This window comes from Zalophus californianus, chromosome 2 (genome assembly GCF_009762305.2).
Source record: "Zalophus californianus isolate mZalCal1 chromosome 2, mZalCal1.pri.v2, whole genome shotgun sequence".
NCBI lineage: Eukaryota > Metazoa > Chordata > Mammalia > Carnivora > Otariidae > Zalophus > Zalophus californianus.
The window spans coordinates 130,418,778-130,562,956 of NC_045596.1; the positions used below are offsets into that span (position 1 = coordinate 130,418,778).

The 144,179-nt window shown below is 37.4% G+C and overlaps 1 protein-coding gene across 4 annotated transcripts; it reads right to left on the minus strand.

Annotated features, from left to right (window-relative positions):
- Positions 1-44,936: 44,936 nt before the first annotated feature.
- On the minus strand, positions 44,937-75,543 carry MAP9 (microtubule associated protein 9). Of its 4 annotated transcripts, XR_003520951.1 has the most exons (15): positions 75,440-75,540; positions 74,419-74,576; positions 73,564-73,648; positions 71,935-72,255; positions 65,743-65,960; positions 62,996-63,089; positions 61,204-61,442; positions 59,477-59,547; positions 58,289-58,457; positions 57,057-57,146; positions 55,477-55,638; positions 55,199-55,344; positions 54,895-55,027; positions 48,661-48,986; positions 44,937-46,410 (listed from the first exon to the last, which is right to left on the minus strand). XR_003520951.1 is itself a non-coding variant. In XM_027599829.2 (14 exons), exons 2-14 carry the CDS (start codon positions 74,491-74,493, stop codon positions 48,864-48,866), a joined length of 1,926 nt encoding a protein of 641 aa, XP_027455630.1. In that variant the 5' UTR covers positions 74,494-74,576; positions 75,471-75,543; the 3' UTR covers positions 46,902-48,863. The 4 variants fall into 4 exon arrangements, 3 of the variants coding, with proteins under 3 accessions (XP_027455630.1, XP_027455629.1, XP_027455633.1); XM_027599829.2 differs by lacking the exon at positions 44,937-46,410 and having other exon boundaries at positions 46,902-48,986; positions 75,471-75,543; XM_027599828.2 differs by lacking the exon at positions 44,937-46,410 and having other exon boundaries at positions 46,902-48,986.
- Positions 75,544-144,179: the final 68,636 nt, after the last annotated feature.

Below are 144,179 nucleotides of genomic sequence, written 5' to 3' on the forward strand. Positions count from 1 at the left end.
GTTGCCAGAAAGACCAAGGAATGATCAGATGGCTGAATCTTATAGGTAATCACCAGTGACCGATGATTTAATCAATCATGCTTACATAAAGAAACCTCCACAAAACCCCCTATGCTATGGGATTTAGAGAGCTTCCAGACTGGTAAACCCACCATGTGTCAGGAGGATAGCATACTCAACTCCACAAGGACAGAAGCTCCTTCTGGACTTCGCCCTATGTACCTTTTCATCTGTTTATTTCTTTTCTTTATAATATCCTTAATAATAAACTTATAAACACAAATGAAGTGTTTTCCAGAGTTTGGTGTGCTGTTACAACAAATTATGCAAACCCAAAAGGTTTTAATTAGAATCTCTTATTTATAGCTGATTGGTCATGAGTACAAGTGACAGTTTGGGACTTGGGACTGCAACTGAAATGGGGGCAGTTTTTGTGTGACTTGAGTTCTTAACCTCTGGTATCTGCTTTAACTTTGGATAGTGTAAGAACTGAATTAAATTATAAGGCATTCAGTTGGTGCCTGCAGAGAATTAGAGAATTTCTTGGAGTGGAAAACTCACACATTCTATGTCAGAAGTGTCAGTAAAAAAAAAAGGCTTATTAACATGTAAGAGTTAGTACTTCTTAAGTCCGTACCTAGATATTTCTCACCCTCCTATACATTTCCCTAAGTAGCTACTAGTCATCTCCCTAAAGAAATTTTAGTTAAAACACCAACTTCTTCCCTATTCTTTTTTAACTCAAAATCATTTCCTGGTCTTGAAAAGAAGAAAATTTTATTGTTGGGCAAGGAAGAGGAAAAACAGGAGAAATTGTACACAGAAATTTTTTTCTCTACACGTGGGCAGCACTCAGAACACAAATGTTCCATAATTGTTATAATTTTATTTTTACTATGAAAAGGTTGTTAATAATCTTTCCTAATGCAGATCTTTAGGGACTAATGGAGATACTCAAGTATTGAGTGGAAACTTTAGGTTTGAGCAAATATTCATAACTTTCCTCAGTTTTCTTGATATTGCTGTATTTTGACTGAGGAGGAGGAACACAGAAGTGAAACTCTAGAATGCAGATACTGGGAGGTGAATTTTCAACTTCGACACCTTCTGCATTGTTGAATCATCTTTTGTGAATTGAGGAGAACTGGAGAGTTTAGGGGCGAGCAGGATACATGTGCATTGAAGTTGCAGCTGAACACTTAGCTTTCTGTTTGGCTTCAGAGAGAAGGTATAGACTTTAGTAACCAATGGATGCATATATGGAATTCCAGGGAGTGGAAGCCTTGAGATAATAAACGAATTCATGTTTTAGGTTGTATGTAACTGATGAATCACAAAATTCTACTACTGAAACCAATATTGCCCTCTATGTTAACTAATTGGAATTTAAATAAAAACTTGAAATAAAAACAATAAAATAGAATAAAATAAAAATGAAAATGTCTTCCTGGACTCAGGAAAAGTAAGTGAGCCTGTGAGAAAACTCGAGATCACTAGCGTGGGGTCAGGACTTTCAAATAAAGTGGAGGGTCCCTGGATGCCTAGGAGCTCATGCTGGGTGAGCGGTCTAAGATTCCATTGCAAGAGTCAGGCGGACGTCTCAACCTAGTGAGGAAACAGGACAAAAGGGATTGTCTGATTTTCCAAAGACACATAAGAAACTAAATCTTAACGAACTTAGCTTCAGACTTCAGAAGAGAGGGAGGAAATTTCCATTGCCTGCACTCTGTCAATCTTCTTTTCTCTGACAAGAGAACATGGCTTCATTAGTAACAGCACTTCACCTGCGAACAGTCTATATCCGCAATACGGATCCGCAATAATTCTGCCACAATGCCCCCAAATACTTAGAGCCTGGAGCCTTATGATGGCGATGGTGAAGCCTCCAAACACTATGAAATAATGATTAGTGACACCTAAGTTGCACACACATCAAAGTTATATAATTAGAAATGTAAATAGCAATAAAATGGCTTGTCAGTCTTTTAAAAACACTGAAGAAAGTAAGGATCCAGGACTTCCAAACATCCTTTTCAGTAATTCAGTTGAAACTAACTAATTGAGTGCCCACCTAATGCCTGGCCCTGTTATGGATTCTGTGGGTGGATGAGTGAAAGAAACCAGCAAGGTACCTGAACTTACAACACTTACTTCCTAGAGTATGTTGGCAGAAAATTAGACAATTCGGAGAGTGTCCTAAGGAAAAGAAAAGCAGGTGTTAATACCATATAGTGAGTGGAGGTGAAGGAGGGTGAGTGCCATTACTCTGGTTGGAAGAGGACAGCCATCTGTATCTAGAGTCAGAGAATTTCTGGTAGAGAAACCAGTGAATGTAGACAGGAGCAGGTTGCCATGTTTAAGGAAAAGAAAGAAAACCACTCTGACTGAAGTTAGGGGGCAAAGGAGAAAGTGGTAAGAAATAAGATCAGCAAAGTAGGCAGAGGCCAGATCATACAGAGCTTTGTAGGTCAGTATAGGAGACTTGGATTTGGATAAACATAAAATTTGGATTTCATGAAAATGTAACAAGAAGCCATTGGTGGCCTTTAAGCAGTGGGGTAATATAATCTAACTTATGATTTGTTGGTTTTGTTTTGGTTTTTAAAATATTTCTTGCTATAATGAGAATACATGTGGGGCACCTTGGCGGCTCAGTCGGTTAAGCATCCGACTCTTGATTTCAGCTCAGGTCATGATCTCAAGGTCGTGGGATCAAGCCCCAAGCGGGGCTCCTCACTCAGCGGAGTCTGCTTGTCTCTCTCAGTCTGGTCCTCCCTCCAACCCATTTAAATAAATAAAATATTAAAAAATAATAAAGAGAATAAACATGATTAGGGAAAGAATAGAAGCAGAGAGACCAGTTAGGAGGTCATCTGCAGTAGTTGCCAAGAGATAATGGTGGGATCACTGTGTAGTGTATTTGAAACTAACATATTGTATGTCAATTATGCTTGAATTAAAAACTTAAAGAGAGATAATGGTGGTTTGCATTAGGGTGGCCACAGAGTAAATAAAATGAAGAAATGGATTTGGAATATATTTTGAAAGTAGAGCCATAGGAACTCGCTTATGCTTTGGATGTGAGCTTTGAAGGAAAGAAAAGAAAGACAAAATATCTACAGATTGTATTTAAAGCCATGGGAGCAAATGAATTCCCCTAGTGAGAAAATTTAGGCCAAAAAATGATGGAAGGCCCAGGACTGAGCCTTTTAACTCACCAACATTATGCTTTTAAATAGAGTAGAACCCAGCAAAGACATTAATAAATATCCCTCCATGGATGAGGTCTAGAATGATGGTTTTCACAATTTGAACAGTGGCAACATTTACTTGATGAGATGAGGACAGATCTGACGTAAAAGCAATCAAAACAAAAAAAGTTGAACTCAGAAAGAGTAGAATGGGGGTTGCCAGGGTCTAGTCACGGGGGGGGGGGTAGCAAAAATGGTGAGATGTTGGTCAAAGGGTGTAAACCTTCATTTATAAGACGAGTAAGTTCTATAGATCTAATGTACAACATGGTGACTATAGTTAATAATCACACTGTATTGTATACTTGAATTTGTTAAAAAAACAAATCTTAAGTATTCTCACCACACACACTGTGTGAGGTGACGATGTGTTAGTCAACTTGGTTGTTGTAAATATTTCACAATGTATCTGTATATCGAATCATCATGTTGTCCACTTTAAATATATACAAGTTTTTGGTGTCAAATATACCTCAAAAAAAGAAAAAAAAGAAAAAAAGAAAAAAGAATTTGTTTTTTAAAAATAGGGGGGGAAAAGGCCTAAGCTGTCAAAGCAGAAGTTTTCCTGCCGTGACTTTGCTTCCTTTCTGTCAAATGTTAAAGTCACTTCTAAAGGTCAAAGATTAGTTCGGAATAATTAAAAAAAAAAAGATTGTGTTATACAAAAAGCTAAGAGAAATAAAAATTTTAATGGAAATAGATGAAACATTCTATTTCAGAAGAATGATCAGCAAACAATGCATACATGCATAGTACGCAGCCTGGAATTGGCCATTTGCCTATTTAAAATATAGAAATTTAACGCTACTGCCAGTAGACTGTTCCTCCCATCTGTGGACACTCATATTTTCCAAATGTCAGGGAGAATTTTCTGTCTGCCTTAGTATAGCTGTTTTCCACTACAGGAAAACTGATGTATTTATCTACCTCTCAGAAGACACCATCTGGAACTAGAGGGTATTATGCTAAGTGTAATAAGTCAGTCAGAGAAAGATAAGTATCATATGATCTCACTGATACCAGGATTTTGGAGAAACAAGACAGAGGATCATAGGGGAAGGGAGGGAAAAATGAAACAAGACGAAACCAGAGAGGGAGACGAACCATAAGAGACTCTTAATCTCAGGAAACAAACTGAGGGTTGCTGGAGTGGAGGGGGGTGGGAGGGATGGGGTGGCTGGGTGATGGACATTGGGGAGGGTATGTGCTATGGTGAGCGCTGTGAATTGTGTAAGACTGATGAATCACCTGTACCCCTGAAACAAATAATATGTTATATGTTAGTAAAAAAATTAAAAAAAAAAAGAATACACCATCTGTATTTGTCAAACTTTCTGAACAATGCAAGAATCTGGGCTTAGATTTCTCCTAGTGATTTGCTATCAGTGACCATGTGTGAAGGACAAAGCCTCTCAAGTTCTGCAAGGTTGAGGGATATGGGTATGACACAGCTTAGCACAGTAACATTCTCAGTTTATCACAGACAGATGACCCAATTTGTTGACCTTCCAAGTCTTTTCTTCTGATTTCCTTTGTCCTACTACCTTTTTAGGGATTTTTGGAAACTATACCAGATGGTGAGAGGAATAATTTAAGAAAGAAGAAAGAAAGAAAGAAAGAAAGAAAGAAAGAAAGAAAGAAAGAAAGAAAGAAAGAAAGAAAGAAAGAAAGAAAGAAAGAAAGAAAGAAAGAAAGAAAGAAAGAAAGAAAGAAAGAAAGAAAGAGGAAGAAAAAGGAAGATGAAAAAAGAAAAAAGAAAGAAAGAAAGAAAGAAAGAAAGAAAGAAAGAAAGAAAGAAAGAAGAAAGAAAAAGAAAGAAAGAAAGAAAGAAAGAAAGAAAGAAAGAAAGAAAGAAAGAAAGAAAGAAAGAAAGAAAGAAAGAAAGAAAGAAAGAAAGAAAAAGAAAGAAAGAAAAAAAGAAAAAGAGAAAGAGAAAGAGTAAAAGTTTTCAGCTATGGTGCTTCTCAGCAAATCTGATTTTAACTTCTGTGTGTAAATGGAAACAAATACATATGTACCAATTAAGTATGATAGCCATTTAAATTTAGTTAAATAGAATCTTTTTCTTAAACGTGCAGGAACCAAAGGTTGGCTTTAACTCAGGCATGGATATGTGATCACTATGATAGGGAAGCAGGAGGGATGGCAAAGCAGGGGAAGTATGGAGGAAGGATCCATTTGATTTTTTGAACTAAATTCCTATTTGGGTACTCATAATGTTTTCCACTAGGCAAACAGCAGGTGCTCTGCTTTATAGTACAGTGCAACTTGACTTAGGAGGCAGACCTGTGCCCATTCTTCTTACCAGCATTTCATGAATTACACAAATGTCCGTTCAAAGAAGATGGCCCAGATTCCAAGGAAATGCATGAGATCTATTCCAACAGAACAGCTTCAGTGCCCTTGGCTGATGTAACAGAATTTTAGGAATGGAAGAAAATTTCATCTTCAGATGAATAAACAGGAGCATAGAGAAGGCAAACTTATGGGTCAGTCGCCCAGCTACTTCTCTTAGAACTGAGACCAGAGCCCACTCCTCTGGGCTGCCTCTCCAGAGCTGTTGGATTCCCTCACATTTAAATTTCAGGTGTCAAAATCATATTCATATCCTAGATATGCTGTGATGAGAATCCCACTTTACTTCTGGTCTTCCTCACCTAAACCCATAACCCCAGTCTAATTGTGGGAAAAAAAAAAAAAAAAAAAAAAAAAGACAAAGCCCAGTAGGGGGAATTCTTCAAAATACCTGCTAGGATCCTCACAGCTGATCAAGACAAGGTCAGTAAAACCAAGAAAAACCTGAAAAACTGTCATAACCAAGAGGTCATGCCTAAGCAGACATGACAACTAAATATAATGTGTATTTAGGGATGCTGGGACAGAAAGTGGGCATTCAGTAAAAGTATAGATGTTAGTTAATAATAATGCATCAATGTTAGTTCATTAATTGTGACACATGTACCATAATAATGTAAGGTGTTAATCATAGAAGAAATTGGGTGTTGGGTATGTGCAAGCTTTCTGTACTATCTTTACAAGTTTTCTGTAACTCTAAAACTATTCTAAAACAAAATATTTATTAAAAATCATCTTTACCTATGATGGGCATATCTACCTTTTTATTAAATAGGAATTTCAGTCATTAGTTATAATTGCAGTTGTCATTGCTTCTTGGCTTCATAGGAAACTCACAACCAAAGCTGGTTTTCAATTTCTAAGGTTTTTACAACTTAATAATGTTTCTGTGAAATAATAATTGAGTGTGCCAAGATTCTGGAAATTTTTACTTTTATCTGGTTATGAACTCATGCACTGTAGAGCCAATTCCTGGATGAGGTAGAAAGATAAATTTTCTAGACACAAAAAGTGTTTTCATTTTGAGCTGATTCATGTTCATAATATTAATTTTCTAATTAATGAAGTCTAATTGCTTGCTAACTCTTTTATATGAATTGTTTATCACTAGAGATGGAAATAGTCCAGACTACCAAAATGATACAAAATTATATAGAATCAGAGAAAATATATTCCACTTACAAGTTCATACTAAAAAAAGAAAGTTCATAAGCATACATTTTTTAGTTAAGCATTTTATTTGAGTTAACTATAACTTCACATGCAGTTATAAGGAATGATACAGACAAATCTGGGTTCCCTTCAGCTTCCCCCCCCGCCCCCCAGAGATAGCATCTTGTATAACCAGGAAAATGACATTGATACTATCCACCAACCTTATTCAGATTTTACCAGTTTTACATGCTCCACACGCTGAGGGATGGGTTTCTATTTTTTGTTGACAGTTGTTAACTGGGGCGCGGCGGGGGTGGGGCAGAGGGGAATATTCATTACTTGGGTCAGGGAAGCAGGGTTTCAGCTTTTTTTCCGTAATTTGGTCAGGGGTTTCCTGTCATGTCATTCACCATCTTGGGTCTGTCTGGTTGGATCCCGCTTCCTGCGCTAAGTGCTGCCAGGACAGGCCTCTGACTGTCCTAAGAGCTGGTCATGACTGCCTAATTTGCTAAACTCCAGTGTCCTGTTAGAACCTAACTAACTGCCCGCTCTTAATAATGGTGCCTCTTGTTCTTAATAACCCCTTCCCCCAAGTGGTACTTTAGCAGTGCCTTTCAGAACTGACAGCCCTGTGCTAACGTGGGTTAATTCTTTCTCACAAAATTTTCATTTGACCTTAGCAAAAGGCCTTTCTTAACAAAAACAAAAACAAAAAAGGCCTTTCTGAATACTCAACATTTCACAGAAACTTTGTGAGTGATTTTTTTTTTTTAATTTTGTCCTTGCCATGAAGACTTTGTTTCTTTTTGACAGAGTTTATAAGAATCAGAAACAAAACAAAACAACAACAACAAAACCAAACCCCTGAGTGTATTTGTTTTCTGAGGCTGCCATAACAAAGTGCCACAGACTGGGTGTCTTACTAAACAACAGAAATTTATTTTCTCATAGTTCTGGAGGCCTGAAATCTGAGGTCAAAATGGCAGCAGGGTTGGTTTCTTCCGAAGCTTCTCTCCTTATATTCACATGGTATTCTTTCTCTGTGAGTCTGTGTCTCCTCTTTTTTTTTTTTAAGATTTTATTTATTTATTCATGAGAGACAGAGAGAGAGAGAGGCAGAAGCAGAGGGAGAAGCAGGCTCCCCGCCGAGCAGGGAGCCCAATGTGGGACTCGATCCCAGGACCCTGGGATCATGACCTGAGCCAAAGGCAGATGCTTAACCAACTGAGCCACCCAGGCATCCCTGTGTCTCATCTTTTTGTAAGGACACCATTCATATTGAATTACGGCCCACCCAAATGACTTCATTTAACCTTGAAGGGATTACTAGCCCACCAAAGTGGTATGAAGATTACTCTAAACTGAAAACATTTGAACAATCCACAGCCAGGGAAAGAAACATCTGAACTTTAGCAGACCTCTTGAAAATACAGGTTCTATTGACTCCCACAGAGAGAGTTTCCTGCCGGGGAAAAGACTGAGTTTATTAGCTCCTGCAGTACAAATTCAGTTGCCATAAACCACACCCTCTAAAGGAGCTTTCATCTGGGAGGAAACTGCCCATTGTCGTTAGCATTAAAATGTCCAATTGAACCTCCCATACTTTCCCACTTCAGCCCTATAACAACCCCCCCCAACCTTCATTAAATTGGCATATAACCCTTTACTTCTGTCTATTCAGGGGTTACTCATTTTTGAGTGCACAGTATGAAAAAAACCTTGTCTTTTCTCCTGTTAATCTGTCTATTGTCAGTTAATTCCCAGTCCCCAATCACTGAACCTAATTGGCAGAAGGACAATTTTTCCTCCCAACAGCCTTAATTACCTTCTAAAGGTCCTGTCTTCAAATACAGTCGCATTCTGGGGGACTGGGAATTAGAACTTCAACAGATGAATTTAGGGGCAAAATTCAGCCCACGACACTCAGCTACAGATTTCACCAAATCACTCTTTTCTCTTTGATGCTAGGGAATTGCTCTTAGACAAAGCTTATGCCATTTCTCTTCTCAGTAGGCACAAACTTTTGTGCAAAGAGTCCCCTCAAGAGCCTAGCTAATTACCCACTGGGAATGCCCAGATGTGTCTTAATCCCTCTGTGAGGATCTTAGAATTGAGATTGATGCTGGGGAGCCTGCTGTGTTCTGTGAACTACCTATTACACACCAAATGGCAAAATGTGTAGTCAGAAGAGTATTCCCTAATGGCTAATAATTTAGGCCAACATTCTTGAATTTGCTTTGTTATGTGCATAGAGAGCTGCCTAAAGGATGAATCTGGGTGTTCATCCCAGGCTTTGAACTTCAGCTGATGAACAGTTGATGAGAAATAGAAGATCCGACCACCAGGTGATAAGAGAGGATGATGGTATTTATTAGCCCAGCTAAAACCAGAATAAAATTCATTACTTCATAAGCTATAAGGAGTGATAGTTTCAGAAGCCTTGACCAAGTTTCCTCACATTGCAACCAACTTATTGCTAAAGTGCTGATTGGATTTCCAATCACCAAAGCTTTGGAGGGAATCCACTGGAGACTGTTTTCCTTAATGAGCCTATTTCTCGCCCAGTCCTCCTCTGTCATGGGGCTGATAAAATAAGGTGTATTCCTTGGCATTTGCTGATATTTGGTCATGTAAGTCAGCCTTTTAGGAAGTCAGGTACAATAACTCACAACAAACTTGAGTATTATGTACTTTTAACATTATATAATTATGTGCTTTATAGGCATTTCTTAGATGGATACAAAGTCTCAAATCAGTATCGATGGATTTGTTTTAAACACATGAAATCTGTCATTTTGAAGGATATTCTCAGTTAATGTTTAGTGTTACACACTCTGCGATCACAATTTAATTCATGTATAAAATCAAATGGCAAAACTCTAAACATGGAGCAAAAATCTCAAAAAAAATGGAGAAAATATTTCTAGCATTACTGAAAGCTTGATAAAGGAACATAAAAAATGTTGAAAATACATGGAGACAAATCTGTTCAAATAGTGTGCACAAAGATATTAGATTCCAACTACAATAAAACCAATGCTAGTTATTATTTCTTCATTCATGTATCTAATCAACAAATGATTATTTAGTGCCTACTATTTGTTAGACATGGTGCTAAGCACTAAAAAAGTGAAAATGACATGAATTATATTTCTAATCATGTAAATAATTAATTGAGATAATCAGAAAGTGCAGAAGAGAACACCCTAAAACATATAACCCTTTACTTTTTCATTTATTCATTTATTATTCATTTATTCATTCATTGTTTGTTTGTTTTAGCATGAATTGTCCCATTTTACAGAGATACATTACAAAATATAAAGTCACTTTTCTGCCACCAAAGAGCTTACCACTGTGGTAAGAAGAAATTTTATCCAGCCTTGCATACAACGTCGAAGACTTAAGCCTACCCGTGGTTTTAAATACACCATCTTGCATTGGTAAATGTAAGGTAATTATTACATTCTGACTAAAGAATCTGAAAGAAGTTTGGCTTCACTAGTCATAAAAGAAATAAAAATGATAGCAACATTCATCTTTCCCTACCAAACATAGGGAATTGGGAATGTTAGAGCAACTGAACATGTGGATATCTGGGCATGAGAATAAAAACTGCCCGTGGACATGAAGATCTGTAAAACCTGTCAGAGGACAATTCTGAAGTGTAATTGGAAATTTCAATATATTTTGACCCATAATTTCCACTGCTAGGAATTGATCATGGGGAAACAGATGTGTTAAGAATATATATAAAGATGTATTAAATGAAACAATGTTCGTCTTAAGATGATCATAATAGCCACAGCCTGGAAGCATAATAGGCAACTGTTTAATGATAGTACATTTCTAAGATAAAATCCATGAAAACAATCCTGCAGAAAATACTCATTTACAGGAGAAGAGATTTGTAACACATTGCTGAGAGACGAGAGAGAACTACTGACAATGAAGGATGGTGCCATTGTATAGAAAAATATGTTAGTAAACAGGAAAAGTTCTGGAAAAGCATTTCTCAAAATGCTAACAGTGGTTAGTTATCTTTTATTAGATCATAATAGTTATTTTTACATTTGAATTTTTCTATATTTTTCAAGTTTTCTGAGAACTTGAAATTTAATATTTTCAGTTTAATTTTCTAATGAGCAGAGAGATGTATGAAATAAGCAAAAGTAAAACTGCCTCACATCAAACTAAGGGTATATGACAATGACTGCTAGAGGTTTCAAGTATCTGTTATATTTCTCTTTCTTAGTAATAATACCACTTGTTTTTAGCTGGGCCTTAAAGCTTAGAATAAATACTCTACTTCCCAGTTTTTTTCGTAGCAAGTGGCCATATGACCAAATTCTGGCCAATGAAACAGAAATAAAAGTATTGCATAGAAATTCCAGGAAAATTCTTAGATCTATAATATTCGTGATAGTAACTGTTTTAACAAACAAGAAGAGATTTTTGAAGAATAAAGAGAAGTGATTAAAAGAAGATTGTTTAAACTACTGAATTTTCTGTAATACATATACCTGGAGTATCTGAAAAAGTATTTATATACGTGCATATAAAACAAAATTGCAGTATGCACATTTCCCATGCTATTTTCTTGGTTAAATAATGTCAAAGTCCTTCAGTAGCATTTTGTTTGTAATGAGTAATGTGAAATGATAATACACTCCGACACGTTGATTCATACAATCTCAGGCCCATTTGGGGGGGAAGGTAGAAGCTGTACCGAGAGTTTCCCCAAGTCCTGATTGCCTAAAAACAGTGGGAAGAGGGCATGGAAATTCAGCTGCAAATGACAGAAGAGTTTACTCAAAGTGGTTTAATCACTAAGAACACATATTATTTCATATAGCAAAAGGTCTGGAAGTACAGAGTTCCATGGTGGGTTAAATTTCAAAAGAATTAGAATTCTAGCCCCAAATTTTGTGATCCTCTTGGCTTTTCCCTCGCACTCTGAAGATGGCTGCATCCCCATCTACCATCATAGACTCATACAACCATGTTCTAAGGCAGAATGTTACACACTTTGTGAGTGGGTCTCAGCCCCATCACACTTTGCTTTAAATTCCTTTGGCCAGGGACCCGTGGGTGGCTCAGTCAGTTAAGCAGCTGCCTTCGGCTCAGGTCATGACCCCAGGGTTTTGGGATTGAGTCCCACATCGGGCTCCCTGCTCAGCGGGGAGTCTGCTTCTCCCTCTGCCCCACCCCTTGTGCTCTCTCTTTCTCTCTGACAAATAAATAAATAAATAAAATCTTTCAATAATAAATGAATAAGTTCCTTTGGCCAGGATACCTGTGGTTAAAGGGATCATTGGCAATTCACAGGCAAACCTGTACTCCTCCTTGGGGACAGGGGAAAGGCCTAAGAGTATGTGGATGCCCCAAATCTTTAAGCAATGGTGTTGGATTAACAATAAAATAATCTAGCTGTGGGACCTGCAAATACACAGTCTTTCACACTGAATGCTGACATAAAGAGCAAAACTAGGCTCACCAAAGTTTCTCTCCAGTCTACGTATATATTTTATATGTATAATAGCTAAAAAAGGACATTTTTCTAAGATAAGAAAAAATATAAGTATACACATGTATGGATCAAATGTATATATTATACAATGAATGTAAATAAATGTTGCATACTGTATAAAATGTACTAGACAGAGCATGATGGAAATTGAAAGAACAATAATTATTCTATGAGAGTGTTGACAATTTTAGTGGTACCCATTTATGTAATGGAAAACGAAATCACAAAGCCATTTTAGGTAGACCTTTTTGTAAATCCCTGCAATAAACTTGTACCTTCTCTGAATGTTAATACTTTATTTCTCTTTCTGCAATGGACAAATAACTCACACAAAATGTTCAGCTAAGTGACCCTTTATGGGTATTGGCCCTGCCAGAGGCTAGGTCTGTCCCTTCTGGGAGTGAGTAAAGAAGTAATGCGATGAACCATACTGGTCTGAGCCTGCACTTTTCCCTAAGTGCTCAGTTCCAGTAGAAAGCCCTCAGTGCAGAGACATAATCATAAACAAACCCTTAGGATAGCACAAAGAATCTTCTCCACTGCCTCTCCTACATGTCTTTCCAGCCACATATCCCTTCTGTGTTCTACGAGGGATTGGTTTAAAGTTCAACATGAGGGAGCCTGGGTGGCTCAGTTGGTTACACATCTGCCTTTGGCTCAGGTCATGATCCCAGGGCCCTGGGATCAAGCCCCGCATTGGGCTTCCTGCTTGGTGGGGAGCCTGTTTCTCTCTCTCCCTCTCTTGCTTCCCTGGTTTATGCTTTCTCTCTCTCTCCCTCTGTTGCTTCCCCGGTTTGTGCTCTCTCTCTCTCTCTCCCAAATAAATAAAATCTTTTAAAGATTTTATTTATTTAACAGAGAGAGAGCACAAGTAGGCAGAGCGGCAGACAGAGGGAGAGGGAGAAGCAGTCTCTCCACCGAGCAGGGAGCCCAATGCGGGGCTCGATCCCAGGACCCTGGGATCATGACCTGAGCCGAAGGCAGACACTTAACCGACTGAATCACCCAGGCGCCCCATAAATAAAATCTTTTAAAAATATTTAAAAAATTAAAAAAAAGTTCAACATGATATTTTGAAGAAATTATTAAACCTTAATATTAGAAACACAAAGTTATACAAATATGTAAATATTAATTGTTCTTGTCTTAGGTAGATGTATCTTAATCTGTAAGTTTTTTAGGAGAAGGTATATATTTAGGTGCCCAAAACACAATTGCCAAAACATTGAGCAGGGAGTGTGGTTCTCATACTTCATCCAGTGCAATTTTTGCTTTGATACCAATATATCATTGGATACATTTTAAAGATAGAATTTTCTGATGAAATTAGATATGGATTATAAGAAAAAGAGAAGGGTTAACTAAGTGATGTCAAAAGAGTCAATGCACAAATGGAAGAATTAAACTGTTATTGACTGAGATGAACACTATGGTTAGAGTGTATGGATTTGGGGGCTGAGATCAGTTTGGGATATGTTGAGTTTGAGCTGTCTATTAGACTGTACAATAGGAAATTGGATGTTGAATATGTGAATCTGGAATTCAGAAAGGAAGTCAGAGCTGAAGATATAATTGTGGGGGTCTTCAAAATACAGAACATATATCAAATCAGTTACTGGATATAAAAGAGTGTGGATAGAGAAGATTAAAGATTGAACTCTGAGCCATTACTTCAGCTGGTGTTTGAAAAAAGAATTGCCACACTGACTAAGAAAGTGTGGCCTGAGACCAGGGAGAAATCCAAGAGAGGGTAGCTCTGGAAGCCAAGAGGAGAAAGAGTACGTGCTGGGGTACAAGCACACTCTGAAAATGATCAGACATGGCAAAGTGAAACTGGTCATCCTTGCCAACAACTGCCCAGCCTTGAGGAAATCTGAAACAGAATACTATGCCATGTCGGCCAAAACTGGCGTCCATCACTACAGTGGCAATAATATTGAATTGGGCACAGCATATGGGAAATACTACAGAGTATGTACACTGGCCATCATTGATCCAGGTGATTCTGATATCATTAGAAGCATCAGACAGACTGGTGAAAAGTAAATCATGCAAAATTTTTCCTTAATAAAACTGGTCACAGCTTGTTTAAAAAAAAAAAAAAAAGTCTATACTGCCCAGAGCAATCTATACCTTCAATGCCATCCCGATCAAAACACCAATGGCATTTTTCAAAGTGCCAGAACAAACAATTCTAAAATTTATACGGAATCTGAAAAGACCCTGAATCTCCAAGGAAATGTTGAAAAAGAAAAACAAAGCTGGTGCATCACGTTGCCTGATTTCAAGCTACATTACAAAGCTGTGGTCACCAAGACAGCATGGTATGGCACAAAAACAGACACATAGACCAGTGGAACAGAATAGAGTGCCAAGATATGGACCCTCAACTCGATGGTCAAATAATCTTCGACAAAGCAGGAGAGAATGTCCAATGGAAAAAAGACAGTCTCTTCAATAAATGGTGCTGGGAAAATTGGACAGCTATATACAGAAGAATGAAACTCGACCACTCTCTTACACCATACACAAAGATAAACTCAAAATGGATGAAAGACCTCAGTGTGAGACAGGAATCCATCAAAATCATAGAGGAGAACATCGACTACAGCAACTTCTTTCAAGACACGTCTCCAAAGGCAAGGGAAACAAAAGTGAAAATGAACTTTTGGGACTTCATCCAGATAAAAAGCTTCTGCACAGCAAAGGAAACAGTCAACAAAACAAAGAGGCAACCCACAGAATGGGAGAAGATATTTGCAAATGACACTACAGACAAAGGGCTGATATCCAGGATCTAGAAAGAACTTCTCAAACTCAACACCCAAAAAACAAATAATCAAGTCAAAAAATGTGCAGAAGACACGAACAGACACTTCTCCAAAGAAGACATACAAACGGCTAACAGACTCATGAAAAAATGTTCATCACCATTAGACATCAGGGAAATTCAAATCAAAACCACATTGAGATACCACCTTACACCAGTTAGAATGGCAAAAATTGACAAGGCAAGAAACAACAAACATTGGAGAGATTGTGGAGAAAGGGGAACCCTCTTACACTGTTGGTGGGAAAGCAAGTTGATGCAGCCACTTTGGAAAATAGTGTGGAGGTTCCTCAAAAAATTAAAAATAGAGCTACCCTATGACCCAGCAGTTGCACTACTGGGTATTTGCCCCAAAGACACAGATGTAGTGAAAAGAAGGGCCACATGCACCCCAATGTTCATAGCAGCAATGTCCACAATAGCCAAACTGTCGGTAGAGCCAAGATACCGTCAACAGACGAATGGATAAAGAAGATGTTTTACACTTTCTACTTGTTTTTGAACACAGCTTACTTGCAACTGGTTCTCACAACATTAGAGGAGTCATTTATGTAAAGATTTTTATTCAACCATCCAGGTGTCTCTTTAGTCGTTACAGAAAGACATCACATTCATATCAGTCAGGGCTCTCTGGAGAAATAGAACCAGTAGGAGATTTAGATAGATGATAGAAGATAGATAGATGGATAGATGGATAATAGATAGAAAATAGTTTTTGCTCTTGAGACCTTCAGCTGATTATCAAGGGTATTACTCATCACTTAAAGTCAACTGATCGTTCATTCAATTTTCTCACATAAATGTTAACGAGAGCATGTGTGCATGTGTATGTATTAATAAAGGATGTGAGATAATTTTTGATAGTTCTTTTACTTTTTATTTAATGCCAGCCTTATTGCAGTGCTCATGATGTTTCTGTTCTAGTACCATCTTCCCTGTCTGATGCAGTTAATCTGCCCCAACCCTGAATTTTTGCCTGGGCTCCTATTTTTTTGTTTGTTTGTTCTGATTGGATTTTCTGCTTAGCATCACTTCGTTACTACATGAACCAAGTCTTAGCTGTGCCTCAAATTATTGACTGCAAACTTGTCCCCAAGCATCTCTTGACTTCTAATCCTATTCTAGCATGCACACCTCCACTGGTCCTTTCTTTTGAGGATGTATGTCCTTACCTATCACCTACATGAGTATCACTCCCAGTGTTGGCCCCAATTTTCAAGTTGTCCTCTTGGTACTGTCAGTTGGATGACTCATAACCCAGTGCATATTTCCCTTGCGTGACATCAGCGCTGGTCACCATGACTGTATTAATTCCCTTAGACAATTAGATTGGAAGTTCCTGTTTTATGTATCAGGACATCCTCTAGAATATTTTATACATACTAAACATGCATTATTTATTTAATTGAAACTGCAACAAAAAATAATAGCTCTATAGGAAGATATTGTTTACCTTTTAAATTCTGTGATACACTGAGTATTTATGGGATCAGGGAATTCTTCTTGAAACTTCCACATGCTGGTCCAGAATGTAATCTATGTTGAATCACTATATTGTACACCTGAAACTAATTTAACACTGTATGTTAAGTACATTGGAATTAAAATAAAATTTAAAAAAAGAATGTAATCTATACTACTTGACCATTAATATACAATACTAGAATTTATTGAATACCTACAATGTGGCAGACAATCTATTGAATGCTAGGAGTTTAAGAAAAAAAAAAAAAAAAGATAGGATGCCTGGGTGGTTCAGGTTGTTTAAGCGTCTGCCTTTGGCTCAGGTCATGATCCCAGGATCTTGGGATTGATCCCCAAATCGGGATCCCTGCTCGGAGGGAGCCTGCTTCTCCCATTGCCTGCCGCTCCACCTACTTGTGCTCTCTCTCTCTGACAAATAAATAAAATCCTTAAAAAACAAAAGACATAGCCTCTGTAAAGAACTCAGTGTGTAATGGAGGAAACAGATAAGCAGAGAAACAAATATGATAGAACAAGTATGATAAATACTGTGACTGATCTAAGCACCTGATGCTATCTGGGAACAGAGTAGGGGTAACTTATCTAGTCATTAAGACATAAGCCAGCTCTTAATGACCATGAGACATTATACAATAATAAAATGGAGAGTTTGAGAAACAAGACAGAGGATCATAGGGGAAGGGAGGGAAAAACGAAACAAGAGGAAACCAGAGAGGGAGACAAACCATAAGAGACTCTTAATCTCAGGAGGCAAATAGGGTTGCTGGAGGGGTGGGGGGTGGGAGGGATGGGGTGGCTGGGTGATAGACATTGGGGAGGGTATGTGCTATGGTGAGCGCTGTGAATTGTGCAAGACTGATGAATCACAGACCTGTACCCCTGAAACAAACAATACATTATATGTTAATAAAAAAAAATAAAATAAAATAAATGGAGGAAAGGGCTTTCTAAGCAGAAAAACAAAACAAGACAAAACAAAACACAACAAGACAAGAACAACAACAAGAAACAGCACAATAAAAAGGTTCAGAAGAATAAAGAACATGACATTCTTAGGGCATGGAAATCGTTCAGTAGGGCTATAATGTAGGAAAAAGGAGGAAAGTAAAGAGAGATGAATAATTCATATTAAGAATTCAAATCGTACATGATCTTGTGTACCCTGCCACAGAATTTTAAATTTATTCTAAAAAATAGGCACTGAATAGGGACACCTGCGTGGCTCAGTTGGTTAAGCAACTGCCTTTGGCTCAGGTCATGATCCTGGAGTCCCGGGATCGAGTCTGGCAGCGGGCTCCGTGCTCAGCAGGGAGTCTGCTTCTCCCTCTGACCCTCCCCTTTCTCATGTGAGCTCTCTCTCACTCATTCTCTCTCAAATAAATAAAATCTTAAAAAAAAAGGCACTGAATAACTTTAATTGTGGGGCAACTCGAGCAGACTTCTATTTAAGAAATGTTTTCTCTGGGGCAAGTGGGAAGAATAGATTGGAGAGGGAGATTGGAAATATATATCATAAGGGTTCAAAGAAACATTATAGCAAAGGAAAGAGAAAGAGAAGTGGACTGATTGAGGACTAGAAAGATAGGAGAATCAATTTGACTTGGAGACCTATAAAGTATGATAGAGAGGGAGCAGTCAGTGAGGCATTTGAAGTATTTAGCTTTGGAAACTGGAGGCTATTGTGCCAAGCTATTCACTGAGAGAGTAATTCAGAAAGAGAAGGAAGTCTGGGTATGTCTTGTGAGGGTAGGTGAGGAAAAATGGGTCGGAGGAGGGAGGGGGAAGAAAGGAAGGAGTGAAGAAGTACTGATCCTATAAAACAGGGGGCTTTGTATGGGCCTTGAGATTATAGGAAAGCAAAATTTACCATCCCAAAATATGTCTCTTTGGTATGTGGATAATTTTAGGCTGGTTATTTTTTTTTATTATGTTATGTTAATCACCATACATTACATCATTAGTTTTTGATGTAGTGTTCCATGATTCATTGTTTGCATGTAACACACAGTGCTCCATGCAGGACATGCCCTCTTGAATACCCATCACCAGGCTAACCCATCCCCCACCCCCCCTCCCCTCTAGAACCCTCAGTTTGTTTCTCAGAGTCCGTAGTCTCTCATGGTTCGTCTCCCCCTCCGATTTCCCCCCTTCATTCTTCCCTTCCTGCTGGTTATTTTTAAGAAAGAGAAGGCTCAGAAATAATCTTTGACTTTCCCCCTCACTGCCCAAAAGAATTTAGATAGAGGACTTGCTCTGGGAAGTGAGCTACCATCATAGATAACTACAGTAAAACATAAATGAGGGGCGGTTAGACAGGGAGGAACTTAGCAAAACCTGTTTGTTGAAATTCCTCTTTTTGTGCCATTGTTACTCTACAGCCCAGCAAATATTTGTTTGCCAAATGTTCACTCTTTCTCTTCTTTCTGTGATTATCTTCTTTTCCTTTGAAGTTCCAGATACTTCCATGTTCTCCTTAGCTCAGAATGGCATATAAGCCTCAATTACCTGAATGCCTGTGAGCCCCAAATTCTCATGGAACCCCCATATACATAATTAATTTTGATTTTTCTCCTGTTTATCTATCTCATGTAAATTTAATTCATAGACCAGCCAGAATCATAGAATCACTGGCAGAAATTTCTCAGTATTTCCATTCAAAGTTCATATTTCAGGTAGCTCTCTTCATGTCTTCCCTTGCACGGCTGTTCCTGCCTCCACAGATCTACATCACTTGGTCTTGAGGAGTTGCCCCTTCACCAGCCCTCTTCGGCCTGTTTACTGCCTCAGGGAAAGCACGCTCCTTATCAGCAGAGTGGCCCAGTTGCCCTGTCTTTCTTTCACAACAGTCTGCTCTCTGTTCTGCTTCCACAGTGGGAAGGGAGTATTTTATCTTTCTTCTATTTATGGGGAAAGATTTCCAGAGTAAATCTGATCTAAAATTGGCTTCCTAGTTGCATACTTCACTGATAAAAAGACTTTTCTTTATAACACCATTAAATATTGCCTCTGCTGCAGCATGGTGTTTCACTACTTACACATGCATTTAAACCTGTCTTCTTTCTCTCTTTCTTGTAGGAGACAACTTCCCTTACAGCTAGGGAACCAAGTGTCATGGGGGTGCGTGAGGGCAGGGGGTGGTGCTACTCATTATTGGGAATTGGGATGGGTCCAGGCAGACAGATGATCCTGTAAAAACATGATTGAGTCACTCAGAAGGCACAACCTAAGGAAGTCATGCTTCTGGGAATGTTGCCACACTGCTTAATGAGCTCCAGCTCGAACGCCTGACCGCAGTTTGCAGGGAGGCACTCTTTCTAACTACGCCTGCGCAATGCGTGTGGTAGTGTTGTAGAGTTCCATGTAGTCACCTCCATCACACACTCTTTAGTTTGTTTCCTCAGATCTGCTCATCTCCATTTTTATTTCTATTTTCAGCTTCTCTGTCCTTTATTTTCCCCCTGTTCTTTTTCTGTTATCTATTTTTGGATTTATAAAAGCATGGACTTCTTAAATGTTCGTATGTACTCCAAGTCCACCAGGTAAAAATATAAGAGTAAATACAAAGGCTCCGTATATTGCTAAGGCTCAGTAACAAGCCTATGATGTCAGGGTACTTCTATTTCCCCCATTTTACCAAGGGAAACTGAAAATGAGAGGGCTAACAACTTGTTCAAGGTCACATAACTAATAATAGACAGGATTCAAAGTTTGTTCCAATAGACTTTAGAAGATATGATTCATTGATCCAAGAAAACATGACTTAGTGTTTTGGTGCTGGAGACACAAGAGTGACAAAACAGACCAGTCAGTGCTCTCATGGAGCTTACCTCCTCTGGGAGTATCAAAGAAAAATTGCATGGGACAAAATAAACCGGCAAGGAACACTTTATTCAAGACTATTACAACAGAGGAGAGAGACTGAACTCAACTCCTCTGAAACATAAGGTGGGAGAGATTTTGACAATGAGGCACCCCATAAGCCTTTTTGTTTTTTGATTGATACTTGTCAAAGTTAGGCTCCTGCTCTCTTACAGACTGGGAAATAGGGTGCAATCTTTCTTGATAATTATATATCAAAGAGATGTTTCATAGTTCCTTTGAGAAAGATATTTCTAGGTTGAAAAACTGGCAGGAGGCTGGGAGAAAACTTATCTCAAAGGGGAAGAGAAAGAATTTACAATAGTAAGTTTTCTAAAGTAAATGCTTTAAGAAAAGGGAGGTCAGAAGTCTATTGTCAGGAAGAAACGACTCTAAAGTTTAGTCAAGCTGAGAAGAACATTAAGTTCATCTTGATCAATAAGTAAAGAGATAAGTAAAATATACAGTAAGTGTAATATCAAGCAAATAAGGGTGCTGGGGTGGAGATGCTATTTTACATGATGTATATGACTGTCTCCCAGTTTGTTCCTAGAATAAAGGTCTTAAGCCCCCAGTTCCTCACTTAGTAGAGGAACTAGTTGGCATTAGGGAGAAATATCTTCTAATGTCAGAAATGTCACAACTGATCTGGTATTTACTAGAAACATGGTTCCCGGCTGGGTGTTCTGGTCTCGCTCTTATCTCAGGACTTTTTTAGCCATTATTCCTAATGTGCATCATTAATTCCAGGCACATGAGCTGGCATCAGCAAATAGGCTATTATCTTCTCTCACCCCAAGTTTCCAGAACCTCTAATCCAAAGGCCTGACTATAACCATGTGCTGGATAATGTGGCCATCCTAATTTTCCTTAGGGAACACATCCTCAGTAACTTTAGCTTGCTCCCTTTCACCTCTTCTAAATCTGGCACATTTGCCTAATAATTCTAAACATGAAGTGTTCATACACTCCTTTTTTTCTGGTCAATAGAATTATACATGCAATATTCAAGGACAAAGAAGTCACCTCAGCACCTCAGGAGTCATCCCCGCTCTCCCCACCCCAACTCCTTGGATAACCAAGGAGACTTTTCAACAGCTCACTAGCTGAGGCAGGAAAAGCAAGTGGTTAAAAAAAAAACACATTTAACCTCCAGCAGGACACCTCTAGTCCATTATATGGCCCCTAGTATTTTTTATGTTCTTGTAAAAATGTGACAAAACCTTGACATTTTGTAGATAAGAAGACTGAGGCTTAGAGAGACTTGTTCAAGCTACATGAGTGTTAAGCAAAAGAGCTGAGATATAAATGTGGGTCATTCTAATTCCAAAGTCCGTGTTCTTTGCAATTTTCATTTCTACTGTTACAAGCTACTACTAATCAAGTTTCATTCTTGGGGATAGGGGAGAGAAACCTAGATTCTATGGATTTTTTCCCCCAGGGAAATTGTACGTATCTATAGTGATATCAAAATGAAACATGGAAGAAATATTATTCCAGCCTTTTGTAGAGTTTCTCATGAAGTTCAATAATTATTACAGAGTTTTCTATTCAAGTGTTCTTTTCAGGAATAGATCGTTAGGGAAAAGGCTAAATGGTATGGATGATTCATATTTATTTCAACATTGAGAAGAACTGTTTTACTAGCTTATTACTTCCCTTTGTGGATTCATAAGCTTAATCAGTTTCAGTCTCTTTAAAGATAAGAATATTGCAGAAAACAGAGAATACCACAAGGCAAATTCCAGTTAATTTGTAGAAGATGAACTATTTCACCTTGTGTTGGCTATTTGCTTAAGAGAATTTTTTCTGATTAGAGAATTATAATTTAAAGTGCAGGAGTAGATTTTCCTTCCACATTATTTCATAATTTATCTCTTTTCTCTTTCACATATTGTACCATAAGTCTGACTCCCATCTTGGCTTAGGGACTAATAGTTAGTGCATCCCTTTGAAAAACTAAGCCATGCCTTTCTGTCCTCCAACTTCTCAACCTAGAATTTATTCTGAGTATCTCAGAAAATTCACACTACATCCATAGAAAAATGGGTTTGAAGCATGACAGTCCAAGGCACAGGTGCCAAGGTGCACTCCTAGAGATGGGACTGTGGCTGCTGAGTTTCTGATGATGCTCTGTCCTGCTGCTGCCATGAGCCTCCTGAGGCCATGGGCTCTTTTCTTTTTCACTGGCTTATTCCTACTCAGAGGGGAGGCAAGAGACGTGAGAACCTTATGGCCACATAACAGTACGATTCTCCATCACAGGAACAGCTAGAGGAAAGTGTGAAAACGCCCTATCTTAGGAACTATTTATTTTTTTTAAATATTTATTTATTTGACACAAAGAGAGCACAAGCAGGGGGAGTGGCAGGCAGAGGGAGAAGCAGACTCCCCACTGAGCAGGGAGCCCGATGCGGGACTCGATCCCAGGACCCCGGGACCATGACCAGAGCCGAAGGCAGATGCTCAACCAACTGAGCCACCCAGGTGCCCAGGAACTATTTAAACATAGGTATTAGAGCTGTATATTTGGAAGAGGGGCCTGGGGGTTGTAGAATTACACAATCTCACAGGGAGAAGGGGGCATAAAAGACCACATAACTCACTCCTTGTCACACTTAGAACTACCTATGAATCACACAGGGATGATTGTTGGGCACTGTTTTAGATTGTTAGATTCCTGTGTCACATCCTAGTAACATTACATTTCTCTGAGTTGCTAACAAGCTTCCTAAGTATTTCTTAGTTAGCTCCGAAACTCAAAAAGGATAGGAGTAGGTGGTTAAATGGTGAGATGCACCTCTGAAACCATGGAATTCAAAGATGACAACAAGTAATTCCCGAATGATAATTTTCATCCTAATAGTCTGGGTAAAACCTAGCCAGACTCTAACTCTTTTACAGATTAAAAATCTATTCTATTTTCTCCTAAATGGATGGATTGCAACCTGATTTGATTTTGCCTCTTGCAGACGTTCTGTGTCTGTGTCCCTGGGGAGAGACAAAAAGGCATGAAACAGAGGTCATCGTAGAGGACAACTTCTGTTGTGGAAGGTAACTTCATCACTTGGACTTGAGGCAGATAGCAGTCTTTAGGCGGTAATGAAAGATCTGCCCCTGGAGTCACTACTGCCCCGCCCCTCCCAATTCATGAGAGTGCACCTGAGAAGTGAAAACAATGTTTCCCTTATGATTTCAGGATAGATGAAATTAAAAAGGATGGCTTTCTCCCAACTCCTCGGTAATTAATTTAGTCTAATGTGTCTGTTCTAGCATCCAAGGACTGCAGTAATAGGCGCCATGTAAATATACAGATAGCTTGAGAGAGACCACTGTATTCAGACAATCTAATTACTGCTTGGTCTGCCCAAAGTTAACAATGACTTAAAGCTCTCATTCATTTAGACTACTAGTATTTTACATGTTAGAGCAATTTTTAGTACTTAATGTATTTTTACATACCCTTTGAAGAAGCTAGTGCTTAATGAACTTATTAAACTTGTTTTCATGAGCTTAACATGTAGGATGGATCAGAGTCAGGATTTAGAGGCAAGCCTAGAGACTTCAAGTCTAGTTTTCTTTTAAAAATTTGAGGGCAGGAATGCCTCGTTGGCTCAGCTGGTTAAGCATCTGCCTTCAGCTCATGTCATGATCCCAGGATCCTGGGATAGAGCCCCACATTGGGCTCCTTGCTCAGTGGGAAGCCTGCTTCTTTCTCTCCCACTCCCCCTGCTTGCGCTCTCTCTCTCTCTTTCTGAAAAATAAATAAAATCTTAAAAAAAATGAGGGCATATGTAATTAGTGTTTCCAAATTCCTCAGTTATAGGGGAATTTTAAAGCTCTGGTCACAATAAAAAGATTATTTGGCTCAAACCCTCACGCAGATATGATAGGACTCTGAAGTCACTCCCACCTCTCATCAGGGCTTGGTTCCTCCTGAAAAATACTCCACAATCTCCTTTCTCTGGTTATAGTTCAGGGACAGTTCGTTGGATATAGCATTAAACCCTAGGGTCTTCATATAATTCGTTTTCTTTAGTAAATCTCTCATTCAACTAATGTGTATTGAGCATGTACAAGGGGCTAGGCATGGTGTTGAGAACAAAATCAGGAAAAAGAAAAAAGACTCATGCTTTCTTTGAGCTCACAGTAGAGTAGAAGATTCAGAAAAGCTAAACAGGATATTATGCGTTGGATATGGGATATAGGGATATTTCAGGTTGAGATGGAAGCACAAAGATAAACAGTCAATCCAGACTAGCATTGCCAGGGAAGACTGCTTGGAGGAAGAATCTTCTAAGCTGGTCTGTAAAGGATGACTAAGAGTCAGGTGGATAAATGGAGATGAGATGGAAAGAAATTTCCAGTCCAAAGGAAGAGCAAATTGAGCAAAATTAATCAGTTTACTATCTAACTCTTCCCCTGGAAGTCATAAAACTTAACAGATTCTAGAATTCCAAAGTAGTTACATCAGACAGATTCTGCCAGCACAATTGTTGTCTAGATGGAGAGACAGATTCTTGGTAGTTCCTATTCTGTCATCTTCCCAGAATCCTTTCCTGCACTCATAGGTATTTGCACACACACACACACAAAAAATGAAAACATATGTCCACAAAAAGCCTTGAACAGAAATATTTATAGCAGATTTATTGATAATCATCAAAAACTGGAAACAACCAGATGTCCAATGGGCATCCAATCAACAGTCCAATGGATAACCAAGTGTTATATATTCAACAATAGAATAATGAGTAGTATTCTACTCAACAATAAAGAGCATCAAACTGATGATACATGTAGCAACATAGATGAATCTTAAAAATTTAGAAATGTTATGCTGAGTGAAAGAAGCAAGAAATGAACAAGTACATACTGTGTATTTCCATTTATATACAATTCTGAAACCACATAAATTAACCACAATAATAGAAATCAGACCAGTGATTGCGTGGGAGGCAGAGGGAGGGTACTGGTTGAAAAAGGACATAAGAGAACTCTCGGGATTATGGATGTGGGTGTCAGAAGGGTATGCATTTCTCAAACTGATTAAATGATAATCTTAAGATATGAGCATTTTATTGTATGTACATTATATTTCAAAAGGAAATCATATTTTTAAGCTCACTAAAAATCACCCCTATAAATTTTACTTGACCTTGCTTATCAGTTGATTTTGAAAATACATGTGGGGATGAATTGAAAACATAAAAGGGGTCAAAATATGATTTTATAAGTTTGAATTCAAGTCGTTTAATGTTTCATTCAGGCCCCACATGTATAAAGCTGAGATACTGATATTAACCAAACTCATTGGGATGTCTGGAGAATGAATTAAAGATCTCTAAAATACTTAGCAATAAAGGCAAATTATTCCTTACATGCTATGTAGTTTAATCTGACATGTAACATGAAAAACCATCATTATTTTCCACGGTTGTCAACATAATTTATGTTTCACTTTATCTTTAGAGTGGTAAGATTATGTAGGAGGTAGGTAAAAGTGGGGACAGGTCATTGTTACTTTGCATAATTGATATTGGGTCATCAAAGAACCTTCTTGGAGATAAATTTATGTAAATATCATAGTATCTTGGCTATTATAAATAGGAGACCAATGTATTGAGTTAGATAGTTAGGAAAGGGGGAAACGTGCTTCACTGAGCAGGCAGCAAATGGGCATTGACTAGAAGCTGGTGGAATTAAAGGAATGTTTGGCCAAGTACCATTTCGTAGAGAACTAAAGGACAGAGCTGTCCCTAATAGCAACAATGCTTATCAAGCCATGGAAGAATATAGAGAAACTTTAGATCATGCCAGAAAGCAGAAAGGTAAAGAGGATCAGGTATGATGTAAACCGTAGGGCACATCAAGGTAGTGCCCAATTCCTTATGAATTACATTCAGATAAAGCAGATATATCAGGAGATGTTTGCTTATGCAAATAAATATTTAAAAATAAAGCCATTTCACCTGAAAATCACTCCAGTTTTTAAAAGGTCAATTATAGTTGGCAGATACATAAACAAAGGAATATTTAGGAGGAAGGACCTGATATTTAGTCTGTTTACACAGATGACATCAATACCTATTGTCAGAAAGGGGTTTATTATGAGTATCTCAACACCTGGATTGCTCTTACCGCTTAGGAAATTAAATGGTTTTAGGAGCACTGTGCCAGGAATAGGGACGAGTATACTGCTTATTAGAAATGACCAGATTGAAGATGGCGGAGGAGTAGGAGACCTGGATTTTGTCTGGTCCCAGGAATTCAGCTGGATAGGGATCAAACCATTCTGAACACCTACGAACTCAACAGGAGATCAAAGAAGAGAGTAGCAACAACTCTCTGAACAGAGAAGCGACCACTTTCTGGAAGCTAAGATGTGCGGAGAAGTGAATCTGAGGCAATATTCGCGAGGATAGATGGTGGGGGAGGGGCCTCCGTCTGCCGCTTCTCGCAAGTGATAGAGCCGCGGAGCACAAAATCGGAACTTTTAGAAGTTGGCTCCGCTGAGGGACATCGCTCCAGTGGCTAAGTAGGGGTTGGAACCCTCCCGGGACAGTATGGTCTCAGGACCCTCGGGGTCACAGAAAGACCGGGGGTGCCTGAGTGTGGCAGAGCTCCCAGGTATCGGAGCGGGGAAGCCGGCTGCAGAGACGGAGCCAAGGCGCGGGCTCTCAGCTCGGGGTGGCCATAAACTGTGATCCGCAGCCCAGTCGGGCCACTGCTCCTCCAGCAGGGACCCAACAAGCGGCAGATCTGGGGAGACTCCCCTTCCTCCCCCGGGAGGAGCGGCACAGGAGCGCACTGCAGGGATCTGCTGGGTTTGGAGACTCCACACCGAGTTGGGTGCCAGAGATAGAAACGCTCGGTCACAGCCGGGTGAGCACGGAGTGCGGCCGGAGACCGGGGAGATGGGAGTGATTGACTGCTTTTCTCTGGGGGCGCACTGAGGAGTGGGGCCCGTGTTCTCGGCTCCTACGGAGCGGGGACTGGGAGGCCGCCATTTTCACTCTTGTCCTCCAAAGCTGTGCTGGGAGCTTGCAGGGAACAAAAGCTCCCGAGAGCAAACCCGAACAGATTACTTAGCCCAGACCTGGAAAGGGTGGGGCAATTGCGCCTCCAGCAAAGACATTTGGGAACCATGGCAACAGGCCCCTCCCCCCAGAAGATGAGCAAGAACAGCCAGGCAAGACCAAGTTTACTGATCAATGAGAACGGCAGAACTCCAGCGCTAGGGGAATATGGTACATAGAACTTATGGCATTTTTATCATGATTCTTTAGTCTTCCAAAGTTAATTTTTTTAACTGTCTTTTTTATTTTGAATTTTTCTTTTTCCCTTTTTCAACCAACATCTTATCAATCCCTTTTTTAAAAAAATTTTATTTTTCATTTTTAGAGTCATGTTCTATCCCTTCATAGTAGTTACCCTTATTTTTGGCATATATATATAAGTTGTTCTCTCTTTAAAATTCTGAGATACAGTTTCTTCTAACAGATCAAAATATACCCTAAATATCTAGTGTATGGCTTTGTTCTAGTCTCCTGCCTGATCACATTCTCTCCCTTTCTTTTCTTTTTTTTTTAAATCCTCTTCTTTCTTTTTTCAAACAACTTCTTATCTATCAATTCCTTTTATAAAATCTTTTATAATTTTCATCTTTACAGTCATATTCCATCCCTTCATCATATTAACCCTTATTTTTGTACATATATAAGTTTTTCTTTCTTTAAAATTTTGGGAGGCACTTTCTTCTAACAGACCAAAATACACCCAAAATCTAGTGTGTGGCACTGATCTATGCACCAGCCTGATCATATTTGATCATATTCTGTTTTTCGTTTTGTTTTGCTCTGTTTTTCTTTGTTTTTATCTTTATCGTTTACTTTTTTCTTTCTTTCCCTTTCATTTCCCCCACTTTCATGTCTTTTCTGATTTGTTTAGAGTATATTTTCTGGGGACATTGTTACCCTGTTAGCATTTTGTTCTTTCATTCATCTATTCTCCTCTGGACAAAATGACAAGATGGAAAAAATCACCTCAACAAAAAGAACAAGAGGCTGTACCGACTGCCAGGGACCTACTCAATACGGACATTAGTACGATGACAGACCTAGAGTTCAGAATGATGATTTTAAAGATGCTAGCTGGGCTTGAAAAAAGCGTGGAAGTTATTAGAGAAACCCTTTCTGGAGAAATAAAAGAACTAAAATCTAACCAAGTTCAAATCAAAAAGGCTATTAATGAGGTGCAATAAAAAATGGGGGCTCTAACTGCTAGGATAAATGAGGCAGAAGAGAGAATTAGTGATATAGAAGACCAAATGATGGAAAATAAAGAAGCTGAGAAAAAGAGAGATAAACAACTACTGGATCACGAGGGCAGAATTCGAGAGATAACTGATACCATAAGACAAAACAACATTAGAATAATTGGGATCCCAGAAGAAGAAGAAAGAGAGAGAAGGGCAGAAGGTATATTGGAGCAAATTATAGCAGAGAACTTCCCTAATGTGGGGAAGAAAAGAGGCATCAAAATCCAGGAGGCACAGAGAACCCCTCTCAAAATCAATAAAAATAGGTCAACACCCCAACATCTAATAGTAAAACTTACAAGTCTCAGAGACAAAGAGAAAATCCTGAAAGCAGCTCGGGAGAAGAGATATGTAAACTACAATGGTAGAAACATTAGATTGGCAACAGACTTATCCACAGAGACCTGGCAGGCCAGAAAGCGCTGGCATGATATATTCAGAGCACTAAATGAGAAAAATATGCAGCCAAGAATACTCTATCCAGATAGGCTGTCATTGGAAGCTTTTTATCTTCCAGGACAAACAAAAACTAAAGGAATTTGCAAACATGAAACCAGCCCTACAAGAAATATTGAAAGGGGTCCTCTAAGCAAAGAGAGAGCCTAAAAGCAGCATAGACCAGAAAGGAACACAGACAATATACAGTAACAGTCACCTTACAGGCAATACAATGGCACTAAATTCATATCTTTCAATAGTTACCCTGAATGTAAATGGGCTAAATGCCCCAATCAAAAGACATAGGCAGGCTATCAGATTGGATAAAAAACAAGATCCATCGAAATGCTGTCTGCAAGAGACTCATTTTAGACCCAAAGACATCCCCAGATTGAAAGTGAAGGGGTGGAAAACCATTTAGCATGCTAATGGACACCAAAAGAAAGCTGGGGTGGCAATCCTTATATCAGACAAATTAGAAGGGATGAGGAAGGACACTATATCCTACTTAAAGGATCTATCCAACAAGAAGATCTAACAATTGTAAATATCTATGCCCCTAACATGGGAGCAGACAATTATATAAGCCAACTAATAACAAAAGCAAAGAAACATATCAACAAAAATACCATAATAGTGGGGGACTTTAACACCCCCCTCACTGAAATGGACAGATCATCTAAGCAAAAGATCAACAAAGAAATAAAGACTTGAAATGACACACTGGAACAGATGGACTGAACAGACATATTCAGAACATTCCATCCCAAAGCAACGGAATACACATTCTTCTCTAGTGCCCATGGAACATTCTCCAGAATAGATCACATCCTAGATCACGAATCAGGTCTCAACCGGTACCAAAAGATTGGGATCATTCCCTGCATATTTTCAGACCACAATGCTTTGAAACTAGAGCTCAGTCACAAGAGGAAAGTCGGAAAGAACTCAAATACATGGAGGCTAAAGAGCGTCCTACTAAAGAATGAATGGGTCAACCAGGAAATTAAAGAAGAATTAAAGAAATTCATGGAAACCAATGAAAATGAAAACACAACTGTTCAAAACCTTTGGGATACAGCAAAGGCAGTCCTGAGAGGAAAGTATATAGCAACACAAGCCTTTCTCAAGAAACAAAAAAGGTCTCAAATACATAACCTAACCCTACACCTAAAGGAGCTGGAGAGAGAACAGCAAATAAAGCCTAAACCCAGCAGGAAAAGAGAAATAATAAAGATCAGAGCAGAAATCAATGAAATAGAAACCAAAAGAACAGTAGAATAGATCAACAAAACTAGGAGCTGGTTCTTTGAAAGAATTAACAAGATTGATAAACCCCTGGCCAGACTTATCAAAAAGAAAAGAGAAGGGACCCAAATCAACAAAATCATGAATGAAAGAGGAGAGATCACAACCAACACCAAAGAAATATAAACAATTATAAGAACATATTATGAGCAACTATATGCCAGCAAATTAGATAATCTGGAAGAAATGGATGTATTCCTAGAAGTGTATCAACTACCAAAACTGAACCAGGAAGAAATAGAAAACCTGAACAGACCTATAACCACTAAGGAAATTGAAGCAGTCACCAAAAATCTCCCATAAACAGAAGGGCCAGATGGTTTCCCAGGGGAATTCTACCAAACATTTAAAGAATTAATTCCTATTCTTCTGAAACTGTTCCAAAAAATAGAAATGTAAGGAAAACTTCCAAACTCGTTTTATGAGGCCACCATTACATTGATCCCCAAACCAGACAAAGACCCCATCGAAAAGGAGAATTACAGACCAATATCCTTGATGAACACGGATGCAAAAATTCTCACCAAAATACTAGCCAATAGGATCCAACAGTACCTTAAAAGGATTATTCACGATGACCAAGTGGGATTTATCCCTGGGCGGCAAGTTTGGTTCAACATCTGCAAATCAATCAATGTGGTACAATACATTAATAAAAGAAAGAACAAGAATCATATGATCCTCTCAAGAGGTGCTGAAAAAGCATTTGACAAAATACAGCATCCTTTCTTGATCAAAACTCTTCAGAGCATAGGGATGGAGGGTACATACCTCAATATCATAAGAGCCATCTATGAAAAACCCACAGCAAATATCATTCTCAATGGGGAAAAATGGAGAGCTTTCCCCCTAAGGTCAGGAACATGGCAGGGATGTCCACTATCACCACTGCTATTCAACATAGTATTAGAAGTCCTAGCCACAGAAATCGGACAACAAAAAGAAATCAAAGGCATCCAAATCGGCAAAGAAGAAGTCAAACTCTCACTGTTTGCAGATGATATGATACTTTATGTGGAAAACCCAAAAGACTCCACCCCAAAACTGCTAGAACTCATACAGGAATTCAGTAAAGTGGCAGGATAGAAAATCAATGCACAGAAATCAGTGGCATTCCTATACACCAACAACAAGACAGAAGAGATAGAAATTAAGGAGTCGATCCCATTTACAATTGCACTCAAAACCGTAAGATACCTAGGAATAAATCTAACCAAAGAGACAAAGGATCTGTACTCAGAAAACTATAAAATACTCATGAAGGAAATTGAGGAAGACACAAAGAAATGGAAAAACATTCCATGCTCATGGATTGGAAGAACAAATATTGTGAAGATGTCAATGCTACCTAGAGCAATCTACACATTCAATGCAATCCCCATCAAAATACCATCCACTTTTTTCAAAGAAATGGAACAAATAATCCTAAAATTTGTATGGAACCAGAAAAGACCTCGAATAGCCAGAGGAATGTTGAAAAAGATAAGCAAAGCTGGCGGCATCACAATTCCAGACTTCAAGCTCTATTACAAAGCTGTCATCATCAAGACAGTATGGTGCTGGCACAAAAACAGACACATAGATCAATGGAACAGAATACAGAGCCCAGAAATGGACCCTCAACTCTATGGTCAACTCATCTTTGACAAAGCAGGAAAGAATGTCCAATGGAAAAAAGACAGTCTCTTCAACAAATGGTTTTGGGAAAATCGGACAGCCACATGCAGAAGAATGAAACTGGACCATTTCCTTACACCACACACAAAAATAGACTCAAAATGTTTGATAGACCTAAATGTGAGACAGGAGTCCATCAAAATCCTAGAGGAGATCAGCCGCAGCAACTTCTTCCTAGAAACATCACCAAAGGCAAGGTAAGCAAAGGTAAAAATGAACTCTTGGGACCTCATCAAGATAAAAAGCTTTTGCACAGCAAAAGAAACAGTCAACAAACCCAAAAGACAACCGACAGAATGGGAGAAAATATTTGCAAATGACCTATCAGATAAAGGGCTAGTATCCAAAATCTATAAAGAACTTCTTAAACTCAACACCCAAAGAACAAATGATCCAGTCAAGAAATGGGCAAAAGACATGAGCAGATATTCTTCCAAAAAGACATCCAAACAGCCAACAGACACATGCAAAAGTGCTCAACATCACTTGGCATCCGGGAAATCCAAATCAAAACCTCGATAAGATACCACTTCACACCAGTCAGAATGGCTAAAATTAACAAGTAAGGAAATGGCAGATGTTGGTGGGGATGCGGAGAAAAGGGAACCCGCCTACACTGTTGGTGGGAATGCAAGCTGGTGCAGCCACTCTGGAAAACAGTATGGAGGTTCCTCGAAAAGTTGAAAAATAGAGCTACCGTATGATCCAGCAATTGCACTACTGGGTATTTACCACAAAGATACAAATGTAGGGATCCAAAGGGGTACGTGCACCCCGATGTTTAGAGCAGCAATGTCCACAATAGCCAAACTTTGGAAAGAGCCAAGATGTCCATTGAGAGATGAATGGATAAAGAAGAGGTGGTATGTACACACACACACACACACACACACACACACACACACACACACACAATGGAATATTGTGCAGCCATCAAAAGGAATGAAATCTTGCCATTTGCATTGACGTTGATGAAAGTGGAGGGTATTATGCTGAGCAAAATAAGTCGGTCAGAGAAAGACATGTATCATATGATCTCACTGATATGAGGAATTCTTAATCTCAGGAAACAAACCGAGGGTTGCTAGAGTGGTGGGGGGTGGGAGGGATGGGGTGGCTGGGTGATAGACATTGGGGAGGGTATATGCTATGGTGAGTGCTGTGAATTGTGTAAGACTGTTGAATCACAGACCTGTACCTTTGAAACAAATAATACATTATATGTTAAAAAAAAAAGAAGAAGAAGAAAAAGATAGCAGGAGGGGAAGAATGCAGGGGAGGAAATCGGAGGTGGAGATGAACCATGAGAGACTATGGACTCTGAGAAACAAACTGAGGGTTCTAGAGGGGAGGGGGGGTTGGGGAATGGGTTAGCCTGGTGATGGGTATTAAAGAGGGCACGTACTGCATGGAGCACTGGGTGTTATATGTAAACAATGAATCATGGAACACTACATCAAAAACTAATGATGTAATTATGGTGATTAACATAATTAAAAAAAATACATATTGTCAAGCCTGTCACTGGATATGACATAATTTGTTATTGATACATTACACTTTCGAAAGTATTCTTTAAATACACAGTATGCACCGGAACAAAGAAAAATTCCTTGTTCCAACACTGCTGACTGTTTTCTTGGTCAAGTTATTAAACTCATTGAGTCTCAGTATCCCCATCAGTAAAATATGGAGAATGGTAGTGCCTACCTCACCGGGTGTATAGGAGGATTAATGAGAAAATAAATGGAAAATATTGAGCACCGTGCTTAAAGTGAGCATCTAGTAGGTGCTAAAGTCTAATATGGATATACACACAGACACATATAATATAATTAGAAATATTTGGCAAAAGAAGCTATACATCAAAGTTTACTTGTTCCTCGTGGCAGAGACTGGCTGAGGATTTATTGAACATCCCCTTTCCTCCTGGGTCTGCAGCTAGCTTACCTAGCTAACCTCCCCTGGAGCAGCGTGAAGCCACTGGGATGGGTAGAAGGGGTGTGCATCACCACTTCCAGGCCTGGCGTATGAGATCCTTCCATGAATTTCTCTACACATTCTTTTTCCCTCTACCAGCTGCATGTTGGAGCTCACTCGCTAAAGGATGGAAGACCCTGGATCTCTGACTTCAGAGACTGAGGGCCATCACCACCAACATTCTCCAAACCCTCGACCCTGTTTCTCAGAGTTTTAAGTGCATAAAGAATAAACTTCTATTGCATTAGACCACTGAAATTCAGGACTCCACCTAGTGGAGTAGCTAGCATTACTTTGACTAATACACCAGTACACTAATAAATATTAGAGGCAAATATTATATAAATTATGGAACATTAGCGTCACCATTTTGCTGTATGACTAGCACAAAAGCGTATCGGTCAGAATTTTGTTTGGTTCCAAGTCATAAAAAGCCTGTTCCTAGCAGCTTTAAACATCTAGGGATTGAATTTCCTTATAAGAACATAGGTTAAAAAAAAAAAAAAGAACATAGATCCAGAAGTAGCAATTATTGCAATTATTGCCTTATTTTGGCAGCCAATGTGTCTGGGAACCTCTTGCTTTTCTTGCAACGTGACTGCTGCAGCTCACACGCTATGTTCAAGGCAGGAAGAAAGTAGAAAATCTCCCTGCATCTGTCTCCTTCTATCAGAAAAGTCGAAACTTATCTAGACTTCTCAGCAAACATCAGCTCAAATCTCACAGGTTTCTGCCAGTGTGTCCTTTGTCACCACAAGCCATAGGAAGGATGGAAAATTTCTATTTAACCAGATACCTTGTTGCCTGAGACATAATTATGATTCTGTTATCAAAGGAGAACTGGAGAATAAATATTCATTAGGTAAGTGACAATGTCTGTAATTCTAGGCGTAATAATGACCTCCAAACTGTTAAATTTTTGGTTCCACATATTTGTCTATATGGGGGATAAAAAGACCCAGAAAAAATTCAGAAAGCAGTCTATTTTTACCAAATGCCAAAAGTTAACAGAAATAATCATATCTGTGCAAGGGCTATTTATAACTTTTGCTTCCATTGTTGAAGACCACTTGCTGCATGAAAACCTAGCTGTGTTCAAGTGGTTGGTTCTTATTCATGACACAAGAAGAAAGAGATAAATCATAAATGTGTACAAATACTTTTAAAATGATGTGGGGAAAGAAAAAAGAAACAAGAAAGTACTTATAAAAGTTTTCAGGGATAAACCCTGCAAATCTCCCGTATACTGGTTCATTCAATCAATTTTTTACATTTCAATTTAACTTGTTTTAATTTTTAATTAATCAGATAACAACCTCCTTGTTTAGTTTGAGTATGTGATGGCAGTTGAGGAATACAGTAGCTTCTTTTTTTAATTTATCTTGCTGGGAGTTTCTAATTACGCAACTCTCCTATATGACTCATAAGTAAACCTTTCACCCAGTCAAAAACATCTGGAAGCCACATTTATATATTTATGACAGATTTCACTTGCTGTCATGACTCATGGATGATAATAATTATCATTTATTTGAAAATTGACATTTCCTTCCTTTTCTTGATGTGGGGGTAGTTTAAGCTGAGACATTCAGCAACTAATGAAGATTTTGGTGTACTATACATGAATCCTCAGTATTCATATATTCTGTTAATTTTCCTCACAAATGTTTCTTTCAACATAAAAAATAATTGTGTGTGGATATATTTACTTAATATATTTTCTGTAATTACATGTTAATATATCAATTACAATTATTTAAATGAGTTTCCAGGTAGACATATTTGTTACCTAGGGAATTTTAGCCAAAGCCATGCTTTTTTTTTGTCTGTAAATATTCCAAATAAACATTCATGTTGCCAGCTTTTATGACTGGTTAATATATTTTTTTTCTTTTTTTTAAAGTGAGGGCAGACATGTGTAACATTGACCTGAAAACCTTGATGGGTAACAAATCTTTACTGTCTGTAGGCACTGATTTTTAATTTTATTACTCAAGATATTTTTTCCTTATTAGATTGTGCTTGCTGAGGAGGGAAATACTAATATTGTGTGCATGGCATAGATAATTCTCACCTAAATTAGTTGATTTCTGTACTGCCTAAAAGGACATGAGGCACAATTCTTTTTCATTTTTGTTAAATAATTATTGTAAATAAGCTATAAATTCTCCATCTTAAAAACAAATAATCCCAGCCTTGACCCCACATCTCCTTCAGCAATGATACCCACTCCCATTTCTCTGTTTCTGGTTGTAGACAAGCATATCGACAGAGTGGTGTATACTTATAATTTTATTTCCTTTCTTCCCTCTTTCTCCTAACCAGGTCTTCATCCCATCACTCTGTTGAAATCTTATTTTCAAGTTCCATGGACTTCTGTTTTACCAAACAGGTACATAGTTAGTCTCCTGATCACTTGATGTATCATAAAGCTGTGACACTGTACATCATTCGTCTCTGGAAACACTTTATTCTCTTGATTTCCAGGGAACCCACCTCTCTTGGATTTGCTCTTACCACACTGGCCCATGTTTCTCAGTCATACGGGCCATGTCCTTTTGTCTTTCTGACCGTGAAATGTTGGGTCACTCTATGGTTTAGTTTGGGATCCCCTTCCCTTCTTTGTATAATGCTCACTCTCTAGGTGATCTTATCTAATCCCATGACTTTATACCATACCATCTGTATGCTGCCAACACCCAAATTTATATTTCTGGAGTTTCTTTCCTTTGATTTGAATATTCAAACTACACGATCTCTCCTTTTGGAATCAGTATTCACAGAAAAACTCTTTGTTTCCCTCCCAAACTTGATTTCCAAGTGTCCCCAGTTTGATAAATGGCACCACCAATTGATAAGGGACACCGAGTTTGATAAATGGCATTGATTCTGTTGTTTGGCCCATTTTTTACGCTTCTGTTTTTTCTCACACCCTCCCCCAACCCATGAGTAAATTGTGCAGCATCGCCTTCAAAACACATCTGGAATTTGATGATGCAGCCCCTCCTTCAAGCACTATCCATCTTTCTCCTGAACAATTGTGATAGCTTCCCGCTTCTATACTCTTGCCTCCTAAATTGTATTAGTGTATTGTCCATCCAAACACCTAAGGAAACTTTCAATATCATAAGAACTTGTGATATTTACTGGTCTTAATTCTCCAATTCTATAGTATATACTCAGAATGAAAACAAAGTCTGCATCATGCTCCATGAGATCCGACAGGTCCAAATCCTGTTCTACAGGTACTAGCATGGTTTCTCATTCACTCCTTTTAGGTTTTTGCTTAGAATTATTCTCTTTAGATAGACCTCTGATAATCCTTTACAGTTCTATTAGCTTCTGTTATTCTATCTCCTTAACCTGCTTAGAGGTTAGTATACTACGAAACTGATGGACATTACATTATATGTGTGCTTGTTTGTTTGTTCAGTGTTTCTCTTCCCTTCTAGAATATAAACTACATGAGGGCAGGCACTCTGCTTTATCCATTCAGGTAGACTCTATAACTAGACTCACACTTGGCACATCCAATTCACTTACTGGGTTTCCATATGGTATAGAATCCTTAATATTGCCAAAATCATTCCTCTATCTCATGACACTACTTCCCCCTCCCTTTGAATTTTTTAATTAAGTTTATCCACTTAATATTAATATTATGCATATTTTCTTTCTTCTTTAACAAAAGGAGGCATCATTGAAAATTTTGTCACCTAGCCTCTATAACTCTATAACTAGCATGGAGAAAATGAGTTGACCTGGCCAAATATTTATTCTGGAAGAATCACAACTTCGGTTATTTATTTCTGCAACATGAGACATCCATTCTTGGGGAACGGTGGAGCTGTGGGTCCAAGATGTTATGTCTGACATCAGAAAAACAATATTATTGATGACTCTGAGTGTTAAATGTTGTCTGTCTCAGGATTGGCTAACAAAATTAATTTCATTTTCCATATATATTTAAAAACAAATTAATAGAGAACAAATTTCACAGGGAACTTGTATAACATTTCTATGGGTTCTAAGCCAAGTCAGTGTGTATTGAAAAACTAGAAATTAAATGTGATTTAGAGCTAAAGAAGAAAAGGTGGATATCACATTGCATAGGTAATGGTGTCCTGCCTCTTCTCACGGTGGGTGCAACCTTTGTGCAGGACAATATGGCAATAGCTTTCATCGTTAAAATGCACAAATCTTTCAATCCAGCAATTCCAGTTGTCAGCGTTGTTGCTATGATGGTGCTTATCCACGTGTAAAATGACGTGCCCAAGATTCTTCTCTACAGTATCATCTGTGAGAAATGCCGATGAAGGGACTGGTACAGATCTGGCCTGATTAAGACAAAGTGTTAACCAAAGACACTGAGGAGATCACTTGGCAGGTGTATTTTATGGTTAAAAATCTCAAAGTTGGGGCACCTGGGTGGCTCAGTTGGTTAAGCATCTGCCTTCGGCTCAGGTCATGATCCCAGGGTCCTGGGATAGAGCCCTGCACTGGGCTCCCTGCTCAGCAGGGAATATGCTTCTCCCTCTCCCTTTGCCTCTCTCCCTGCTCTTTCTCTCTCTCTCTCTCTTTCAAATAAATAAATAAATAAAAATCTAATAAAATAAAAAATGGATGAAAACATTAAAAAAAAATCTCAAGGCTTTTCAAAGACTGCATAATAACTGAAATTGTTTCCTTCAGTGACCTATCCAGCTGTCCAAGGCAGAACACCCCCAGTGGCCCCAGAGAACAGCCAGCTAATCAGCAGTTTACCCAAGAAGAGGAAAACATAGGTCACATTTCCACTTGGTTGGTGTTTTTTTCTTCTTCCTTTTTTCTTCTTTACTTTTCCTCTTATATAAATCCTGTTAGTTCTTTTTTTAAGATGAAATCAATTTATTGATTGGTTTTCCTTGTATACAAATAAAATAGCATGTTAATGGTAATGTAACTATATGTCTGATTTATTATTTGACACTATAATACCTGCAAAGAATTGGAAATAAATGGTCTTTTAAAAGGGAACTATCTCAGTAAATTATCAAATATCCATGTAATATAATTGCATAAAACTATAAGTAAGAATAAAGTATTTTTATATGCATTAGTCTAGAAAGTTTTCCAGGGTATAAGCTCTGGGCAGCATAGTATATTAGTATATTATCATTTGAGGGTCATAACAAAGAACAGCTAATTATATGCTTTTAATATTTACAATATCTTTGGAAGGACAAACAAAAAATTACTAATAACAGTTGCCTTTTGGAAAGGGACCTTGGTGGCCAAGAACAGCAAAGGGAGACATTTTTTACTGTGTACTCTTTTATACCCTGTTAAATGGATTCTGTACCTTAATTCCAATGTGTGGAGGTTTTTCCACACCATCGACAAGAAATTCTGCAACACCAGCTGAGTGTTCTACAATTCAACTCAATTCTGACACTCCGTACCCAGAGAGCATCAGATTCCACAGGTTAAGAGCTCCATCCTACATGACTCCCCACCCCTCCAACTCTCAGCCCCCAGCCCCCACCACCTCAGATGCTAGTTGCAAACCCAGGTTATTTATCACCTGTGCTTCTGATTGGAGGTTCCGACGGCCTCCCTGGGTTCGATTAATAGGCCACGGTGGCTCATGGAACTCAGAGAAACATTTTACTTACTAGATTACTGGTTTATTGTAAAAAGATGTAGTAAAAGGAACAGCCTGAGGATTCAGAAAGAGATCCAGAGGGCAGGGTATGGGGAAAAGGCGCTGAGCTTCCATGCCCTATCCCAGTGTGTTACTTTCCCCAAATCTCTACATGTTCACCAACCTGGAAGCTCCCCAAACCCCTTTCACTTGGGTTTTTATGGAAGTTTCATTACCTAAAACTATGACGATGAAATCATCGGCCTCTGGCAATTGATTCAACCTCCAGCCCCTCTCCCCTCCCTGGAGCAGGACTGAACGTTCCAACCCTCCGATCACATGGTCGGGTCTCCCAGCAACCGGCCTTCCTCCTACAGTACAGTCACCTTATTAACATAACAAAAGACACCCTGGTTGCTCTCATCCCTTAAGAGATTTCAAGAGTTACAGGAGCTCTGTGCCAGAAGTGAATACGAAATATTTATTTCTTATTACCACAATGTCAGCACTTGTGAATCTAGGATTTTGTGAACCTACAAGCTATTAGCTCTGGAATACAATATTCAGTTTGCGTTTGTGCTTTGTTTGACAAACATTGATCTTCATAGGTATTTATTATTATGCAGAATTGGAGAATTGTTGGAAAAGGAGTGAGGAAAGTGGCACAGGGACCGAGCAGCTTCCGGGAAGTGCAAACACAGAGATACTTCTTTTTCATGACCCTTTGTCATGATGGACTGAAATGCCTCCTGCTCAATGTGGTGGGAAAAGAAGGCAAAAAAGGCTTTCCAAACAGCAAGAGCAGGGCTGGTCGGCATCGAGACCGGACTCGACACAGGGCATGGGTTGTCTTGGGATACCATTGCTTCCTGGGACAGATCATGGCCCATACTAATAAACCTTCTGGAACTATGAGTGTGCCATGGGGTTCTGTATGGCATGTGCTAGTTAAAGAGCATGCGGGGCCAGACACAAATTTGGGTCAGTCGGCCACTCCATTCCCTAATCTCTTCACTAGGATTGGAGACCCCTGGCATCCGTCCCTGCAAATGTATGATCCACCTCCATATCCTGCATCCCCAAATCTGTCGCCTTCAAGCCTGTCTGAATAAAGGGCATCGCCATTCATCCATTCACTCAGGCTGGAATGAAACCCCTGATGCCATTGCTGATTTTCACCCTCATACCTCATATTCTATCCATTAGAAACGTCTATTTCTCTACCTTCCAAACACATATCAAATCCAACCACTTTTTATTACCTCCAGTGCTACAACCCCAGACGAAGTCTCCGTCAGTCCTTATCTGGGCTAGTAAAGAAATCTCCTGACGGTCACCCCTCACATAGTAGCCTGAGAGAACTTTTCAAAGTGTATGTCACTTCACTTCACCTCAACTAAAACTCTTCCATTGCACTTGGAATAACATACAGACTTCTTAAAATGGCTCAGACTCTCTATATAACCTAACTTCCTCTCTGACCCCATTTCCTTCCTCTCTGCTTCTTGTTCACCACCCACCATGTTGCCATTTTCCCTCCTCAAAGCCTCTGCACTCAATGTTCTTGCTGCTTGGACTGTTTTTCCAACAAGTCTCCCCAGGCTTGCCTTCTCATTTCAGGTCACAACTCACATGTTTTTTCTTCAGAGATGCCTCTTCTATCTTCCTGCTGAAAAGCAATCTTCCACAACGTGGTCGTGCTCTATCACATTAAACTACTTTATCTTCTTCACAGTATTTATCAGAGACTGAAATTGTTTGATTTGTATATTTGTTCAGGTGATTTTTGTTTGCCTCCTCCTGACTTTACTGTAAGTTCCTTGAAAGCAGCGGTGATTATTGCCAAATCCCTAATGTTCATGGAAGAGTCTCACACATGGCAGCTTGTTCACTGCTTGATAAATGAGCAGTTTTGATATGGGACAATCAACATCTGGTAGCCTTGGGGAAATCACAATCACAAGCTTTAAAGGTGTAATTCTGAGTTCTAAATCTAGTAATGAGATAAAAGTAGCCACAGAGTGACCATGTCCTCCACTCACCCGGAATGAGGGCTCACTGTTGAGTCTAGTTTCAGCATCCACACTTGGTATATCTGAATTTAAGCTTTAGTTAATAGATTATTCTACTGAGTTTCATCCTTTAGACTGAATGAGCCGGTGAGCCCTGGGCTTGCTTGCTTGCTATCTTTCCCCCCTCCTCCCTCCCTTCCTTCATTCCTTCTTTTTTGTTGCTGAATAGTACCATAGGAAGGCTACCAAGAAAGAAAGGATTTTGCTTAATAGGGCTCAATCTATTTAATTGTGAATGCTAGAATATAAATGAGGTTTTCCAACTTAATGCAGTCACACACACACACATGCACACAGAGAGTTTTCCATTTTTAAAATTTTTGTTTTGTTTTGGGCTGAAAAAAATGATGTGACATTTATTTTATTTGCAATAGTTATCATACTCATTTTAAAGCCATTTTAATTATATATAAAATAATTTATATAATTTTTTCAAATAATAGGGTCCTTGTTCATATATGTACTATATAGTCACTATAAACACATATGCAGTCTTTTATATTCTATTTTTAACTTGCCCTTTTATTAGCCAAGAAATATTCATCTAGGCCCCACTGATAAAGTAGAAATACCAAGATGTGTAAAATATTGTTCCTGTCCTCATAAAGCCCTTAAGCTGGGGAAATACATACATTCATTCACCTACAAAGGTGAGACCTTCAATAACAGTTATTTAAGCAAGGAAACAGCGAAGAAAAGAAAGTAACTAAGTTACTCTGGGTATATGTAAGATGAGTAGGGATCACAGTGGATTTTCCCCAAAGGGAATCCATGAGCACCATAGGTTCATCAATTTTAAGAGTGAAATGGATCTCTACAAAAATACAAGTGAACATTAATCAGTTTCAGAAAGGGATTAGTTTTTATTCTTTTTCAAACCAACAGATTTTCTCATTGTGCATTGCAATTCTACCACGAATTGTAATTTTGTTTTAAAAGCCTAAAAAGGACCCTAAAGCTTATCTCAAAATTAAGTGGGCAAGAATATCCAAGAAAAAAAAAATCTGAAAGGAGGAGTTATTTAGGAGGTGTGGTTGAAATGTTTCTTTTCTTCTCAGTGTTTAATCTCGGTTGAAGCCGAGCAGCTAGGACATGCCTCGAAACTGTAATTGAATCAAGGATGTGTCCTCTGGGATGAGCAAGTCGATCTGATCAGACCAAAAGAAAAGACATAGCTCTAATTAGGGGAGAAGTTTCCTCTATATCTCTCCTGTAGATGAATGAGTAAGCATTGTGTTTTGCTGTGAAGTTTTTTTTTGAATTGTGGTAAAATACGCATAAAATTTACCATCTCACCCATTTTTAAATGTACAGGTCAGTAGAGCTAAGCACATTCACACTGTGGTGCAGCCAATCTCCATCTCCTTTCATCTTGAGAAACGGAATTTCTGTACCCATTAAACAACTCCCGTGCCATGTCTTGTAGTTCTGGCAATATAAAAAGGTTTCTAGTTTTGTTTAGGAAATTTCTTTTATCTATAGTGATGATGGGATCTGACAAAGTGATCCATGACGTCTTTCTTTTCTTGCACACAAAGCCTAAGTTCCACATCCTGCTGGCTTTCTTTTTTTTTTTTTTAAAAAGGACAATGCAAGTGGGGAGGGGCGGAAGGGAGAGGGCCAGAGGGAAAGGGAGTGAGAGAATCTTAAGCGGGCTCCACGCTCAGTGTGGAACCCAATTCAGAGCTCCTCAGGACCCTGACATCATGACCTGATCTGAAATCAAGAGTCCAACACTTGACTGAGCCACCCAGGCACCCTGCCTAACATTCTAATACCAGATACAAAGCATTTGACTAACTCCTTAAATATTATGAATTCTTTTTTCCTTTTATAGATTTAATGAGGTCCACCCTCTTAATAACAAGGATATTGATTACAAGAATGTTGGCTGTATTATTACTTACTATAGTAAACATTTATAAGGAAACAAATTGCCCAAAATAGGTTAAATTGTAGTTGCAGCATCAAAGATTATTAGAAAAATCATAATAGCATGGAAATATGTTCATTATATATTGCTGAGTGGAAAACTTGGGTAACCAAATATATGTAGAAACTCTGGTAACCAGATATATATAGAAGTACAACACCTATGATTACATGCATAAATTCAAACTTTTTACTCTTTAAAATAGAAAAGGAGATCAAACTGCATATTTGGTTACCCGAGTTTTCCACTCAACTATACATATCTGTATATATAGAGATATATAGACATATATAGAAATACAACACCTATGTATACACATACAGGTAGCCGGGGAGAGAGACAGAGACACAGAGAAAAACAGAAAGAGAGAGAGGGAATTGTATCTCTATTTTCTTCATCCTCCATTTAATTTCAACTACAGGAAAAAATGCACTGGGAATTAAAAGCTGGAAGAGTACAAAATATGTGAACTATGATTATTTTGGGGAGATGGGAATGCGTGTTATTTTTGCTATTTGCACTTTTTAACTATTTGATAATTTTATAATTACATTACTTTTGTAATTTGTGTAGTATTTCAAGTAAAAGTTTATATCCAAATTTTCAGTCATTTAAAAAAATTTTTCAGTCATTTCTAGTAAAAGGTGTATCAGCATAATATGATTATTTCAACTTTTTAAAAAAATTCTGGCGTAGTTAGCATACAGTGTTATATTAGGTTCAGGTGTACAATATAGTGACTGCACAATTCTATACATTTCTCAGTGCTCATCATGACAAGTGTGCTCTTCATCCTCTTCACCTACTTCACCCATCCCCCACCCACCTCCCCTCTGGTAACCACCACTTTGTTCTTTATAGTTAAGAGTCTGTTTTTTGGTTTGTCTCTTTTTTGTTTTGTTTGTTTTTTAAATTACACATATCAGTGAAATCATATGGTATTTGTCTTTCTCTGACTGGCTTATTTCCCTTAGCATAATATTCTCTAGATCCATCCATGTTGCTGCAAAAGGCAATGATTATTTTGTTAGCCCACAAATAAAGCTCATATCACATTTTCCAAAGTTATGAAATGAAATTTGGCACAATCAAAAAATAATGTCACCCAACAAAAATAAATCTTGAATGGTTAACTTTAATTTAGCACAACACGAAGTATGCTACTAAAAAGCAGACATTAAATACATCTCCTCAAGTAATTCTTAAAACAACATCCTAATTTAATACCAATAATTTAGTTAACATTATACGGTTACATGTAACATGTTTCAAAATAATCAAATCACATAAAATTTTGAAACAAAAAGAATTCAGGGAAGTCTTCAGTTAAGCAATGTACCTAGGAAGCAGGGCAATTGATAATATCTTTGCTTTGTGTAGCATGGAAGCATATGGATCTAAATACCTGTTAATATAGCACTACTGAAATTAGAGCCAAGATGACATCAGGAAAATTTTTCTCTGCTAGTTTATTCTTGGGAACTACTTTGAGTAACATGCAATTTCTCCCACTTTGTGAAATTCCTTTTTTTCCATTGTATCTTCGCCTGTGACTCAGGGCTTGAGAAACTTCAGTTCTCCCCGACCCATGAAGTAGTAGTGTAGGTGCCCAAAGAGCCTTGATCTGGTGGAGTAATGGAGAAGGCACTGGAAGAATAAGGGAGCATCTGAGAGGATCACAATGAACCAAGTTGAAAATGACCATGGTTACAAAAGTTAGCGTGAAAAGTTTTATCAGATTGTCAAAATTGTGGAATGGTGGGCTGATTACACTAGAAAACTGGACACCTGATCTCTAACTCGGGATTCTTATGGTTAGTGGTATGGGCTTGGATGAGTCAGAGTAGTCTTGTTCACCTTGGAAATAGGGTTTGGGCCAGTTTTATTAAAGTATTAAAAACCCTTCCAGATGCAGTTTTATCCCTCCAAGGTAATACCACTGTGGATACTTAACTATTATCAGCTACTGCTTTGGCAACAGTGAAAAATATCGGTTTCAATACTATTAAAACAATAAATGAACCACTAACATTTTCAAAACATGATATGATACAAACCACTGAAAAATTGTTATCCCTGAATACTTTTTATCTCCTTTAAGAAAACTGCCTCTTCTTTCTGATCCAAAATGCCATATAGTTTCTCTTTATTTATGTAACACTATTTTCTTGGTTGCTATGGAAAATACATTGTGTCTAAAATTTTATTTTTTGTACCGATAAGTAAATTTCTCGGGAAACTCTTTTCAGCAATGTCTTAAAATATTCATTAAATTCTTAATTTCTTTACTTTGAAGTGTCGGCATTCAAGGGATCAATACAATTTACAAAACTAGAAGTTTCATCTGAAAACCTATAGGCTTTTAGTGTCCTTAATTTGAATTTGAATTCCCTCTTATTATAAATTAATGAAAACTTGATGAGCAAATATGTATATTGATATTTGATACTTTTAAGGACATATGGGGAACTCATACACCTTAAACAGATAAATACATTCAAGAGAATATTACCAGGCTTGATTCGCCTCTTCGGATCTCAGAAAGTAAACAGTACTTGACTTTCACCCAGCTCCCAAAACTCAGCTTTATTTCTGCTGCAGGAGAAGAGAGGATTTCATTCAACTAGATAACTGACCAGTACGGGTCGCTGTACACTGGAAATAATATATTATTTATCATAGTAAGACAAACTTCCCGTTTTGAGGGAAACGACTTGCTGGGTCTTTGCGAACACCTCAATTTCTCTTTTGATCCTACTTCACAAGCAGTGCTAAGAAATTAGTATTTAGACTTCTTTTTAGGAACTCCCTAATACAGGTCACCTCTATATTCTCCTTTGAGTGCTAGACTGGCCAGGAAAGCGGAGATTTCTTCTCGTATGCTAAAAGTGTATGTCAAATAAGCATTATGAACCCTGCCTATGTTAACTTTCTTCTCACATACATGAAGTGGGGTAATGCAGGGCTCTTGATAGGCAATAAATGTAAACAATGCCATATGCTTTAATTACTCATTTCATTCAATGTTCACAACTAAGAAACGATAATGGCAAGCTACGAAATATAATAAAGAAGAAAATAATTGTGAAGTTTAAGCAAATATTTAATATGAAATTTATGACACATACATTTATGATCTCATATCCCTGATCTTTCTTTCTTTTACTTTCCTGAAATTTGCAAATACCTTTTTAGCTCTGAATAGCTAATTCGATACCAGAAACAACGATTCATTCTGGTAGGCACCATATATATATTTGGTGAAAAAGAAAGGAGCTAAATCCCATACTGATAATACACATTGATAATCATAGTTTCAAGTTTGAAGTATGCTCCTAGTTCCTGGCAGTATAAAAAGGCTTCTAGTTTTGTTTATAAATGTAAAACAAATTTATCTGTAGCACTAATGTGATCATAGAAAGTGATCCATGAGATCTTCCTTATCTTGCACACACACCACACCGAGGTTAATCCTCTGAGTGAAACCTCCTGAGTGACTATCTGAAAGGCTATGTTCCACAACCTGCTGGCTTTCCTGACATTCTAACAGTAGGTGCAAGGCATTTGACTATATCTTTAAATATTATGGAAACGTCTTTCATTTCATAGATCTAATAAAGTTCACCATCTCTAATAACAAACAGATATTTCTTAAAGGAAAGATAATCTCTGGATAACAATACATGATTTTAGGATCTGAGAGGTAAAATGTGTTTGTAAAGTTGATATAATACAGAGCATAAAAATGAGCATATTGATTCTGGAGGGAGAAAGACTTAATTCTAATCCCAATTCAGTCACATGCTAAATGTATGGCAAGGTATTTCTCCAAGTCTCAGGACTTTTTATCTGCAAAATAACACCTAAATTGAATAACTGCTGTAAAGATAAGAATTGACATTTGTAAAGATCCAGCAGAGGGTACACATTAGGTGCTTAATAAATAGTAATTATTTATTCTCATCCATCATTGCATGGCATCATTGGCTAAAGTAGTATTTCAGCTCTGAGAGCATACATTTGGTCTGTGATAAACTAGCTGAGCAGTTCAAGTACAAGTCCAACTAATATAAAGATATGCAGTGATCAGATAAATAAATAAAGATTCTTTGGGCATTTTCTACAAATTGTCTTCCTATACAGCTGTCTTCTAAATATAAGCTTTAAGACTCTGGGATAAGCTAAGAGATCAAAAATTGCCTTTATCACCTTTATGGCTTTAGTCTGGAAAAAATTATTAACAGTGATAATGACCTTGAGCTCTTACGGAATTTCCATAACTACTGTGTAAGTATATTCACTACCAAGAAATTGATATATTTTTTTTTTTGGTACCACTGAAATAATAAAGTGAGATAGAATTTAGAAGACAAATTTCAGAGGTCTAGTCATTATAAAGTGCCTACGATTGTCACGTTAAGATCTGAGACAGATAAAACTCATATTAAAACATAAGGCAAACGTTTTAAATAAAATGCCTTGATGATTCAAGTTCTACTGAACTACTGCCTCAACTGACTGAAACTCTAACTTGCACAGTTTAAGTGCAACTGCTCGAGCTTAAGATCAGTTTTGGGGGGGGAATAATACACACACACACACACACACACACACACACACATCCAGCAACGATTCCTTTTAAAACCTGAATCTAGATGCACAATCATTCAGAGATTCAATTATTTCAATGATTATAGTACCTAGATGGTTTCCTTTTCATTCTGGGGAATAAACACACTTAAATACCATGCACAGCTTAGAGAAAGTGACCATGGATCATCTGATTGTAAGGACTGTGAGGACATGATAGAGTCATTAGAATGGTAAGAGCAATCTGATTTTTACCTTCTCATTTGAGGCAGTTTATCTACAGTCCAAAAAAATGCTTTCAATCATTTCACTGATTAAACACCAAAGCATTTTTCCCATTGTCAGTGGAAATGGCTGGCACTTAATTAAAATAGACTCTTCTAACTATAACTAATTGAATAAATAGTGGCTAAAATGGAGAATTGATAAATAACTAAATAATGTAAAAATGAGAATCATCAAAACACTTTTGAGAACACAGTTCTGCTTGGAGGGCTCCAGGGAGGAAGTGCCTCATTTTCAAGAAAGGAATGACGCTTCTTTTGTTTTCGTTCAATTCTTTCTTGCCTTTCTTTTTTTTCCTAAAAAGAAAATAGAAAACTATAAATTTATATGCATATATAAGCATTATTTTCAAATCAAGTTGCTTGCTAAAGAACAAAGTAATCTATTATAAGACATTTAAATGTCACTTCCTATTTAACTGGTTATAAAGGAATAGTGGCTGAGAATATTGCTCATTTATAAGTATACTACCAACAGGTATTAATGCACCACTTGATCACTTATTTTTTCATATTAAAAGTGGTAATATTTAAACAAAGTTATGAAAAAATGGGGGAAAAAAGACCTATAATTCTGTAACTCAAAGAGTATAATTATGAGAAGTTAGTGATGTCTCTCTTTTTTTTTAAAGATTTTATTTATTTATTTGACAGAGCGAGAGAACACAAGTAGGCAGAGTGGCAGGCAGAGAGAGAGGGAGAAGCAGGCTCCCTGCTGAGCAGGGAGCCCGATGCGGGGCTTGATCCCAGGAGCCTGGGATCATGACCTGAGGCGAAGGCAGACGCTTAACCAACTGAGCCACCCAGGCGCCCCTAGTGATGTCTTTCCGAGAACAGATTCTCAGAACTAAATTTACTGGGTACAAAGGTTGAATATGCCATGACAGCAGGGATACTTCAAAATTTTTATAAATAGTTGAAAATTAAGTCTCATGTTTCTTTGCTTATTTATTATTAAGCTTGAGCACATTTTTATTTCTTAGCCTTTTTGTGAATTTTTTGCTCAATTATCTGGCTCATCTAACTATATGGGTATCAATGTTTTTAATGTTTGGCAATTTTATATTTCATATGATAAATATTATCTTTGCAAAGCAAATATTTTATCTACATTAATTTTAGTCCTTTTTAGCCAAAAAAAATTAAATATTTCAGCCAAGACAATTGTTTAAACAGTAATGTAATCAAAGCCTGTGTGCCCATCTGCCTTATGAAAAAAAAAACAAAAAACAACTAATACTTTTGAAGGTCTCTGTGTTCATCCCTTCATCGCACTGCTTCCTCTCCACCCCGCTGAGGTAACCATTACTCTCAGTTTGATGCTTAGCATTCCAGTGCATCTCTTCATACTTGTATTATAAATGTTATTAATCCCAAAACAAGTAATTTTGTTTTGCATGTTTTTATTAGAGTAAGATGTAACATGCTATATATATTTTTGCAACTTCCTTTTTTATTCATCTTAATATCTCTAAGATCCATCTATGTGAATCATAGCTCTAGTTCATTGATATTCCACAAAATATTCATAGAATTCCAGCATGTCAACTTATCACCATTTGTTAACCTATTTTTGTTGTTGTTGAAAACATGATGGTTTTTTTTTTTCCATGTAAGAACAATACTATAAAAATCCCTGTTTGTTTCCTTGTACTTAAAAGATTTTCTCTCCATGTATATGCCTAGGAGTGAAATTGCTGGTTTTCTAGGGTATTAGTATGTTCAACTTTGCTGGGAAATGATTTATTTTCCAAAGCAGCTGTAGGAATCCACCCTCCAAGCAGCACCTACACTGACTTTTTATGTTAATGCATTAATGATTTTAAATTCAATATCTGTTCATGTTTTCCTTTGTTATTTCTATAGCACTTCTCGGTTTAGAAAAGCACCTTATCCCCATGAGACTTGATAGTGTTTTATTTTCTTTCAGTTCTTCTCTTGTTTGGCATTTTATATTTAATGTTTAGGTGCTTTTGAAGTTTCTATCGCTGTTTCTTTGAAGTGATTTCATGCCCAAATATCACACAAATAACCCGAGTTATAGTATCCTTGCATCTATTAATTTGTGTCACTTTATTATATGGCACATCTTTACTTGTAACAGGTTCTGAGAGATCCTGAGGGGGGTCTATTATTTTACTGGTATTACATTGCTTTGATCTGTGTTCATTCATTCAACTGTTCAGCACTGAGATCCTACACTGGGTCAAGCAGTATACCTACTGGGGACCAGGGATAAAGTGATTCTAAAATCCAAACACACAGATTCGGTCCTTGTCCCTCAGGGGATTTTCAAAACGGATGGTTAATAAACAATTAAATAAACAACAGATCATTTCAAATGGTGAGAATTTCTATGGAACATATAAAGAAGTTGTTGTGATTGTTAAAGAATAAAAGGGAGTACTTACGTTCAAAGAAAAGTGGATTCAGGGAAAGTCACTTCAAAGTGAGACAAGCCGGGTAAGAGAAGCCCCTTGTGAGAGGCATTAGGAGAGAGCATTCCAAGCAGAGCGAACAGTGTGTGTGAGGGCTCCGACATGTGGGAGACACATGGGATGTGAGAGGAAACGAGAGAACCAGCGTGAGCCAGCATGACTCAAACTGGGCGGAAGACAGGAGGGGTACCAGATGGGAATAAAAAGGCAGGTGAGTGAGGTGCTGTGGGCTCTGCAGGCCACAGTAACATCTGGAACACAGGTTAAGAGAAGAGAAGTCAACAGTGCCACTGCGGAGGAAGGCAGAGAAATGAGAAACACCAGGGGAGCAGGGCAGCCAGGGAAGAAAACAGGGAAGAAAACAATTCCTTTCCCCAGAAGGGGAAAGCGACCACGCAGAATGTTTTGAGAGGTCTGGGGAATGCAGCAGAAAACAACACAACTGGATGGCTAGATGGTTTGGCAAAACTAACTTTCCAAGCGTAGTTTCAGTAGAGTGATGGTGAAAGAGACAAGCCCGGAGTGTGCTGAGGGTAAAAGGGGTACGGAGAACCAAGAAGTGTAAATGAAACTTTGTAGAAGTTTAGCTATTAAAAAAAAAGAGCAGTGAAATGTGGAGCCACATCTGGAGGCAAATGAGGAATTAAGAATTAAGAATTATACATCTTGGAAAGTGATGGGAATAATCCAGGAGAGAAGAATGCTGGTTCATGGGACAGTGGAATGGTAAATTTATATTTTACTGCTTGACGGAAACAGTCCTACACTTCATCTTATTTTGAAAATATTATCATCCATATTCTCACATTTTTATTATACCGGATGAATTTTAGAACCATTTTGTTTCCCTGCACACACTCCCTTCAAAGAAATGACTATGTGGGGATTACTATGAAATTTAAACATTAATCCTGGAATGCTTGAAATGTTAGTAATACTTGCTCTTTTCATCCTGCAGCTCAGATTGTCTCTTCATTTCTCCAAGTCTCTGCTAACACTATAAAGTTTGGTGGTTTCCTTATATTGGTGATTTTCTCAAAGAGCAACAGTATCCAGGAACCCTTAGACAATGTTGCCTCTGCGGGCTGGATGGCTTGGGAGGGGCAGCATTTTGGTAAATTATGAGGTGTCTATGATTCTTTCACCAGCATATGTATGGAATTGAGAGGTGTCACAAGAATACCATAATGCAAGGTTTCCATCAGCATACAATTATTTACATACAACAAAAGGAATGAAGAGAGAAATGAAATTCCTTTTTTCTGTCTTAACATTTTGCTCCATGCTTGCTACTCCTACTGAAGCAAAGAGCGAATCTCCTTTCAGAATCCTAACTGAGAAAAACAAAACAAACCCCCCCCCAAAACCCAAAAAACTGTAATTGGGTCACTGTTAATCATTTTATATATGAGAGAGGCAGACCCTCCAACTAGGGAGCAGAAAAGCAATGACTAGGCTGTGTCCACAGAAACTGACTGAACAAACCCCTTTTTGTCCATTCCATTTAACATGGGGGGAGAGAGGGAAACATGAAACAAGTTTGCTCTTACTAGTAGGGGCTAAGAAAGTCAGAATAGGAAATAAGCAATTAATTATCAACCTTAATATTAATTAAGATGATCAATAAGGCTATCTGGAATAATCAGAAGAACCTTGTTAAAGTCCTTCTGTTGGTATTTTTATTAGGATTACATTAAATTTGTAAATTACTTCAGGGAGCACTGACATCTATAACATCATTATAAGACTGAGTGTTTCTATCCAAGAGCAGTTTTGATCCATGTTCTCAAGTCTTCATTTGGGTCCTGCGGAAGTGCTCTAAAATTTTCTTCCTAGTGGTCTTGCACATTTCTTAAGTTTATTCCTAAGTGCTCCATGTTTTTATCCTATCTTAAATAGTCTGCTTTGTGTCCTGCATGCCTCTCTAGCTACTACTGGTTCTAAAGTTGATGTGAAAAAGTAAACAGTAACAGTCAGAAATACTTTGAAATAAGAGCTATGAAGAAAGATTAACCAAAACAGATATGAAAACATATAAAGCCCTGATAATGAAACAGTATGGTACTGGAATATGTACCATGAGATTTGAGATTGACCACAGAACAGAAAGTCAAGAAACAGACCCTAAAATCTGGGAAGGTATCATATAACAAAGGCAGTACCTCAAATCAATGGGTAAAAGATAGGCTATTTCATAGGAGATGAGTTTGGAAAAAATAAAGTCCAAATCATGTATCTCAGTTTTATCAAGGTAAATTACAAGCTGATCAAATGTTAAAATGTGAAGATATTGAGTCATAATGTTACTAGAAGGAAAATGGGAGCATTTCATTTAACCTCGAGTTATAAAGAAAGTTTTTTTCAACTACGCTTGAAAATCAGAACCCAAAAGACTGATAAATTTGACACCAGAAAATAAAATAACATTTTTCATGGCATAAAGTACTATATGCAAAGTTGAGAGACCAACAAAGCAATGGGAAAAAAGTAGTTGTAACTCCTACCAGAAATGATAGGCTAATTTCCCTGGTATATAAACAAACTTCTAAAAATCAAGAAAAAGACCAAGAGAAAAATGTGCAAAGTCTGTGAATTAACAATTGACAAACAAAATTACAAATGACCCTTATACAAATGAAAGGCTGCTCAAGTTCAGTCCTAACCAGAGAAATACAACCACAGAATACCCTGGACAGGGGCGCCTGGGTGGCTCAGTTGGTTGAGCGTCTGCCTTTGGCTCGGGTATTGATCTCAGGGTCCTGGGAATGAGCCCCACATCGGGCTCCCTGCTTGGCGGGAAGCCTGCTTCTCCCTCTCCCAACTCCCCCTGCTTGTGTTCCCCTCTCGCTGTGTCTTTCTCTGTCAAATAAATAAATAAAATCTTTAAAAAAAAAAATATGCTGGACAGTATTTTTAACTAGCAGATTGATGTGAATTCAAAATAGGTTTGACAAGAATTCCTACTGGAAAGAAACTCAACTGGATCCTAAACCCAGTGGAGCAATTTTACATGTTTTGATTGCTGCAACATGGGATGTGCTAACCACTCATATGAATGTGTCACCTCCTCATGTATAAAGTACTTATTCATATGAATGCCTTACTTGGTCAAAAAATGATAAACATGCATATTTATAATGATACTTTAAGAGAAACCAGTATTTTGCTTAACATCAATGAAAAATACTATAAGCATAGGTACATTTAAACAAACAAAAAATATAAAAAACAAAATAATGTTAAGTCCAGCTAGACATTTTCCTCCCAAACTTTCTTTCGCTAAACAACACCAAAACGAAACCTTCTCCTTGGGGTCATTAGAAAGAGCAAACGAGAACTTAAAAAATGGAATAACTATCTCACTATTCAGTTCAGTATTACTATGTGTCGTGACAAGTCCCATCTAAAATAGTCTGGCATACCGTCAAGCAGTGCGCTTGTCAGCTCTCCATGATTTTAGACGTAAGAGTCGTTGCAAAGCAAGAACAGGCGTGATTGGTAAGTGACTGCATGTCGGGATGCAGATAAGGAAGAACATTATGCCTGAAGTTTTAAGTCTGAGTGCTTGAGGGAATAGTAGAAGAGTCAACAGAAATGAGTAAATCAAAGACAATATGACAGACATGGGGAGAGAATGGATTCCACAGGGCAGCATCAGGTAAAAATGGTCAGTAGGCAGAGACAAAGAGAACTGGATGGAAACGGATGGAAAAGTCAAGAGTAAAGTACATTCACAAGACACAAGACCATTAACGGACAATACCTACCAGCCATTTTTCATATTCATCAATGGCTTGCTTATCTTTATCTTTTTTCTCTGCTCTTTTCAGTTCTTCTCTTCTTTTCTCATTTATTTTCTCTTTCTCCTTTTCTTTGAAAAAAGCATCCTTCTTTTCATTCCTATGTAGGATAGTAGAGAACACTGGACGGTTAACGGGCAGGATATAATAATAAAGATTCCCTAATATATCCTTGCCATAATGAGATGGCAATGCGTTAGTAAGTTTCAAGCAAATAATCTTTTTAAGAGCCTAAAGCGTTATTCACTTGAAATCTATCCTTTGGGATTACCATTTCTCAACGGCTGTCAGGTTATCTTTCCTTTTCTCAGCAATCGTTTCCTCCTCTTTCTGCTTCTTTGCTCTTTCATATTCTCTCTCCTTCTTATTTTTCTCTCTAAGATATTCCACCTTTTTCTCCTTCCATCGTTCAAAGGCCTGAAAAAGTTCACAACGATTTTCTTGTTAACTGTGAAAGTGATCACAGGAGAAGAGCCACAGCTCCTCACTAATCTACAGTAGTCAGAGAAGGCGACATGATGCAGGCAGGGACGCCAAGCCACTGAGTACCTGCAGCGCTTCTCCCTTTCTCACGGCATTTTCTTCCTCCGTTCTCTTCTTGTTTTTTGCCTCAAGCCTTTTTTGGGCAGCTATTTTCTTTGCTTCCTTTTCTTTCATAGCCTTCCAGGCCTCAAAGGATGCTAACGCTTCTTCTCTCTTAGAAGCTCTTTTCTATTTCAAAAAAATAAGAGACGGACATGTGTGTATAAACAGATGGACAGACAGCGGTAGATACAGACACACACATACAGATTGTGTTGAATTCCCTTCATAGTCATCATTTCTGGACATTGTTTTTCAAAGCAGGTAACTTATTTAGAATGGCTGGGACCAAAAGGATTTAGAAAAAAAATGCTATCAGAATTATTCATTGCAGCTTAAAAGGTCCTTTTCTAAAATCATTTATCAGATATTGATCTGCTATTCATGGGAAAGAACTCTTTTGGAAGCGTACTAAACAAATGTTATCAAAATAAACTATAATAGTCTGAGTGCTACTGCAAAATGCTCATAATAAAACCTTCCATTACAAGAAAAAGATGAGGAAAGTTCCAGGCTTATAAAGTAAGTCAGAGTGAGGTCAACCTGCCAAGTCATGCAGGAAGCCCCGATCTTTGCTTTGAACCTGAGTTTGGACTGACATCAAAGCATAAAACTGTTACAAAATAAACACAGCCCGAATGTTGAAACTGGGTGCCAGACCCGAAAAGATGTAGGTGAGGATTCGGTAAGAATGTTATTACTTGACTTACCGCCACCCAATCCCATAGTATTCTTTGCCTTATTGCTTAACGCTAAATGACATGAAGGCTTATAAAGAGAAAACATGCTTTAGAAGTAAAGGTACAAGCCACCTCAGCGAGGTGCGAACGGGACACGAGAAGGCGTCGGGCACTGAGCACAGCCGTCTAAGGCCACAGAGGTGCTGATGGGGACGCAGGCGCACCCACACACGGCTGCTCCATGCAGTCCCGGGCACTGGGGACCCGGGGTTCCTTCTAAATCCATTTAGTACTCGGCGGCACAGGGAAGGGCTTCTAGTTTAGAAGTTGGGAGGGAACTAAGCCTGTTGTGGGCCCCCAGGCAGGAGTCAGAGGTAGAGACCGAGGTACGGGCCCGACTGAAACGAGTCAGCTCCAGTGAGTGGGAAGGATACGGGTCAAGAGCCCAGGTGAGAGCTGGTCTTAAGGATACATATAAAATTCAAGGTGGGGAAGAGGAAAACTGGAGGTTCCTACCTGATGACCCTTTACGTTCTTGGCTAAGCTGTAAGACTGAAGTCAATTTTTAACAGTGAAAAGTAAAGAAAGAGTGAATAGGAGGTCACAAGTAATAAGTTCCTAATCAGTCGTGTCAAATCTATTCCACACATATAAAACCAGAAATCTCTGAGCATCTGTTTTTATGTAAGATGGCTTATTTATAACAAACTAAAAATGTGTGAAGTACCAGAGAAAATCAGTGATCAATTCTTTTATATACATGTTATTTTGCCATTTAAAAAAAAGAGTGGATTTAGAAATGTTACCCAGAGATATTTTACTGACTTAAAAACCCAGAATATTTTCCATTTCTATATTTCAGAATACCTGTTCATTTTGGATTCTTAAGTTTTCACTTTCGATCCGTTTAATTCTGTGCATTTCATGTAAATACACATTTTTCTTTTCTAACCACTCCTGTGAAAACAAGAAAAACATTATGTAATATTCAGGGTGCCTGGGTGGCTCATTCGGTTAAGTGTCTGCCTTCAGCTCAGGTCATGATCCCAGGGTCCTGGGATCCAGTCCTGTATCAGGCTCCCTGCTCAGTGGGGAGTCTGCTTCTCCCTCTGCCCCTCCCCACACTCAGGATGTCTCTCTCTCTTTCACTCTCCCTCGAAAAAATAAATAAATAACATCTTAAAAAAAAAAAAAAACAACTATGTAATATTGTTTCCCAAATGAATCAGAATTCTTATCCATTTCTGAAATACTTGACAGAAATTTTATTTTATTTTAAGATTTTATTTATTTATTTGAGAGAGAGAGCAGGAGCAGGGGAGAGGGGCAGAGGAAGAAGAAGAAGCAGACTCCCCACTGAGTAGGGAGCCCGATGTGGGGCTCGATCCCAGGACTCTGAGATCATGAGCTGAGCTGAAGGCAGACACCTAACCAACTGAGCCAGTGAGGCACCTGAGAAATTTTAAAAGAGCAAAACACAAAATTTAGAAGTTCTATATAAACTAGTATCATTTTTCTTTTTCTGATAATATTCTAATATATAAAGATGAGCATGAGTTAGGAAAATATAACAACAGACTTCAAAGATTGAATATAATGGCTACATAATTTAACACTTTTCTCCGAAATTTACAAGTACAATTTTCTAAAAGGTACTATTTTGTATAACAAACAAGACAGAAAAAAAAGGACCTCTTTTGGAACTGTGAAAAAATCAGGAAAGTCTTTTTCTGTGTAAGCTTAATGCAAAGTCTCAGGAAAAAATTAAAACTCTTTTTGTTCTTAACAATATACATTTTAAGGAGAAAAAGTATAAAAACATATATAGACCTTAACAGTATTTTTGCTTTTATCGTATTTTCATAAGTTGCTATGGAGTATTCTCTTAAACAACCATGAATCAGTTAAGCAAAGCTTGGAAGGAAAAAATTTAATAAAAAAAAAACCTTTGGGTTGCTGAGGTATTATAAAAGAACATCTCTCCCAATAAATTAAGTATTAAGCCACTATTTTTGACAGGGTCATTTTATTCCTTGATAAACAGGTAACCTTATTACATGATCAGTTCTTCATTTTTTGTTAAATGTTTTCCTTTTTACCTGGTAAACAGCTGCCCTTATGCTGTCTGCTCTTTCAGGTTCTACATTCTGTTTCTGTGAAGGCTTTTGGTCCAAGACTTTCAAAGTCCCTAAATAGTGAGAAGAGGTAGTTGTCGATGGAGGTCTCCTTATAGAACTAGGTTTCTTTAAAAACTCAGAGGTCATTAACCTGAAAAGATCCAAATAAATCAACATAAAATATTACAGTTGCACTTGGTAGAAGAAAAATTCATTAGAATTTGCAATTACTATATTTTAAATTATATTGTAAATTAATAAATTATAAGTACTTTGAAAGTGATGATAAAAAAGGAAAATGATAGTTTTTCTTAGTCTACTAAGAGCTTCAAACTGATTGCTCTTTCAAGATATTTATAATTAGAACATTTTTAAGAAAAATGGACTACATCTCAAGTTACATGGAAAAAATAATATTAAGAAAGCAGATTTTAAATCTCTTGTATCATTTTGTTACAAAAAACAACTCTAAATATAAAGTTAGAATAACAACCTCTATTTCAGGGGTTGGCAGGAAAATATGGCTCGCGATCTGGTTTTATGCAGTTTATTTATTTCGTGAGTTTCTGCACCATAGCTGTTCCCCGGATGCGCCAGCAGAACTGACTAGTTACAACAGCGACTGTACGGCCTACAAAGTCTAAGACATGTACTAACTGGCAATTGACAGTTAAAGTTTGCTGACGCTTGTTTTATTTGATTTATGGTAACTTAAAAGACTGAGAAGGTTCTGAGTAGCATTTATGAGTTAGGCATTCATTATCCTCAGTGTGAATGAAGGAATACAGAGTCTTATCATTTCAATAAACCAACTTAGTCCTTAGAACCTCAAGGTTTTACGTACAGTTTCCATGTGTGAGACAAAGGTACTTAATAGAGAAGTATAAAGCTGGACTTCAGCTCTATTACTGTGTATGTACTGTCTGAGGAAAAACAGGAAAGCAACTCTATCCCAGGAACCATGTAGAGTACAGAGAACCCCTAATCAACTCCTTTTCATAAAGGAGTATGATCAACTGAGGAGTTTTATCATGAAGTAACGACTTCATTCAATTCATGAGATGAGAATTTAAAGAAAGTCAGATAATACCAAAGGAAATTCACTTTACAGAAGTTGAATTAAAACTAGCTTTATTGGAACGTACACTCAGATAAGGATAGCTTTATTACCTGCCAGATGCACTGGATGCTCTATTATTGGTTGACTTTTTATTCTTCATATTTCTGTCTTCAATGGTTTTCTATTAAAGAGAAAATACCATAGATGGATCACTCACCATAATTATCACAGTTAGGCTTAGAGGCCAAACTGCCAGGAAATCAATGTTCTTAAAGCATCTACTATGTTCAAGTACAGCAGCCTCTGGAAACTCGTAAGGACACTACATTTTAGAGAGGGGTGACGGACATGAAACACAAAATCGAAAGTGAGTCACGACGGAGATAAACTAGGGTCCAGTGACAATGACTAGGGTGAGGGGTTACGTTCATGACAGTGACCAGGGAAGGCCTCCCCGAGGTCTTGACAGCAGTGCTAAGACAAAGATGGGAAGAAAGGGGCCACATGAAGGGAGGTCTGTGGAAGGAAAGAAAGAAGCAGTGAGTGCTAAGAGCCTGAGAAGGGAAAGAGCGTGATGATTTTGGGAAACAGAAAAAGGTGAAAGACGCTGAAGCACAGTGAATGGCAGCGAGAGTGGATGAATATGGTCAGAGAAGAATAGCGTGAGGTCCTGAGGATGCGGGAAGGTGTTTGCATTTTATTCTTCTGAGGACAATCCAACCAAGAGACTTTAGCAAGGGAGTGATGTGATTCAGACTTGAGGAAGGTCCTGCAGGAGGGAGTAAGGATAAAGCCAAGGATTCAATCAAAAGAAATGTTACGATCTTACTTGTTATACAGAAATTGCCTGTTTTTATTTAGAACTGCCTTTATCAGACATTTCTAGGATCCTGTCTGTAAGTTCCAGAATACCCTTTTTCTTTTTATGGAGTAACTTCTTTACTTTACACAGACAGACAGGTGCTAGCATTGAAGTGAGACCACAGACGTAAGCACATTACTAACTTGGCATGAGTGACTTTTCCTAAATAAAGTGGTTAGGAACAATATACCTGGAACATGGTTTAATGAACCTTCTCCATAAATTTTAATACAAAGCACTGATATTCTGTATTATACAAGTCCTATTCAACCACAGGTTTTCAAACTAGCACTGTTACCTTTCCCAATAGTAAGTATACATAGCCACCAGCTAACTACAGCTATAAGGAATAAAGACTAAATTCAAGAGAAATAAAAACTAAAAATGCTACACCATAAATCTTAAAAATATAGTATTCTGGTACATTATAGCTAGGTGACAAGTAATCCTACACACCGAAACTGTGGCTCTCAAGGTTATAATAATAATAATAATAATAATAATAATAATAAAGTTTCTGATAATAATCTTGTCCATCCATTTAAACAAGCAAGATGTTGATAAACATTTCTTAAAGCGTTTCCTTAAAATTTGTAAAATGTTTAAAAATGATATCTAAAGGAGTAACTTCCACTAATTCAAAGCCTCAGAAATTGTTCCAGATAGCTGCATTTTTTAACATGAAGACCTATAGAAACTTACCCACTTAAAGAGTTTGTAATTCTGAGGTATTTAAGAGTATATTATGATCATATACCTTTGATAATTTTTAAAGAAATACTGACTTATATTCACTGTAAACCTTCCCTGAAGTAAAACTCTACTGATTCTGTTGTCTACCCAACAATATACTATTATCAAAAGATGAGTTTTCCACAGACGATTCAGAAGTACATAATGAGGCAGATAAAATACTTAAAAAGTCTATTTTGAGTTTTAAGCTGTAGTATAAAAGGTATAATTTCATACAAATACCTTTGAAGATTCAGTTGCGTCAGTAGATATTAAGATACTCTGAGATTTCAATAGTGGTGGATCAACTGTTAAGTCATTCATAATCAGTTCAGCTTTCTCCTTCTCTTCTTCAAGGTCATTAGTAATCACGTGACTTTCCTGGGATTTCTCAATTGGAGTAGTAACAAAGTCTATCAAAAATGAATTCTCTTCATTTTCATTTGATTTCATGTGGTTTTCAGGGAGTTCTTCATTCTGATCTATTTTGAGACAGAGTCACAAAACTAAAACTCTTCTGAACTAATACGGTAGATAAGAGATTCATTCGCTTTCTACTAAATGAGGATTGTTTATAATCTCTTTGTCTTGCGGAATAAAATACAAGGAGAGCTATTATATTCAACTTGAATAAACTTTTCTCCAAAGTGATCTACGAAAGAGAAAATGGCTACTCAATCTCCTAAAACATTTGACATACCTAATACTTAGGAAAAAAAAAACATCATATTAGTAAAGAGAATGGAATAACTACCCTAAATAAAGACACACCAAAAGCTCCTGCTGCCGATAAACCAAGTAAGTAGGACGGCCATATCTGTTCTATTCAAAGCCTGTGTTTCTTCGCTGGAACGAGAGGCTGTATAAGCAGGAGGCACACATCTCTCTGTTACCATAGGCACAAGCAGTACAGTTGTAAACCCGTAGAGGTGCAGGAGAACCAAGAATTCATGCAGCGTGAGAAGAGTCATCACACAGGATAAAGCATCCTCTAGGCAGTTTTATTCCTGCTAAGATGCAGTGTTGCTTCTGATACCTGCCTTTAGTAACAGGCATTAAAGGTGGGCCTATTGCTCTTCCCTTTCAGGCTCCAAGGGACAGTCTCAGGCTCTGGCATGAGAAGATTCAGTTTTGCTATCACAGAACTGCTTCCATTATTCTCTCTACCCCACTTTGGAATGTTCGACAGAAAGTAATCAGTCCTCACCAAATTTCAGTTCTACTAAGAGCCACCTACTGGCCAACCTTGTATCTTTATTGCCGAAGTCTTAATTCTGCCGCTTCCATTACAGCCATTTTTGAAACTTGTTTTGAAGTAAGCGGAATTTACAATAATTTTGTAATTAGAGTTAGACATTTTCACTTGGCGAGCACTCATGCCTCCCAAGTATCATTAATGGATTCTTTAGAGCTGCTAATCAATGCGTTCAGTAAAAAGAACAAGGACTGTGGAGCCAAAGATTCAAATCATGGCTCCATCACTGACCTTGGGTATGTTTCCCACTATCTTTGCATTTCAGTTTTTCTCATCTGTAAAATGACAAATATTATGCTACACAGTAAGCAGTTAATAAATTTTACACATCTCGGTCCTAGAAACAGCGATGCCTTTTAGCTCTAAATTATCAGTTTATAGATCTCATTAAGCTACAAGTCCTAGGACTAAGGAAAGAAATACATTGACAACTCACCCCTCACACTTACTGCGTGCTTACTGTGGCACTGTTCTCAGTGCTTTACATGTATCGTTAACTCATTTAGTTCTCACAGCCACTGTGTGGGGTAGGTTGCTCTTATGATCCCCATTTTAAAAAATCAGTATACAGGGCCAGAGAGAATAGTTACTTTGCTCTTGGAACTGTGTCTAGTTCTCCATCTAAAATCACATGGTTAGTAAATAGCACAGTTGGGATTAAAACTGAGGCAAATACAAACCTGTCATTCCTATAACCATGTATTCTTTCTTTTACAAATAGGATTCTAAGCAATGTAGAGTTCACACATAAACTAAGCTGTAATATTTTGATATAACCACCTTTTATGGATGCTTTACCCCCAGATCCTGGTGAAAAGGAATCTTCAAGACTTTCTTTAAGGGATGATGATGATAAACTTGTCAGACATGGATCCTGTTTAAAAAAAAAAAAAAAGGATTTACTATGTAGGTTTAGTTCTTAAGATTTGTGGTAGGGCAACAGCATTATTAAGACAATTTTAGAACTCTGAAATCATCATTATTAGGAGTTTGCTGCTGAAACACCAAAGCATTAAGCCTATGGAGGCTAACATGCTTTACGTTCAAACCTTGGTGTCTTGGATAAAAGGGGTCACTAAAGTAGCTATTCTAGTTCTTGAACTGGCATCTCGATATTTGTTTTCAGTGATTTTCAAAATTCTTGCTCTCAAATCAAATCTCATAAATATTTGAGCCAAAGATTTGATATCTTTTTCTCTAATTCTTATTTCTAAGAAAGCATAAAGGAGACAGTAGGCAAAAACCTTTGGTGTCAAATATTATTATTCGTCCAAATGAAAGCAATTTATAAAACCAAGTAGACAGCTACTACCAAATATTTAGATAGAAAAAGTACAGATTTCATGCACTTGAGTTTTCCTTAAAATTCTGAAAATTATATCTGAAATGAAATAATTATATTTGTGTACCTGAACTAAACATCTCTTTAGAGAAGAGTAATCTAGCCTAAAGTTGATGGTATCATAATGTAAGAAGTTTGGCTTTGTTGAATCAACAATAAATGCTATTTTTCATTTCCACAATATTTTATAGTACAAAGACAATTATTTGTCAAAAGCAATAAATAGAAACCATCTCGGAAGACGGCAAAAGGGCTGAAACACAGGACTCTACCTTGAGAGACAAAGCTTTGCAGAGGAGACTGGCAAATTAGTAGCTTTCTGCCTGAATGCATTCACCCATCTGTGCAGTTCAAGTGGTACAAAGTTACAGCCTTACTGGACTAGCTTAAGGGAGCACGAGATAAGAGTTTAGGACGAGAAGATCAGCCAGTAAGTTTGAGGAAGAGCTGTAGTGGGCATGAACCCCCAAATTTGCATATTAAACTCACCCAAAACCCTTTGCTCATCTATGCATGGCATAGAAAAGACATCAGAAAAGATCCTGTGAAATTATAGCAATTAGAAACTGAAAGAACTAAGCACAGATTTCTGTTGATACCCATGGCAAGGGAGACAGAGTTGGGAGTTTGAGTCCAGCCACAATATCTGTATACTAAAATACATATTCAGAGGAACATAACAGAATCGAGAATCTCTATAACATATCGTTCATAATATCCTGTATTCAATCAAAAAGTTACTAAATGGTGAAGAAATGGAAAATGGTGGTGCATACTCATAAAAAAACCAAACAAACCCCAAAACCCCAAAAACAGTCCTCAGGAGCCAACCTAGAGATGACCCAGATGTTGCAATTGGTAAACAAGGACTTTAAAGTAGGTATTATAAATATGTTCAAGCACTTAAAGGAAACGCATGCATGGAAGCTGACACAGATGGGATCTTAAAGATATGAAAAATACAAAAAAAAAAACCCCAAAAACCCAATGGACATTATAGAGTTGGAAACTACAATACTGAAATAAGAAATTTGCTGGATAGACCACAGCAGATAGGGGATGGCAGAACAGGGCAGTGAACTTGATGACAGAGCAATACAAATTATTCAATCTGAAAAACAAAGGGAATAAAGACTGAAGAAACATGAACAGAATTTTAGAGATCAGGTGAGACATCAAAGATTTCAGTCCTAGAAGGAGAGAAAAGAAAACTAGGGCAGGAAAAATATCTTAAAACTTCCTTTTCATAGAAATTATCAGTTTATAGATCCTGAAAGCTCAACGAAATCCAAGCGGAATAAATATTTTTTAAAAACCCACCTAGGGTGCCTGAGTGGTTCAGTCGGCTTAAGAGAAGGGGCCAAGCGTTCCCCCTCCCCATAACAATACACAGAAAACTCTCTGATGAAATCCTGAAGAGTCACATTTACTCCCATTCTGGCAGATCCCCCCAAATACAGGACAGTGTCATGATCATCCAATATACCTTTGTTGAGTGAATAAAACCAAGTGAATAAAATGACACTGGCTATATTGTCCTTAGCCATAGATTATATAACTCAAAGATATGTGAATAAAACTATAAATTCTTATGATGAAAGATAGGCAGTATCGCCTCGATTCAAAAGGGCAACACATTTTTTTCACATTTTACTTTCTCTGAAATCAGATGATGCATTTTATAATACTGGTGTATTATAGATTAATTGGCAGAGTTTTTCTTCTTTCTTAGCAGTACATAAAATAATGCTACATCTTTGCCATATCTTAGAGTAGGTGAAGTTTTAGACTCAATGGAATATTGTATATTAAAAAAAAACTCTTTAGGGGCACCTGGGTGGCTCAGTCATTAAGCGTCTGCCTTCGGCTCAGGTCGTGATCCCAGGGTCCTGGGATGGAGCCCGGCATCAGGCTCCCTGCTCAGCGGGAAGCCTGCTTCTCCCTCCGCCTCTCCCCCTGTTTGTGCTCTCTCTCTGTCAAATAAATAAATAAAATCTTAAAAAAAAACAAAAAAAAAACCTCTTTAGATTATTTCCCTATCAATTGCTGAAGAAAACATGTACAACACACACATAAACACACATGCACACGTGCACACACACAGGTACACAAATATTCTCTTTTCCATAATCAGGCGCAAAGACCTCAGTTGAGCACAATTCAGCGGTTCAACAGTAGTGCTAACCTCAGGATCCAGGTTTCCGGAGAAGGATTTTTTCTCAGCTTCTAGTAGCTTTGGAAGGGGGGGCAGTGCAGAGTGTGCCTCCAATTGTTCATGGAGGGCAGTTGTCTTATCTTCTCCTAGCCCATCTTTCACGTCCCCAGGGCTGTGTTTCTTCAACATGCCCCGGGGCCGAGGTGAAGGCTTAAAGGGGTTGTTTGCTTCGAGGCCACTGCTGCTTTCTGTTGAAAAAACAAACCGTTTTAACGTGGGCATATAAAACAATGCCCGTGACTTCCCTCCCGTGCCTGTGCACCGTGGCTCTCTGTCCCGGGCAGTCCTTCTCTACACAGGGCTCCCGTAAGCACAAATAAGCAACAGTCCCTAATCCAATTTTCTTTTTTAAAAGTAGCTGCCATCCTAGAAGGAACTAGTATACTTGGTCCTTGGGACACCTGTTACAAGTTAACTCTTCAATTTTATGAACTCTCATAGCATTCGAGAAAAAGTAAAAAACAGAAAACAGAACACCAACTGTGCCCCAGTTTCTGCCTCTATAACAGGAGGGGGGCTCATCCATTAACCTGCAGTGAGGGCTGCCAGGCCCTGTACACATTACTCACATTACCGGACTTCCTAATCAAGACAGTGACAATGGCCCTGTCCAAGGATTTTACAGGATGGGAGGGGAGGTGGTTTGAAACAAAAGAAAGTCCAAGAGAAAGGTAAGTTCTGTTACAAGTATGAGGATGATGTGAGTACTGGGGACAGAAGTGCTCGCTCTCCCTGGACGGAGGAATGAAGAACTCCATTTATGAGCTGCAGTTCTCTGAGTCCATAAAACTTCCCTGGAGTTATTAAAATTTCTCAGTTACTATTTCCATTACTTCCAAGTTTAAAACAACAGTCTAACACTGGTATACTTCCAGCCCTCAAAACATAAGAAAGTTTTCTACCTAAACATTTTGCCTAAATTTTACCTGTTATGCATATTCATTTCTCCATTGTTTACCAGTGTTTTCTTCCGACAAAACTTCAAAATTGAAATAATCACCACCTTCCTCCTCTTTATCTACACATGGGCTTACGAATGCTACTAGAAGATTCCATCATCATACCAAGCTGGCACTGCTATAAATGCTTCATTGCCAATTTTAGCTGTGGTCTAAACTCTGGCCAAATGTTCAAGCCATCCCGGATTCCTCCCTCTGTTCCCCCCATATCCAACGCGTCAGGATACCCTACTGATTCTTCTTGCTACATCTCTCATTTATCCCACTTTCTGCATCCCCACCGTCAGCTCCTCATCCGCTCTTTCCTAGATTCCTGCCTCAGAGGTATTTATAAAATGAAAATCAGATCACATCGCTCCTCTCCACAAAATGCCTCAGTGGCTCCCCAGCGTCCAACCCTACGGAGTAAGAGCTTAAGTGCCTGTGAACAAGATACGAGGTCTTACGGTCTTCTCGCCGGCTGCTGGCGCTGCCTCGTCTACGGGCACACCCACTTTGCAATCTGTGCTCTGGAAATGCCGGGTCCCTGCGGTCTCGCGGCTCTGCCGCAATCCCCCGCCTGGTACCATACTTCTACTCAAGCTGATCCCTCCGCCTAGAATGTCTGCTTCCTGCCTCTTCTCCTGACAAATGCTTGCATGTCAATTGAGCCTCAGTGTAAGCAGAATATTGTATAATGCCTGAAAGATGGTGTCGAGTCAGTTTCTGTTAATTGTGGTAAGAACACTTAACCACAGACCTACCCTCTTAACAAATTTTAAGCGCACAATACGGTATTGTTAACTAAAGGATCGGTGTTGTACAGCAGATCTCTGGAATATATTCACCTTGCGTTAAGTGAAACTTTACACCTATTGAACAGCAGCTCCCCTTTTCCTCCCCTCACAGCCCCCGGAAACCACCATTCTACCTTCCGTCTGTATGAGTGTGCCTATTTCAGGTATTTCATATCTGAATCTTGGCTCTGACACTTACTAACATTGTAACCTTACACAACCATATAACCCTCCACAAGCTCAGTTTTCCCATTGGTAAAATGAGTTAAGAATTCCTAAGGCACCTGTGGGACCTGAGTGAGAAAATAAAGTGCATAGCACAGTACCTGACTCATGGTAAGTGCTCAGTGAACATTAATAACTGTGGTAAACTTTTCTTTTCCTTTCTTTTCTTTGTGTTCTTTTGTTTTTTGCTTTTTGTGTGTGTGTGTTTTTTTTGTTGTTGTTTTTTGTTTATTTTGGTTTATCACTCCTGTTTTCTTCAGGGTAGTTTCTCCTCTTCTCCATCCTTATAATTCTAGTGGGTGAACAAAGATCTCCTCCATACCTCAATGAGAAGGGAGGGCCCACAATGCATACCATCCCAGCTTATCACAGAAACTTCTCCCCTGTCCACAGCAGGCGGTCAGGTCCATATTTTTCTATTTAGAGTTGGAGGATATGCCTTTAAGGTCATGAAGCTGGAAGGATATCATCTGGGGACTACTCCTGCCAAGTGAAGGGATGTCTGAGACAAACAGACCAATATAGGTCCAAAATATAGGAGACCGAGAATATAGGATCAAGGGATGGAGTAACTGGGCCAGTGACAGGGTGGGAGGAGAGAGTGAGAAGGTCTGGGAATCAGGGAGGGAAGACAGAAGTGGAGAATCCAAATGACATGAAAGTACTGTTTCTAAACTTAATCACACCTAAAGAGAGGTCTTCTCACATCCATGCTCAATAAGGTGATAAATTCCTCTTTCCACTGAAGTTTGAGTTGAGTCATTTACAACCAAGACGCCTGAGTAGGGAGGGGTACCATTATTTGTCAGTTTCAACTATTATTGCCATTTCCTCCCGAAAGCCTTCCCTAATGCCCTCAGGTAAATTAAGTTGCCTACTTTCCTGTGTTCTTACTACACCTTTTATATACCTTCACATTAAACTGCAAAGTCTTTGCTATGGTCTGAATGTTTGTGTATCCCCCAATTCTTAGGCTGAAATCCTAACCACAAAGGCGATGGTATCAAGCAGTAGGGAGGTGATCAGGTCATGAGGGTGGAACCTTCATGAAGGGGATTATAAAAGAGCCTCCAGAGAGCTCCCTTGCCCCTTCACCATGTAAAGATACAATGTGAAGTCCGAGACCTGGAAGAGGGCTCTCACCTGACTATGCTGGCACTGTGATCTCAGACTTCTAGCTTCTAGAACTGTGAGAAATAGGTTTCTGTTGTTTAAAACCCATCCAGTCTATGGTACTTTGATAGAGTGGCCCAAATGGATTAAGACAGTCTTGGAGGATTGGTACTATGTCTTTTTTTCTTTTTTTTCTGGTACCATGTCTTTTTAATGTCATATTCGTGGTCATCATCACAGTGCTTGTAACATAGTGAAAGAGGCTGTATTCATAATAAACATGTATGGAAAAATAAAATGATCTGCTTATGAACAAATGCAAAATAATAGCATTTAGAAAAGTGCTTAATTTATGCCAGATTGTTCTAAACACTTCAAATATATAAACTCATTTAACTGCCTCAAACCACTAGTGCAGGCTCAACTATTATGCCTACCTTACAGACAAAATGAGGAACAAAGAGGTTGTGTGCCCATGGTCATAAACTCTAGTTTGTGGGATTAAAGCAAGAGCATCCTTTCTCCAAAGTTCATGACTTTAGTCATTTTAATGTTAAAATAAAAGCAAAATACCCTGTGAAAATTACTTTCTGCAATCACTCCCCATGTGACAGTTACTCAATAAAGTGAAAGAGTCTAGTTATTGCACTTTTAACAAAAGACAAGCAAGAACAAAGGAAACTTTCAGGTTCCAATATTTTTATAAGGCATTAATTGCTACTCTGCAATGTGTTACCACATTAAAAACATTAAGTTCCAAACTTTATAAGAAAAAGTCTAAAAATTTAGAAAAGGATAAAACTTAGCTTGTGAGCCACACTCTTTCTTTCATCAATGAATCACTCACTTATTCATTTATACATTAAAATACTTACTGAACTGTATATGCCAGGCACTAACCACTAATCTCAATTTTTTTCTTCAATCTGAAGAGCCTAGGAATAATGACTTTAATATATTTTATACCAAAATTCCACTCCTAGAAGTACTGTCAAGTTTTCAGAAAGAAAAAATACATCTATACATTTTCAAAATGCTTTCTTTTATAATTAAGTGTAAATGATTACCTGTTTTTGGTAATTATTTTTATATAACATATAGTAAATTGCAAATGGCTAATGATTTTAAAAATAAGTATTGCACATTTGTGTATAGTATTTAGAATCCTGGTGCCATCTTGTGGTTTAGAGACGGCATTTCTCTATTCATTTTAATTTGTCACAGGTTTTTTTAAACAAAGGTATTAAATAGGTGGATTATTGATGATTATCTACCATAAAGTTCTAATTATATTCTTCTACCTATATCAGACCAACTTTTAGCTTCTGTATGCTTACATTTTCTTATTTACCTAATGAAAGCTTTTCAGAATCAAGACAAATAGGATAAATATAATCCACAAAAATAGATTTCTAAAGTCACTAGGACTAGGAAACACTGTCTGTTCTATCCTTCTTAAAAATTCCCTGTTAATATTTCTTTATTAATGTCTCCAAGAAGTTCTCTCACAAAGAAATTACTTTAAAATTTCTATAGTTCTGTGTTTTTCCAATAATACCAATGAACAAACTGTAGAAGGTACTTTGGGAAATGGTGAACTACTAGATTATTCATCAAATTCCATTATGTTCCCTTTCTCTCTATTTTTGATACTATTTAGGACACTGGGAAGGTACATTTCAGCAATTTAATTCTGTTTCATTATGCCTTGTGCTTATATTTTTGGTAGAATTGTATAGTTTCTGAGATATACTTCAACAGATTCTCACAACAATTCTGTAGAACAAGAAGAGCAGGTTTTATCCTCCTCATGAGGACAATAAGGCCTACCCTATTCACCAAGGTCACGTATAGTTAACATATGGTGGCTTTTCTCCTAATAGTCCCTGCCCTGTTCATATTTGAAAGTCAGTGAGATTGTGGGGGAAGGAGTGGTTCCCTAATATATGTCTGAAATAAAGTTCTGTCTGATGTTACCAGTGATATCTAATATGTGAAGCACGAATATTTACCAGTAGAGTATTTAATGATGACATAAAGAAAAGAAATTTTTATGAAGGTTAGTATCGACTAATATTTTTTCTACAAAACAGGAAAAAATGACTAAAAGACACCAAACCCTTAAACTTCTATGCCCCTGCTTCTGTGTGGTGGCTCAGGGGACCTCAGAGAGGCTGGTTCCTGCTTCACTCCATCTTTGCTCCACTGTGCCTACAGCTCAATAGAATTGTGGAGAAACTACTGTACTCCCAATCACATCAGGAACTTCCCTTCAGAAAACTGAGTTTTAGTGGATTTTCCCAGGGAACAGAGAAACTAAATGGAGATTCTCTTTTCTGAAGGAAAGTTGGAGGCTTAAATAACACCACCAACAACAAAACTCTCTCCCTTCACATACTCAAATGTCAAAAAACAAAACTCTCTCCCTCTCTCCCTTCACATACTCAAATGTCAAAAAAAATTTTCTGGCAAATGATGACATGGAAATGATTGTTTGAAGGACTAGTTCCTTCCTGCTGTAGCTAATTTCTGGAGTGTAAGATGGATCAGAAAGGACTGCATTGCAGTCCCATCGCTAAAAGCAAAACTGAAGCCCAAAGGCCTTGCAAGCCTGGACCTAGAAACTTCGGGAGCCATAGCTGTGGATGACAAGGTATTCTGGCCTTCTATCAGGCACCAACATAGATGCAAGACTGACATGTAACTGGACATCAGAATTACGAGTTTTCTCTATGGTTCCATTATTTTGGTTTATAACTCTAAAACTAAAAAGTTAAGTCTATTTCTTAAATATTTACTAGCTACCACATAAAGATATTTTTTGATTATCTTAAAATAAGTTTTCAAGGGGCACCTGGGTGGCTCAGTGGGTTAAGCGTCTGCCTTCGGCTCCAGTCATGATCCCAGGACCCTGGGATCGAATCCCACAACGGGCTCCTTGCTCGGGGGGAGTCTGCTTCTCCTTCTGCCTCTGTCCCTCCCACCACTTGTGCTCTCTCTCTCTCTCAAATAAATAGCTAAAATCTTAAAAAAAATTTAAAAATAATAAATAAGTTTTCAAGAAATGCAATTATAGTAACGTGAATTACCTGAAGATGTGCTTTTGACTGGAAGAATTCTGGGTTTAGGTTTCATTTTAATTTTGTCTTTTTCAATTTCCTGGTCTTTATTTTGAGATTCAGATAAGGGAGTTCCAACCATGTCTCCACAACCATCAGGTGCCATTTCCTCATCATTTTTGGTGGAGAATACTGACTCATCTTTCATTATGTCACTGTTTGATTTCTTGGTTTTCAAAAAAGACAGTTTTGGAGAATTCTTTTCTTCATCATCTGATAAATGGAAATCATTCATTTTTTTCTTCTCTGAATTTTCATCTACTGAGGTGTCAGAAAAATCACCTAAGGAAACTGAAAAATGGAAGAGAAAAAATGTTTTCAATAGTCTCTTTTAAAGTTGTGAAGGCTACGGTAATCAAAAAGATTACCCTAAAGACTAGAAATGAATTTACAACCATGAATGGATGCAAGTATCTGCAGCTCTAAAACACAGCTAACTTAGGCAGTTTTTATTGGTATTTATGAAATAAAAATTTCAATTTCATTAATTTATTCAAAACTTACTTATTGAATGTGAATTGTGGGTCAAACCCTCCGCTTACCCTGAGCAGTCATTCAAATGTTCCTCAAAATAACAATGACATAGGATATTTAAATTAGGTTTTGGACTGTAGAGCTTTTATTTGCAAACGACTTCACTATATAAAATCAAAAACATTGGTAAGTAGAAGAATTTTACTAGTTATTAGCTGATTATATTATTTTCCATAAAAACTTCGGTACTACAATTTCATCCATACTAGAGTATTAGATTTTACTGTGAGAAGAATATTAAAGAATGCCAACTTAACTATATAGCAATGCTTCAACCACTGTTCTGATTATTTTCAGAGAACATTAAAAATCATTCACTGGGGGTGCCTGGGTGGCTCAGATGGTTAAGCGTCTGCCTTCAGCTCAGGTCATGATCCCAGGGTCCTGGGATCGAGTCCCGCATCGGGCTCCCTGCTCCTTGGGAGCCTGCTTCTCCCTCTGCCTCTCTCTCTCTCTCTCTCTCTCTCTGTCTTTCATGAATAAAGAAATAAAATCTTTAAAAAAAAAAAAAAATCATTCACTGAATATTAACATACAAAGCACTGAATTTCAAGTTCAGAATTCTGTATGCTTCCACCTGAAACCCAAAATGTTAATATTTTTACATAATCAAAAGAGACCAAATCAAGTCATACCAGCACTGATACACTAGGTTTTTAAAACTGAGCCCCTATTACAGCCAAAAAAATCTGATTTACAAAAAGCATTACAAAAGTGATTCTGACATGCACCAAAGTTTAGTTCTCTGGGCTCTAGTTTTTAATTCACTACAGAGTCTCACAGGGTTGACACTGGTGTGTCCAACATGGTTTACAACAGACAGGCAGCCTTTTATTTCAAACCTGCTATCGGTTAATTTATATTTTCAGTATACACCGTTCAGAAACAAAGACAATCATACAACTTCTTCTTGAAGATTACAAGTGGCTTCTTACTCATTAAAAAGTTGGAAATTTAAAACCAGTGTATATACAGCTATTATTTTAACGTGATTGTTTTTGAAGGGATGAGCTAAACATAACTAAGGAAGCAAAAAGAGGCGTACTTTTCCATATTCACACATACCAATCTCATCACTGTCAAAGTCATCTGAGTATTCGGAACTCCTTTGCCTGGCTGAGCGAGCTGTAATTGCTTTTATTAGCTCATCCTGAAACGAGATAATTAAAATCAATTTCCACCCAAACATAGAGGTCTCATATTTAGAATTAATTCTTTACACAAACAATGCTTGATTAATAACTGCTTTCAAACTCAGGTTTCATTCATATAACAACTATTCAATGAAAGCCCACCTTATGCCATGCACCCAAGCCCTCAGACTCAGTGTGTAACATCACGGACAAGATCCTCCTCCTTATGGAGCTTACAGTTCAATTGGAAGAGAGAAGCAATATCAAATAAATTAATTACAGGGTGTAATTAGGGCGGGAGAATAATAAACAAGACAGGACTCAATTTAGACAGGATTTATTACAAACTGGAATTTTGGAAGAAACTGGTACTTTTTAAGATCTTTTGTTTTAGCATATTGCAGTAATAAATATAACTAATACTGCAAACTTAGAGGCTGAGTTCAAAATGGTGGTGACTGGATAGTGAAAACTGAAATGTTATTATAACAGAAAAAAAATTATATGCAAATTTGAAGTTGCTATATAACTTAACTTTTAAAGGTTGAGTTAAACTTAACTTAGTAAGAACTTATTAGTGAAGCTAGTTAAGTAGTCTGAAAGCCACACAGAAGAGTTGGTAACACTGAAGCCTAAACACGATCAACTGCAAAACCTCCACAGGAATGTAAGATATACTCCTGCATTATACAGGGCCCTTTCTAGAATTATTTCAAGTCCAACATTGCTAATACAGTGTTTACCTTTAAAATCATTCAAAATAAAAAAATGTTTTGAAATACTTTACCTGGAAAGTAGTCCTTTTAGTGACTTTTGGACTCTTTGTATAAGCCAAAGTTGTGCTAAAAACTTCATCAGACATAGTGTTTTTTTGTTTTGTTTTTTACTCTTTACCTTTATAAAACAGCTAATAAATAATAGGAATAATTCAAACTCTGATGGTGTCTGAAATATACAAAAAACAAATCAGACTTTTTTGCAAACTTGAGAATTTCTATTACTACCCTTTAGTGCTATAAAAAAAAAAAGAGCGAACAACTAAGAAAAGCATCTCATGAACATTGCACTACATATTCACTTAAATATGTAGAGTTCTTCTAAAGAAATATAAAATTTTCACGAGTTTATTATCAAAAAAAGAAAAGTCAAATTTAAGTTATCCTAAAATAGTTTTGCAATTATTTTAAGTATGAGCAAATAAACGACTGCAACAGCTTAGTATGCTAAAATGTTGCCAATTAAAATACACCTTATTTTTCCCTTCTCTTCCATTCAAGAAATATAACATTGCCCATGAAACAGCCATACCTTATTTTAAAAAGACTCCTAAGGAGATCGGCAGCATAAAAGATAACAACTAGAAGGACAACCAAAACAAACAAACAAAAGCTTGCGTACAGCTCTAGTGAAAGACAAAGATCAATAATGCTAAACTGCAATAGCGATGTTTTTTGTTTTTGTTTTTTTTTCCAGTCGCTCTTCCCTCTCACAACAGTGCTCATGGGGCTAGATAAAACAAAACGAAGCTTCCATGATAGGCAGCACTAAAATCACTGCACGAATGGGCCCGCGAACTTTTCTGGTGCTCGGAGTGGAGGCCTGGGCCTCGGCCACCTAGCCGTCCGCCGCAGCGCGCGCCCGGGGACGGCTCCCCTCCCCGGCCGGGTGGCGCTCGGGTCCCAGCCGGCTCCGCACAGCACCGCGCCGTCTGCCCGCCCAGCTCCCAGCACTCGCCAGGCCCGTGCAAAAAGAGCGCTGTCCACGTCCCGTTCCTCCGAGACCCCCCAAGACCCGTGTTCAGTACCCACCCCAGCCGATCCTGCGATGGGCTCCCGCTACCTTAAGGACTGAGGCCCCGGCCTCGCGCAGGAGCCTCTCGCCGCGACCTGGGCCTGCCGGCTCTGCGAGACTGAGCAAAGGGGAGGGACTAAAAGCGGAGATGGGAGACGGTTGCTAGGAAACCGCGTCTCCGGAAGGAAGTGACTTCCCTACCGCCGGGACTCTCGGGTACCCAACACCGCTCTTCCGCCTGACGCGCCCCTGAGGCAATCGCCCAGACGAAGGAAATGACATCACCCCTTTGGGTCCCGGGAAAGGGGAGCATTGTCGTCTACGGTGCTACAGCTGTTGCCTAGGAGACAGGACCCCCCGGCTCCCTCCCGGAACCAAGAGCCTTGAGCTTTCTAGTGGAGCTCCACCTGCTGCTTGAGCCAAAGTACATTTACCGTTTTGCCAGAGTTAGGCTATGAAGTTCTACGAATCGGAATAGAGTACTGACAGAAGAGCGTACTGACAGATGGGACAGAATAGCTAGCTACGTAGTGACATTTGCAGGCTAGGGAAAGGAACGGCTCCATTGAATTCCCTATACCCGTGTGATGTCAGGCAAATGATGCTCCAGTTTCCTCTTCTGGAAAAAAAAAAAATAGCCACCTTAGAGGGTTGCTGTGACTACTGAATGAAATAATGCAGGTGGGATACCTGCAAGAGTGCCTGGGATTACATTCGGTCATTATGAGATACACTTTTTATACAACTCAGTCACAAAGGACCTGGACAGAAGTCATCCCTTGTTGACACAGCTGAAAACCCCATTCCAAGTGTTTCTTTAATGTAAAGTTTCCCCCTTTGTATTAGAAGTGGATAATCTGGTTAAAAGCAAACCACTCAATAAACAAAATGGTCTCAGACCAGAGGACCACATGCTGCTGAAGTAACCCAAATCAACATCACTTAATTAGCATAAGGAATCCTTAAATAAACAAAAGACAAAAACACTTCTTTAAAGACTTCAAAATAACATGGATTTATACTATTTTTAACTTAAAAGATATTTAATCCTAGCTAAATTGTCCAAATGAATGCATTGACTAGTAATTAAAGTTGTTCCTGGTATTTTTACCCATATCTCTAAAATTTATTAATTCTTCACTCATTCAACAATTATTTATAAACAAATCCCATTGAAATATATAGATTTAATAAATTAACATATTGAAAACTAAATGTGCATAACAAGAAATATGAAATTTAGTTAAAAATTATGCTTTTAGCAACATTTACAACATTTACAATTCAATTTTTTCAAAACAACCAAAACAACCAAACAAACATTTACAACATTTGCAACATTTTACAACATTTTACTTTTAGCAACATTTACAACATTTACAATTCAATTTTTTAAAATTGTATTCGATTCATATTCAACTTGTTTGGAAACTCAGTTTGATCAACATTTGCCTAATTTTGATGTTTTCAAACATTTTTGACTGAGTCATTGCATAAGACAAATATTTCCCATTTCTACCAGTTACTGTTAACTTTCCAATTCCTGTAAGTTATTAATAAACAAATATAATTCCATCATGGTGACTGTACCCACAGTGAGAGGACAGAATCCCCAGCATCCTAATTTGCGAGTCCTAATTTGTTCATGTTGAATATTTATATTCATTCAAAAAACTCTGTTCATTTTTTATCCACCTGGCTAATATGTAGTTTTCATTTAGGTATGATTTAAGAAAATAAAATTCACAAAAAATATTAATGAAAAAGGCTTTAAGATCCTATCTTTTCCATAGAACCCACTAGATTTTTATTTTCAACTTGGTACAAAATAATTAATAAACAATATCAAGTTATGCCTTACAAAGCTACAGTAAGGAAAGGAAGTTAACCTGAACTCAATTTTATTTCTACACAAAACCTAAAGCACAGTATTTTTCTACTGTTACCTTAAACAGTAGAATATTATACACATTATCAATATTTTTAGGTAGCTTCAGTATAATATGTTAATAACATTATATAATACCTGAATTATAACTATGATTTTATCTAACACACAGTTTGCAGTAAATGCATAATTGTTGCATGAACTCATGAATAAACAAATAGCAGTTTAAACTGAAAAATAATTTTTGAAACATTCCAAAAGGCCACACATACTCAATTAAAAAAATAAAAACACTACAACACACAAAATTTCAGTAGCTTATGTAACATTTTCTCTTTATTTTATTTTTTTCAAATATATCCTTGATCTCAGACATATTTGCTTAGCAAATATTTTTTTAGTTTCTGCCCTTTTCATTTCTCAACCTTGTCTTCGCTCATTCATTCGTTCGTTCAGTACACCCATATCAATAACATTCTAGGTCAGATTTGGGAAGTTCAAATGCAAACCAGAGTAGGTCTCTGCCTAGGGATCTTAATAGACCAGAGACAGCTGGAAGGTTGGGTAAGCACATGGTGATTATACTTTGTGCTAATTTTTCTGTGAAGTACAAAGAGAGGTCTCAAGAGAGAGCAAAGAATTTTTCCTGGAGGCACCACAAAGTTTTCGCAGGGAAACTCAGTGTGAGTTGATTAATGAGTTTAGGATATAGGAAGGATCAGGAGTATATTTTAAGCAGAGGAAATCGTCTATGAATATGTAGTCTATCTCATTGAAGATTTAAGCATTTGAACAAAGTGATAGTGTGCTGCTTTTTGGTTCACAAGGGGAGGGAGAAGATCTATTTCCAATCAAGAAGCAACTGAGGAGTGACTCTTCTTCAAAAGTTCCCTGCCCTCCCCTCAGCAGGCAAATTATTTATTGTCCTGTGATTGGCAGCGCAAGTTCCAGAGAGACAAAGGATCTTGTACTCACAGCCAGCCCTGGGTGAATAAATAAACCACCTGTCTAGCATTTTGAGAAGTGCACTACAAAAAGCAAATCCTCATAGATGGCAACTGATAAAGATTATATATACATTAAACACTGAATGCTCATGTCAGAAGAGAATGAGAGTAAGCACCCAAGATGCAAGTGTGTTTCTCAATACTGGTGCCAACTTGCGGGGTGAGAACTTCCGGAAGGGAAGTGTCAGAATCTTGAGGAAGCCAGCGATAACCAACTACACTGATTAAAAGTGTTTATCAGCTTCTGATGAGTGAAGGAAACCCGCCATTGTTAGTCTATTATGCCAGCATGTCTAATGTAACATCTTGAGACTCAGGTAGATTTGAAAAAACATTATTCAACTTGATAATCAGGTAGTTATTTTCGTCTATGAAATGTCAGACAAGACTCGTTTGTTATATTGACTTTATGATGATCCTGACGTTTTAAGAAATCTTCAATTTTAATAATGTTTTCATACACACAGTGACATTATTCTTGTTTAGCAAGTTGAGCTAGTGTGTTCTTTCTTTCCTGATCGATTAACCCACACTGTGTAAAATAGTTTTACATGTCATTTCTTCCAAGTGTAACTCCCTCTTTCACCTACCTTTTTGAAATTGCTCAGCCCCTTCCTGCTTTGTGCATCTTCCCCTTAAGATGAGTCCAGTCTGGGGGATAGAAAAGACAAACTATTACTGTTTTTGCGCAAAAATTTTATGAGTTTTTGTGGAATTAAAACGCAGCATTGAGGAAAGTCCAGGCATTGCTCAGTTGGGAGTTTCTTTGTAAAGGAAAACCCCTTTGAGGATTTTCAAGAAAGAGAGGCCAGAATCCAGCTGTAGGTAATGTGAATAAAACAAATTCTTCAACACTATGGAGAAAATCTAATTTTGCTTTAGGGTCGCTCTCCTGTGAGAATGTAATTTTTCCTTGTTTTCCTAATTTGGGGAAGGCTTTCCCAGAAGGTGAAAGAAATCCACGGCTGCATTAGTAACCTACTTCCAAAAGATGGCAGCAAAGGTTTAGATAACAGGAATATAATCATTAATATTTTGGGGATATTTTATTATGCTTAGAGTGATTAAAAATTACATTAAAAATGAACTACTTTTAAAATAATTTCATAAAGCTTTTTGAATGATTGACTTTTTCCTTATATTAGAATGTTAGGAATTTAGGTTAATGTGACAAAAAATATTTTTTAATAAATTTTTTAGAAGACTTGCATACCTGCTCATACCCTAAGCTATTCTCTACTCTCCTGAACTCAGCCACGGTCATTGTTAATAGTAAGCATCTTTTCCATATTATTTTTTCTATTCACATAAAAATGTCTAGGTCACACATATTCTTCTATAACCTGGTCTTTTCACTTGAGTATCTTTAATGTAAATTAAAATTTGAATGGCGTGTTACTTTATGGCTATACAATTATGGATATTCTAAAATTATTATTGATGGCTCTTTAGATTGTTTCCAATTTTTATGAGCAGCTTTGAAATAAATGTTGTGGCATACTTATTTATTTTGAATAAAATCCTAGAGGCGGAATCACTGGGTCAAAGTATACATACATTAGTTGGCTTTATATTTATTGCCAAAACACCTTCCAGAAAGGTTTTCACAATATATGCATAATAATATAAGAACATAAGAATAGTGTTCACCTAAATTATTCATGAGTTAGATACCTTATTGCTCCCTTATAAAATGCAATTTTGTTTGCTAGAATTTTCTTCTCATTTTATTCTGTGTAACTCCAGGGTTGACTGTCTCTTTTTTAAAAATTTCATATATTGGCACCAAATAAAATACTACATATCAAGTAAAACATTAATATAAAATATTTTCTTCAGTTTTTAAAAGGAAACATTAATGGTTAAAGAAAGAAGGAATTATTGTAAAATGTAACAGGAAAATATTCTTCTGGGGGTAAAAATAAAACATTTCAAATTTCCTTAATTCCATAACTATTATTCCTAGCATTAGGAAGGCACTATTTAACATAGTGCTCTTAAGGAGATCCATTAGGTCACGGGAACTAAAAATAACATATATTAAAGCTCTTCATGTTTAAAACAGGCAATGATGAATGTTAAGGCATTACTAAATAGTTTATGTAACTTCAAAGACTCTACATTTGCCCAATCAAGGATTCAATTTTAGGTATTTTATATACATATACTGTAGCCAAACTTAGAATAAACTTTCATAAAAACTTTCTATTATACAAGTTTCTTAACCTTAAAATGAACTTTTGTGATTCCTGAGTAAATATATAAGGTGATGCTTTTATTCCTTGACTTGGATCCAGATGTCAACCTTTCATTTTCAACAGCATGTCCATGCAACCCATAGCCAACTGATTTTTTTTTCTATTACGGAGAAAAAAATGAAGAATGTACTCTATAAAAATCCGATGCAGACTTCTTTTTTTTCTACGTTATATCTTATAATGTCTCTTTCCCTTCTATAATTAAAGCCCACAAAATTTTCCCTTTAAAACAGCCAATACTATGTCTGTTAGATAAGATAAATTTTCCCTATTAGCTGCCAGTGAATCTATTTTTTTTCCTGTTTTTATTATGTTGGTTTTGTTTTACATTTTTGAAGTGTTATGTGTCAGGGCTTGGTAAAGTGATGTCTAAAAAGTTACAGATAGTACAGACTTTGTTTTTCTTCTTCTTCTTCTTTCCTTTCCTTTCTTTTTTTGAGAGGGCTGATATTGCAAACTCTAAATCTTTTCGAAGTTTGGACTTACCTTTTTAAAAAGGACATCTCACTGTTTTAGATGGAGTGAGACAATGAAGTAATGAGACATGATTTTACATCTGGTTTATGAATATCAGTTTCAAAGTTTATATTTGCGTATGTTTTAGATTCTTTTCTTTTAGACAAAGCAATTCAAGAACATTATGTCTCACTTAGAGAGTTCTACTGTCTAAATGAAACTGTGCTCACCCTGCAAGAATAAATTAGAATCCTAGAATGCCATAGAAATAATAACACAATTCTTGGTATATGAATGCCTTTGACAATATTAAGGGAAAACACCTGTTGGAATACTCCCAATGACATAGAGGGAATACACCCACATCCGATGCATGTTTTCCATTGTTAGACAGTTTTAATTATCACAATTTTATTCTTCATACTTAATCAAAATGTGCTACCCTACTTTATATACATTGATTCTAGTTCTTGTCTGAAGAATTTCAGAGAATAAATCTAATCCTTCTTTCACATGACAAAAACTTTCATTTTGGAAATATTTAGCATACTGCCTCCCCATATTTACCATTTCTCCTTACTGCTATTTTCCATAGTTTCAAAAACCCATTATCATCCTGATTGTTCTTTTCTGGGCAATATAAATTGATTTTGTCCTTCAGGAGTTGTGTCTAAAGATAAGCAGAATAACCTAGATGTGGTTTAACCTATGCAAAGGAGTGATTCCTTTTTAAGATCTGAAAACTGCTAATAGTCTGAACTTATGTTGACGTCTTTCTAGAAGATGGGTTCCACCATTGGTTCATGTTGTAGACTTGTATTCAACCAAACGCTGTGATTTTTTTAGGTACCGTAGGATTCAAAAGAGTTTTTGAATCAAAATGTAGGATGTGATATTTTAATATGTTAAATACCATTGTCTGGTTTCGGGCATCTCTTTTCAATAGTTCACTCTATAGAAAACTTATTGAGTTCTTATTTTGTCACCCAGCATTCAGTTTTTCACTTTTGTGTCATCTTTAAATTTAATAAGTGTATGTGCATGATATTTACTAAAAATATCATTAGAACATTTAATTTATCCATATTCATGGATATCTTTCTAACCAGGGTTAATGCCAAGTTCATTTTGCTATTTCCCCTTTGGCAGTGGTCTAGAGAAATGGAATCTACTTCTTTCTCCTTCTTAAGGCAGCAGTAGCAACATCAGGGCTCCCTTACGTTTGGTTCTCTTGTCCTTCAGTAGCACTCGGCAATTGCAGTTATGATATTGCTTTATGTGATAGGCTGTTAATAGGCTTAGTAGTCACGTAATATGATTGAAACCTAAAACATTGTATAGAAAATCATAAATGTCCAAGAAATGTTTAATTGAATGAAGCCTCAATGGAAAATACCCTATGTATTTACTATAATCTATAGTTTATCATTTCTCTCTGTGGCAGTTTAGTGAGAATTGCTTTTCCTTTCTAAAAATTCCTCAACACTATCTAGTAAGAAGTTGCTATGACTGAGGTCAAAGAGGTACTGCCTGTGTTCTCCTCTAGGATTTTGATGGTTTTCTGTTTCACATTTAGGTCTTTCATCCATTTTGAATTTATTCTATGTATGTTGTAAGAAAGTGGTCCAGTTTCATTCTTCTTCATGTTGCTCTCCAATTTTCCCAACACCACTTGAAGAAACTGTCTTTTTTTCCATTGGATAATCTTTTCTGCTTTGTCTCTTGAGGCAAGAGAAACAAAAGCAAAAATAAACTACTGGGATCTCATTAAGATAAAAAGTTTCTGCACAGTGAAGGAAACAATCAACAAAACTAAAAGGCAGCATTTGGAATGGGAGAAGATACTTGGGAATGACATACCAGATAAAGGACTAGTATCCAAAATCTATAATAACTTATCAAACACAACACCCAAAAAACAAATAATCCATTAAAAAATGGGCAGAAGATATGAATAGACATTTTTCCAAAGAAGACATCCAGATGGCTAACAGACACATGAAAGATGCTCAACATCACTCATCACTAGAGAAATACAAATCAAAACTACAATGAGATGTCGCCTCACACCAGCAGAATGGCTAAAATTAACAACACAGGAAACAACAATTGTTGGCAAAGATACGGAGAAAGGGGAACCCTCTTACACTGTTGGTGGGAATGCAAACTGGTGCAGCCACTCTGGAAAGCACTATAAAGGTCCCTCAAAAAGTTAAAAATAGAACTGCCCTAAGACCCAGCAATTGCCTACTTGGTATTTACACAAAGGATACAAAAATACTGGTTTGAAGGGATACGTGAACCCCGATGTTTATAGAAGCATTATCAACAATAGCCAAATTATGGAAAGAGCCCAAATGTCCATTGGCTGATGAATGGATAAAGAAGAAGTGTTATACACACACACACACACACACACACACACACACACACACACACACACACACAATGGAATATTACTCAGCCATAAGAAAGAATGAAATCTTGTCATTTGCACTGACATGGATGGAGCTAGAGAGTATTAAGCTAAGCGAAATAAGTCAGAGTAAGACAAATACCATATGATTTCACTCATGTGGAATTTAAGGAACAAAACAGATGAACACAAGGGGAAAAAAAGAGAAAGGTAAACCATAAAACAGACTCTTAACTATAAAGAACAAACTGAGGGTTACTGGAGGGGAGATGGGTGGGGGGAATGAGTTAAATGGATGATGGGGGTTAAGGAGGGCGCTTGTTGTGATGAGCACTGGGTGTTGTATGTAAGCAATGAATCACTAAATTCTACACCTGAAGCTAATATTATACTGTATGTTAACTAACTGGAATTTAAATAAAAACTTGAAGAAAAAATTCTTCAACACTATTATATTTAATATATTTAAAATTAATATAATTAATTTAATTACAATAATTAAATTATATATAATTTAAGATGATTTGGGGGAACAGAATTACACTGTAAAAAATTACTATTACCAGACATGTCAATTATTAAACTATTAAAGGAGATATTAATAGTTTTATTTTAGCAAATAAAGAATTTAAGCATAGAGTCAGAATGAAAACAGAAATAGTCCCAATTGTTCTAAGATTAGTTAGGGGACATTGATAGACTAGGCTTAGTAAATTCAAAAACGTAAGAATTTTTTTTTTGAGGGTTATATATGAATTATTCTAAATCCTAGGATAAGCTACATTTCTATTACAGGAAACATCAATAGACATGCTTCCATTTATTTTATTTTTTAACTTTAAACATTTGGTTATTGATGAGAATATTTATTTCTACTTGATTTTATGGTTAGACTTTTGTTGCACAAACATAAAAACACACACAGACTTTCATTGTTTTTGTACAGGATTCAAACTACCATTGAATAGGAAATCTTTTGTCACCTTGAGCATTGCTTTCATTTTTTTGGAGTTTGATTTTGCCCTATTCTATCATACCACTCTCACCATAGTTATCCCAATAAAATCTCAACCATATTTCCTGTATCCATGTCAATATAAGGCTACATCTTGAAAAAGAGGAATAGAAGGGAACTTCAATTTTTTTTTTTTTTACCACTTTCAGTGTGAATAGAGTTGGGGGCGTGCAAGGAGCACCACAGGATGGTTGTCACTGCTTCTCTCTGGAAGTTCACAGAGAACTGTTAGAACCAACAGAGTAGTGAGATCACGCACAGGAAACAATAAACAGGAACGGATAATTGCCTCCCCTGTTCAACAGATCAGTTGGAAGTTAGAGGTGTCTGTCCATTTCTAAAATGGAGGTGATAGGAGTGTATGTAGAGTGGAAGAACATGAAAACCAGGGAGTGCTACCCAGAAGATGGAGAGAATGAAACACAGAGTAGGGGAGGGAGTAGAAAGTGCTTTCAACTACATCAGTGACTGTGTGCAAGGAGGGGCAGCTTTTTCCAAACTGTGAGTGACCCACTAAAGAGTCATCACATTAATTTGATTGTAATCAAGATTAAAAAGAAATTCCTGGCATAAACTAGATTAGAATAGTACAAAAATACACAGACATTACAAAGTGGAAAAGTATGTGCTGTTTCAGGAAGCCTGTATTCCCACACATATAATGAGTATATTATACATGGAAAATATATAACAAATATTTATAATATATTACATAATATACAAATATAATACATATAAAATAGAAATTTAATACACATTTGTATTGTATACATACATATGTTGAGGTGGTAGAATAAAATATATTTTTTTCAGTAGGTAGGGGCAAAAATTTTGACAGCCACTGAAGTGTTGAATGTAGTCTGCTCCTTTAGGAAAGAGAATGGGAGGAGAAAGATAAGAATCTCCTAGTTCTTGTACAACCTGAAAATCAGTTTCCCTAAAACCATAATACTTAATTTGTCTACCATTACGGGTAGACAATTTGTGTGACGGCTTTACAGTTGGAAATGGACTAAGCACTCTAAATAACTAATCTTACAGGGATCGATACAATTAATAGCATAAAAAATGTGAACAAAATTTAGAGAAACATAGAACTCCATGACCACACACCTGTTTCCAAGCCCACCCTCCCACTCTATTCAGGCAAACCTATGTTTTGTTATTACACATACACTGTGTTTTGGAAGCATCTTTTAAATAGAAATGTCATTTCCAATCCTCCCACATACCATCATTCAAAACTCTTTCCCACATTTATATCCTCCACAAAAACTTTCATAATTAACCAAATACAATGTGGTAATTTCTCCCTGAGTATCCACCTTTATTCCTCACTGTCCAGATCTTAAAATAGAGAGATTCCATCATTTAGTCCCTATTATATGTGGGCATTTATAGAAAAAGTAAAATAATTCTTGTATATAATTTCTATGGATGCAGAGTTAGGGATATTGTATATTCTGTGTATACGGATATGATATAGATATTATATAATCATATGTCTTTCTAGTTAAATGTTACTTCAGATAAGGGTTGCATTTATTTTGATTTTTGTATTTTTTAGGTGAGAGGGATGAAATTTGTTTACAGTCTTTCCCAAGGGTGGTGCAATGAACATTATAGAGTTAAGCTACTTTTAGATTCTGGTAATGATAGTAATGGTGCTAATTTTGTCCTGAAGAACAGATTGTTTCTTGAATCAGCTACCATAACTTCTTTCAGTAGTCTTATTCCATATCTTTTTCAGCATAGAGTATTTCAGCAGAGTATCCTCTGCAAAACAGCTGTGAATACATATTTATATGTGATTTCTTACTATGCTCCCTAAGTAGGGCAAACTTAGACTCCTTCGTAATATATTAAAAGTCCATGCAAACATGATATCCAAAAACAGTACAGAGGACACTGTTTCAACAATTGCATGCACGTGTGTTAGAATAAATCTGTGAACTCACCTCCTCTTATCTTCTTGTATCCTGGGTTTTTCTTGTTGTTTTTTTTGGGTGGAATATTCCTCTTTCAGTGGGCCAAGATATTTTACAAGATTAAATTGGACGTTTATGATTCAGAGATGGCATTAATAGTTGATGTTCCCTTTAAGTTTGGAACATTCTTATTGTTGGACATGTATAAATGGCAGGTGAATATAGAAAAATAAATGTTTGAAAAAATGAATCGAAATATATTTTAGAAAGGAAAAGATCAGAAACAAGGTAACAGGCAAGGTTGGAAATCAATTCAGTGAGGGCAAGAAAGCTGGTTTATTAACAGGAATAATGCTGTACAGACTACCCTCACACCTGAAGCTCTGCTCACCAACTCTTTGTTACAAATTAATGGGCATCAAAATCATAAATCTTCTCGATGCCTGTTAAAACTAGATATAAACCTATCAAATTTTATTCATTTATATGAGCCCCTCTTAGATTTATGTACCGTTTTTGTGTCCTTATTCATTAATTTCTTCTATTTGCTTATTAAATTTAAATCTTCTGAATTCTTTGTTTTTTTCTTTTTATAATTTTTTAGCTAGATTTTTGTTTCATGTTTTCACTTTTCTTTACATCTTCAACTTTTAAAATTTTTTTAAAAAGATTCTGTTTATTTATTTGTCAGAGAGAGAGAGCACAAGCAGGGGGAGCGGCAGGCAGAGCAGGCAGAAGGAGAAGCAGACTCCCCACCAAGGAGGGTGCCCGATGCAGGAATGATCCCAGGACTCTGGGATCATGACCTGAGGGGAAGGCAGACGCTTAACCGACTGAGCCACCCAGGCTTCCCAACATCTTCAATTTCAATGTCAATGTTGAAAGGGGATGTTGCAAGTTGGCACTTTGTTCATGTGTCTTGCATAGTGGCATTTTGTCTGTTTTAATTTGTCAATTAAATTTGGGCATTAGGATCAGAACCCTGTGTTAAAATCCTGGCTCTTCCACTTAATAGCTTTGTGACTGGGTAAATTACTCAACCTTTCTGCAGTTTCCTCCTCTGCAAAACAGAAAAAAATGGGGATACCTCTCTCTGACTGCTGTTAAGAAGATTAATAAAGATAACATGTAACACATTTATCCTAACGCTAGAGTCAGTGATGGAGCTGTGAATACATATTTATATGTGATATACCTTTCAGTTTTATATTGTATATTCTATCACTTATTATATGCTATATAATACATACTGTATGTTCCAGATAAACTCTTCCTGTCCCTATTGTATAACTACAACCCAACTGCCCCTTAATTAATCAAAATCAATTATTCTCATGTTTGTGTGCTGGCACAAGAAGCCCAAAATGCCCAGATCACAGTCTCAACTTCTACATGGGACCATTGTTTTATCTCCTGAGGGAAGCGTTAATCTTTTGGGAAGCAAGACCTTTGCAACAAACAGAACCCACCATTTCAGAGATGAGAAGCACAGTCTTCAGGTAATTCATTAGGAATAACAGTAAGACAAGACTTTGCTACTTTTTCACTTGTTCCTGAACCTGTGTACCTTTGGGAGAGCTAGGCATAGTATCTGTACCAGTTTAATGCACGTACTGCATCATGTGGGAGAGTATCCTATTTGGACCAGTACTGTAACTGAGTCTCCAATAATCCATTCAACCATAATAGGAGGTCAGTTGCTTCTGAGTAAAGGGAAACGTGATACAACCAGTGACCCCATGGGGTCAGCATAGCACATCACTTCTTTCTTCTGTAAAAAGTGTTCTTCGGTCAAATGCAGTGCTCTGATGGATACCATGGTGGTAAATATGACATTCAAAAAAACTTTGGGTGGTGTTGCTGGCAGAGCAATCTAAATATAGAAGACAAAGCCGTATGTAGAATAAGTATGTATATTTTAGTGATCACAAATCTTAACTTCCTCCATGATGGGTACAGTCCAATAGAATCAAAGCGTATAAAAGTGGCTGGTTGGTCTCCTCTGCGTATGGTGCCCTAGCAGGGGCTTGGTGTTGGTGTCTGCTTCTGGAAGGTTAGACATTCGACATTAACAAGAGCCAAATCAGCCTTGGTGAAGAGAAGTTTAATTTGTTGAGTTCATGTATAACCTCCATCCTTGTTGAGGATGCCACTTTGAATAAACACTGGGGTAGCTGAAGAAAGGCTGAATAATATTCACAGAGCATTAGCTAATCTTATCCACCTGATTATTAATATAGACCTACTGGCTTTTATACATAGCACTCAGAACAACAATACACTCAAAATTGGGGCCCATTCCAAATGGTCTATCCACAAACCTTCTTGTCATCAATACTGTGATATTTTATTTCCAAGAAATCTTCAGACAGATCTGTAGCTCACTGTAGAGGAGCTGCCATCCCTCCCTTATTATACCAAGAGTGAATAAGCAGATCGACTGCCCACCATGCTGCCCATTGGAGGATTTCTCACCCTCACTCTCCTTCAGGGGCTGTCATGCTGCACCAGTCCACTGCTGGCTGATATCAGCAGATTGCCTGCTTCCCCACACCCGCCCCCATAACTGGTCCTAGGGAATTCCCAAAGTGGTCTTTGTTTAGGTTGAGGAAGAGGTGAAATGCAGTTGGAGTAAGCAGATGCCACAAAAATACAAGCAATTACTCCTGTAATTTCACATTTGCCTTCAGGACTTGCTTGAGCCCAATCTTGTATGGACTGCTTCCCCTTGAAAATTGAGTGTTGTTATTAACTTCAACTTCCTAACTTGGCAGTTTCAACAACAATTCATGTCTCATAAGATGATCAGTTTCTACTAGGAACCAAGTCAGGGGCTCTTTCTCAAAAAGAGACTCCTTGCAGAAATAAGCATGGCTATTGGGTCTAGGCCATGATTCGTCATCAAGACTTACCAAAAGCTCCATATAATTTATCTACTTGCCTCAGATTGGAGCAGCAAACTCACTTGTTTTACATGTTGCTTCCAAAATTCACAGATAATACCTTTTTTTTGTTTGTTTTTTTTTGGTGGTGGTGGTGGTAAGGGTTACAAGATCCAGCAACATGTCTTTATGTTTGAAGGTAAGATCCCAATATATCCAGAATGCTGGGCTTCTAGACATTTTCCTGAGATGGGGAGTATCCACAGAGATATACCTCTTATCCTCTTGTATACTTGTGTCTTACCAAGTCATCTAGGATATTTGCCACATCCTGTTCACAGGGTCCAAACAGCATGAACTTATCAATATGGTGGACAATAATGGGTAATTTGTAAGAAGGTGGGCCTATCAATTCTTTTGACCACTAGATTATGACAAAGATAGATCATGTAGCCTTAAGTTAAAAAAGAGAAGCCATGGTGTTCTCTCTGCCATGTGAAAATAAACTGTTCCCAGTGGGTTTTGGATATATATATTTTTAAAACGTTTTTAATGCTCAGTAGCTTCAAACAATGCCCCATGAACTCTGTGGACTTCTTTCTGTAATGAGATCACATCTCAAACAGAAGCTGCAGTTGGAGTCACCACCTAATAGGGCTGCAATAAGCCATTGTTATTTTTTTAGATAAATCTGTCTTCCAGTTGAGTTAAATGAAGATTCAATAGGAATTACTACTCCTGTATGCTTCTAGTCTTGGGTCGGTCCCATGATACTTACAATTACCTCAGGTAGGCCGTATTGTTTTTTTATTTATTATTTGAAAAGGAAGATCTATTCCAGGTTTTCCTCTTAACCCTTCCTACGTCAGTCACCCACGGGCCAGTTTCAGTGAGCCAGCGTGGGTCTTCTGCAAGTTGTAGGGTATGCCTATGTCAACTGCAAATTCATGAATTAGCAGAGGGTTGATCCTCAGGCCAAATGGACTTACGGTGAAACTGACTTGGGTAAAATATTCACTTATCCCCTGACCTCTGGAAACCTCTCTTATGATGGAGCGCCATGACATTTTGCCCAGATATGAACTTTATCCCAGAACCAGTGTTCAGTGTTTATCTTCTCCCAGTGCCTGATAAAAATGGTTTTAGGTCCTTTTCAGGAAAAGTAGAGGGAAAGCAATTTAGAGCTCATACTTGTGACTCTTGTGCCTGATCCTCAGTGATACTGATCTTCCCCTCAAGTGAATTTGAATTGGTGAACTGGGTCAGGTCTGGGAATTGACTTAGGGATGTTGTGGCATCACATGTCTTTAGAAACCTAGAGCTCTGTATGCTTGTGTTTGTTGTCATTGTAGAGATCAAGTGAGACTTCTGTAGGCTGCCCATCTGTCTAATTGGCATCACCAATTAGGTGCCTCTAAAGATCTTTACAGGTTACATTATTTTCATTACTGCTCCAACTTTCCTGCTTATTACAGAATCAGTGCCCACTTCGTATCCAGAAATTAAGTACTGTTACTTGGCGTCTAACATTCTCAGATCCTAAGCCCTCCACAGTAAAATGAGGAAGTATGTTCCATGGTGTAATATCAACTATCATTTCTGGCCTGCAAAGAACCATGTTAGAGCTCTTCAAGGATAATGGAGCTCCCTTCACTGATAAATGTCAGTGCTACAGAAGAGTGTCCTTCTGGATTCTTCAGGGCATGTATTAAAGGTTGGTTGAGTAAGCTACACATAATAAAGCTACTCCAATATTTCCGTCTCCTTATTCTTTAGATTCCTTCTTTGGATTATACACAGGAAGTTCTGGAATCTCAAGTTCATAAATACACAATACCATCGAGTCCAGATTTCCATCAGACAACAAACTATTAAAACTATTTCTAGTGCTTGAGCGAACACATTAAACAAAGACCCCTGATAAATACGGCATCAAGAATTCCATCTGACAGAGTGTTAGGCTAGTTCCTCCCCAGTTTAATACTGATAGAATGCAATCCCACAAATATTCTCCAGGTTTGTGCTGAAATACTTTGAAAAATACTGTGATTATTTTGATCTTCATGCTATCTTTTCCTTTTCCATACTTTTTACTTGTTCATATTCAGCATACGGGAGTCTAACTCTAGTTACAGATCTAGAGCCACTAAGAAGTATGGAGAACAGGGACGTCTGGGTGGCTCAGTCAGTTAAGTGTTGCCTTCAGCTCAGGTCATGATCCCAGGGTCCTGGGATCGAGTCCCGTGTTGGACTCCTTGCTCGGTGGGGAGCCTGCTTCTCCCTCTGCCTGCCACTCCCCTTGCTTGTGCTCTCTCTTTCTCTGACAAATAAATAAATAAAATTTTTAAAAAAGATAGTTTAAAGAAAGAAGAAGTGTAAAGAACACATTTTGAGGCATAAGAAAAATGCCTCAAATGAAAGGCAATGAAGGATTTCCACGAAAGGAAATCTAATGGTCTAAGGCTAAGAAAGTCAAGCTGTTTCTCTAGGACAGTCACAGTGGAATTTAAAGGATAAAGGTCACCAGATTATTCTGAATCTACCCAGATTTCTCAAGTCTAGTTCTTTAGGACCCACACTTTCTCAACCATGACTTTCATAAAGAAGACCTGTTCAGACTATGAATCAAAAGTAGCACCATAATTCAGTTTGTGCTGTAATTATAAGCAGAAGCATAAAATTTAGATTTGCTTTAGTAAACAGTGGCCTTGGAGCTATGAGGGAGCAGATAGTCTTGGGTAGTCATGGAAGCTCTCTGAGGGGCCCAGAACTACTTCTGGTAGCAAATATTCCATGAGCCAGGGTTCAGTAAGAAGAGCAGAAACCAGTCCAAGTATTTAAAGGCAGAAGGGATGTCATATAGAGAATTAGTGGGGGGGGGAAACATAAAAACAAAACAAAAACAAAAACAAACAAACAAAAAAACTATAGAAAAACCTTTGGGTAAGAAGAGCAGAGGAGCTACTACAAATGTTAAGGAAGTCAAGTGGTGTGAGAATCATGAGGAACATGATATCATGCCTGCAGCATGATAATGGCTAGCTTACTGGAGGCTCCCAACAACATGTCAGGCCAGCAGTGTTCTCTTTCATATACAGTCTAGTACTTCCAATAATATGCTCCAAAGGAATTACTTCAACTATGAAATTTTTCTCTGCTTGACTCCCTTTAGTGGGGTAATCAAGACTTTTGTATGCCTCCCGAAAGAAACACATAATTTATTTTGATGTCAAAATAAACAAAAAACTAAAAATAAAAAAGAATTCAAGAACACAAAAGCAAATACAATATAAACATTTTCCATTGTGGTCTGTTTTTATTTTTAGTCCCTTAACTGTTACTCTTATAATGCTCTTATAAACATTTAATCTGATAGTCGATGTATTCATTTTAGGAATGCAATCTAAAAAACAAAATGAGGAATGTGGAAAAAAAATCACCTCGATATTATTTACATTGCTAAAATAAACAAGTGATTTTAAGATTAAAATATTTTATTCTGATGGTTCAAATAGGGAGATGATTTTTCCCCACTTTCTGGTTCCTAAGAGGAAGAATTTTCCTTATTAAAATATTGTGGCCCCTTAACCCATGCTTTATTTCTTTCCACAGAAGTGGGGTGAATTATTTTATCAGAGCCATTGATCCATATTTTTCATGTGGTTGGAGCTAATCATTTTAAAATCTGAAAGTAAGAGATCTCTTTCTGCTCGCTCCATTTAAAACACTGTGAGGCAACAGTCCTGGATAAAAGTGTTGCTCTGTGGTACCATACATGTTGGGTGAGGTGGTGCAGGATCTGGACTGGAGAAGGGGGCAGGGAAGCACTCCACTTAACTCTCACATTTCAGATATAGTCTCCCTTACAGCTTCATCAACAATAAGGCAGATCTGCTTTCCTCCAACATCTATCTCACATGTGGCTTCGAAAACAGATTTAGAAGAGGAGTGTGCAAACTGAGCCCAACAACAAAAAGACAAAGTGCCCAACTTAAAACAATGGGGAAATGTAATGTACAAGATGGTGACTATAGTTAATAATACTGTATTGTATATATATATTAAGATTTTATTTATTTATTCATGAGAGACAGAGGGAGAGAGAGAGAGAGAGAGAAGCAGAGGGAGAAGCAGGCTCCCAAGGAGCAGGGACCCCGATGCGGGACTCGATCCTAGGACCCCAGGATCACGATCTGAGCCGAAGGCAGACGCCCAACCATCTGAGCCACCCAGGTGCCCTGTATTGTATATTTGAAAGTTCCTAAGAGAGTAGATCTTCAAAGTTCTCATCACAAGAAAATAATGTGTAACTCTGTGTGATGGTGGATGCTAACTAGACTTACTACGATGATCATCTGCAATATATACAAATACTGAATCATTATGTTGCACATTTGGAATTAATGTAATGTTTGATGTCAATTATATTTCAATTTAAAGAAATGGGCCGAGGACTTGATGAGACACATTTTCAAAGAAGATAGTCAAGTGGCCAATAAATACATAAAAGATGCTCAACACCATTAGCCATTAGGAAAATGCAAACCAAAGCCACAAAATACCACTTTACACTATTAGGATACCTAACTACCTGAAGTGGAAGGAACCAGATACAAAGGAGCATGAGTTGTACGATTTCATCCATGTGAACTATTCAGACTATGTAAATCCCTAGAGATAGAAAGCAGATTAATAGTTGCCAGGGGCTGGAGAAAAAGGGGAATGGGGAGCGACTGGTAAAGTGTGTACGACGCTTCTTCTGGCCGTGATGAAGATGTTTGTTTCGGGATTGTATAGAGGTGATGGTGGCAAAGCATTGTAAACAGACTAAATGCCACTGAATTGTACATTTGAAAATATTTAATTTTATGTTATAATGAAGAAAAAGAAAACCCTACATGTGGTTCCTTTAAATGTGAACCTTGAGACTCAGACTAAGTAAATTTTGTGAAACAAAATAAACAGAGGCTTTATGCCATGGGGATATACAGTTTTAGACCTTAGGCTTTAGCTAGTTGGACAATGCGGGATTTATAAAAGGCCCATCCTGGCCTTAAACAAATATGCATGAGCTTACTGAGCCCTAATAAACATGCAGTTGAGGCAAGGATTCTGTTATAAGAAAATATTAATCTCTGCACACCAGCTTGTTTAGCTTCTGGGAATGCATATGTAAAGGGGTTTCCTCGTGCATTTGACCAGGGAATCTCAAACTTCAGTGTGCTTGCAAATCCCTTCAGCAGCTGGCTAAAGTGTAGATTCTGGTCCAATAGGTATGGGGTAGAATCTGAGCTTCTGAATTTCTAACAGGCTTCTAGCTGACACAGACGCTGTTGGTGCACAGATTTCATTTCTTGAGTGGGATTAACCATTTATTTGGATCTGTCATTTTTAGTGTCAGCACCAAATAGTGACTGGAGTGCAAGGTGAATGGATACTCCTCCCTCTGGCTCCATTTGGACGACTTTGTCCTTATAGGTTCCCTCTTTCTTATTTAACTATTATAGATTCTCATTAAAAATGTCAGGGTGGTATTATTTTTCAATAATCTTAGGAACTGAAATGATAAAATCATGGGAGAGCGATGCCTATCTGCACTTTTTCTTCTTGACTTGCCATGGGTCTTTCTTTCTTTCCTTCTCATCTGTCCTTTTGCCTACCTATCACCCTGCCTTTTTTCTCTTTCTGTCTAGCCCACTCTCTGACCAACTCTGTCTGCATCTCTATTGTACACTTTTTTGTAACAAAGGGATTAAGAAAGAATAGGCCAAAGGTTAGAGAGAATTTTGCACGGTCAAGGATGAACTAACTGACAGACACAGAGATAGAACCCAAATTTCCAGATGTATATTTCTTTTTTTTTTAATTTTATTTATTTATTTGACAGGGAGATAGAGAGAGAGCACAAGTAAGCAGAGTGGCAGGCAGAGGGAGAGGGAGAAGCAGGCTCTCCGCTGAGCAGGGAGCCGGACGTGGGGCTCAATCCCAGGACCTGGGATCATGACCTGAGCCAAAGGCAGATGCTTAACCGACTGAGCCACCCAGGCTCCCCAGATGTATATTTCTTTTAAAAAATTGCACTTTTACTAAACTTCTGCAGATATATTTTAACAAGACATCCTACTTATAGAGGATCACCTATTTTAAAAATATAACAATTAATTCACTGCCCCTCTTTCACTTCTATTAGAATGACTTATTGTCCCTGGTATGTTTTGCTAATCTGGAGGATAGAGCTAGTGTAGAATAGGAGAGATGAGAGAAGAAAGGCAAAGCTTCATGGCTATTGTTGCCCTATTATCTATGTAACTGCAGAAATGACCCCAATTCTTTACCCTTCCCTAAATTCATGCCCTTTGCTATGTGACTTCTTTATTCCTATCATTAAAGGCAGAGTTTATTTACTTGCTTCTTGATTTTGGATCTGCCATGTGACTTGTTTTGACCATTGGGGCTGTTAACAGACATGACACCATATAATGGTTAATTTAGGTTGACAAAATGTAAACGGGTTTTGAAATCTACTGTCAGTAGTGCACGTACTGTAATTATCAATATACATTTGGTAAACTTGAAAATTACCTGTAGACTAATATCATTTTTTGTTTCCGATATTTATTTCAACAAGGACCATTATATTATACTCTTCAAAGTGGAACATCTATAAGGGTTTTGGGTAAAATGTTACCAAAATCTTATCTATAACAAATTGCTCCTGAACTTTAGAAAATGGGTGTAATTTAATTAAGAGAATGCCTTTTTCTCAGATGTTGTTATGATAATGTTCTAATTCTGTCAAGTGCATGATTATAACATACCTAGATTCTATTGGATACATTCGATATTTTAGTAACTTTTTTTTTAAGTAAATGGACATTTAATTTTTTTAAAAGATTTTATTTATTTATTTGACAGAGAGAGACACAGCGAGAGAGAGGGAACACAAGCAGGGGAGTGGGGGAGGGAGAAGCAGGCTTTCCGCTAGCAGGGAGCCCGATGCGGGGCTCGATCCCAGGACCCTGGGTTCATGACCCGAGCTGAAGGCAGATGCTTAATGACTGAGCCACCCAGGCGCCCGATATTTTAGTAACTTAATGAGATTAATATTTATAAAAATCTGGAAATTGTATCTCATTGAAACTAATAAAAATTTTTGGATGTCAACTTAAAAATGTTCGTGAGAGAAACATAATTTATAAATATTCATTTAGGAGATTATGAGCAAAGTATTTAAAGACCACTGAACTGACTTAATTCAACTTGGTTCATACGACTGTTAGCTTATTGTAATAGAACTCAGAACCCACCAATAGTTAAATGCTGATTAGGATCAACTACTTTCCTATAATCTTGTCATGAAGTTATAATGAAATAAAGTCTTATAGACTCTGTTCTTCTATATTCTTCTACAAATAGGCATTTATCAGCAAACAAGAACAAAGCAATCATATAATTTTTTTCTGTGGCTCAATGAATTCCCAGCTTTCTGTCTTTCTTTGGTGCTTCAAAAATGACTTGTATGAAAATTCTACTTCAGAAAAATAAGACATTTCAGTGTCAGGATATGGCCCATCATCCCCTGAACTCAAGAAACTAGAAATCCTCTGAGAACTAGTGGCAGGATATAGGACATGTTAGGGACCAATTCTTGGGCGCCAACTTCTAGCATACAGTCTCCTTGACCCAATAAACTCTTTTTTTTTTTTAAAGATTTATTTATTTATTTTGAGAGAGTGAGAATGAGAGAGAGAGAGAGTGAATGAGAGCGGGGAGGGTTAGAGGGAGAAGCAGGCCCCTCGCTGAGCAGGGAGCCCGATGCGGGACTTGATCCCGGGACTCCAGGATCATGACCTGAGCCGAAGGAAGTTGCTTAACCAACTGAGCCACCCAGGCGCCCCACCCAATAAACTCTTAATCCTATTTATGCAAGAGTGAGAAGAATCATGACACTATTAATTTTACTAATGAAAATCCATTCCCAGCATCTATTAATCTTAGTAAATCCTCTGGTGTTAATGGAAGGTAAAAATCTTTGAAGTTTTTGTAGTAGCTAACTCTAGAGCATGGCTTCCTGATTAGAATTATAACTGACCACTAACATTACCAATTAAAATTAGAATCCCAATTAGAGTCTGCATTCCTAATTAGGGTAATTGATCCCACCTACAGTACAATTGAAATTAACATATGCATAAATTCATATTTTCTGTGTTTTCTGTATGCTTAACTACACACGTCATAAGTCATTGGGTATAAGAATATATAAGATAACTAAATCCTACCAGATTGTTTTTCAGAATGTGCCAATTTATATTTGCAGCAACAAAGAATGAGAATATCAAACCCCACAGTTTTGCCAATGATTTTTGTTATCTAGTTTTTGAAATTTTTTACATTCTTATGAATTTTAATGTCTTTCTGATTAATAATGAATTTGGACATTCTTCAGATCATATTTTCAAAAAAATGTTAGCTTTTTGGGCTTCCCTTTCTGGGAATTGCATATATAAGTATATATATATATATATATACATATATATATATACACTATATAAATAATAATTCAATTTATATATATAAATATATGTAATAATATAGAATATGTAAATAATTTAATTTATTTAAACAAAAAAAATTTAGCCATTTCTCCCACCATTCCATTCCCCACCCTCCCTCTGACAACAACCAACCTGTTTTTGTATCTATGAGCTTGGTTATTTATTTATTTAGATTCCACATTAAGAGAGGTCATATGGTATTTGTCTTTCTCAGACTTATTTCACTTTATATAATGGCCTTGAGGTCTATCCATGTTATTGCAAATGGCAAGGTTTCATCCTTTTTAAGACTGAATAATATTCTATCATATATACATATATATGAGATAGATAGATATAGATAGATAGATATCACAATTTCTTTATTCATCCCCTCATAGACACTTACGTTATTTCCTTTTATTTGTATCTCTATTGAGTTTCCTGTCTTTGCCTTTGACATACTCACTAATAAATATTCCATGTTAATAAGAGACTTTCATGTTTCTTTTTTTAATTAAAGATTTTATTTATTTATTTATTTAAAGGTTTTATTTATTTATTTGAGAGACAGAATGAGAGAGAGAGCATGAGAGGGGGGAGGGTCAGAGGGAGAAGCAGACTCCCCGCTGAGCAGGGAGCCCGATGTGGGACTCCATCCCGCGACTCCAGGATCATGACCTGAGCCGAAGGCAGTTGCTTAACCAACTGAGCCACCAGACGCCCTAAAGATTTTATTTATTTATTTGACAGAGAGAGAGAGAGAGAGCACAAGCAGAGGGAGCAGCAGAGGGAGAGGGAGAAGCAGGCTCCCTGCAAGGAGCCCGATGTGAGACTCGATTCCAGGACCCCGGGATCATGACCCGAGCCGAAGGCAGATTCTTAACCGACTGAGCCAGCCAGGCACCCCAAGAGACTTTCATATTTCAACAGAGACTCTCTCAGGTTCTGTTAAGAGAAAAATACATATGAAAATAAAGAAGGCAAGCATCTCTGGAGCACAGCCTCTTGGGAATCTAGAAACAGAGGGATCTTACTTGATTGGAATCTATTTTTACAACCAGAAAACTCTTTTTAGGTCCAAGCAGCCCCAGAGATAGATTAACTGCTTGTCTCTTAACAAAATGTATTGATAATGCTCTAGCCAGATTTCCTTGTTTTATTTGTTTGTCATCTTCCCCTCCTTTGAAATATTTTCTACGTCTAACAGCCAGAACTTGCAACTGTTTCTCAGGTGACCATTTTGAGCAACTGGGTCCTTCCCTGGTCATGTGCTAGAAGCCCACAATCCCTAGAAATACATGGTCTTTCAAATAAGTCCTTAACAAGGGACTGACTGGCCTGTGCTTAGGAGAGCCTTACCTCCCTTGCTTACCATCAGATGATTGAGGTCCAGTCTACACTCTGGAGTTCCCCTGCAAGAGCATCCTGAGGCAGGGGAACCAATTCGTCCCTGTTTGCTGACATTTTCAATTTCAGCTCTGAAAACCCTGTGTCTAGGAACTGCCCTTGGTCCTAGGCAAGCCTACTTGGGACTTTGCCTGGCTTCACATTCTTGCTTATCATCCTCTGTCCAGCTTCCCACACCTCTCACTAGTTTCTACTGAGTAATTCCTTAACAAAAGTCTTGCACACAAAGTTGTCTTGGAGTCTGCTTCTGGGGAAAGTGACCTAAGACACTCTCTTAACTCTAATGCCTTATGTTATTATGACTAAGCTAGTTTTTCTGGTCTTTTGGCTCTTTTTCTTGCTATTACTAATGTGTATCTGAAAGGCCCAATTTTTCATTTCCATGATGACAACCATGACCTGACTGATCCAGTTAGTCAACATGATCATGTTGGGAAGAATTTAGATACCAAAAGACTTGTAGCGCATTTAGCAGATGTTCTTTGTCATAAAATAGCTTCTACTAAAAACAACCCCCAAACCCCTTTATTTTATTATTATTTTATTAAATGCTAAATATCTTATGAACTTAGGAATCTTTTACAATGCTACCCAAGGGAAAATTTTTATTTTTTTTATTTTTTTACTTTTAAAGATTTTATTTATTTATTTGAGAGAGAGAGAATGAGAGAGAGAGAGAGCACATGAGAGGGAAGAGGGTCAGAGGGAGAAGCAGACTCTCCGCCGAGCAGGGAGCCCGATGCACGACTCGATCCTGGGACTCCAGGATCATGACCTGAGCCAAAGGCAGTCGCTTAACCAACTGAGCCACCCAGGCGCCCCCAAGGGAAAATTTTTAGGTAAAATAATCATAATAGGTATAAGCCAAAAGGCAAGGCAAAAAGTACTGGCATAGTCGTTAGGCGTCTGCCTTCGGCTGGGGTCATGATCCCAGGGTCCCCGGATCGAGCCCCGCATCAGGCTCCCTGCCCCGCACGGAGCCTGCTTCTCTCTCTCACACTCCCTCTGCTTGTATTCCCTCTCTCACTGTGTCTCTCTCTATCAAATAAATAAATAAATAATTTAAAAAAGTACTGGCATAGGAGGTATCCAATAAGAATGTAGAAGTGGCAACATTTTCTAATAATTGCATTTCATTCATCAATGTATACTTTGTAACTTCATTTTAGACAAGCAGTTCCTTATAGCACAGCTTATAGATACATAAGCATTAAATATTTTATCTATTTGCACGCTCTTAGACAAATCTACTTAAAACATTTGTGGTTTCGTCATGAGATTTTGTAGCTATGAGGCTTAATTTCTTTTTCAAGCTCTGCAATTTGCTTGAACTTACTTATATAAGGAACACCAAATTAGCTTGTTATACTTAGAGTCGTTCAAGTATGCCCAACTTGCGTTCCCGTGTTTGAATCCCACACATTCAATTTTTCTCCATTGCTTTCTCTGGCTTCTTTAAAGATTAAAAATAACATACATAGTTTTAGCTGTTTTCTAGAAATGCTTCTCAGAAAATTTACCTAATTCAGAAGATTTTATCTTTTATTTTAAACCTATTTCTTTTTTTCCTGGATGATGATGAGATTCTGAAGATTGAAACATCTCTAAGGATTTTGCATCTATTCCAAAGCTGCATGCTTATAGGAACAACTCTTACAGTGCCTATTGTTTTAATATAGGATTATACCCAGAACTTTAGTATGAGGTAGCTTTAAGGGAATTTTTTCCTGCCCCACCCGCCCCCCCTTTTTTTTACATTACTGTGATTCCTGGATGTTCTTCTCTAGCCAGCTCTTCACACTGTCAGGAAAATCCACTTTATTTTATTTAATAATTGCTTAGGCATTTACTCTTCTCTATAAAAATCCTGGTAATTTTCAACCTGAAGCAACAGAGCTTCTGCTCTTTGAAGTACACCTTGGTCAACAGAAAATTTAAAGTAGGTTACAGTGCGCCTTTAGTCTGTGCCTTCTCATACAGCCTATGGTTTTTTTTTTTTTTTAACCTCAAGTTTTTAAAGTATCTAATACATAATATAAAAATAAAATAGTACTAAAAAGCTTGCAGTAAAACGAACGGGCTCTCTCATTCTCCCAACCCACTACTCCTGATCCTCTGTCCCTCTAAAGTCAATAACTTTTAATTGAGGCTTTATTTTTAATGCTTTCCCATAAAAAAAATCATCTCTAAAAAATACAATTCAACAACTAACTTGTGTACTCCCTGGTGAAACAGATACAATTTATCTCATTCACATCCTGCCACCAATATAGAGTTGTATCACTTTTGGATTCTTCAACTGGTTTCTTTTAAACTTAAACTTAAAAAAAAAGACAAATCAACATCTCTCTCTCTCTGTCTCTTTTCCACTCTGTTTTTCTTTGTAGAAATACATATAGTGTATTATCAAAAGCCAGAAAAATAGTTTGTTTGCCCAAATGGTAACAAGGGTGCCAGTAAGATTTAGGTCATTCTGGCTAATATTTACAATAATGTAATCTTCAGCGGCATATTGTTATAGGTAGCACTTGATACTTAAGTCTTACTTCCTATCTTGAAGTTTTTGAGTAAGATGAATTAAAGAACAAAAACAACAACAGCTACCACTACAACAAAATGTCAGACATTTTCTATGTTTCTTCTTTGTATTTTTAAATCCTCACCACACTCCTGAAGTAAGTGTTATTGTGCCCATTTTACAGATGAGGAACCAAATGGCAGGGAAGAAGGTGTTGTCTTGGCTAATAAGGGAGAAACTGAATTGTCTTATATAACCCAGCATTGGAAGTCATGCAATGTCACTTCCTTGCACTCTATTGGTTACAAACAAGTCACTAGCCTGTCAAGATTTGAGGACAAATTTCCAGAAAATACAGTGTTTTATGGCAATCTTCAGAAAATACGTTACTCAAGGTCATTGGACTAGTAAGTGGCATTCGGACTCCAGAGTCTTATTAAGTCGTCTATATTGTCTCTTTACTGCTATTGATACATGTAGTGAACAGATTTGGACTTTTGGGGTGTCATGTGCTCTATTTCTCAAAACTTACTGCCAAGATTCCCTGCGGTACCAATCATTGTATCAATTTTAAGCGTTGACAGTTGCAAACCTACATTCTATCCTCCTGCTTTATTATAATTCTTAACTCCTTTCTTACAAATATCTAACTTGATTTTGTCATCTTCCGTCTTTTGAACTGGTTCACACTTTCTTAGATTCTTTGTTTTCTTCTTACTTGATTTATTCTCTTATTTTCCTAGAATATAACCTTCAAGAGTTTCTTCTTTTTTAAAAAAATATTTTATTGTGGTAAAAACACTTAACCTTAAGACCTACCCTCTAACAGATTTTTAAGTGTACGATGTAGTGTTGTTAACTATAGGCACAATCTCATACTGCATATCTCAGGAGCTTATTCATCTTGTGTAACTGAAACTTTACTCTGGTTGATGAGCAATTCCTCATTCCTGACCCCCACTCCAGCCCTTGGCAACCACTATTCTACTCTCTGGTTCTATGAGTTTGACTCTTTTAGACACCTCTTATAGTAGAATCATATGATATCTGTCCTTCTGTGACTGGCTTATTTCACTTAACATAATGTCCTCAAGGTTCATTTAGGTTACAGCATATTGAAAGATTTCTTTCTTTTAAAGGCTGGATAACATTCCACTGTTTGTATATATCACATTTTCTTTATTCTTTCATCCACTGATAGATATTTAGGTTGTTCCACATCATGGCTATTGTAAATCATGCTTCAGTTAACATGGGGTGCTAATATCTTTTCTAGATCCAGACTTAAAATTTTTTAGATAAATATCCAGTCGGTTGCTGAGCCTTATGGTAGTTGTTTTTGGTTTGTTTGTTTGTTTAAGTAAGCTCTATGTCCATTGAAGGGCTTGAATTCAAGAAAGTCCCCGAGGTCAAGAGTTGCATGCTCTACTAACTGAGCCAGCCAGGTGCCCCTTATGGTAGTTTTATTTTTTATATTTTGAGGACCCTCCATACTGTTTTCCATTGCAGCTGCACATTTTGCATTCCCACTAAGAGTGTACAATGGTTCCAATTTCTGCACATTCTCACCAACAACTTGTGGGTTTGTGTGTGTATTTATAATAGCTATCCTTGTAGGTTTGAGAAGATAGCTTATGGTTTTGATTTGCATTTCCCAAATGATTAGTGCAGTGACAATCTATTCAGATACCTGTTAGCCATTTGTATGCCTTCTTTGGAAAAATGACTAATCTTTAGTGCATTTTTAAATTTAGTTATTCAGGGTTTTTTTAAAGATATTACTTATTTATTTGAGAGAGAGAGAGAGAGAGATAGCGAGAGAGAGAGAGCAAGAGCAGAGGTCAGGGGGAGGGAGAGGGAGAAGCAGGCTTCCCGCTGAGCAGGGAGCCCGATGCAGGACTGGATCCCAGGACCCTGGGATCATGACTCAGGCCGAAGGCAGATGCTTAACTGACTATGCCACCCAGGCACCCAAGAGTTTGATAATAATTGGAATTAATTAATTATTCTTTAAGTGTTTGGTAGAATCCATCAGTGAAGTCATCTTGTCCTTAACTTTTCTTTCATGGGACAATTTTGGCTATGATTCAGTCTCCTTACTAGACATAGGTGTGTTTAGACTTTCTATTTCCTCATGATTCAGTCTTGTTAGGTTGGATGTTTCCAGGAATTTATCTGTTTCTTCTAAGTTATCCAGTTTCTTGGCATATAGTTGTTCACTATAGTCTCTTATGTTCCTTTTTATTTCTAAGGCATCAATTGTAATGTGCCCTCTTTAATTTCTAACTTTCTTTAATATTTTCTGTGTTTTTTTCTTAGTCTAGTTGACAGTTTGTCAATTTTATCTTTTCAAAACCCCAACTCTTAGTTTTGATGATTTTTTTCTATTGTTTTTCTATTTTCTTTTTCATTGATTTCTCCTCTAACATTCATTGTTTCCTTCCTTTTAACATTGGACTTGAGGTGCCAAGTTAGGTTGTTTATTTGAGATCTCTCTTCTTTTTTGATGTCAAAATTCCCTATTAGTCTGCTTTTCCTGCATTCTTTAAGTTTCGGTATTTTGTGTTTTTGTTTTTGTTGGTCTCAAGATATTTTCTAATTTCCTTTTTGATTTTTTTCTTTGACCCATTGGCTGTTGGAAGTTTGTTAATTTTCACATGTGTGTGAATCATCCAGTTTTCCTTCTGTTATTGATTTCTAGCTTCTTTCCATTATGATTGGAAAAGACACTTGGTATGATTTCAAATCTCTTAAATTTGTGAAGATTTGTCTTTTATCTAACATGTGATCTATCCTGGAGAATATTCTTTGTGCTCTTGAATGTATTCTGGGGCTGTTGGGTGGAACATTCTGTAAATGTCTTTTAGGTCTACTTGGTTTATAGTGTTTTTCAAGTCTGCTGTTTCTTTGTTGATGTTCTCTTTGGTTGTTTTATCCATTATTGAAAGTAGGGTATTAAGATCTCCTAATTTTTTTGTATTGCTATTTCTTTCTTCAGTTCTGTCAATGTTTGCTTTCTATATTAGGTACTCTGATGTTAGGTGCAAATAGAATTATAATTGTTACATTTTTCTGAATTAAACTTTTCTCATTATAAAATGTCCTTCTTTGTTTTTGTGACAGTTTTGACTTTTAGTCTATTCTGTTGGATATAAATATAGCCACCCCTGCTCCCTTTTGGTTGCCATTTTTATGGGGTAATGGGATAACCTCATGGGATTATCTTTTTGGGATAATATTTTCCATCTCTTGGGGATAATGGGAATATCCCCACATGGGATATTCTTTTTCCATCTCTTCACTTTCAGCCTATGTGTGTCCTTAAATCTAAAGTGAGTTTCTTATAGGGGACATATTGTTGTTGTTTTTTTTTTTTAATCTATTCAACCACTCTATTCTTTCAGCTGGGAATTTAATCCATTTACAGTTAAATAAATTATTGATAGGGAAGGATTTACTCTTGCCATTTTGTTGTTTTCTGTTTGTCTTGTATTTTTTTGTTGTGGTTGTTGTTCTTCTTTTCCTCTTTCTATCATTGTGTTTTGTTGACTTTTTTTTGCAGTGGTATGCTTTGATTCCTTTCTCTTTTTCTTTTGTATAATTTCTATAGTTTTTTTTTTCTTGGTTACCAGGAACACACATAAAAATATCTTATAGTTACGGCCGATCTTAAGCTGATAACTTAATTTCAATAGCATATAAAAATTATACACTTTTACTCTCCCTCCCACTTGGTTATTGATATCACAATTTAAATCTATTCATATTGTGTATCAACTGATACGGATTTTAGTAATAGTTATTTTTAATACTTTTGTCTTTTAAAATTCACACAAGAGTTAAGAGTAATTTACCCTGTTATGAACAAACAATGAATCATGGAACACTGCACCAAAAACTAATGATGTAATATATGGTGATTAACATAACAATAAAAAATTAAAAAAAAAAAGAGTAATTTACCCTCCACCATTAAATTAATACAGTATTCTGTATTTGTCTACATATATACCTTTACCAACAAGTTTTATACATTCTTGTGCTGTTATGTTACTTTTGTTTCAAGCTGAAGAACTCCCATTAGCATTTCGTAAGGCAGATCTGGTGATAAACTTTCAGCTTTTGTTTGTCTGGGAAAGTCTTTATCTCTCGATTTAAAAAAAAAGCAAATTATTTTTTAGAGATGTTTTAGGTTCACAGTAAAATTGAGAGGAAGGTACAGAGATTTCTCATATACCCTTTTCCCTTTATATTTGCATAGCACCCCCCATTATCAATATCAACCACCAGAGTGCTATGTTTGTAACAATTGATTAACCTAGATTTACATGTCATAATCACACAAAGCCCATAGTTTACATTAGGGTTCACTCTTGGTGTTATTTATTCTATGGATGTGAACAACTGTATAATGACATGTATTCATCATTACAGTATTATACAGAGTATTTTCACTGCCCTAAAAATCCTTTGCCATGCTTCTTCATCTTCTTCTCCCTAAACCCTGGCAACCAGTGATTTTTTTACCATCTCCACAGATTTTATTTTGCCTTTTCTACAATGCCATGTAGTTGGAACCGTAATATATGCTGTCTTATCAGATAGGCTTCTTTCACTTAGTAATATGCACTTAGGTTTTTTGTATGTCTTTCCATGGCTTGATAGCTCTTTTATTTTTAGTGCTGAATAATATCTTATTGGCTGCATGTGCCATAGTTTATTTATCCATTTACTCACTGAAGGACATCTTGGATATTTCCAGGTTTGGGGAATTATGAATAAAGCTGTTAAAATATCTATGGATTGGCCTCATATAGGATAAGACCTTCACCAATCAATGTAGCCAGAGCTTCTGTGGGCCTCTTAAACCTTTGTGGTAGTACAACCTTTCAGTCTTTGTTCTTAGTGGCCCCTAGGTCTCTACAGCATACTAACTCCCATCAGCGCTCTAAGATAGGCAAGCTAAAATCTTGTCCCTTGCTCAACTCCTGGAAAAGTTGGAACATTTGACATGTGGGCCAATTCTTTCCCTTCCCAGGGAGAACCTGGGCAATCATTTATTTATGCCTACCCACTCTGCATTGAGCCAGGGGGACAAGCTATAGTGAGGGCCCACACACTAGTTCAAACTGCTGCCTTTGTTCTCTGTAGTCCCCAGGGGTCTGGTGTATGTCAGGCCCTGCTAGTGCTCCCAGACAAGTGAGAGAAAAGCCATCCCTTCAAGTAGTACCTGGAAAAGTTGAAAGTTAGATGTGAAATCCAACTCTTTCCCTCTTCATAGAGAAACTGAGAACTTCCTATGAAACTGAGAGATTCCTCTCAGTCATATGGCACTGTGCCAAGGGGGGGATTATGGCAAAAGGATGTCTCTCATTTTCCTTCCAGTTTTGTTGTGGCTGGTTTTGCACCTGCCCATATTGCAGGAGCCTTTCAACTAGTTTCTGAATTTCTCACAGATGGAATTGATCCATGTATTGCTGTTAAATTGGTACATCCATGGGAGGAAGACTAGTCCAGGGCTCCTATTTGGTCATCTTGTTGATGTCACCTCCAAGAATTTCTTAAGATGAGGTATATAGTATAAATTTTTTTCATCCATGTATGTAAAAAAATTCTTATAATTCGATAAAATAAACCTACATTATGTTTTTTTGTTTTGTTTTTTGTTTTTTTTGTTTGTTTGTTTGTTTGTTTTTTAGAGAGAGAGAGAAAGAGAGCAGGGGGCAGGGAACAGAGGGAGAAAGAGAACCTTAAGCAGACTCCATGCCCATCTAGGAGCTGGACGTGAGGTTCAATCTCATGACCCTGAGATCATGACCTGAGCTGAAATCAAGAGCAGATACTTAACTGACTGAGTCCCAGCTGCCCCTACATCATGATTTTTAAATAAGAAACAATACATATATTCTTTGCATTTGAAGGAATTATACTTATGTCTTCTGTTATCTGATTTTGTTGTTGAGAAATGTAACTTCTCTTTTTGTTATTTTTTTCTGAAAGATTTTAGAAATGATGGCTCTATTCCTGGGATTCTGAAATTTACAACGGTGTGCATTGAAGTGTGTAAAATTTCATTCTTTGGTCTTGAAATTTGACCTGTTCTCAATCAAGATACATGTCCTTCAGTTTTGGAAAGCTATCTTACTATGCTTTGATAATTTCCTCTTTTCATCTTCCATTCTTTCTTCCTAAAACCTTCCTTATTTAGAAACTGGGCATTGTAGATTGATGTTTCAGCTCTTCCCTCCCCTCTTCCCCTTGCTCTTAGTCTTCTGTTAGTTGCTTTTCTGTTTTATTTTTAAAAGATAACCTAGGGGCGCCTGGGTGGCTCAGTGGTTAAGCGTCTGCCTTCCAGGGTCCAGGGATCGAGCCCCGCATCGGGCTCCCTGCTCCGCGGGAAGCCTGCTTCTCCCTCTCCCACTCCCCCTCCTTGTGTTCCCTCTTTCGTTGTCTCCCTGTCAAATAAATAAATAAAATCTTATAAAAAAAAAAGGTTAATCTAAAATCTCTCTCTCTGCCCGCCAATCTTCACGTTTATTTCTGCTTACTTCTACTACCTTTGTTTTTTGACTGTTTTATCTTTTCATATCAATGTGAAAACGTTAATTAGCACTTTATGTGATTTTTTTTAAATTTGTTTCTGGGTCTACTACTGTTTTCTCTATTTTTTGTATTTAAAAAATTTTTTTCAGACTCGAGGTTTCTTCAAATGTTTATAATTAGTGGTCTGCTCCATTCAGAAGTGAATCTGTAAAAGCTAATTGGAAGCTCTGTGGGCATAAGTGGAGCTTGCTGACTGCTAGAGGTTATTTGCAATGTTTTAGATAGGTTGCCAGCAATTTAATTTGGTAAACCAGCAACTGACAATAAAATGCTGCAATAATTTACCTGCAAGGCTAGATGTTAATCTTGTATGTGTTTGTGTGTGTATGTACATGCATGTCACGGTGTGTGTTTGTGTGTGTGTGTGTGTGTGTGTGCATGCAGTAAGTATTTATCATGGAGACATTTAGAATATCAGGAGTGGTCTACTATATTTTTATGCTTATATATGTATTTATCTCAAATTAATGTATATTTATTATTAATTATTTTTAGGAGAAACAATATAACTATATAATTTTTACAATGAAATTTTACTTAAAAGTACTAAACATTAGATTTGTTTAATTTCTAATTTGTAGGTATTTTAAACAAATTTGATTCATTGCTTTCTTATTTTTGAGCTAGAAGAAGTTTAAAGCAAGGTGAGATTATTTTCTCACTATTTCTGTTGAAGAATTTAATCTCAAAATTGATGTGGTAATATACCTCTATTACTCACATCTGGACACTTATCAAGATTTTAATATTCAAACTAACAAGTATGTTTTGTTTAATAAGCCAAAAATCAGTGAGTGATGTTTATGACTATGAATATCCAAATGAGAGTTTCTTTCTAAATAATCAGAGAAGTATACACAATTGAAAATGGTGAGGATTAGTAAAAATTACTTTGCTGTTCAAAATTTTGCATTATGAAAAACAGAATATATATCCTTGTGTTTCTTTACAACCATGATTTCCTTGATTTAGTCTAATCAGAGGAGGAAATGACCCTCCATCTATATGTTAACTTAAGGCCAATTGGAACCAATGTACCATAATCATCATTGTCTTTAATTATTGTTTACTGCACATCCATGGAATATATAACATTGGCTTAAGTTTGAGTAGTGCTGGTTCCTGTCATTGGAGAGCTTTTGACCTACATTAAGGAAATGTACTACACAGGGTCAGGACAGATACATAGCATATGGTGGGGGGCAGGGATGCTGAGTATGTGAGGATTTGCCATATTTTGCCCATCACAGAAATGTTCATACAATAGTTTTGACATGTGAGAAGTTAGGGTTTTAGCAGAGGTAGAAGAAATTTTTTAAGCTATTTCAGATGTTGGAAAGGTAGTTAGATGAAATTTTGGAAGCAAAAGAGAAAAATTCACGCAGCTGGTAGTAACATCAACTTGACTCAAACAACACATGTTTACAGATCATTAGTAAAGTAAAAGGAGGCTTTGCCATGGTTGATGGCAGTCTGGAAAATTATCCTACCAAATGCCCTGAGAGAAGGAAATAAAAGAGAATGAAAAAGCACAGATAGGATAATTGGCATAAAGGTATGGGTTAGAAAGATGAGTTCCCTAAGCCAACATCTAAGAAATGAGAATAAAAGACACATTCATTTAAAAAAAAAAAAACAGCATACTGAAAGTCTACTATGTGGACTTCTTTAAAAAAACAGGGAAGAAATCACATGCAAAAATGGGAGAAGCAGTATCTTAACATCTAATATTTTCAGGGGAAGATTGTCAAGGAAAACATGAGAACATAGTTTCAAATTCAAAGTGGTTGAAGGCAGAGATGAGATTGTGTAACATGCATTGAAATAGCTTGGCATAAATTTGCATGTTTCCATTGGCACATCCATAAAAGGGATTGGACTGGGAGGTAGCCCTGGCAGCACTGGTAAGACTTCAGATAATGGAGCCAAATTACCTGAGTTGGGATTCAGCTTCCCCGATTTCTGGTATGTGACCCTGGGCAAATTGTTTCACCTCTGTGAGCTTCATCATAGTACTTAGCTCATAGAGGAGTTCTGAGGATTAAATGAGTAAATATTTGCAAAGCACTAGAATAGCACCCAGTTCATAGCCCTAGCAGTTATTTTTATTACCATTATTACCATTAATTTCCCTTTTTTCAGTGCATGTAAGGCATTTTTCATTTTTCTGAGTATTTATTTTTCTTGTCTTGCCTTTATTTATCCATTCGACAGGTCAAGAATACTACTAAGTACCTGGCTATGGAAATATGTAAGATGCATAAACCTGTGCTTATGAAGAGCTTATATTTAGTTAGTGAGAAAAGACATACTAGTGGAGTAAAATTTTGATTTTCAATCATGTCGTTCTCAATGCCTTTTACTACTACCCCTTCCCCTATCATTCAGGCTTCATTAATGGATTTATATGTACTGCCTTCAAGTGTAGGTTTGCTACTTCATACATAAAGAACAAAAGACAAGACTTGATGCTTAGTTTTGAACTTGAAAATCTTAGCATTGTTTATTAAGAGCAAAGTCTGAAGGATTTGGAAAGTAGGTTTCAATCAGTAAACTACAGAGTAGAAAGAACATAGGACAAAGTAAGACATTTTGCTTTTCAACACATTAATAGAAAAGACCTTTTTTAAAATGTAGGCGGTAGGAGTGGAGCTTGGTTAAAGAGGAAGGAGAAAAAGTATTTAGAGATTAATGAGGAATTCCTCCCACTGTCTTCTCGGGACACATCCCATGCCTTGGAGGGAAGTGATAGGGCAGCAGACATTTGTTTAAGGGGAATCCCAGGGCATAGAGAATTGGTGTCTTTTTTCTCAGGACGAGGTCTAAGGGCACTGCGTGCCTCACAGAGAAGCTCAGAATGGAGCCAGAGTATGGATCAACAAGAGAGATAAGAAAAAGAGCAAGGGAGGAGACTAGAGATAAGAGTCTGAGATGACTTACCACTCTCCCAAAACCATAGTTTTGGGATAGTTTTTAAAAAGGGCCCAGAAATGAAAGAGAGAGCCAGAGAATTGAAGTCTTTGCCATTTGAATGCGGAGACCCTGAATATGTCCATTAAGAATCATGGCCTTGGGTGCCTGGGTGGCTCAGTTGGTTAAGCGACTGCCTTCCGCTCAGGTCATGATCCTGGAGTCCCGGGATCAAGTCCCCGCATCGGGCTCCCTGCTCAGCGGGGAGTCTGCTTCTCCCTCTGACCCTCTTCCCTCTCGTGCTTTCTATCTGTCATTCTCTCTCTCTCAAATAAATAAAATCTTAAAAAAAAAAAAGAATCATGGCCTCTGGATGTCAGCTACCCATGTAAAATGTAGTCTTGGCTAAGGACAATGGTGAGAACTGGCTGACCCATCACATCACTGTACAAACCTGGGAGAACAGAAGAGGACCACAGACCTAGGAGCCCCTCTCCTCTGTATCCCTTTCCTACCTTGATTTCTGTGCTGCTACCTCAGCCCTACCCAGAAGCTGAAGTTACCCAGACGAAAGGGAAGGGGGTGGGAGTGAGGGGAAAGAATTCTGCATCCACTACTGAGAAGTTACAGGGGGAAAAAAAGTGTTGTTGTTGTTGTTGTTGTTTTTTAAATCTGGAATTGACAGGTTTTCTAAATTTGCAAGATTAAGTGATTTTTGTTTTGTTTTGCCACCGAGAGGAAATGGAAAACTATCAACAATGCAGCATTCAGTTCCAGAGAATTATAGTGCATCTTTTTGCACCGATTTTTGCCTGTAATGATCACCCCAGGTTACACTTAGAATGAACACTTCAGTACAATACAAGTAGTATGACCTGCCCCAGCACTGGCAGTGCAGAAATAAGCTCTTTAGGGAAAACGCACTATGAGCCAGAATGATCACATGGCATTGAGTTTCAAATAGGTAGGGAGTGAGGGAATGGCATTTGGGGTCTGAATCAAAGCAGATAGGCGAGATGTAGGCATGGGATAGGGGCACAGTGAAGTCCAGCCTGGCGGAAGAAAATGTTTTGGGGAGTAGCTGGGAAATTGTTCGGAACTCAATCCCTCATCACAAGTGAGGAACATATGAAGGACCAACTGATTGGTTTTCTGCTCAAAACATAAATTTATTTTATAACCCTTGCAGACAGGGATCTCACTATTACACAGAAACCATCATTTCGGGGCGCCTGGGTGGCTCAGTCAGTTAAGCGTCTGGCTTTGGCTCAGGTCATGATCCCAGGGTCCTGGGATCGAGCCCCGCATTGAGCTCCCTGCTCCATGGGAAGCCTGCTTCTCCCTCTGCCACTCCCCCTGCTTGTGTTCCCTCTCTCGCTGTCTCTCTCTCTGTCAAATAAATAAATAAAATTTAAAAAAAAGAAAAGAAGCCATCATTTCTCAAAGAGGTGATCAAGAGCCCTCTTTGTCTTCTGTGGTGGAACACATTTCCCTCCAGTTCTGGCTATGCAACCCTGGACACGTGATCTACGCCCTCTGACTTGAGCTTCTTCATTATAAAGTGAGGATACTGAGAGTAACTACCTCATATGCTTGTTGTGATAATAACACAAACTAACATGTGCCTGGCACATAGCACACAATCTATTAATAGCATAATATTTGTTTTAAATAAACTTCACCACCCTTGAGAAAACGAAACACTAAATATTCTAGTACCTCCAGGTTTCTGGGTTCAGTAGAGGATACAGAACCATGATTCCAGGTCTGGGCTAACTGAGGTTATGTGAATAAGAGATCCGTATAACCCTGACTTGCAATTATAAATAACATTTCACTGCTGCCCCTTCTTTGTTACAAACAAGGATTTTGTTTGGCAGCTTTGCCTTCCCAGGAATTTTCTATTTTGAGGTTTTTCTTCCTGCTCTCTTTTCCACTTCTGAGTGTCTTTTGGGAAATGTTTTTGTTTTTTTTCAGACAAGGGTTTCTTATTGTATAGATTTTTTTCACTGATTTTAGGATTCTCTGACAACTAAGCTTTTAGAAGCCTAAAATAATAATAATAATAATAATAATAATAATAATAATAAAATTAAAAAGCAGAAAATAACATAATCCCACTTTTTGCTTTTTAGCACTCATACATTCCAAATCCTCTATCTGTTATTAAAAAAAGGAATTTAAGGTATCAGAATATTCATGAGAAGACTTGGAAATGCAGGATTAGTTCACAGAGACTCGTGTTGGTGGCAGCCATCATTTCCCTGTGGGCTCAGTGCTGGGGTACTGGGAACAGACCTTAGCACAGCACCTGGTTTATCATAGGCCTTCAGTAATAGGCACATTCTCTTTCTCTTTCCTTTCTTTTCTTAGTGATGACTCGCTGACAATAAATATTGACATATTGATGGTAAAAACTGAACTGATTTTTGTTAAGAAAGTCTATGGACTCTACTTTCAAGGTACTTTCAGAATCTGGAGATGTCTCACCTTTCCCACTGCCACCGTTGCAGTCCAAGCAACCATCATGTGTCACCTGGATCATTGCGACATCCTCCGAATTGACTTCCCCTTTGACCCTTCTCCAGCATGCTGGCCTTCTTGCATTTCCTGACTGTGCCAAGCATCTTGCTTCCTTACATTCTTCGCACTGGCTATTATTCTCTCTGAAAAAGACTCCTCCTTCAGATAGCCACACGGCTCGCTTCACTTCATGTCTTTAGACAATGGTCACCTTCTCAACAAAGTTTGCCCTGATTATCTCATTTCAAATTGCTGATAGACACTTCCTCATTCTTAGATCTCATTCCTCTAGAAATGTTCTGCCTTTCTTCCATAAGAATTTCATTTTCTCATATACTGTACAATTCACGCATTTATTGGATAGTTGTTAATTTTCTGTCTCCTCCCCACTCCCCAAGGCAGAAATTCTTTTCTTCCTTTATCCCCTTAATGTATCCCAAGGGCCTAGAACACTACCAGGAATATAATAACCTCTGAGTAGGTGTGTACAGAATGAATGAAAGACAGATATCTTCTGTACTGAAAAAAATATGATGAGGTGATTTCAGCTTTTGGACCTACAAACTGGTTCCTTTTGTATAGTCTTATGGCTCAGAGATCACATTGCTTAGTTCTATAGGAATTATATGCTAAAGTTTTTTTTTTTTAAGATTTATTTATTTATTTTTAGAGACAGAGGTGGGGGGGAGGAGGGGCAAAGGGAGAGAGGGTCTTAAGCAGACTCCATGCTAAGCGTGGAGCCTGTGGGACTGGATCTCATGACCATGAGATCATGACCTGAGCTGAAACCAAGAGTTGGATGCTTAATGGACTGTGCCACCCGCATGCCCCTATATGCTAAAGTTTTTGAATTTATACAAATGAGATAACTGATAGTGATCAGATTCAGATTCATTATGTGTCTCTCCACTTTGGGTTCCCTTCTCTGTCACTCTCTCTTCCCAGGGCTAATGTGATTTTGTGTGTAGACTGTGACCAAAGTTATCCATTCCACTCAGATATAAAATTGGTCTTGACAGTCTGACGAAGTTTGCAAATCCAATATTTTCCTGAGTAAAAGAGCCAGTGCAAATTAACTAAAAAGACAACTCATAAAGCATGTATTACATCACCAGGCAAGATTTTATTTTATGTGAATTAAAGTCCTATTGAATTTCATTTTCTTTTGCCGCATATAAAAATGATTTGAAGATAAAGCATATCTTAGACAAAGGAATGTTTGAACGTGGGAAGTAAGGCCATTCTGTAAGATTTTCCAAATAAGCTTAAGTTGGATAGGAGGAGAGAATAACCACTTGGTAGAAATTGTGAAACACTAAAGGTATGAGTGTGGGTGGATTTGGGAGAGATTTAGCTCACTGATCCAGGAGCTCTTTGAATAAATCTGTTTTGTAGACTTAGACTCTTAAATGTTTGCCATATGACAATATTTGTTCCATTTGGGAGGGACGGATTTGGCAAACTCTTACTATTGTTTCTCGGGAATGGTGTATGAGGCATTAAAGTTATATTCCATTGAGAAAATATTTACCAATTTGTAAGGTAAGGACATAGAAGTTTGAAATAAACTGAGAATTTTTAATATTTTTCTTCCCTGTAAAAAAAGATGCATGGTAATTAGTTACTAATATTTTTAATAAAAGACAATTGTCATTAAATGCTCCAAGAAAATCAGACAGATTATGATTAGATGCTATCCCATCTAGGTTATAAAAAAAGAGCAAGGCCTCAAGGTTCTGCCTCACTTTAGGGAAGTGTTACCATGTCTTATCAATGGCGCTTGGCCATAGACATGTCTCTCTTTTCTTCCACTTTTCCTAAGAGTACCTCATCTGTTCAGAATTTTGAAATGAAATGATGTTTCACCAGAAAATGACTGAGAAACTAGTGTGAATGATATATCATTATCACATGAACTGTATGAATTTAATAGAAATTTAGAAAAAAAAATCACACTATGGTTGATTTCTATCTCTTTGAGTTCTGATTATTTTACTGCTTTTGAAAAGATTCAACGGATTATTAGGGACTGATAAAAAGAAAAGAGTTTTCCTGATTTTGGCAAATATTTCCAAAGAGGAACTTTGTGGTATAAGAAGTTGGGTAACGTGGGTATATTATAAATGATATCTGACTCACAGTGAGTTTTTAATATATAGTTTATTGGGTTAACCAAGAATTTTAAGTAAGAAGAGCAAAGGACAACTATCTTAAATGTAGATCTATGTAGTTTTTGGGTGAATTTAATATATGCTGCATCATTGGGTAACTTTCACTCTTTGTGGCTATTAGTCTAGTGATTATCTTCCAGAGGGCACATTCTGAGACCTCATCAGAATTGTAAAGACACCTGGCATGAGAGGAAACACATGTTGCTTAAAAAGATTTTCAACATTAGAGTCTCATACATTGAACAACAACAAAAACACGTATTTTTAAAAATTATGAACTATAAAAAAAACTATCTTGATAACAGTTTAGGTCATGGAAATATACAGCTAATAGAGTAGTAAAATATTTGGGGGTGAGCCATGCAATTAATGAGGTCAGCGGCCCATGTCTATTGCTTATTATTTTCTTTGTGTGCATGTAAGGTACGATATTTACAGGCAGCTCAATTGTATACCACAAATATTAGTGAAAATAAAATCCCAAATCTTTGTAAGAGTTTATGATACTGTACATGCTCTGGCCTTGGCCAACAGTAGCTCTTCCCATTTTGCACTCTGTTTCCAATTCACCTTTACATTGCAGCCCCCACTGCCTGAAATGGTCTGGCATCATCATGGCTCGTGACTTACTCACCTCATTCAGATTTCTGCTCAGAAGCCACCCATCAGAGATGCCAACATGCCAGACCTCCACCCCAACCCTTCTCACTGGTCTCTAGTCCCTTTCCCTACTTTATTTTCCTTTATGCACTTATTGTGCTAACATAGTATATATCTAGTAGGTTTTTTAAAATTAATTTTCTGTCTCCATCAAGGGAATATGCAAGAACAGGGGCATGGTTTTGGCCAGTGTACTACCAGAGCTTAGAACAGTTCCTGGACCAGGGCAGACATTCGATAGATAGTTGCTGAATCAATGGATGAGCTGAGTGAGCAAATGAGCAACCTTTGGCATCATGGGCTATCTTGAAATCAACACTTGCTATACCATCATTCGGACAGTCTGATTATACTTCTTATTTCCCCTTTTTATCTTCTTTAATTTTTTAAAGTTTTTCTTTGGATATCTGAATTTAGCAACCAAAACAAAGTAAATAAGCAAAAAACAAACTCTCCCAAAATATTTTATGAGACTTATGCCAAGTTCAGGCTATACATATTGCAAGGGATGGCATCCAGTTTAATACTATATGATCTACATCAAAACTGCATGTCTCAAACTCACCTTCATATCTGAGCACTATTTGGGGTAAAAACGGGGATATATTATTTTTAAAAGCAAGGTATCTTTCCAAGTTTAATCATTTGTTTTTCATGAGTTTAGATATCCTGAAATATACAATCAAAACCCTTCAAGGGCTTTTAAAAATTAATTGTGGGGGTGTTGCGGTGGCTCAGTCTGTTAAGCGTCTGCCTTAGGCTCAGGTCCTGATCTCAGGGTCCTGCGATCGAGTCCCGTATCAGGCTCTCTGCTCAGTGGGGAGTCTGCCTCTCCCTCTCCCTCTCCCTCTCTCTCTCTCTAACAAATAAATAAAATCTTAAAAAAAATAAATTTTAGAGAATAGAAAAAATATCTCAAAATGCTGAAGAAAAGTTTCAGAACATATATTTCTCATAAAATATTTATCTTTCCTGTGAGATGCATAACTGATAATTTAGCTGACAATATTTTTTAATTTTGTAGATACTCATTACTTTATATTGTTCTTAGTTCTGATGAATCTCGTGGTGAAGGACATTGTGCTTAGCTATTTATTTAATGTAGAGAGAATAATTTGTTTTCTTAAGTATTGGGGTCAAAATTGTTCAAGTAAAATAAGCTAAATTAAAAAACCAAAAAACCAAAAAAAACCATAGGGTAGGCCTGTGGTGTTTTGGAAATGCTACTCCCCGTATCAGGATTTATATTTTTAGGATATCAGAGGAAAGATCAGCTCAGACATCTGAAAAAAGGCCACTGCCAACAGAGTTAGACATTTAACATATGAATTGGGGACTTTTCAAGGCATTGAATCTGAGATGCCAGGAAAAACTCCAATCCATTGTTCATTGTGTTCTCCTTGGAGAAGCTGGTCCTGAACTTTGAGCAAAATCGGGCCTCACAGGAAATAAAAGGCTCTTCTTGACTTGCTATGGCTTCGAAAGAAAAATCTCTTGAAAGTCATTTCTAAGGAAATAATTAAATCTGAATTAAGGTAATTTAAAATTATTAAAGTGAAATTACTTTATAATTAAAAAATGCTAGTTAGAAGCTTGTGAGCCACACTTTTTAAACACTCACTTTTTTTGTGGGAAGATGTTTAAAAAAAGTTTTTATTATTCAATAAAATTTTTGGTAATCAAAGTAATTTTCAGAAAATCACTTTAGAAAATTTTACAGTAAAGTCTCAGTTTATTTTAAAACATGTGAACATGTCTTACATCAAATTTTCCCATTTTTACCAACACTCATTTGTAAATTTTGCTTCTCTGCACTTTTGGCTGTGAAAATATAACAGTGTAACAAGTTTGATGGTAAAAGTGTGTTCTATCCTCAGATTTACTTAGAATTGAAAATATTATAACTAGCAACTGTCACAAATATTTGATTCAGCTGTTATCTTGATTGAAGTAAGAAGAAAATATTTCTTTTAATATTAAAACAATGTTTTCTTTTTATAGTTATTGCTCTGGGCTTAGATTTTTCTGAAATTTTAAATAGCATTAAAGGAGAACAAGACTTTTTTTTATCATACTAAAATATTATACAAAAAGTTAGAAAGAAAATGACATATGGGAGTACTACTTGAGAATTCAAATTCCTCTTGCTTCCCTTGCTACCGAGAGTAAATGTGTCATAGTGATGTGGGAAACAGAAGCAGAAGAAAAATTATTAAATTTCCTTCCTACCAACAGCCCATTGACAAGTCCTTGAAACAGGCAGAGTGACATTCCTCTAGGGACTCAACTGCCTCAAGGTTAAGACTTTGCTAAGGGCAAAAGGCAATCCTAGCCTGACCGCCAACCCCCCCCCAACCAGGATCCTATAAGTCTACTTTAACATATAAAAATTCCTTTGGAAACTTCCTTTATCTCCAAACCCCCCCCCCAAGATATGCATTGGCAATCAGCCCCCAAGCATATGGCCCACCGTTACACATCTCAAGGGTCTCATGAAGGCATTGAATCATTAAACGGTAATAAATGACCTTTTCCCAACAACAGCTAGCCTCCTCAAGGTCCTGGAAACCTTGCTTCCAAAATTCCTTAGAGACTTACAGCTCTCTAAGATCATGGGCAGCTCCTTATGACCCCAGTGCAGTTCTTTCTGCCCACGGGTCCCACGGGTCCTGTCCCTGTGCTTTGAGAAAATTACCTTTTTGCACCAAAGATGCTCAAGAATTCTTTCTTGGCCGTCGGTTTCAAACCCTAACGTTCTTTCCTCCATCAATAGCAGAACCCCAAGTCTGGAGGTACTCTGAACCACTGCATACTTTGGGACGCAGAAAATCTAGTCTCTTTCTGGAATCTTCTCCATTCCTTAGTACTCATTCTGTCTGCAGTTCCTGGGGAGGGGACTAGCTCACACATAAATATAAATGTGAGTCTGTCTGAAGCTTTTTACTTCCTCTGCTGTGGTATCCAGGATGCTTCGCCATCCTCCTGGGACTCACCTCACTTGCCACTGCCTGCCTGCCTTTTTGCTAAGCCCTCTAGGGGTTTTCTCTCTGTTGCAGAGTAACTCCTGCTTTTCTTCCATCAGCTCTTAGACACAATTCTTTCCTTTATAATAGGGTCATCTCCTTCCCAGAGCTTGCATACCTGGAGATGCTGACGTGAGACAGGGCTACTGAGGGAGCAGGCTGGATGGGGTGTTGGCCAGGTTGGACAGATGTAGTCTAACTCTGTACCTGGAATAAGTCCCCTTCTCTCCCTGCCCCCACAATATCTGTGCCTTGTATCTTGGACTGGCCACTTCATACTATAATTTTCCCTCTTCTTCCTTCCTTCCTCCCTTCCTTCCTCTTCCCTCTGTCCTCCCTTCCTCCTTTCCTTCCTTCCTTCCTTCTTCCCCTCCCTCCATCCTTCCTTTCCTCTTCCCTCTTTCACCCCCTCCCTTCCTTTTTTCCTTCTTTCCTTTCAATATATTCTAAGCACCTATGTGCCAGGCGTTATGTGAAATACTTCATAAACTTATTACCACAAGTGTTCAACAATCTAAACACATTTGCATCTCTCTTTTAATAGTATGCATGTTCTTTTTCATAAGATTTCTGCGTCATCTGGAGCACTAAACTCACTGTAAATTTGAGGAGGAGAAAGCCTCTTATTTACTCAACAAATATCAAGAGTTCACTTGCTTTCCCCTTTGCCATCCCAACAAGATGTGAAAGCAAGAAATGAAATCTCCCAAATCAAAGGACGTGTCTCAACAAATGTTTCGATGTGTCTGAGACACACAGAAGCTTTTATTTCAGGGACACAGCAGTCTGCGCAGTGCCCACAAACGATCTCTAGGGGGTGGTGTGGCTCAATGCTGCAGCTCAAGGTTGTTAAACATGCAAAATCTCAGTACATTTGTGGGTTGGTTTCTCTGGCTAATGAACCGTTTCTAGGGAAAAACTTACTAAAGAGAAAAAGCAAATTGTGTTATTTGATCATTCTCTCTTTGTCTCCTGTTTCTAGCATGTGATAAATGGAAAGAGGGCTCTCAGGACACGGAGTTCTACTTAGTTTGGGAGTAGGAGAGTAGCATTTAGGACTGATGGCAGAGGGTACCGCATTCAGAAGAAATGCTTTGATTGGGAGATTTATTTTCTTGTCAAGTCTCACTGCAGAGGCGAGAGGGAAGGATGGGGTCGGGGGGGCGGAAATGGGTGTCCTGACATTGGTTGAGACCATGGTTGGCTTCCTTTTCCTAGATTTTGGAAGGAGTTCAGAGCATTACATGACTTAGAACGATTCTTAGGTGTGCATTTGCTGTACAGCATTAGCGAGCAGACCCTGAGGAAAAGGGACCCAGCTAGAGGGCTAAGAGGGATAGGGCGATGAAGATGGGGAACAGAACCAGAGTAGGGGCACTGTCAAAACCCAGTACTGAGAGATCTAACCCCTCATGTTACTCTTCTTCCCCGTAACGCTATGGGGCATTGTTGGACTATTATCATAATATGGATAGTGTAGATCACATAATTTTGGTTCATATGGTGTTATTTTTTTAAAAAATCTTAAAATAATTTTAGAAATGTATATAGCCTTAAAGTCTGGGCAATTTAGAGATAACATGACTCTATAATCCAGGAATTTTCATCATATCAGTTCATTTAACAAAAGGTTATATTGGCAATTCCTGAATAACATTCTTTTTTAATATAAAAATAGAAAATACGAAAGAGTTTTGTAGACAAACCAACATATTTCAGATATATATATCGTATATAATATATTATATATTTATATAATTATATAACATAGTTATATAATAATAGTAATATAATATATATATATATATATATATATATATATATATCTTCCACAGTGTGTTCTAGTACAAGTTTGAAAGCAGGTGAAATTAGTGAATTCTCTGGTATTTAGGAAAAAGTGTTTGAAATTTGTTTGTCTTTGATTGGAAGCAGTGAAAGGGCTAGGGGTCCTATAGGTAATAAGAGAAACAGTGCCTTGGAGTAAATCGTATTTTCAAGAAACATCAATTACTAAAAACTTGAGGAAGCTTTGCAAAACTACTTTATCTATAATGTAAAGCTCAAATCAGTGGAACAATTTTGTCCCTCTTTCGCAAGAGGGTATTACTAAACTTGTGTTACCACGAGCTTTGTGCTCTTTAGTCATCCTGCATCTCACTCTGCCTCACAGTAGGACGTGAGGAATGCTCCTATTTTAATATGAGGATATGCTAACTGATGCTACCAAAGGCAGATTCCCTGGAAAGCTAATGAAGCTTAAGCTCTGGGGTCCCTCCCTTGCCCAAACCTCTGTGGGAGCTGGGACTTTCTGAGAGTTTCAGGTGTTCTAGGTGAGAATCCAAGCTGTAACCAGAAAGCATTTTTGTGTAAGAAATCCTGGTAATTGTTTCAATAGACCTCAGAAGAAAGGGACCTATATTTATAAGACTTCTGTAATTTATTGAGGTTTTCAGTCTCATTCTAAGTGTTCACTTGTGTGAATTTTGTATTTGTAATTTGTTTATTTTTCATGAAGATGGCCTCTCAAATTGTGTAAGCTTAAGTTTGACCAAACCTGGGTTCACTCCCAACTGTAATAAGTAGATGCAAAATGTGTAAAACCTCAAACATAATTCAAATGGGTTTTTCCACTGAGTCAGTCATATTCCATAACTAAATTTAAGTGACGCAGGGAAGTGTCCTCCAGCGGAGTGCTCGGGAAGGAGAGGAGAAGATGGAGTTTGGGTAAGTCCCTGCAACAAGCAAATTCCTTTCATGTTTTTTAAGGTCTAGGTACACAAATTGTATAGATAGACCTTTTTGTATATAACCATTTTGCTGAAGCATGAGAAAAACTTCTAAAACATACATGGAATGAGATTTAAAACCTCAGTCTGGAGCCATATTTACCCAGCAATCGTTTAATGAACATGCATACGCTTAATGCTTACTTACATCCTAATGTGGACTGGTAACGGAGTCTTCTAAACAGGAGTTGGATAATCTAGGCTTTAGAATCTAAAGAGATGTTTCACAACGTGATACTAGAAAACAAGAAGATTACGGGCCTCCTACCTTCTTTCAATGATTGAGGTCAGGTGAAGACCTGAAACAATAGCATCACTGTAGTTACTTAATCACCAACTATTGAACTAGGGAAAACACCCCATGAAATGGAAATTAATTGTGCAGTACTTTTTAATATGTTTGCTTAAAACAAATGTGCAAGTATCATAAAGATTGGTGGTACCTATGATGACCTCATCTCATGTGGAATGAGGGTGTAGAATACATAGAAAATCTACTGGTTAGCAAAGAAAGTGACTTTCAAAGTGAATGCAGAGGTCCCTAACATGAGAACTGTAATGCTTAATATATAGAATTTTTTTGAGAATCAAATTAATGAAATAATGTATATAGATTATCTTTGCTAGTTATAAAGCACTATAGAAATGTTGAGAATTCTTGTTGCTGTTTTTAAGTACTACTCTAAAATTTTCGTTATGATTTCCTCCTAACCTAAAGTGTATGTAGTAGATGGCTAAAAATGTATTTGTTTGAAAACACTTTTATGACCTGAGATTTTTTTTTCAGTGATAAGCTTCTAAAGCTTATAATTTTCAGGGCAGAATATCATTTGCTGTATTTGCTCTGCACATGACTTTCCAGAAAGTCAGCTAATACTTAAGAGTAGAGCAAATTGAGCCTGAAAGCTGTATTTGCTCTTGAGGAATAAAATACTTCTTGTTCCTCAGGTCGTTTTTTCTTTCCCCTTTAAAAATTCTCATCAAAATCAGAGATTCAGCTTTATAAATCAGTCTGGTTTCCATTTTCACTCGTGCAAATTTTCTGCTAGATAAAAGTAAGTAATCCTTATGTGTTTTTATTACTATAACCTGGAAGAACACTGAAAATTATAAAAGATGGGCAAGACCATGAAGTTTTAAATAATAAATAATAAATTATCAGATACCCAAAGCAGCAAATACAAGAAGCAGCTTAATAATGGCAAAATCTTTACTAGGAATTTTATAGAGAGAGAAGCTAATAATATGCTCTGAGAAGAACCTTGATTATACATTTCAGTCACCAGTTAATGGTTTGGTTAAGGAGATAATATACGGCCAGTGTAATTTCTAGCTGATTATGATGCCTCATCCTTTTCTTTTCTAGCCGATTCTGTCTCAAGCTTCTAATTCTCATCTCTACAATGCAAACATTAACTAAAAGGCAGTGATTACTGGATTTTTTTTAAGTGTACAGATGCATTAGGAAGTTCTGTGCACTCCGCTAATGCTGTCCTGAAAGTTTCAGATTTATTTTTGAGGAGTTTCTATATATGTAAAAGAATATTTATATGAATGCAAACAGGAATTTTTAAAAGTGTCTTAGGTAAAATAATAATAATAATAATAATAATAATAATAATAATAATAATTAACACAAAGCCCTCAGAACAAAATCTCTTTATTTGAGGTCAAGAAGGTGGTGGGAAAGTAAATACAAAAGTCACCAAATAACACAAGGTCACCAGATAACAAGATAAGTAATAAATAACAAAACTAATAGTACAGATAATGACTATTATAAGAATAGTGAGAAGCCATTGTAGGGTGTTATAGCTAGGGATGACTTCTTAGAGGAGGTGAAGTTTTTGTGAGCTTAGACACACTGATCAAGTTTGCTTCGATATAGACACAAGGAGCAACAAAAGGATTTCACATATAAAGCTCAAAAAAGGAAAAAAAAAGTTCAAAATAGGTATTATTAATTATTTTTAAGGGTAAGTGAAAAATTCCTCTCCAGCAGAGCAATGAGAAGATATAACATGTAAATTGAGCCATGCTTGTATGCCAGACAAAGCAAAGGGGGTTTTATTCCTTAAAACAGTGGAGGTGGTCTTCTGCTTCAAAACAGTGGAGTAGATATATTTTTCTTGATTTTTCTCATCAAGTAAAATCTGTATGTTTACAAATACAGGAAATGTAAGAAGACTCTAAATGGTAGAGAGAAGAAGGCAAACCTAAGGATCCAAGGAGCAACATGGTGATGCGTTATTTGGATTTTACTTTTCCCTCATATATCCCGGCCTTAGAGATGAAGAAGCCAGCAATCCAGAAACACCAAGAGACACGGAAGAAAAACAACCAAACAGAACACCTCCAACAATAGCCTTTTCTCTCTCTCTAGTCAAAGAACCATGAGAGGAGAAGCGGAGCAAGACAGAAAACTATTAGACAATAACAGGTCTATTTCAACCAATCACACAGAAAAAAAAAAAAAGAATGTGATTCTACCCCCATCCCTGCCAGCAGAGGTCAGGTGGGAAGCTTAGCCTTCCACCTTTGCCAGATGGTGACAAAGCACCACATCCCTTCCAGGGTGATGTCGGAGAAAGCTGGGTAGGGATCTGGGGCTTTCATCCTACTGGGTGGTAATGAGTCCACGTAATGTTAGTAGTGCTGGTGTTTAGAGGTGTTAAGTATGGTTAGTAGTAGAGGCCACAGAGGAAGCAATCACAAGGCATTCTTATCAGTCCCAGGCAGGGAGTTACTGGTGGAACCTAGTGGAGAGCTGAAACTCCGAACCCAGCCCAGCAGTTGAGACCAACTCCCATTCCCTTTCCAAACTTGAGAGTCAACAGGAGCTGAGAGGGAAAACTGAATTCTTGAGCATTTATCCCAGAGAAATGAAAACTTAACGGACCCCGGGTAGCTCGGTTGGTTAAGCATCTAACTCTTGATTTAGGCTCAGATCATGATCTCAACGTTGTGAGATTGAGCTCTGTGTTGGGCTCCGTGCTGGGCATGGAGATTGCTTTAGATTCTCTCTCTCTCTCCCTCTTCCTCCACTCCTCCCCTGCCGCTCTTTCTCGTACTCTCTCTCTTTTTCTCTCTTCCTCTCTATATAAAAAGCAAAAGCAAAAAAAAAAAAAAGACAATTTATATTCACCCAAAAACCTTTACACAAGTATGTGTAGTAGCTTTATTTAAAGTCACTAATCACTAGAAACAACCCAGATGTCCTTCAACTGGTGAATGGTTAACAAACTGGTACATCCATCCTTGGAATGTTACTCAGCAATAAAAGCAAAAGAACTCTTGATACATAGAACAACCTGGATGGATCTCGAGAGATTTACTCTGAGTGAAAAAAGCCAATCCGCAAAGGTTACAACCTGTAATTCCATTTAAATATCATTCCTGAAATGCTAAAACTACCAAAATGGAGAACAAATTAGTGGTTACCAGGTGTTAAGGAGAGGGTGGAAGTAAGGGAAAAGTGGATGTGGGAGGGCACCTGGCTGGCTCAGTTAGTAGAGGATGTGACTCTTGACTTAGGGACTGTGAGTGTGAGCCCCATGCTGGGTGTAGAGATTACTTAAAAATAAAAAAAAAAAAACATTTTTTTAAAGATTTTATTTATTTGAGAGAGAGAGAGAGACACAACATGAGCGGGGGGAAGAGGCAGAGGGAGAGGGAGAGGGAGAAGCAGACTCCCTATTGAGCAGGGAGACTGACTCAGGGCTCAAGCCCAGGACCCTGAAACCACAACCCGAGCTGAAGGCAGTTGCTTAACTGACTGAGCCACCCAGACACCCCTAAAAATAAAATCTTAAAAAATAATGCATGTGGCTATTAAGTGCAATGTGAGACATCCTTGTGGTGATGAAACTGTTTAGGATCTTGATTAAGAATACCAGTATGCTCTTTATGATATTGCATTGTGTTATATTTTTATTTTTGCATTGCCATAATTTTCTCATTGGTGGATGTTGGATGAACACATGGGATCTCTCTGTATTATTTCTTATAAGTGATGAGGCGGTTGAGTGGTTAAGGTGATGGACTGCTAATCCACTGGGGTCTGTCTTCACATGTGGGTTTGAATCCTATTGTCAGTTTTTCACACTGAAGCTGGGGAGTGAGGTTTCAAAGCTTTGTGAGTGAGGAAATTCATCAGTACTTGTTGGAAGTGGTTATAGCAAAAAAAAAAAAAAAAAAAAAAGAAGAAGAATGGGAGTGTATTATTTCTTAAGATTGCATATGAGTCTAAAATTACCTCTTAAAATTTTAATTGAAAAAATGTGGAGCTAATTAGGTGGTTTTAGTTTTTTGAAAAACTAAAGAATGAATTGAAAGTAAGAATTTAAAGGTGGGGGGCCAAATAGGAGACCAACATTAAATTATTAGCCATTAGTTGGAAAACCAACTCATGATAAGTATTAAAATATTTATTCCATAAATACCATACTATTTCGTAAGAATAGTTGATTGCTGTTACATAGGTTTGTAGAGCTACCACATTCCAAACTACTGCTGTCCTTTACCAAAAAGAGCTTAATCTTCCCTAAGATGAGGTTTCCTGCTCTGTAAAACTCAACAACCAGCAGAATGGAAACACTGACTAAAACACAAATCATATTTAGCTCAATTATTGCAGCAGTAACAGAAACAGAATGGGGTCATTAGGATGATTTTACCATAAACATATTTTTTAACCAACAGGAAGTATGTATGAAGCATCCGTACGTCAAAGGACACAGACTTACGTTAACATAATCTAAACTTAAAGCCGATTCCAAGATGGTTAGTGTTTGGCTAGTTATCTGTGAATTAAAGGAGGAGATGAGGAAAGATGTGAGAAAAGCTTGTGATATTTCAGATATAGAGTATATATTACAGATTTCGGATATATTTTGGATATAATTTAAACTTGGAAGCAGCACAAATTGGTTTGCTGTTGGCCTGTTTTCACAACATACATTATAGTTTCATCAAAGTATGTTAGCAGACAGGACAGAATACAAAAGTGATGGCTTTATACCATCAGGCTAAATATATGATTATTTGCACACAGCAGATACACGTGAAGACAATCACATATATAGTTTTCAATTTTGCTTGACAGCACTGAGTGGAACATCCATCATCAGATATAGGAGACTTCATCTCTGATATTCAGAAGAAGTCCTCAAGGAGACCAAATCCAGGATACAGAAAAAAATAAAGTAAAATAAAAAATAAATAAGTTGCCCATAGCCTAGTAACTTAAGAAAACTAGTATTAAATGTTGACACCTTCCTTCTCCAGTCACTTTCAAATGCCAGTATGTTCGCTTTGTTACTAAAATGTATTTGTGACCATGCTTTTTATACAATATTATATCTTTTTCCCCCATGTAACTTATTGTGGCAGATCCAGTTCCAACTCCCTTGTCCATCTTCACATTAGTTCTGTGTAGTAAGGGGGGACAGTGCCCCGGTTCTGCTTACTGAGATGTATGTATGCGGATGCATGTCAAACAGACAAGGAGAAAATCTCTTGTTATCAGATTTGCTGCTTTGCTCCCTGCCTTTCAATTTGGTTTTAGTGTCATCTGTAGAAGCCAAATTGTGATTATGAGGTAATAAGTCAAAAAAAAAAAAAAAAGAACTGTCAACATGATGCTCATAACAGAGAAGAAAAAGTGGAAAGCCTGACTTCTGGATGTCTTTCTTGAGCAGCTGGACCAAAGCCAGCCAGCAGCCAGCTACCTTGGACAACTTGTTTCATGGGAAAAATAAGTCAAAATTTATTTAAGTCACTAGTAATTGGGTATCTGTTACTTGCTATTTGAAGCAAGCGTGGCCCTCAGTGTGACATACACTCTTGGATAATCCTCATGTATATAATTATAAATGCTATGGAACATTGCAGAGAGGATTCACCATAGTTATTTATTTGCTTATTTTTGGGGGGTGGTTATCTGCTATTATTGGACTGGAGGTCTTTAATTTTTACACATAACGTAAGAGGAAACACCCCTGTGCATTCAGTTTCTGGGTCTTACATCCCTGGGTAACTTCATTGCAGTGAATTTCCCAGTGCAAAAGATATGATAAATTATAAGGCATTAGATATATTTGAAGTAGTTAAGTTAGATGGTTTTGTTTACATACTGTTGAAGGAAGAATTAACAGTTTCAAGGATATTAGTTGATTTCTTTCAGTCCACAAAGAAAATTGGGACTTAAAGCCAGACTTTCAGTTTCTGATTATTTTCATCTTTCAAAGATCCTACACCCTCCTCCTCTGTAAGGTCTGGACAATAGTTCATGGAGAAACTCAGTTATGGAAGACATTAAATATGAAAAGCTTTTCTTTTAAGACTGTTCACTTCCCTTTTCTGTTAACAGCTTCTCCCTCTTGCTAGTTTCTTTGCCTCCATCTGTCAAATATTTTCTGCTAAGGACTGCAGGAGGTCCAACCAGCACCTCTCATGCTCAGGGTAATGTGATAAATTATATCTACTTGAGAGTACTAAACTTATGAAGTAGTTCTCAAACTTTGACCACAGAACTCTAGGACCACAGGTCTGTGACATCATTTTAAGAGATCTGTAGGGTTAAAATGATTATTATTTTATTTTATTTATTTTATCTTACTTTGCTTTTTTCATTGTTTCCTCTGCAACAATGATGTAAAAGCCATGATAGGTAAAACTGTTAACATCTTCATCTAAATCAAAGCAGTCACACCAAACCACTAGTTCTCTGTACATTTTACTGCCACAAACTGGCTATTTTTTAAGGTCAATTTCATTTAAGAATGTCCTTGATGAAGCAATGAACATTATTTATTTTACTACATTTCAATCTCTGAGGGCAAGTCTTCTAACATCCTGTGTGACAAAATGAGAAGTTTGCACAAAGAGCTGCTTCGTTCCAAAGGAGAATGGTTGTCTTTAGAACAAGCTCTTGTGTGATTAAGCTGTGAGCTCAACAAGTGGCTTTTTTATTGGAATCATATTTTTATTTGAAAGGATATCTGACAAACCGGTTATTCACACTTGGGCATTTGACAGATATTTTTGTGAAAATGAACAGAATAAGCCAAATGGTTATTGTTGTCAATGATGAAATTCAGGCTCTCAAGCAAAGACTAGAGTTTTTGAAAACTTGTGCCAGCTCTTGAGAGCCTGCTAGCTTCCTAATACTTAAAAAACTTTCCATGAGAGATGATGGACTCTGAAAAACAAACTGAGGGTTCTAGAGGGGAGGGGGTAGGGGGATGGGTTAGCCTGGTGATGGGTATTGAGGAGGGCACGTTCTGCATGGAGCACTGGGTGTTATGAACAAACAATGAATCATGGAACACTGCACCAAAAACTAATGATGTAATATATGGTGATTAACATAACAATAAAAAAATAAAAAAAAAACTTTCCTGATGAGATTGATGGTGATATTAGTGAATAGGATGCTCTTTTATTGTCTATTCAACTTGGAAGCTCTTGACTATTTAGCAAACCAATATTTGAGAATGTTCAGTGTATGGTCTTACAAAATAAAACATGGGAGAAGACTTATTCCAAGGGCAAGATAGAACAATGGATTGCAATGTATCTGAATGCAAATAGTTATTTGTATGGCTTCAGATTTGTATTGCAGGTACTCTTCAAAGAAATACAAGTTGTTGAGTTTTGGTGTCGTATCAAAAAGTATACCCACAATTATCTGAAAAGATTACTAAAATACTCTTCCCTTTTCCAACTGTATCTGGGAGAGCTCAATTTTCCTCAAATACTTTAATCAAAACAACACATTAAAACAGATTGAATGTAAAAATAAATCAGAGAATGCAGCTGCAATTTGTTCAACCAGACACGAGAGACCTTTGTAAAATGAACAATTTTTTGTTTGGAAAAATAGAGTTACTTATCATAAAACAGGCAACTCATGTTAATATCTAACAGGTTTGTTATTACTATTTTAAAAAATGTTAAGAAATATTTTTAAATTGTCTCAGTTTTCATTTCTAGCACTCTCTCTATGTTTATATCCTATACTTTAAAAAAAAAGTCTTTGGGGGTGCTCAAAAATTGTTTAGAGTACAAAAGAGTCCTGACATTGAAAATCATAAAAAAGAAAATTGGTCTAGCATATTTGTTCTCCCAGATAACATTTGCATTTTACTACTTTCCTCACTTACTTAACCCAGAGTAGAGAATTTTAGTGGTCTTTCAAATATCATCACTGGGAATATGAGGGAAGTTGTTTTCACTAAAGAAAATTTTAATGCCTCTCAGAAATATCTTTTTCTGCAGAAGCTTGAAATGGTTCTTTGTGACAGAAAGCCCCTCCTCCTCAAACTAAGCCGCAGGTGGTACAGGACTAGCAGGACTTACCTGTCCCTCCCTACAGCCTCCAAAAAGAGATGACACAAAGCTAAAACTGGTCTTATATTTACAAAAAGAAATGCTCCGTAGGAAAAGAGACTTAACAGATACGCAATCCCACTCGTTGGCTATGTAAGTAAGGAGACAAAGGCCCCGAAATGCTGCGTGACTCCTTTAAAGTTGGTGACAAGTTGGCACAACTCAAACTGGAACCCAGTTTCCCTGACCCTTATCGGTTCCTATTGTTCTGTATAGCTGGAACAGAACTTCTGTTTTAAAATTGCATTTTTGCTATTTAACATTATGATGGGGTTGACCTTAATCTCATCTCAACTTAATGACTTCATCTTTCATATGATTTCTCGTGGGTAGAATTATACACAATTACTGGTAGTATGGCATAAGTCACAGAGCTATTGTTAACTTGAAATGATGAGTGAGTGCAGAATGACTTTGTTGATCTAATACAGAAACGAAGATGCCGCCCAGATTGTGGAGAGTGAGAAATTGCTCAGTGTATTCAGGCATATCTACGTGTGTGAAGGTCTGCCGCTGCCTGTGAACTTCACGAGCTCTGGAAGTCACTGTGAGTTCACATCAATGGCTAACTCATGCACCCTTTGGTCTGACTCTTCATTTGTTCATTTCTTTCCATATTTTTCCTCCAGGACATGGGTGAGACTAGAATGTCTTTTCTCTGCAGAAGCTGTGTCACATAAAGCATATTACTAGTTCAAAGGTACGCAGTCTTTATCACTGAGAATGTTGTGTGCTGAAAAATAAACTCATTTAATTAAAATAAGGCCAATCACTACAGTTTAAGATTCCTTCTTGTATGAATCATTCTTATTTTTGCTGTCTTGTGGTCATATATTGGGCCCTTATCCTAGGACAAATTCTCACAGAGGCATGTAACTGATCATAAAGTAAGTAAACCAGGAAAGTGTGAACAAAATAGAATACACATGATGCCACAAATTGGAAAAAAACAAAACAAAACAAAACAAAAACCTCACCCATAAATCTCCCAGTATTTATGTGGCCAGGCAGCAACTCTTCAGACAGGCCACCAAGTGTGACCATCAGGGGCATGATTATGTAGCACTAACACAGTGTGAATCTTTGACCATCATCTTTTGATTTTATTAGTGTTGATGATCCAGTAATTAAATTCAGAAGACAGATTTACTTTGAAAATTAAAAGTTCTGTAGTGTGTGTGTGTGTGTGTGTGTGTGTGTGTGTGTATGTGAGAATGATGGTGTGGGGAGGTGGTATATATGGTGTGTATACTAAAAAATTGCTAGCATTTCACCATATGTCCTTAAAACTCGGTTATTTTGAAAAGCTGAAAAAAAATTCTGGAACCTTCAGGTAGCCAAATGATCTTCTTATATTGCATCTGATAAATCACTTGGAGCTATTGTGGGCATAACTATATAAAAATAACTGGCGCTCCTCCTACCTTCCCTTGCCAACACACAAATACCCATAGAAACTCAATATTATCATAGGATGAAAACCAACACATTTTCTCTAAGATTATTTGTATTACTTATATGGCCAACACTTATTTATTTATTTTTTAGTAAATATTCCTAGTTATTTTTAGTGACCAGCGGGCTCATTCTGTTCCCTACAAGAATTCTCTCTTCAGAGCTCCGCGATCTCTAATGGAGTCCTCATACGTTGGAATAGGGCAGTAACATTTTTCCCCCAAAGTTAGTATATTTGGACTCCACCGTAGAAGGATCAATTACCCAAATGACAAATAAGACTTTTTATAAGGCAATCTCCCTCCACAGAGTTATTGCTAAAGACAGAATTCCAGAGAGGCCTTGAGTATGAGTTATTAATGTGTTTATTTCTGTCTTTTAAAATCAGAATTTTAAAGCTATGAGGATCCTGCTGAACACATTTGGTTTCTTATTAAGGACAAAGATGATAAACAGAAAAGCCTACTCTGATTACAGGTTCTTTTCAAGTTTAGTTACCCGAACACCTGAACAACATTGCCAATAATTATGCATGTCTATATTTAATATTAATGAGGATGTGTAATTTCTGCAAGAATCAGAATATGATGCAGCTGCTCCACTGGGCTGCTATGTTCAAGATTATGCTCTTTCAATCAATAATAGTCTTGTTTAAGAGTTTTCAGAATTCTCAAACATTTTAATAATCTTGAAGAAAAACAATATTAAAATGAACTATAAAATGTTTATCATTTTTTATGCATTCATTTGAGTATTTACTGCTCACTTACTTTGGGGTAAATACTCTTTTAGGCACTGGAGATCAAATACAGATTTAAAAAAAAGATATGGTCTCTGGCCTCAAGAAGCTTATAGTCTAATAAAATCTGGAGACCAAAGGGCTAGGAAATTAGCTTGCTAGACTGGCTTCTAGGTTTATGTTATTGGGAATTGTGTTTTGAATGTGTCAAGGCTTAATTAGAAGAAGTAGCTTAAAAGAAAAGTAATGGGGACTGAATAGAATACATTTATTTATCACTTTTACCAAGACCTAGCCCTAGAAATATTCTCTGCCATCGTTGGCCTGAAGTTGGTCAGAAGAAACCAAAAGCCAGAGAATAGAAATCTCTTTTTTTCTTATGGCCGTCAGAAAGAAATATGTACACTGCTTAGGACACAATTATGAAAGGTTATAATTCCAGTCCTAAGATTCTTCTCTTCAGAAAAGCAAAACAACACTCTCATTAAAGGTCTTTGACATGAGAACAACTTTAAGTCCAAAAAGTTTGAGGTTCTCTGATATTTTGTTTACTCTTTGAAAGCTATTTTATCAGTCCCAAACAGCCCCAAAAGTAGGGGGAGCAAGGACTTAAGTAGGACGATTACTAAGGCGGAGAGATGCGTGAATACCATTCACAGCATAACCTTGCTGTGAGCTATCTGGTGCACTGTAGACTCTAGAACCATAGCATATGTCTTTCTTCCCTCCCCCATACCCTGCCCTTGTCACCTACTTGTGGCTCTCATTCATCCTCCATGCAATTGTTTAGGTAAAATGAGCTACTCTGAAGCTCTGTATATTAGTGTTTACAGCTCTTTCTGATCAGAAAGTGGCAAAAGGCACGGATGTGGTAGTATGTGTGTGGGTAGACATTGATGATCCTGAAGTAAACAGTAGACTTCTGAGGGCAAATTCAGCAGGTACCTATGCTGAAATCTTAGCAAGAAGCAAATAAACAACAAGACCCCTATTAAGCTTCTGGTGCTTTTTAAAATGAAGAGGGTAATAGCAGTGGTGATGGTGGTAGCTAAGACAACAGGAAAGAGGAAGGATCAGGCAATGTTTAAAAAAGAAAAAAAAAGTGCCATGGAGAACACATGTTTTTTCAAGGGGGAACCAGTTTTCAGTTTAGATTGCAATAAAAGTCATTCTCACCCCTCCTAAAGACTGGAATAATTGTATGAAAATATTGATATTTAATATATTTATATTCATAGTAAATTCTGTAATTATATTTCTGGGTTGTAAATGCATCATGCTCCACAGACTGTTTTTACGGTTTTGATCTTGCCTCCAGGTAAATGTTACCTTTTCTTATCGTTACATAGAGATACCAAGATCTATGTGGAACCTACGTGAATATTACAACCAAGATTCTGGGGACCAAAATGGATGGAATCATGTAAGCAGATTGTGTTAAACAATTTCTTACTATCTGGGTGTATTTCTCGTTACATAAAGAGACAAGAAAACTAGAGAAAAATCTACAAAATAAATTCTTGCCCCAACAAATTATGTTTAGAAAATATTTGTCGTTTCAACTAAAAATATCTTGTTTTGGATGTATGGCTCTTTTGCAAAAAAAAAAAAAATTACATTCAATTGACTGGTTTTAAAATTAAAATATTCATGTGAAACCTTAACGGGAAATAACTATATATTTTAGTTGTCTCTTATTTATGAAAGTGTAATTTATCATAGAAACCATTCACATCCATCAAAATAGCCTAAGGAAACAGGTGTAGAATAGATTATATTCCATTTAAAACATTGCTTTGCTTTATTGTTTTTAAATAGGCATATGTGAAACTGCACCCGCTGGGAAAAAAACGAAATCAGAATGAATCACACACCCAAAGGTCGTTGATCTAAAAATATAGGTCCTGTGAAATGGATAAACATATTCTACTTAGTGAAAGTCATCGAGAGGATTTTAGAATCCCTCCAAACGGTCTGGGCTTCCAAGGTTGTTAATTAATTTATCAATAACAGAAAAGGCAGCCACTGTGCCCCTGGGGGTGCAGAGCAGATAAAAAGCGATCCTGCTGAGGAAGGATAGAGATCAAGGGGCTTAACCTCTCCCCAGGAGAGCGAGAGAAGCATCTGTGCAAACAGGCAAGAAAGCCAAGCCTTACCACTTGGCTTCCTACAGCGGAAGTAGACGGAGCAGAGCCTCAAGAAATCCCGTTGATGATGACGGGCGCCCTCCACTCCTGGCACAGAACAGAACACCAAGCGCTGAAAACAGAACCAGCATTTGTCGTCATCCAGATAGTAAACACATTTCCTAAAAGGAATGAGAAATCGTCAGGCATTTTCATGTAGCTGCTTCTACGATTATTATGGAGAGGAAGAATGCTGTTAAGGGAAACAGGAATCTACTTGTAGGGAGGGAGGACACGGGAATGTGGTAGTTTGTGATTTTTTTTTAACTTAAAAAAATAGTTTTAATTGAGCCCCCAATCAGCAGACAATTTTCTTTGATAAAGTATTAGAAGGTATATTAGATGTATATTTCAGAGTTTCAGAGAGCTTGACATAAAAACCGTTGCCCCACGTCATTGAAAGCTAATGGGATAGATCTCTCTTTTATGGCGGTGCTTTCGGGTGAGAACACTGTTAATGATACTGCTTTTGGTGAATAAATACACATGTGGACAGTGATGTAACCAATGGTGGGGGCAGTGAGGTCCGGTCACTCTGGGGTACAGGCTATTTAGGGACATGTTGTCATTAGGGAATTAAAAACAATAAAATCAATAAAAGTCAGGGTGACATTTATCACTATGTGCTGGCAATTAGGAACATTATCAGTAATGTTCATATTCTTCCGTGCCAGAAAGAACCCCTCCCTCTACTGACTTCCCCATACCACCGTATGTATATGTGTGTGTATATATACCCAAAAGCTGCCCACACACTTACATACAAACTCCACACACATGGAGATCTTCCTTTATTGAGAAGTTTATTCACTTGTAAATTGGTAAAATGGCCTTCTGAATTTCAAATGTAACCTGGCCTAGGACTCAATGCTAGTTTGCCACAAAATTCTGATTATTATGTCATTGGATAAGATTTTGAAGAGAGAACTTTTTTTCAATAATACTTTCTTTTTTCATAGTTTCTCCATAGAGTTGATCTCTTAACTCTGTGAGTGAGGCAAATCTCCAGTTAATAGGTGAGAATATTAGAAATTATGGTTGCTAGTTTTCCCAATATCATACAGTTTGTAAACTAGTTAGGAAAGTAAAAATGTAATTCAGGTCTTCTGAATCTAATACTTTGTTACAATTATAATAAAATTTTGTTTGAGTAAATTTTCACACACTCAGTAAGTTATCTTCAATTAAAATATTATTATCTCTTAATATAGATTGGTGTTTAAAATTTACCTATTTTTTTGACTTATGCAGAACCAAGGAAAAACTATTTTAAAATCAATTTTATTTAAATTCTAATCAAAGTTTTCTTTGTACAACATGTGAAGTCTATCCAATTGCAGATGTCCCCAAATAATTTGTGATTTGTCTTAGTTATGCAGATGTAAATAAAAGCTACTCATAATCAAGTGTATACACACCTGCAACTGTGATTGTGTGTGTCTATGTTATATTTCTGCTTCCTATGACATACTTAATTAGACAATAGCACATGGGCCTGAGTTGTTAATTTTTATAAAACTGGTAATAAGTAGAGCTCAAGAAACACATTTTCGCAGACACTGCCAGAGGATAATTTCTGAACCATCTAATTGGCAAATACAAAAATCTAAAATTATTAGTAATATCAAATTTGTCTTTAATACTGAATTATTGGGGGCTAAAAAATGGGCTTGATTTAATTAGTTTTAGAATAAGCAGAGGGATAATTTTGAATGTATTAAAAGAAACATTATCTTACATAATCATTGCAATGAATAGATTCTGTCAGGGTTTGCAGTCAATGGGCAAATGGACAAGAAAACCTAAGCCTGTATATCACTTTGTTCAGTGCTCTGTACAGGGGGCTGTGAAAACACAGCCAGAGGTTATGCACATCCAATCAGGTGTCATGGAAAGTGATCTGAACTGGTAATAAATGTGCGAATTTAGCTAAAGGAAAGAAGGAGGAATAGAGAAACTGGTGATGAGCCAGAGGGAAACAACATCACAGATGCCATGAAGGTCTAGTTGAGCGTTAAGTTTGAGGAAAGTAAGTTGGTTATGGCAAAAGCAGAGACTGATGGACCGATGTGGAGGAGTTAGTCCTAGGTGACATAAAAAGTAGAGAGATATAGTATGGTAAGAGAAGGAATTTGAATGTATTTTGAATCCATGGGGAAATAATGCAAAGACTGATAGTTCTCAACCAAAATCTCTCTCCTTTTTTTTCCCTTGGGTTATGGCTTAACTGTATTTCAGCCTCCCTCAGAACAGGGTTTAGCCAATGTGACTGAGCTACAGTGAGTGAAAAGTGAGCCGTGATAGGTGCTTCCCCTATGGTTGTCCGTTCTCTTTTCTCTTTCTAGCCCTCCGGGATGGTGAGATTCTGGATAACCTTGGATGCCACGTGTTGAAGGCGCCAGAGGCTCTATCAGCCTAGAGGTTAACACTTGATCTAAACTATTACATCACCAATGTTTGGGTCATTGCAATTGGGCCTGGTTGTTAAAGTAGTTTAGACGACCCTAACTAAATGGGAATACAGTGAAATATTTTAATCTGGGTTGTATCATAATCATGCTTATATTTTATATCTATCTCTGGTAGCAACGATAAGGATGGGAGGGAATCATTTAGAAGGCTACTGTAATAATCAGATTTGATAAGGACCTGGACTAAGGAAGAGAGAGGTTTATAACTGGTAAAGGGAAACTTTCTTTCTTTCTTTCTTTCTTTCTTTCTTTCTTTCTTTCTTTCTTTCTTTCTTTCTTTCTTTCTTTCTTTCTTTCTTTCTTTCTTTTTTTCTTTCTTTCTTTCTTTCTTCTTTCTTTCTTTCTTTTCTCTTTCTTTTCTTTCTTTCTTTATTTGTTTCTTCTTTTCTCTTTCTTTTCTTTCTTTCTCTCTCTCTTTCTTTCTTTCCTTCTTTCTTTCTTTCTTTCTTTCTTTCTTTCTTTCTTTCTTTCTTTCTTTCTTTCTTTCTTTCTTCTTTTTTTCTTTCCTTCTCTCTCTTTCTTTTTCTTTCTTAAGATTTTATTTATTAGAGAGAGAGAGTGAGAGATGGAGAGAGAGCACGAGTAGGGGGAGGGGCAGAGGGAGCAGGGAGCCCGATGCAGGACTCAATCCCAGGACCCTGGGATCATGACCTGAGTTGAAGGCAGACGCTTAATGACTGAGCCACCCAGGTGTCCCTGTACTGTCATTTTTTTATGAAGCAATAAAAACTGGGTGAAGCGATATCACAGGCCCTCAGGCTAGTGATGGGAAATATGATTTGGAGATGGACAGAAGAGAAAGAGAGAGCATCAGAGAGTGAGAAGGAGTGGCCAGAGAGATAGAGGGAAGAATCACCAAAGCTGAAGAAAGAATTTCAGAGCTCAAAATTTCACAAAAAAATTAAGATAAGGACTGAAAATAATTCATTAGATAATACATCAAGGGTGTCATTGTTGACTTTACAAAGAGGAGTTGCAAAGACGTGGTGACAGAAGCCTGATGGCAATGGACTGAGCAGTGGACAGTCGGGAAAGGGGCCACAAGCACAGACAACTGTTCCAACAGCTGCTGGTAAAGCCATGACTACACAGGGATGTTGAATCAAGAGAGAGATTAAATTTTTTATTGTGAATTGAGAACCCTGTGTCATCATTACATTATGAAAGATAAGAACAATTCTAAAGCTATGGAGGGAGAGATGATATATGGTGAACTGAAATCCCAGAGACATGGAAGAGAAGGATGGATAAATTTAATTTGAGCAGGAAGTGGTGTTTCTTCCTCTACTGAGAGAGAGGAGAGTCAGAAGAACTGAAGTTTATGCGCACTATGCAGCAAGACATTCAAAGGAGACCTCCTAGGAAGGCTTTTCTTCCTGTGATAAAGAAATGAATGAAGTGCAAATGAAATGATGATAGTAAATAAAACTATAAGTGACAGAGAAGGCGATAGGGTAGTAGATTTGGACACTGAAGTCAAAAGTTTGGAGAAGACTGCTGAAGGCAATGGAAAATCACACTGACCAGGACACGAAGGGTTGCTGGGTTGCACCAAGGCCCCAGATGGGGTTGGAGCCCATGACTCTGCAGGGGCACTCATCTCTACTCTCATGTGATTTTCTCCAGCCTTGCAGCATAATTGGAATATACCAGCAGAACACTCAGATGATAGGCTCAATTCAGACTTGAGGCTTGCAGGGTTTTTTAAGCCTGCAGGAAACAAAGCAGCAAAAAGAAGAAGTGATGGCGAGTGGAATCCCTGTGAAAATGTCTCAGATGGATGTGCTTCTTAATTTTAGACAAAAAATTGCTTTTTAGATTGTGTTACACACAGTGTGGAAGTAATGTGTTGGCACACAGTGTGAAAATTCAGTATCAGAGGGATAAAAATAAAAGCATGCTTTAATGACTGATTTTTTTAAATTTTTTTATTGTTATGTTAATCACCATACATTACGTCATCATTTTTTGATGCACTGTTCCATGATTCATTGTTTGTTCATAACACCCAGTGCTCCATGCAGAACATGTCCTCCTCAATACCCATCACCAGGCTAACCCATCCCCCCACCCTCCTCCCCTCTAGAACCCTCAGTTTGTTTTTCAGAGTCCATTGTCTCTCATGGTTCATCTCCCCCTCTGACTTACTCCCCTTCATTCTTCCTCTCCTGCTATCTTCTTCTTTTTCTTTTTTCTTAAAATATGTTGCATTATTTGTTTCAGAAGTACAGATCTGTGATTCAACAGTCTTGCACAATTCACAGCGCTCAGCGTAGCACATACCCTCCCCAATGTCTATCACCCAGCCACCCCATCCCTCCCACCCCCCAACCACTCCAGTAACACTCAGTTTGTTTCCTGAGATTAAGAATTCCTCATATCAGTGAGGTCATATGATACATGTCTTTCTCTGATTGACTTATTTCACTAAGCATAACACCCTCCAGTTCCATCCATGTCGTTGCAAATGGCAAGATCTCATTCCTTTTGATGGCTGCATAATATTCCATTGTGTATATATACCACTTCTTTATCCATTCATCTGTCGATGGACATCTTGGCTCTTTCCACAGTTTGTCTATTGTGGACATTGCTGCTATAAACACTGGGGTGCACGTACCCCTTCGGGTCCCTACATTTGTATCTTTGTGGTAAATACCCAGTAGTGCAATTGCTGGATCGAATGGTAGCTCTAATTTCAACTGTTTGAGGAACCTCCATACTGTTTTCCAGAGTGGCTGCCCCAGCTTGCATTCCCACCAACAATGTAGGAGGGTTCCCCTTTCTCCACATCCCCGCCAACATCTGTCGTTCCCTGACTTGTTAATTTTAGCCATTCTGACGGGTGTGAGGTGGTATCTCATTGAGGTTTTGATTTGGATTTCCCTGATGCCAAGCGATGTTGAGCACTTTTTCATGTGCCTGTTGGCCTTAATGACTGATTTTTAGTCCACGAAACTTTATTTAAAATATTAAGGGATTGCCAAAAAAAAAAAAAAAAGAGAGAGAGAGAGAGAGAGGGATTGACAACGTACTTTACAGCACTCTCTTAGCAGGGCATACAGTACTGCCCTAAACTAACATTTATCTGCCTAGCAGCTCTTCCAAAAGATGACGGCTAAGTCCATCCTGATGTGTTGGTTTGCCTTCCTATGAAAACAGCCTAAATTCTGGAACTTGAAATGGTGATAACATATTTTCACTTTCACATGTCATGGGTTTTATTTAGCTCCATTTTGCTCTCAGGAGAGGACAAAGTACCAGAGGGATTACATATCCACTTGAAAATTTTTCTCTTGGATTTCTTAGTTAACCTACTGCTCATGATACAAAACCACTCAATGTGATTTAAAATCATCAGAATGCGAAACTTCATAATCAAAAAGAGCATGGTGCTAAATTTAAACTGGGAATGTACTTTATAATCAGAGAGAGATTCTATTTTGTTCTCTTAATAATAATAGAGAGTGACATGTCTTTGCCACTAGGTGCCTTTTCTGTGCTGCTTCTGATGCCAAATAGCCACAGGGTTGTTTGTTGATTCTAATAGATGGTGACACATATTGTTAATTATGTTGACATGAATTCTCTTGACCCCGCTTCATGAGTAAGAGGTGGGACAGGGATGTTTCTTGTAGTTCTAGCTATGTGTGGAGCTAAATATTACTGAGGTTCTTACTGAGTTACATGAGGGTCTATTTACATTTGTGCTGCCGCTGCTTAGTGTTTTGTGTGTCTCTAAGTGTATTTGTGGATGTACATATGTATATATAGAAATAGGCGTGTATGCTTTGGGGCTAAAGACCTGAGGTTAACAAATTACTTCAATTGACAAAAATAATTGACAGTTAGTAAGCTTTTCTGTGTCAGTTGCAGTGTAAAGTAAGCTACATGTGCTAGAATTTAGTCCTCAAAATAATCCCAGCATTTCAACTTTATTGATGTGGAAGCTAAGACTCCGAAGTAAGGCACCTCTCAAAGTCATAGACTATTAGGTATATTAGGGCCAGAGATGACCCTACAGTCCAGGTTTTAAACATACAACCAACCATTCTTCTTCAATTGTTCTCCAAAGAGCTTATAAGATTGATTGTGGTTAATTAAGCCAAGAAGATGTATCCCATTTCCCAAGCTGGATATATTTGAATGTCATAATCTATGGTATCAGATGGCAAAGCTTTGTTAACATGTGTCTGTACCAAATGATACCATCAATCTTTCTTTGGGAAAAATAGCTATAAATGTAAACTATAATGTAAAGCTATGTTCTTTCTTATTTTGTAAAAGCTTAGTTGATATTTAGTTATGTGTGTCACCCATGTTTGCCTTTTATTTTTAAGACATATGGTCAAATTAAGAAATTGCACGTGGGAGTCAAAAGTCAATAATAGCTGACTATTATCTTGTCAATGTCACTGTTAATGGTGAAGGCTAGAGGGCGGAGCCCTAATATCTTCAAGAGCAAATTACTTTCTGAAGGGGAAAGAAATAACATTTAATAATGTAGTTTATCAGTATAAAATATTTTACAATAAACTATGTTGTATAGCTATGTTGCTGGTTAAGATTTGGAAATACAGAAAAAATAAGATGATATATGGTCTATACTCTTTTGATGGGAATACATGGGAATATCACTGTCAGAAACAAATGTTCTGCAAAAAGGTAGAAGAGCATTTTGTTAAATGTTAATTTTATTGTTGAGTTTAATATTCTCAAAACTCCATGAAAAAGATATTATTGCTTTCATTTTAGGTGAGGAAATTGGGATCTGAATAGATTTTACTCAAGATCACATAGCAATAGCAGAATTTGACTCTAAAGTTTGTGCTTATGATCCTATTTCCATGCCACCTTCTATGGATTATATAAAAGGGGTACTTGTCAATAAGCATTTTTTATTGTCTTTAGTGCTATTGAAAGTGTTCTAGTTTGCTTAGCAGACCTATCCTTGTCATATTAAGAATGAATACATAACGTTGTGTGTCAACTCTACTTCAATAAATAAAAGTATGCATAGATTCTGATGAGCTTGATGATTTGCCCTTTATGTCACCCCAGGTCCCTATTCACAAAACAATCTTTAGATGGTAATTTCATGTTCATTCTATACTTCCTTTACTAGACGAGGAATGCATGAACCATGTGCATGAGTAAAAATTGGGATTGGCTTTATGTAACAGTATTTTACAAATTTGGATAACTTATCACTTTATCTTTGCCTGGTCACCTCTGTGTCTGATGGCAGTATGTTTCTTAGCCATAAAGCTAAGAGCCATCTTCTGAATCATCATGGCCACCAAGAGACCAAATTGCTCTGTGAAAGCTGACCTACATTGGTCCTTCCACATTTAACTTCTTTGTCAACTCAACAGTTCGTACAAATAATTATTGAAAATAGTCATTCATTTTTGTTAGTCAAAAACAAAAGCTATGTGAGAAAGAAAGAGTATGAAGAATTATGCTTGGTCAGAAAGCAAAAATCAAAGTGTGCAAATCCTAGGTCTCTTCAGATTCAATTATTTTAATCATCAGCTCCTCCAAACTGGAATTTCTCACAACACCTTAAGAAGTTCTTTCAGTGATAACACACTTAAATGTGTTATTATAGGAACTAGGCCTCCTTTAAAAATGGTTATTTGTTCTTGGTGAAAATTGACAAATTCCATTGAAATATTAAACACTCTTGTTTAAAAACAGAGGAGCATAGGGAAAGGGAAGGAAAAATAAAACAAGACAAAACCAGAGAGAGAGAGACAAACCATAAGAGACTCTTAACCATAGGAAACAAACTGAAGGCTGCTGGAGGGAAGGGGGTGGGGGAGGGGGTAACTGGGTGACGGGCATGAAGGAGGGCACGGGATGGAATGAGCACTGGGTGCTCTATGCAACTGATACATCACTGAACTCTACCTCTGAAATGAGTAATACACTATATGTTAATTAATTGAATTTAAATAAAAAAACCTCTTGTTTATCAAAATGCCTATTCCTCTGGTAGACAAAAAAATTCCCCAATGAAAATAAAGCTCAGGATGACACTGGAGAGAATTTTACTTAGATGAGGCCAATGATGTGTAGCAGTGGTTTACTTTTCATTCTCCAATTATAAATAAATTGTAATAATTTACATGTATCTTTTTCCCGACACTGGAAAGAAAACAGTAAAGAAAAATAATTAAGTTAAATATGCTTGTCCATTTAAATTTCAAATGATATAATAGAGGGCAAATTAGATTGGGAGTAGAATAAGGTTTATGAATATTATTGTCCTTAAAATGAACTGTCAGATTATTTTTACCCTGATCCTCCTTATTCCGTTTATTGCCTTAAAACCAAACTAAACGACTAGGCAGGAGTAGCAGTGACCTACAGTGGTGAAGAGCCCACAGTTCTTGGTGTTGTCTTGGTCAGGTTGCTTTCAACATCTTTATGCCTTAGTTTCCTTAAACGTCAGTAGGACTAATACTAGAGATGTTGTGATTTTTATGTAAATAAATGTGGTGGACTCAATGTCTGGGTCT

Bases quoted from the DNA above. Each gene is read 5' to 3' on its own strand.
- MAP9 (XM_027599829.2), bottom strand. From the start codon at position 74,493: ATGTCTGATGAAGTTTTTAGCACAACTTTGGCTTATACAAAGAGTCCA. The intron at 58,458-59,476 runs GTAATAAAGCTA...GGATCTTTTCAG, and splicing joins GCATCCAGTGCATCTGGCAG to GTTAATGACCTCTGAGTTTT. The intron at 55,028-55,198 runs GTAATCCCAAAG...TATCCTACATAG, and splicing joins CTGACAGCCGTTGAGAAATG to GAATGAAAAGAAGGATGCTT.